Source organism: Natator depressus, chromosome 3 (assembly GCF_965152275.1).
Source record: "Natator depressus isolate rNatDep1 chromosome 3, rNatDep2.hap1, whole genome shotgun sequence".
NCBI lineage: Eukaryota > Metazoa > Chordata > Testudines > Cheloniidae > Natator > Natator depressus.
Window position 1 is genome coordinate 202,526,926 of NC_134236.1, and position 144,179 is coordinate 202,671,104.

General features: G+C 43.8%; 3 protein-coding genes across 6 annotated transcripts; 1 reads left to right on the forward strand and 2 right to left on the reverse strand.

The window, feature by feature from the left end:
- The first annotated feature begins 21,090 nt into the window (after positions 1–21,090).
- On the forward strand, positions 21,091–55,597 carry NAPB (NSF attachment protein beta). 2 transcript variants are annotated; one of them, XM_074949698.1, is made up of 11 exons: positions 21,091–21,245; positions 34,596–34,675; positions 38,141–38,257; positions 42,316–42,362; positions 42,573–42,650; positions 46,517–46,572; positions 47,182–47,266; positions 50,532–50,636; positions 52,085–52,153; positions 52,658–52,708; positions 53,644–55,597. In XM_074949698.1, exons 1-11 carry the CDS (start codon positions 21,148–21,150, stop codon positions 53,746–53,748), a joined length of 891 nt encoding a protein of 296 aa, XP_074805799.1. In that variant the 5' UTR covers positions 21,091–21,147; the 3' UTR covers positions 53,749–55,597. The 2 variants fall into 2 exon arrangements, with proteins under 2 accessions (XP_074805799.1, XP_074805801.1); XM_074949700.1 differs by lacking the exon at positions 21,091–21,245 and adding an exon at positions 24,022–24,040.
- A 1,648-nt stretch (positions 55,598–57,245) lies between these two features.
- Positions 57,246–72,419, reverse strand: GZF1 (GDNF inducible zinc finger protein 1). 2 transcript variants are annotated; one of them, XM_074949697.1, is made up of 6 exons: positions 72,291–72,419; positions 67,018–68,381; positions 64,516–64,610; positions 62,769–62,936; positions 60,898–61,055; positions 57,246–60,179 (listed from the first exon to the last, which is right to left on the reverse strand). In XM_074949697.1, the coding sequence occupies exons 2-6, from the start codon at positions 68,361–68,363 to the stop codon at positions 59,823–59,825; spliced, it is 2,124 nt and encodes a 707-aa protein (XP_074805798.1). In that variant the 5' UTR covers positions 68,364–68,381; positions 72,291–72,419; the 3' UTR covers positions 57,246–59,822. The 2 variants fall into 2 exon arrangements, with proteins under 2 accessions (XP_074805798.1, XP_074805797.1); XM_074949696.1 differs by having other exon boundaries at positions 67,018–68,384.
- A 2,671-nt stretch (positions 72,420–75,090) lies between these two features.
- LOC141985502 (uncharacterized) lies at positions 75,091–104,003 on the reverse strand. 2 transcript variants are annotated; one of them, XM_074949702.1, is made up of 9 exons: positions 103,819–104,003; positions 100,373–100,521; positions 89,603–90,916; positions 85,280–86,215; positions 82,408–82,502; positions 80,268–80,435; positions 79,284–79,441; positions 77,119–77,260; positions 75,091–75,637 (listed from the first exon to the last, which is right to left on the reverse strand). In XM_074949702.1, exons 3-9 carry the CDS (start codon positions 90,913–90,915, stop codon positions 75,558–75,560), a joined length of 2,892 nt encoding a protein of 963 aa, XP_074805803.1. In that variant the 5' UTR covers position 90,916; positions 100,373–100,521; positions 103,819–104,003; the 3' UTR covers positions 75,091–75,557. The 2 variants fall into 2 exon arrangements, with proteins under 2 accessions (XP_074805803.1, XP_074805802.1); XM_074949701.1 differs by lacking the exon at positions 75,091–75,637 and having other exon boundaries at positions 76,780–77,260.
- Positions 104,004–144,179: the final 40,176 nt, after the last annotated feature.

The following is a 144,179-nucleotide window of genomic DNA, read 5'->3' on the forward strand; positions in this document are numbered from 1 at the left end:
CCCATGTTTGGCTGTTCGCAGGAGCTTCCCTGCAGGACCTCTCCTTTCCCAGCCCCTCATTTCTCCCTGCCACTTCAACCCCCATTGTGGCCTGGCTGGTGTTAACAAGTGCACCAGCCATCATGAGGGAGCTGATCCAGAGTTCCAGGACTTGAGCTCTGATATAGGTAGTATGATGCCATCAACTGTGTCTAGAGAAACAGTCCTGAAATCCAGTCTTAGCAGGCATGTAAAAGAGAAGCTAACATTCAGAGGCCAGATCCTCAGCTGGTGTAAATTAACATAGCTCCATTGACTTCATTCACTATTATTTGCAGTTTCCTCCCAAAATATGCCACTTTTATGCAAGAAACTCTAGCTGTGATCACGGATTTGGAGCTCCTTTGAAAATCTGGCCCTGATGGATGCACATCTGTTCTGTTCATCTAAACCTCTCCATCCACCTTCTTCGGGCCTCCCCTGAATGCCTTCTCTGTCCATATCTATCCTTGTTCTAAGCACCTAATGGATCCTGACAGTGAAATGAAGCCTGATGAATTAGCCTGGCTACAGCAGGGCAAGTCCACCTTTGGGGAAGGTTCGATTTACCGACAGCTTCCTGAACCAAATGATACTTCATGAGTTTGTGACATTCCAGGCACCTTTAATAGGTCACTGGGTTATTGCAAGTCTCCAGGCTCCCAAGATGAACAATGCAAACTGCCTTCTTGTAATGCTAATAGGAAAATAAAGACACAAGAACGTCCCATTCCAGCAGCTGCTGTCTGCAGCTGAGGATATACACTCCCTCTGGATCTGAAAGAAATATGAGTGGCAAAATCCAGCTTGAGGCCTTGATTCTGCTCCCTGCAAGTAATGAATTAATTTCAATTAAGTCTATGTAATTCCTCCCCCCTTCAACAAAATGAAATGGGCCAAGTTAGGCCTGAGAACCCCGGCAAGAGGAACTGAGTACATTTGCCAGTGAAATTTTTATACTGCTTTAGTGTGGTGAACAATAAACACTTCTGCATCAAAGCTATAACCCAGGCTGGATGTTTTATAGGGGTTGTTGCCATGTGGAGGAAAATTTTATTTATATTGCTATAAAAACTCCCTTGCTGACCTGCTGCTAAATCTTTAGCTCTTCAGGTCATCCTTCTGAATTGCCATTTTTATTCCAAACTAGCGATGTGCAACAAATGCAACCGCTTGGCCTCATCCCAAGAGGTGCCAGAGCAAGGCACGTCTATCCAGTGCTGGGTTACACATTCCTTTATAAGATAAATTCTGTAGGTTGGTAGCCATGTTTGGTGCTTAGTACTACTGTGTGATGGACTTAGGTGTGATTCCTGGCTCTGGTCCTACGTCGGTATGAACAGGGAGCATTGCAGAGGCAGTGCACGCTCCCCAGCTTGGAAGGACCGTGTTACTTTGCAGTATCCAACCTGGGAGCTTTGTCTCATGGTCTCCCACCTAGTGGTAGAATGTCACAGAGCAAAGCTTCAGAGGAAGGTGGGCTTTTTTCTTTGGGAAACCCTACTCTCCTGGCAGAGAAAGGACAGTGCAGATCAGTGACATTAGCTTTTCTCCAAAATGGGGTTTGGTTTTGTTTGTTTGTTTTTCAAAAAAAGAGAGTCAACTTTTTCAAATGTTTACTGACTTTTTCAAATTCAAATTCATATAAAAACATTATCAGCATGACTATTGACATTTTTCATTGAATGAAAGCTAGGCTTTTGGTCAGCAGTTTCTATAGTTGTTTCAATAATGTCTTGGGTGACAATTTCATGAGACTCTTTGGAAAAAACCCAAAGTGGGTCCATCTTGAACTCTGTGAAATGACAATATTGGAGCTGTGGAACTGTTGTTCATTGTTTAACCAGTTTACAAAGCTGGTGGAAGCCAGAGTGAAGCTGGTGTTTGCTAACAGGCTGCTGGCATCAGGGTTGCTAGACCAGGACTGTGTCTATATGTGAGATTACCCAGCGTACAATCTGGACTGTTGATGAGCTGTGTCCCCTTAATTCTCTAACCTGTGGGTGTGTTTTACACTGCTTGGCTCTCAGAACATCCAGTCCTGGCCTGTTCACACAGCCTTCAGCATGCAAAATCACTCCCAACTATGTTACATGAATTCTCCGACCAGTCACTCATGAATGAAGGGCAACACCTGCAAATTCCTAGTCCCAGCTTTGTCCCCGAGAAATGTGCTTCTTCTATTATCCAACACCTTATTGAACAATACAAGTGCATGTAAAGTCTGTCATTTCATCAGTGGAAAATGATATGTGCCAGCTTTGTTATCCCAAATGGAGCTTCCCATACACTTTAATCCAAACACACTGGTTAAGATAAAACAATAAAATAAGTTTATTAACTACAGAGAGGTAGATTTTAAGTGATTATAAGTAATGATGCCTGAAAGTCAGGACTGGTTACAAAAGAAATCAAAGAGTAAAACACAAGCGAATACCTAACTTCGCAAGCTAAGTAAACTTAAAAGCAAAAAGGTTTTGTCTCACCGTATGTTTACAGCAGTCTGTACTGGCTGAAAAGCCTTCCAGCCAAGACCACCCAATTATGCTTTCTTTGTCTTTTGAGCATTATAGCTGCCATGAGTAGAGCTGGAGGGAGAGAGAAGTGATGGAGGCCACTGTCTCATTTTTATATCACTCTTCCCTCTTTAAGGTTACCCCCCAGCTGGGAGGTGACAAAGTAGTGTCTTGTGGATGTGAGGTCTGAGCCATCTCTGTGACGGAATGTACATTGAATAGTCTCACCTTCCCCCTGCTGGAGAATGGCCGCTTTTAACCCTGGGCCATGTGTCGGTGTGTCCTTTGTTTCTGAGAAACTGGTTTGAGCCTGCCTTTCTAACTGTGGAACATGTTACAGCAATGTTATACAATAGAAATTTATAACCTCACATTCAAGGTTGATACACACATTTTACCACTCATGTTCAGCAGATGATGATGTTTCAAATGAAACTCCACAAGGCATACTTTGTACAAAAATTATCATAGTTTTGTAAAAGTGGTGAACCTAACAGTACAGGCTGTGACACTATACACAAACACTCAGGGGTGAGCTGCCTGCTGTTTGAGCAGCCCCGGTTGGGAACTACAGCAGCAAAGCATTGTGAGACACGCCAGATTGCAGGGCAGAGGTGACACAGCCCCCCACTGGTCTGGATGGCACCCCAGAATGACATCTCCCATTATCAAAATCATATATCATGATCAGGAAACTCGTCTGCAATGCTATCCAACTGTTGATTAAAAACCCATCCTTCTCTTCCTCTTCTGCTGCTTCTGATGGTGTGTAACATCCGCTCACAGTCGTGCACTTTATTGTAGGCAGCAGCAAACCTTGCTATGACAGTCTGCTCAGGCACTGGTTTCCAGCTGTTCACTGAAGAACTGTTCTCTTATCCACTGCTATGGCAACCCCTCACCTGTACTTTTCTTGTCCACTTGAATGTCTGGAATAACAGAAAGTATAACTTCCAAAAGTGAACCCTCCTGCACCCAGCCAACATGTCTCCTGGATAGCAGCAAAGGGAACCTATACGTTCCTTATCTCGCTACTAGCTCAATCTGGCCTGGGACAAATAGAGTTTTAACATTCCAGCTCACAATACAGGGAATACGTTTAGCCCTTATCTGAAATCCACGTCCCTCTCTATCTGCTAGGTTTGGTAGGCCTGGGTCGAAATCCATATAAGTCAGTCTGTCTTGCCGTACTGTTTCTATACGAAGTAAGTTGCCAGTGTAATGGCTTGTTAGCCCAATTCACTTTCTCCAGCTTATGGGAATGCCATGACACAGCCTGCTGGCCTGCTAGGAACGGGTATCAGCGATTCCGCCCCTGTCCACTTCCCTTCCAAGTCTAATGAGCTTGGACTGCTCAGATTTGAAATCACAGTTGTCCTCCTACGCAGACTTGCCTAAAAGACGCTAAGGGAGCCCTGTCTGCCCTAGTCTGAAATTGGAGTTTTGTGCTATTAGCTATTCTGGCATAGATGAGTGTACTCTCACCAGGATTCCCTTCTGGGCCATAATGTCAGTTGCTTTGTAAAGAACTTTTCTCTGTTCCTTTAGAATTCTAATGAGTGCTACCTGCAAGTTCACTGAAAATGCTGATTTTTAAGGCTGTTTTTAAAAACAAGCAAACAAAAAATGATTCCAGCTTTGTCAATTTTACACTAAAAATAATCTCTCTCTCTCTCTCTCTCTCTCTCTTATTCTTCTGCTGCAGTATTTCTCCTAATCTTCCCTTATGCCCTATATTTAATCAAAGTGAAGGACACAAATCCCTTTGCATCCTGTAATGGTGTTTTTACAGATCTCTCTTATTTTTGGCTTTCAATAAATTTTAACTCTTACAGAATTTCCACACAGCAATTTTTTAAAAAAAAAGTTGTAAAACAAAAATTAGGAATCAATAAACACAGCACAAAGCATTCACTGGAGTAACAATGGGCTTGGATCTGTTCCCCTTGAAATCAATGGAACTTTGATATGACGTGACCAGGAGAGCAGATTACACGCATTAATCATTCTGAGAGTTTTCATCTTCAGAACACTTTATTAATATGAATCTTCAAATACTGTAAGGCTTGTGATAAAATTGTAAGACCTGGCAACACTGAATTGGGCCCTAAACGTCTCTGCCTTGCTACAGACGCAAAATGGGGTAAAGACTCTTACTTACCTTACAGGGGGTTGTGAGGAGTTATCCCCAACTATTTGAACACAATTATAACAACTTCCTAATGGGAATATATATTACAGTAATACCAGCATGTTTGATTATGCTTTTTAAACACTGATGATCAAAAATACAGATTAGGCCAAAACCAATATTGGTGTAAAATCGATTTAAGTCAATTCACTTACACAGAGACATTTGGTCCGATATGCATCATTCTTTTGTATTTAAATAGTGTGGTGTTTGAAATTTACATGATATGACGTTTTCAGCTTATGTGGTTTGAAGAATGGCAGTTTGGAAATGGGGTGTCGTTGTCTATTGGGGAACAAGTGGGCTGCTGAAGTACTTAGGTTTTATTAGTAAGCTGCAAATCTCCATCTCTAATATAGCACTTTGCATCAGCAGAGCTCAATGGGCTTCCCATTACTAATATATTTATTCTCACAACTCTGCGAGGCAGGGAAGGGCTTCTGTTCCTGTCCCACAGCTGGGGAGCTGAGGCATAGAGAGGCTAAGTGACTTGCCCAATGTCACACACAAAGTCTGTTGCAGAGCAGGGAATTGAATCTACATCTCTCAACGCTCAGCCAGAGGTTAGTGATCTATTACAGGAGTGGGTGAGTGAGGGTTTGTGGCCTGAAACATGCAGGAGGTCAGACTAGATGATCATGATGGTTCCTTTTGGCCTTAAAGTATATGAGTCTACCTGAGTTTAAATGAAAACAAAATAGAGGCAGGCTGTAGGAGATATATACCCCTAGGAATTTTAGTGCCATTTCTAAGTGATGGAGTGCATGGGCAGGGAGACTGGAAACAGTGGGGTCAGAGGCTTAAGAGTGGAGGCTCCTTACACTATTACACTGTGCGCCTCACAGTTTTAAAACCGTCACTTCCTGCCAGGAGCTGGTGGATCAGAAGCTGGTGGGAGCGGTCTGGCCTGCGTGAGCCCCTGGCTGCCTGCCCTATTTCCCGAGCCGGGCCGCCTCTGCATGGCCAGGCACTCCCCAGGCAGGGCGGGCTGCACAGCTCCAAGGTGCGCCCCGATGCGCTCTTGCCTCTCCCCCAAAGGAGGCAGGTGCTGGCCAGCACCGCCCCCTGGCCGCAGAGCCTGACTGCTCTGAGATGCTCCCCGAGGCGCTCGCTCGCCGCTGTCCTGGCACTTCTGACTCTGCTGCTGCTCCTCAGCCCAGAGGCAACGCGCAAGTCTTGATAGCAGGGAGGCACGTGATCGCCCCCACGTGTCATCTCTGGGCTGAGGCACTAAATTAGAGCCAGGACCAGGAGCTCACCCCAGGCACTAAAATATCTAGTTCTGGGCCTAGGCATCAGTCACAGGACGCTGTGCAATGGCTCAGGCCTGAGTGACAATTGCTTTGAACTTCGGTTCTCCCAGCCATTCCTGTGTGGAGTTGTTTCCATACTCATCGTTCCCACAATTCCAAGATGCAGTTTTCCCTGGAGTCGGCTTTGGTGCCAGGCAGGTACCGCCCCTTTGTCTCTTCTTCCTCCAGCTAGATGGCCCTGCCACACGTCCGATGGCCTTGGCCATATCTCTTCTTTTTCATCCTCCTGGGAGTGGCATCCATGTTATTCCTGCTCACATGGGCCCCTCCTGCACCTGCTGGGCTGGCCCAGCTGGTTGTTGTGGGTCCATGTGATCTCACTGAAAAAATATAACTCAAGAAAAAAGACACCTTTGCAAGGTGAATGTCATTCTGAACCCCCATGGCCTCCTACCCCACCCCACAGCCTTAGCATCTGATTCCCCTATTCTCCCTCACTTCCTGTCCCTGTCTTGACCCATCTCCCAAACCATACCAGACAGATTTCTGAGCTGTTCCCCTTATTCCCTGATGGGCACAAGGCCTCCCAGCATCTCCCTGCTAGAGCCTCTATCCCAGGGGTGGCCAATTTGAGCCTGAGAAGGAGCCAGAATTTACCAATGTACATTGCCGAAGAGCCACAGTAATACGTCAACAGCCCCCCATCAGCACCCCCACCCTGCTCCCAGTGCCTTCTGCTCACTGGCAGCCCTGCTGATCAGCACCTCCCCACACCTCCCGATCAGCTGTTTTGTGGCATGCAGGAGGCTCTGGAGGGGAGGGGGAAGAAGCGAGGGCAGGCTCCGGGGGGGGGGGGGGTAGAAAGGGGTGGAGTGGGGGCAGGGCCTGTGGCAGAGCCAGGGGTTGAGCAGTGAGCACCCCCCGGCATATTGGGAAGTTGGCGCCTGTAGCTCCAGCCCCGGAGTCGGTGCCTAGACAAGGAGCCGCATATTAACTTCTGAAGAGCCGCATTTGGCTCCGGAGCCCCAGGTTGGCTACCCCTGCTCTATCCCTTCTAAACTGCTCCCTGCCTCTTCCTTTCCCACTTGAACTATACCAGACAGACCCGCCATCCCTTGTGAATCACATCCCTGAAAGCCTTTGAAGCCAGGATTCTTGACTCCCAGCCCGCTGCTTTAATCACTCGATCACCCTATGTAAGGGATGAATTGATTTGAGGGGAGAGCAGTGCTAATTGATTGGGAGAAAGACGTGATTCTTACAGCAAAGGATTTATTTGCGTGGAGGAGGCTTAAACAATTTAGTGGGCTGAACCCATTCCTCTGCCTGTCATAGCCCTTTGCCTGTGGGAACAAGGCCAGCCAGCACCTCGCCCAGTGGAGTGTGTATTGAGGCTGTTGCCCTGGATTTGAGGGGTGTGTATACCCCAGAATGTCATCAAGCTGATTGCAACTATATTATGTGAATTCAGCCACCCTGAAGTACTGAAATAGAACACTGGATTAATCTGGAGACTGGCTTTCAGAAGCAAGGTCAAATCTAGCTGGCAGTTTCTGCTACTTAGAATGGGAGGAGGGGACAAACAAGTAAACAACAAACTGAAAAACCTTGGTGGATGGACAGCCTTGAGTCTGGGCTCCGCTGATATTAAAAGTTTATTGAAAGTTAGAAAAGTGATGACACAGTAGGGGTCATTATGACCTATGTGTTTTGTAGAAGTTCGTTATAGAAGGTTAGCTAATAGAGCAGGGGTGGGCAAACTACAGCCCGTGGGCCTGATCTGGCCTGTCAGGGCTTTGGATCCAGCCCACAGGATTGCCCCCCGTGGTGCCGCAGGCCCCGCTCCGCTCTCAGAAGCATCCAGCACCATGTTCCTGGGGTCCCGGGGGGAGGGGGCAGAGGGCTCCGTGATTGCCCTTGCCTCCAGGCTCCACCCCCCGCAGCTCCAGTTGGCTGGGAACAGGGAACCGTGACCACTGTGAGCTTCGGGGAAGGTACCTGGAGGCATGGCAAGGGCAGCATGCGGAGCCCTGTGCCCCACCCCCCACAGGGGCCGTGCAGGGACGTGGTGCCAGCCGCTTCCCGGAGCAGCACCGCGTGTGGCCAGGGCAGGCATGCAGGGAGCCTGCCCTGGCCCTGGTGCATGCTGCTGCCACCCCGGAGCCTGAACCCCTCCTGCACCCCGCCCCCCCAACTCCCTGCCCTAAGCCCCCTGCCTGCACCTCGCACCCCTCTTGCACCCCAACGTCCTGCCCTGATCCCCCTCCTGCAGTCCCAACCCCCTTCCCTGAGCCCCCTCATACACCCTGCACCCCTCCTCTGCCCCAATCCCTTGCCCTGAGCCCATTTCTGCACACTGCACCCCCTCCCACACTCCCTCCCGCATCCCAACCCCCTGCCCTGGCCCTGCATACCATTTCCCCACCCACATGTGGCCCTCGGCCCAAAAAGTTTTCCCACCCCTGTGATAGAGTGTACTTTGGAGCTGTCCTCTGAAGCCATCCTGAGAGACGTTTTTCCTGACACCGTTTCTTCCCGGTGGGTGAGCAAATGGCCACTGCAAACGTGCTGTTAATTACTCAATATCGTTCCAGATGTTAGGTAAATATCTGGGATGTTCTAAACCTATTGTTTATGTCTGTGTGTGCTTAAATCTAATAAACTGCAGTGTTAGACAAGAGCATGCTGACTTGCATTACTCCTCAAACAGACAGAAGTGCTGTGTTCCTGTTGATTTATTCCTAACACCGCCTAAAGTGAAATTGTTAAGTTGCCCGTGTTGGGGGTTCTGAAAACCCTGATAACAGAGGCCACCTGCCTGTCAGAACTGGGCTGATAGACTATGCCCCAGGGTGATTTCAATCATTGTCTCTTCATCTATGGGCAAGGGTAATATTGTCAGTAACATTTTAAGTCAACTTCCCTGTGATCTCTGAACTCACTGCCAGCCTGTCTATAAAGGTTAGAGTCATTGCCCACCTACTTATGGGAGCTGAGCTCATTAGCAGCCGGTCAGTATCAATGGGAGAAATTGACAATTTATCTGGGTGAGATGACAACTGGTTTTAGGGAGGGAGCAGCGTTAACTGATTTATGGGAGGAATTGATTTTTAGGGAAAAGATGCGATTGTTGGGATGGGGATTAAGCAATTTGTCAGGGCCCTTTGCCTGTTGGAACCGGGCAGCCCCCTGCCCAGTGGAGTGTGTATCAGGGGCTCCTGACTGTCACAGCTGGTCCAGATGGAACCTGCCCACCAGAGCAGTGCTTGACCGCTCTGCCGATCTGAGCTTGGAGCACAGTCCATCTCCGATTGTCCTGTGGCTCAAAGAGATAAAGGCAGGCTCCCTCCTGTGCTGACCAGGCTGACCCATCTCCTCTCAGGGGCACACAGCAGTATCTGAAGAGAAGTCTGGTTGGCAGAAACATCACTGGCTGCTGGCTCCAGGCAGGGGGCTCACCGTCAACCAGCCGGTTTTAGCCGGGTTCCTTGGCCGCTTGACCGTAAGAGCAGGGATCATCGTCCACTTGCCCGAGGGAGCTGAGCTCACGGGGCAGTGTGTCCATTAAAATGGGAGATCTGATATATGTGCCGTGGGAGCTGAGCTCCCTGGCAGCCTGTCTGTATGAGTGGGAGTTATTGTCCACTTACCTGTAAGAGCTGATTGCACTGTAACTATCTTGTCAATCGTGTATTTACTTGTGGGAGAGGATTATATTGTCAGTAACATTTCAGATCCACTTACCTGCAGGAGCTGAGCTCGCTGCCAGCCTGTCTGTAATTTCATTCTTTTACCTCCCTGGGCCTCAGACCAGGCCCCTACAGAAGAAATTAAAAAAAAGAAGCAAAAACTATGGGGAGTTTGTGAAGAAGCCCAGCACTGCCCTGCATGTGAGGAGAAGACCTCAGCAACAGCCCCGCGGGTGTGGGGAATTGTCCACATGAAGAGGTGGCTGCCCCATTGACTGAAACATTTGAATCTAAAGTAGAACAAAGTCTTGGCTAATACACTTTAGGGAAACATATTTTGCTGGTTTATTGTGGGGAGAGCAGCTTGTTAATGGGACCCAACAGGGCTTTCCCATCTCCAGTTTCCAAATGGAGATATAAACACTCTAAGGATTATAATGAGGAAATCTCAGCTAATCCCACCTTGAGCAGTCACTGCACATCCTGACTGGGGCTCTTCACCTTCTAGATCTTCTGTTTGAGACCCCAGGACATTTCCCCAGAAGATGGAACATCTCTATTGGAGCCCCCTTATTCCTTTCTGCTCGCGCCTTCACTCCCGGCAGCACAGTCACTGTCACCCTCCTACTCCTTCATAGTAACTGGCCGCAGGGGCAGGGAATGTTTTTGCCATTATGAGCTCAGCCCAATCAGCCACCTCTGTGATGTCATCAGCTCATCACAGCCACCTCTGTGGTCCAACCTACAACTTCAGTCTGATCTAGTAACCTTTGACTCCCCATAGCACATAGGGCACAGAGTACAAAAAAGGGTTTTCCCATGAAGAAAAGTGTGCTCTCAAAGAAATGCCTTTCCTCCATAACCCTCCTCTTCTCCTGTCAATAGGAACTTGCCAGGTCCCAGTTCCCAATGTTATGACCCAGTTCCTGTAGTCCTTTGCAGATAAAATGCCTGTTACATAGCTTTCTAGGCTAGAAGAGTCCATTCGATCACAACTTTTTGCTGTGGGCTTAGAATTTCATCCAGTTACTTCAGCATTGAGCCCAATAAAGTGTGTTTGAGTAAAGGAGATCTTCCAGAAAGTCATCTTGTCTTGATATGAGGACTTCAAGACATGGAGAGTCTACCCATTTCCTTGGTTGTTCTTTCCAATGGTTAATTGCCCTCCCTGTTGAAAATGTGTGCCTTATTTCTAATTTGATTTTGTTGGGCTTTAACTTCCAGCCACCGGTTGTTGCAAGGATGTAAGGCAATGTCTACTAAAATTAAACATTTTCAAATGAACAGGCCAGATAACTTATTCCCAGGGTTCTTAAAGGAACTAGCTAAGGAAATCTCTGACTCGCCAATGTTAATTTTTAACAAATGTTGGCAAACTGGGGATATTCGAAAGGATTGGAGGACTGCCAATCTAGTTCCAATATTTATAACAGGATGAGCCAAGGAACTACAGACTGATGTTGAGTGTATCAGCAAAGAATTGAAGGCTAAAAATATGATTAATGCCAGTCTGTGACAGACTGACCATATCCGGCAATATTCTGAATGAACTTCAGTGAATGAAGTTGAACTTTATTGTATTAAGTTTTACATCTTTAGAGTTCATTGTATTAAAAACATAATTGTCTATGTGTTGTTGTAGGATTGTATGAAACTTTTTTCTAAGGGCTTGACTAATGTACATGTTAGGAAGTAAAGAACTTTTGGGGACAATGCGTGTAAAGTGGATTTCCTAGGAAATACCTGGGGGTGAGGGGAATACAAATGACTCACTTTGAATCCACTCTTTTGAAGTTATCCCTTGGGGAGGAAAACCCATTGTCTGCTAATTACCTGCTCCTGGAAACTCTAGAACAAAGACCCCTGACCTGTCTACAAAGTGGACTAAACTTGATATGAATGTGCTTGTTCGGAGAGGAAGCTGTGATAAACTTGAAACCACAAGGGGATTTGAAGGATTTGTCCTGCTGGAATCCATGTTAGAATGGGAGGGGTGGGGGGACTGTGGTAAACGTCTTAGCATGCGTGTAGGATCTTTTATTGCTTTTCATATGTTTTTTCTGTAATGCTTTTTACCTCAAGAATAAAATAGGGTTGCTTACGAAATACTGTGGTGGGTATGGTTGGTTAAAGATTTGTTTCGTAATGGTCTAAGATGGGTGAAAAATGCTGTTTTGTAAGACTTTATTTGAAAATGATTGGTTAAGGTATAGTCAACTTTTAACTGTATAAACTGGGGTCCAAAAGGAAGTTCTTTGGAACCTAACTCCAGGACACAGCCCGAGATCAGAGCTGCCAGCCCTCAACACTCTGCCGACCATACTGTGCAGAAGCTGGAGCCCCGGGCGACCTGATCCTGACTGGCCTCCAGGAAAAGTTTGTCTGCCCTACTGGAAGGGATGAGTATTGTATGCTTAGTATATGTATTCTGTTTGGTAACTGTTAATAAATAGAGGTCAAGTATATTATCGTGTAAGGCTCTTTCACTGGTAAAAGGCCCCGCATACCCGTAGAGGCCTGAATCCACTGTGAATGAGTGTTGGTCCTGAGTTAACCAGGAATGGGTGTTAGTTTGGAGCCCATGGAGGGCTAAAGTTGGGTTCCTTACATCCTGATTACCCAAAAGAGAGGGTACAGGGGGGAGAGCTGAGCAGCGGGGACAGCAGAGCAGCTCACAGCAGGAGTTTGCCTGGGAGTTCGCCTGGAGTGAGCCCAGGAAGGCTTACATCTTGCAAACGTCTCTGAGGACGCTCATAGTAGGTAGGTGATATGGAAGGGGGGGGTTCAGCTGTTGTGACCTGCACTGGATGTGCCATGTTTGTCTTTCTTCCACAGGACAGAAGCGGCTTTGTCTGTACAAAGTGCAAGCTGGTCTCCATATTGGAAGAGAAGATTGAAGGTCTGGAACAACAGATAACGACCCTGCGTTGCATACGAGAAACTGAGGATTTTCTGGACAAAACAGAGGATAGGCTTCTAGGGGCACAAAGCTCTAAAGATATAGAGCAGGTGGCACAGAGGAGCCAAGAGGGCAGTGAGGAAGCTTGGCAACATGTGACCTCCAGAAGAGGTAAGCGGAATGTCCGGGTTCCAGTAACACAGACACAGGTAACCAACCGCTTTCATGTTCTCTCCACAGGTACCATTGCGGAGAGTGGACCAGATGATATGTCTGGGGGGAGAAAGCAGAAGGAGACTCCGCTGGTTGGAAGGCATGAGATGCGATGTCCTGAGGTTGGGGGTTCCACGACCACCACTCCCAAGAGGAGAAGGCGGGTGGTGGTGGTCGGGGAATCTCTCCTCCGGGGGACTGAGTCATCTATCTGCCGCCCTGACCGGGAAAACCGAGAAGTCTGCTGCTTGCCAGGGGCTAAGATTCGTGATGTGACGGAGAGACTGCCGAGACTCATCAAGCCCTCGGATCGCTACCCCTTCCTGCTTCTCCACGTGGGCACCAATGATACTGCCAAGAATGACCTTGAGCGGATCACTGCGGACTACGTGGTTCTGGGAAGAAGGATAAAGGAGTTGGAGGCGCAAGTGGTCTTCTCGTCCATCCTCCCCGTGGAAGGAAAAGGCCTGGGTAGGGACCGTCGAATCGTGGAAGTCAACGAATGGCTACGCAGGTGGTGTCGGAGAGAAGGCTTTGGATTCTTTGACCATGGGATGGTGTTCCATGAAGGAGGAGTGCTGGGCAGAGACGGGCTCCATCTTACGAAGAGAGGGAAGAGCATCTTTGCCAGCAGGCTGGCTAACCTAGTGAGGAGGGCTTTAAACTAGGTTCACCGGGGGAAGGAGACCAAAGCCCTGAGGTAAGTGGGAAAGCGGGATACCGGGAGGAAGCACAGGCAGGAATGTCTGTGAGGGGAGGGCTCCTGCCTCATACTGGGAATGAGGGGCGATCAACAGGTTATCTCAAGTGCTTATATACAAATGCACAAAGCCTTGGAAACAAGCAGGGAGAACTGGAGGTCCTGGTGATGTCAAGGAACTATGACGTGATTGGAATAACAGAGACTTGGTGGGATAACTCACATGACTGGAGTACAGTCATGGATGGTTATAAACTGTTCAGGAAGGACAGGCAGGGCAGAAAAGGTGGGGGAGTAGCACTGTATGTAAGGGAGCAGTATGACTGCTCAGAGCTCCGGTACGAAACTGTGGAAAAACCTGAGTGTCTCTGGATTAAGTTTAGAAGTGTGTGCAACAAGAGTGATGTAGTGGTGGGAGTCTGCTATAGACCACCGGACCAGGGGGATGAGGTGGATGAGGCTTTCTTCCGGCAACTCACGGAAGCTACTAGATCGCATGCCCTGATTCTCATGGGTGACTTTAATTTTCCTGATATCTGCTGGGAGAGCAATACAGCGGTGCATAGACAATCCAGGAAGTTTTTGGAAAGCGTAGGGGACAATTTTCTGGCGCAAGTGCTAGGGGAGCCAATTAGTGGGGGAAGCAAAAGTGGATGGGAATCTGGGAGGCAGTGACCATGAGTTGGTTGAGTTCAGGATCCTGACGCAGGGAAGAAAGGTAAGCAGCAGGATACGGACCCTGGACTTCAGGAAAGCAGACTTCGACTCCCTCAGGGAACGGATGGGTAGGATCCCCTGGGGGACTATCATGAAGGGGAAGGGAGTCCAGGAGAGCTGGCTGTATTTCAAGGAATCCCTGTTGAGGTTACAGGGACAAACCATCCCGATGAGTCGAAAGAATAGTAAACATGGCAAGCGACCAGCTTGGCTTAATGGTGAAATCCTAGCGGATCTTAAACATAAAAAAGAAGCTTACAAGAAGTGGAAGGTTGGACATATGACCAGGGAAGAGTATAAAAATATTGCTCGGGCATGTAGGAAAGATATAAGGAGGGCCAAATCGCACCTGGAGCTGCAGCTAGCAAGAGATGTCAAGAGTAACAAGAAGGGTTTCTTCAGGTATGTTGGCAACAAGAAGAAAGCCAAGGAAAGTGTGGGCCCCTTACTGAATGAGGGAGGCAACCTAGTGACAGAGGATGTGGAAAAAGCTAATGTACTCAATGCTTTTTTTGCCTCTGTTTTCACTAACAAGGTCAGCTCCCAGACTGCTGCGCTGGGCATCACAGAATGGGGAAGAGATGGCCAGCCCTCTGTGGAGATAGAGGTGGTTAGGGACTATTTAGAAAAGCTGGACGTGCACAAGTCCATGGGGCCGGACGAGTTACATCCGAGAGTGCTGAAGGAATTGGCGGCTGTGATTGCAGAGCCCTTGGCCATTATCTTTGAAAACTCGTGGCGAACGGGGGAAGTCCCGGATGACTGGAAAAAGGCTAATGTAGTGCCAATCTTTAAAAAAGGGAAGAAGGAGGATCCTGGGAACTACAGGCCGGTCAGCCTCACCTCAGTCCCTGGAAAAATCATGGAGCAGGTCCTCAAAGAATCAATCCTGAAGCACTTACATGAGAGGAAAGTGATCAGGAACAGTCAGCATGGATTCACCAAGGGAAGGTCATGCCTGACTAATCTAATCGCCTTTTATGATGAGATTACTGGTTCTGTGGATGAAGGGAAAGCAGTGGATGTATTGTTTCTTGACTTTAGCAAAGCTTTTGACACGGTCTCCCACAGTATTCTTGTCAGCAAGTTAAAGAAGTATGGGCTGGATGAATGCACTATAAGGTGGGTAGAAAGCTGGCTAGATTGTCGGGCTCAACAGGTAGTGATAAATGGCTCCATGTCTAGTTGGCAGCCGGTGTCAAGTGGAGTGCCCCAGGGGTCGGTCCTGGGGCCGGTTTTGTTCAATATCTTCATAAATGATCTGGAGGATGGTGTGGATTGCACTCTCAGCAAATTTGCAGATGATACTAAACTGGGAGGAGTGGTAGATACGCTGGAGGGGAGGGATAGGATACAGAAGGACCTAGACAAATTGGAGGATTGGGCCAAAAGAAATCTGATGAGGTTCAATAAGGATAAGTGCAGGGTCCTGCACTTAGGATGGAAGAATCCAATGCACCGCTACAGACTAGGGACCGAATGGCTAGGCAGCAGTTCTGCGGAAAAGGACCTAGGGGTGACAGTGGACGAGAAGCTGGATATGAGTCAACAGTGTGCCCTTGTTGCCAAGAAGGCCAATGGCATTTTGGGATGTATAAGTAGGGGCATAGCCAGCAGATCGAGGGATGTGATCGTTCCCCTCTATTCGACACTGGTGAGGCCTCATCTGGAGTACTGTGTCCAGTTTTGGGCCCCACACTACAAGAAGGATGTGGATAAATTGGAGAGAGTCCAGCGAAGGGCAACAAAAATGATTAGGGGTCTAGAGCACATGACTTATGAGGAGAGGCTGAGGGAGCTGGGATTGTTTAGTCTGCAGAAGAGAAGAATGAGGGGGGATTTGATAGCTGCTTTCAACTACCTGAAAGGGGGTTCCAAAGAGGATGGCTCTAGACTGTTCTCAATGGTAGCAGATGACAGAACGAGGAGTAATGGTCTCAAGTTGCAATGGGGGAGGTTTAGATTGGATATTAGGAAAAACTTTTTCACTAAGAGGGTGGTGAAACACTGGAATGCGTTACCTAGGGAGGTGGTAGAATCTCCTTCCTTAGAGGTTTTTAAGGTCAGGCTTGACAAAGCCCTGGCTGGGATGATTTAACTGGGAATTGGTCCTGCTTCGAGCAGGGGGTTGGACTAGATGACCTTCTGGGGTCCCTTCCAACCCTGATATTCTATGATTCTATGATTCTATGAAATTGTGTGGGTAACAGATGCCAATACCATATAGAGAGGTCAAATCACCTCTCTACTCCTACTCACTATTCCCCTGTTTATACATTCAAGGTTTCTGGAAAAAATATGGTAGCAGAAAGATACTGTCATGGAGTCCTGCAGCACATTCAACTACCCATGAGCTCAAATATGACGTAAAGGCATATGTGGGATGCTGTGGACACACACAGAATGTATCAGAAAAGAGACTACACCAGCTATAAAAATAGCTTCGACAGATACACAACTTCAAGAAGTTCTAAGCTACATTAGGGCTGCTGGCCCATGTATCTAAAGGACACTAAACAAGTGACAAGAGACTATTTTGTGGTATATGGACAATTAAATGAGTCAAATGACCTCATGATTAAAGTCAATTGTATCGTAATTCCAAATGAAATGAAAGGAGAAATACAAAACCTCATCCATGAAGGACATCAGGGAGTAACTAAATGCCATGAATTGGTCAACCAGGTAGTGTGGTAGCTGGGTATCAGCAAAGACATAAATAATAAAGTATCTGCATATGAACATTACAGAACTAACAGACCAACACAGGGAACCTTTAATAACAACACCTCTACCAGACACCTTGGAAGAGACTAGCTGCAGATATATGCGAGTTCAGAGGACATCATTACCTGGTTGTAGTGGATTATTTTCCCAGTTATATAGAAAAAATGTACTTGAAAGACATAACATGCTGCAGTGTTATTGAGAAACTGAAGTGCGCTTTTGCTCGTTTCAGTGTTCTAGAACAGCGGTTCTCAAACTGTGGGTCAAGACACCAAAGTGGGTCGCGACCCCATTTTAATGGGGTTGCCAGGGCTGGCTTAGACTTGCTGCGGCTCGCAGCTGAAGCCCAAGCCCCACCACCCAGGGAAGAAGCCGAAGCCTAAGGGATTCAGCCCTGGGCAGCGGGGCTTAGGTTACAGGTCCCCTGGCTGGGGCTGAAGCATTTGGACTTTGACTTTGACCCCTTCCCCGCCCAGGGCAGTGGGGCTTTGGCTTTGGCTCCCCCACCCCAAGGCAGTGGGAATCAGGTTGGCTCAGGCTTCGGTCCCCACTCCTGGGGTCATGCTGTAATTTTTGTTGTCAGAAGAGGGTCAGGATTCGATGAAGTTTGAGAACCCCTGTTCTAGCACAACTAGTGACAGACAACAGACCACAGTTTACTGCAGCAGAATTTAAGTAATTCTGAATGAACTATGAATTTGATCGCATTACTAGCAGCCCATATTACTCACAAGTGAATGGAGAAGCTGAGAGAGTTGTACAGATAGCCAAGAAAATCCTGTAGCAGGAAGATCCATTCCTTGCTCATCTGAGTTACAGATCAACACCAACAGCAGCTACTGGATATAGTCCAGCACAACTCCGCATGGGAAGACAACTCAGGACTGCTGTTCTGACTTTAGAAAAAAATCCAAAGTGGCCAGACATGAAGAGTGTAGCCATATCAAATCAAAAGGCAAAAAAGCTTACAAACACATTTACAACAGACAACACTCAGAGAACTGTCAAGTCTAGAACCTGATTACCTTGTTTGTGTCAAGTTGGATGGAGAAAAAGGATGAACAGGTCCAGCTGTCGTAAAGAAAAAAAGAATTCATTGCCCACATCACGTGTGATCGAGACAGACAGTGGAGAGTTCAACGGAAACCATCAACATCTACAGTTTGTTCCTCAAAAGAACAATTTACAGAGCAAACTCTACAGATGACAGATGCAGAACAAAAAGGAGACTCAAAGATTCCAAATCAGCCACAGCCGGTCATTGCAACTAATGGACAGCCAGATACCCAAGTTGTTATGCATTCAGGTCATGTAATTAGAAAGCCAGTATGATTCAGAGACACTTAACAGACTGATGCATGCTGAACTTCAAAGATATCATGGTAGTGTAAATTTTGCATACGGTAGGAATGTAGAACTTAAAAGGGGAGATGTAATGGAATGCTAAACTCTATTATACAGTTCCGCCATTAGGTGGCACTGTGTTTAACACACCTTATTTAAGCAAACCTTAACCACACCTGGCAGAACATTAAAGGATCTTATTTTGAACACATCTGGTGTGTATTTTTCTGAGAAGGAGGCTTTCTAGCCAGTTCATATCTATACAAAAGGCTGATCTGCTAGTAGGAGCCCTGCAACCTCCTGTGTACAAGAAATACATGAGAGGGAGCTCCTGTTTCATTGGTGGTCCACTCTGACTCCTAAATCCTTTTCAGAGTCACTTCTTTCCAGGATATAGGCCCTCATTCTGTTGGTATGACATCTATTCTCCTTACTTAAATGTCTGAACTTGTATGTGGCTGTATTAGAAAGCATTTTATTTTAACTAATTGTTCAGCTAGCTATAGGACATAGCCGAATGAGCCCAGTGGAGTTCAAATATTCCATCGATCACAAGTCTTCAGCTTTTCTTTAATTTAATTTACATGATTTTCAACTACTGTTGGCAAGGAGAATTGCTGTAAATGTCTCGAACTTGGTAAGATTCCAACATTTTTCAGGTCACATTCTAAATAATCCTTCAGGGTTACATTGTCAAGGGATTTTAGTGGAAGATTTGCTGCACAGAAAGCCTCAGTAAGCTTAAAAAGCTCCGTCCATCTCTGAAGTTGCTCATCTGTTGTCACTTCAAGCTTTTCCAACAGAGTTTTCTGCACTTTTTGTTCTCTTCCCTTTTCAGATTTCAAAACCTCTGCTTTTTGCTTGTGGGATGCTGCCTCCGTAAGCTTGCCTTTCGATTGTAATCTACCGGTACTGTACATTGCATGTTGAGCAAAATAAACCTCCAGTTTCATGGAAGTTTTGTGAATACTGCCCCCTTGTGCATGATATTTTACTCATCATCCTAGCTGTACACACAGGGTAGGTCTACACTGCAATTAAAAACCTGCAACTGGCCCATGCCAGGTGACTTGGTCTTGCAGGACTTGGGCTAAGGGGCTGTTTAACTGCGATGTGGATGTTTGAGCTCAGGCTGGACCCTTGGCTCTAGGACCCTGAGAGGTGGGTGAGTCCCAGAGCTAAGGCTGCAGTCAGGAACTTTACACTGCAATTAAACAGCCCCTGAGTCCCTTGAGCCCAAGTCAGCTGGAACGGGCCAAACACCGGTATCTAATTTCAGTTCAGATATACCCTTAATGCAACAATTAAGGGTTAGGTCCCATGCTATGTATTGCCATGAACTATGTCATTCAGAATGATTTCATTCATTAGAGATGTGTATTCAGTTGCATTTAGCATTATCATAAATTATAGAAAGTAGGCAAGTGAAAGTCCTCTTCCAAATGCAAAATTGCTTGTTTCACATGTGAAGACATTTGAAAATGGTTATGGAAAAATACAGTACATCCAGCTAATCCCAATTTATTTTTCTTGTAAAACCATGTTCTTTCATAGATATGTCTCTTAATACCTTCACTGTATAACTTTACTAAGTGTTGATTGCAGGTATTGCAGGACACTAGAACATTTTAGGGTGAAAGCCTAAAACTAGATCTGGTTGGAAAATGGAATTTCAGTTCTGTGGGAAATTCTGACATTTTGAAGTTGTTTTTGTTCAAAATGTCAACATTTTCCACAAAATGTAAATTCCAAAAAATGTCTATTCGAAAACACTGAAAAGCTTTGTTTCAGTACTGTCAAATTGTTTCACTTTGATAAGATAAAAACATTTCATTCTGATAGTGTCAAAACATTATATTAAATTATAATATTAAATATCACACACACAGTGACAGTGTCACACTAACAAAAATCACACACTGACACCATTGTGCATGCACACACACACTGACATCATACACATTGACTCTGACACCATCACATACAGACACAATTACACACACACACACACACACACACACTGACATCATACACATTGACTCTGACACCATCACATACAGACACAATTACACACACACACACACACGCACACACTGACAGTATCACACAGGGACATAATCAGACACATTGACACAATCACACACTGACACCATCACACACACACGTACACACTGACAGTATCACACAGGGACATAATCAGACACATTGACACAATCACAAACTGACACCATCACACACACACACGCACAAACTGACAGTATCACACAGGGATATAATCACACACACACACTGAGACAATCACACACACACACTGACAGTATCACACAGGGACATAATCAGACACATTGACACAATCACACGCTGACACCATCACACACACACGCACACACTGACAGTATCACACAGGGACATAATCAGACACATTGACACAATCACACGCTGACACCATCACACACACACGCACACACTGACAGTATCATACAGGAACATAATCAGACACATTGACACAATCACACTGAGACAATCACACACTGACACCATTATACACCCCTCCCCCTAACACCACCCCACATGGACCGTCACATATGCACGCAGTCATACACACACGCTGGTTGTTACACGTGCACGCACACTCACACTGTCATCACACACTCACACCGTCACACCCACAGTCACACGCTCAGTGACGGCATCTCTCTCTCTCACACACACGCAGCCCAGCCCCCGCCGCAGCCTCCACGCTCCCCCCGACTACATCTCCCGACACCGCTCGGCTCGGCTCGGCTCGGCTCTCCCCCGGCGTGAGGCTCGGGGCGGGGCGGCGCGGGCGAGCGGCGGCAGGGCCGGGCCGGGCCCGCGCATCCCCTCAGAGCCGGCGCCATGGACAGCAGCGGCAAGGAGCGCGAGGCCGTGCAGCTCATGGCCGAGGCCGAGAAGCGGGTCAAGTCCTCGCACTCCTTCCTCAGGGGGCTCTTCGGGTGAGCGGGGGCGGGGGTCTCTCTCTGTCTGTCTGTCTGTGTCTCTGGGGGGGGGGGCTTGGATGTGCGCTGACAGGTGTGAGCACTAGGCTCGTGCGCAGACATTAGCGAGGCATATGACTCGCGTGTGTGTGTGTGTGAGAGAGATGTACAATATTTACGTGCACGCCCACACGCCTCCTTCACAATCGGCTGCCTTGGTGCCCTCCTGGAGCTGCCTCTCCAGTAAGTGTGTACCCTGTGTCTCTGTGCACCCTGGTGATTCACACGCGGTGGTATTCGTGCCACCCTAGAGGTGCCTCTCTTAATTGTGCCCTGTTCCTGCGTGCACCCTGGGAATTCACAGGCGGCTTTATTCCTGCCACCCTACAGGTATTGATCAATAACATAAGGATGCCCATGGTATCCTTACACAGACGGTACGCAGGAAAATCCCTCTACTTCCCTCCCAGGCCTGCCATCGGGGAAAAAGCTTCCGTCTCTCTGCTGTGTTGCTACTAGGAGGGAAGGGGACGAGAACAAAACGTTGCCTTTAGCTCGTTGTTCCCTGGCTGTATCTGTATAATTTCCCCCCGTCGCCTGTATGTCGTCATGCCTTGTACGGATGCAAAAGTTCCAGTGCTTTGTACATGATGACGGTACGTGTCAAAGCCGGGTGTGGAGTGGGATCACTGAGCCCTCTGCAGTGATGAAAGCTTTTGATGGGTGAGATGGGGTTGTGGGGAAACATCCTGCATTTATCCCTCTTTCTCTTTCTTTCAAAGTTATTGCTTAACAGACATCATTTATGTTAAGAAACCACCATAGTGATTAGTTGCTTCGGAAGGAAGTAGCATTTTTAGCCCATAATCCAGGTTTCTGTACGGTGAGGAGACTTGCTTTTGATAATTCTCTAGTGGCAGTGGAGGTGGCTGCTCTGCGTTATTGGAGCTTTACAGTGGAGAATGATGATTTCTCCTCTTCTGCCCCTCTAATATCATCATCTGATATGCTACACAGCAGCTAATGCATCATTACAGTCATAATAATAACTCCTGACTTTTAACCAGTACTTTAAAGATATTTTATGTGTGTCTGTCAATTTTCAAATCTCTCTCCTTTCTGGAGAGGCATAATCTGATGCTGAAATTGTCATGTTTCTAGAATAAAGGTTGGTAAGGTTTGTAAACAGCATTGATCAGAAGATCAGTTAATTACCTAGCGTGTATCTAATCCCATTAGGCTGTTAGTTCAAATATGAATGATTCTGGTATCCTTCCTACAGAAGGCTAAGGGGATTGGAACCACATTGCTGCTACTGCTATGACGGAGGTTTCTTTAATGTTATGAAGTGAGTCTGTTATTTAGGAAACAAGGAATTGAAAGTTAATTTCCCTCTTTCACAGAGGAAAAATGTTCTCTGCTGTGAGCAGTGGGGAAGGCCTGCTAGTCGGTTGGAGCAAAAATAATGTTTCACTTGATTATATCCATACGAAAATGTTAATCCCCTAAATTAAATATAATTTCTTCTGCGCTGAGCAAGATTTAACTCTTAATGTGTTTACTCTGAGATCATGGTACAAGGCAAGGCCTTTAGTGAGTTTTTTGCCTGTTTGCTTTAATGAATTATTTTATGGGTTGCATTAGTCAAAGGCGGTAACCTACTTTTAAATTAACATGTACATTGATTCCAACAGCTTGAATCTTGCCTTTGTAAGGGCTAGTTTATATGCAGAGTTAAACTTAAGGTGTGATTTCTATACTGATTTTTATTAACCTGGTGCAAAAAGAGCTTATTTTGATTTAGCTTAATTCCGTTAGGAACAGGTTGAAGCTAAACTGAAATAAGTAGCTCTTAAACCAAAATAAGAATGTCCAAACAGGGGTTTGCACCATTTTTACTAAATCAGCTTAACTAAACTGCTGAAAGTTTGTATGTAGACAAGGCCTAAGTATTTATTCATTTGGCCTCCCAATAAAGCAAATTTCATGTGAGGAATTTTACTCAAGATTTGAAGTTTAAATATTGCGTATGTCTATTTTTCATCAGACTAACAGAGTAAAGTCCAGACCAGTAACCTATATACTTGGTGCTTTAAAAGGGCCAGTCTCACAAAGCTTACAATAGTTATGAGCCAAATCAGCTGGGAGGAAGAATTTAATCAGAAAAATGTGAATGATAATTGGGAATTGTTCAACTAGATGCCCCAAAAGCCACAATTGAGGAAGAAAGTTGCATTGGTTAAAAAACTGACCTGGTTTAGAGGGTAAGTGAATGCCACAGTATATAGCAAGTGGAAGGAAGGGGAAGTTTATAATAATGAATATAAATCTGAACCTAGGAATTGTAGAATATTGGTAAAGGAAGCAAAGGGTTTCAGGAAGAAATCTGTGGCATCAGAGTTAAGGACAATAAGGAGGAGGTTTTTCTAAGTCTGTTAGGAACAAAACGAATTCTAACAGTGGTATTGGACCATTGCTAGTTGGAAATGGTAGAAATATAAGTAATTAAAGCAGAAATGGTAGAAGTTTTCAATAAATATTTCTGTTCTGTATTTGGGGAGTAAAACAAATAATGAAGTCTTATTATATGATGTTGATAACACTTTTTCCATTCCTCTAGTATCTCAGGCGGGTGTTAAACAGCAACTTCTAAACTCTGACATTTTAAAATCAGCAGGACCAGATAACTTGCGTCCAAGAGTTTTAAAAGATCTTGCTGGACCATTAATGTTGATTTTTCAATATGTTTTGAAACACTAAGGAAGTTCTACAAGACCGAAAGAAAACTAATACTGCGCTGATATTTTAAAAGGGTGAGTGGGGTGACAGGTAATTATAGGCCTATTAGTCGGACACCGATGCTGGGGAAGATAATAGAGTGGCTGATATGGGATTCAACTAATAAAAAATTAAATGAAGTGATACAATTAATGCCAGTAGACACTGATGTATGGAAAATAGATCCTGTCATGCTAACTTGATATATTTTTTGATGAGATTAAAAATTTGGTTAATAAATGTAATAGCGTTGATGTAATGTACTTAGACTTCTGTAAGATGTTTGACTTGATACCAAATGACATTTTGATTAAAAAATAAACTAGAATGATATAAAATTAACATGACACACATTAAAGGGATTAAAAGCTGGCTAACTGATAAATCTCAAAATTTACTTATAAGTGGGGAATCATTGAGGGGGTCAGTTTCTAGGAGGGTCCTGCCGGGATCGGTACTTGGCCTTATGCTATTTAACTTTTTTATCAGTGACCTAGAAGAAAACATAAAATCATCACTGATAATGTTTGCAGATGATACACAAATTGGGGGAGTGGTAAATAGTGAAGGGGCCAGGTCACTGATACAGAGCAATCTGGGTTACTTGCTAAACTGGGTGCAAGCAAACAATATGCATTTTAATACAACTACATGTAAATGTATACATCTAGGAACAAAGACTATAGGCCATACATAGAGGATGGGGATTCTATCCTTTATTCCTGGGGGAATTCCGCACCACTGTGCGTGCATAATTAATGTGCCACGCATAATTATTTTCCCCGCAGAAAATAACTTCTGTGGGAAGGTTGCTACAATTATGCTTTTTGGCCACCAGGGGCTGCTGTGGCGCTAGAGCAGAGCGGTGGCTCCAGGGCGAGCCCCAGCTGTGGTTACCTTCTTCACAGTGCCGGTGGGGCCAGGTCAGGAGACAGAAGATATGGGGAGATGGACAGCGTGGAGCATATGGGGCTGCTAGGGGGTCACAGGCTGGGGTTCATAAGGGCTAGTGGGGAGGACAGATGGGCAGGGGGTGAATGGGAGTGGAGGCGCAGGGCCACATTGGGGTCGGAGAGGGGGTGCTGGGACATATGATGGAAGGGGGTTGCTGAGTCGGGGCACAGAGACATATTGGGGCAGGGGGAGGAGGTGCAGAGGTGGATGGGGGAGGGGGCTTCCTGAAAGGGTGCAGGGACTCATGGGGGACAGGAGGAGGGGGTGCAGGGCCACATGGGGGTGGCTGAGTGGGGGTGTAGGGCCACATGGGGATGAGGGGAGTGGTTGTATGAGTGGGGAAGGAGGGACACATGGGGTCAGGGGGTGCAAGGACACATGGGGGTACAGGGACACATGGGGACTAGATATGCCTGACTGAATGGGAGAGGCTAGGGGTCAGCCAGGGTCTGGATGGGGGAGGCTCCCTAACAATCCCTCCCCACCCACCCAAAAAACCTGTTCCATACTTTTCCCACCCACACCCAAAACCCTCCAAGTTCATACCCAGGCTCCTTCCTAGTAATTGCTTCCCTCTCCCTTAGCTCCTCCTTTACTCCTGACTCCCCCAAGCCTTTGTACTTCTTCTGAGGGGGTGCAGAAAGTACTTTTTCTGTATCATAGTTTAAATGAATTATTACTCAGAGTTCTATATTAATATGCCTAGTAAGGAATCTGTCAAAAAACATTTCCTGAATCTTTTTTGCTGTCTGTATTGTTACAGACATACTTGCTGACAGGTATTTTGAAATAAATTACCAGAATAATTGAAACTGGTGTGACTATATTGTGTTATTTTGAGAAATAAAATAGCCGATTTTTGCAGAATATTTTTAATTTTTTGGTGCAGAAATCGGCCCGGAGTAATCCGTGGAAGCAGTGATTCTGAAAAAGATTTTGGGGTCATGGTGGATAAACCGCTGACCATGAGCTCCCAGTGCAATGCTGTGGCCAAAAGGGCTAATGTGATTGTTTGGTGCACAAACAGCAAATCTTGAGTGTCGTAAAGAAGCTATTTTGCCTCTGCATTTGGCACTGATGTGACTGCTGCTGGAGTACTGTGTCCAGTTCTGGTGCCCACAATTCAAGTAGGAAGTTAATAAATTGGAGAGGATTCAGAGAAGAGCCACGAGAATGATTAAAAGGTTAGAAAACATGCCTTATAGTGATAGACTTAAGGAGCTCAATCTGTTTAGCTTAAGAAAGAGAAGGTTAAGGGATGACTTAATCACAGTCTATAAATACCTATATGGGGAACGGATATTTGACATTGGCTCTTCAGTCTAGCTGAGAAAGGTACAACATGATCCAATGGTGGGAAGTTGAAACTAGACAAATGCAGAATAGAAATAAGGCATACATTTTTAACAGTGAGAGGAATTAACCATTGGGACAACTGAGCAAGGGTCATGGTGGATTCTCTATCATGAACAATTTTTAAATCGAGACTGGATTTTTTTTTTCCTAAAAGATCTTCTCTAGGAATTATTCTGGGGAAGTTCTATGGTCTGTGTTATACAGGAGACCAGACTAGATGATCACATTGGTCCCTTCTGGCCTTGTTGAATCTGTGTTTGTTGATCTTACCAGATACTTTGGCTTAAAACTTCATCTATATTTTAATTTTTTTTAAATGACTCTGTATACTGTGTGCATCCGCAAGTAAGTTTTTTTTTTTTTTTTTTTTTTTAAACTTTTGGGCTCCTTGAGAAGAAAGCATTTTTACCTGTCCCTTATACTGTCTGCAGCAATATCCCTGTTTTTCTACCCTTTCTTCCTCCTTTCCTCTCACTCTTCTGCCTGCCTCCCCAATTGTTTTAATTACATTTCAGTTGTTTATAAACCGCAAGAAAGGGTTTCTAAAAAAATAAAAGTTATTTAAGGGATAGCCCGGAAAATTTAAAGGAAAATTGGAAGTCTTTGTGGAGCAGTATTCTTTCTCCAGTGCAATTGCCTTTTTAGGGCCTGATCCTGCCTTCCCTTACGCACACAAGTACGCCTGCGTAATGGGAACTACATGTATAAGTAAGGGAATCATGGAAATTTAGAGCTGGAAGGGACATTGAGAAGTCATCAAGTCCAGCCCTTTGTGCTGAGGTAGGATCAAGTAAACATAGTCCTGAACCATGCCTGACAGATGTCTGTTCAGCCCGATCTTAAAAATTTCCAATGATGGGAATTCCACAACCTGCCTTGGAAGCCTATTCCAAAATGTAACAGCCTGCATAGTTAGAAAGTTTTTGCTCATATCTGATCTAAATCTCCCTTGCTTTAGATTAAGCACATTACTTCTTGTCCTACCTTCAGTGGACTTGGAGAACAATTGATCACCATCCTCTTTATTACAGCCCTTAACATATTTGAAGATTTATCAGCTCCCCCTTCAGTTGTCTTTTCTCAAAACTAAACTGTAGGGCCTGATCCAAAGCCCACTGAAGTCGGTGGGGTGGGGTGTGGGGTTGAGTTCAGTAGGGTTTGGATCAGGCCCAGAGTCCAGAAAATATTTTAATGTACCAAGAACAGACTGTCAAAATAGCAACATTTTTGTATGAAGCCTTGTTCTGTGAAAGGATCAATTTTTTTCAGCAAGAGATAATATAAGAGGGTCTTATTTATTCAAGATACAAATTGTGCTGAAAAATCTTCTTTTCCAGTTGAGGGGCCCCAGTCCTGTAATTGGATCCTTGAGGAGTTAAAGGTCTCTCTGTGTGGATTCAGTTTCAGGGTCTGAACCCATTTCTTTGGCGGTATGTCACTGGTGACAGTTAAACAAAGGCCTTTCTGAAGAGCATTACTAGTCATAAGAAAAATCTGAATGACTGGATCTTGCTTCATTACGTGTCTCTAGTGAACCACAACCACTTTCCTTGTTGTTTAATTTTCACTCTTAATCCTTCTACAGTAAGTGTTTAAGAAGCAAAAGACTTGAAGGTGAAATCCTGGCCCCATTGAAGTCAATGACAGTTTTAAGCCAAGTGTGTTTAAGGTTTATAAAGAGGAAAATACTCCACAGTAGCTTATGGGGTCATAAAAGCACTAATTTATATTTGTATTATTCAAATCGAGAATCTAGCCAGAGTGAACAAAGAGTAGAAACAGGAATTAGTATTAACTAGTGGCATGACATTTTCATTCAAGATGGTTGCCTTTCATCAACTTTTTTCTTATCGAGCTAGCATACTAAAAACAACAGTGTAACTGTAACACGGGCAACGGCAAGTGGTGGCCTGGCCTAGCTGCCCCGATTAAAAGCCCATGGAGCCTGGGCGGGTTTGTAATCGCGTCAGCTAGTCTGGGCTACCGCTTGCAGCTACAATACTGTTTAGTGTGAGCTAGTGTGAGCATGTCTACTCGAGCTGGGAACCACACCTCCGGTTCCAACTGCAGATGTAGCCATAGTTACAGTCCTATACGAGTGAAGATGACACTGCTCGCTACACATACAGAGATGTTGACTCCACGGGGGCTCCGGGCCTGGAGCACCCATGGGGAAAAAAATAGTGGGTGCTCGGCACCCACTGGCAGCCCTGCGGGTCAGCATTGCCCCCCTCCCCCAGCGCCTCCTGCCCGCCGCGGCCCTGCTGATCGGCTCTTCCCCCCAGCCCAGAGTCTCCTGCCTGCCACAATCAGCTGTTCCGCAGCATGCAGGAGGCACTGGGAGGAGGGGCGGAGCAGGGGCAGGAAGAGGCAAGGGGAGGAGGTGGAAAGAGGTGGGGTGGGGCTGGAAAGAGGCAGGGTGGTGGCTTGGGGGAGGGGGATGGGAAAGTGGAAGGGGTGTGGGCAGGGCCTGGGGCAGAGTGGGGGCGGGGAGAGGCAGGGCGGGGGTGGGGATTGGGGGGGGGTGTGGGGGTGGAGTGGGGCGGGGCCTGGGGCAGAGCGGGGGTCGAGCACTCCCCGGGATCTGAGTAAATTGGTGCCTATGTACACATTTATACATAAAGTTAGCATAAATCAATATAAAACTCTTTTTCTATTAAACAGTTATTCTTTAAAAAGCGCAGTTATATGTATTTTACATGAAACTTGTACTGCCAATTAAAAACATGGATTTACTGATGATATCCCTGAAAGAAAATATCGAGATTCGGAAATTAAGATTAAAAAGTCCATGAGTCAGAGTGAATATTGTTGTGATGAAATATGCATTATTTATACTTGATGAGAATAATATGCCTGTGTGTATTATGTGGGCAGTGTAAGAATTATGATATCTTTATTCATTTCCTTGTTTTTAAGTGCTTAAGTTTCATAAATAATGTAGTAGGTAATTACAATGTTTTCACTTAGGAACTTAAATGGTGTTTAATTTTTTATTTATTTACGTTTTTGTAATTATTTTGCTGCATCATTTCTACCCCTTCTTGTCAACTGTTGAGAATAGCCCACTTCCACCTTAATTGAATTGGCTCATTAGCACAGACCCCCCACTTGGTAAGGCAGCTCCTATCTTTTCATGTGCTGTGTATTTATACCTGCCTACTGTATTTTCCACTCCGTGCATCTGGGTTTTAGCCCGTGAAAGCTCGTGCCCAAATAAATGTGTTAGTCTCCAAGGTGCCGCAAGGGCTCCTCGTTGTTTTTGCTGATACAGACTAATACAGCTACCACTCTGAAACCGTTCTGCTCGTGTTGCTCAATGCCTACAGGTATTTGTCCAAGCAAGGCTAATTTTTTTCCATCACTCTTCTCCTGCAACCCCATTTAGTTAAGGAAGAACTTGGCCCATATTAAATAGGAAAAGTTCTCCTGCAATAGATGTTTTGGTCCAAATTATTTTCTTTATTCCGGATTTACATGCTTTGTGTTCACACAATTGCCATTGACTTCACAGGACTTAGTATAGAGGGAATGGGTAGCCACCTCTATATTTAGGTTTTCAGGATTTGCACTGGTGCAGTTGAGAAAAGAATATGAGCCTTTGTGTTTCTTTCTGTTAAGCCTTTTCAACATATCAGTGTTGTCTACACAGAGATGACAGTTTATGTTTAGATGCTGCCATTGTAATAAAAATGCCGCAAACTAATCATGGAGTAGAAAAGAGAATGCCAAAGATATGGCTTATCAGAAATTGAGTGTTTGTTAACTAGTTGGACGTGTCTGTTTAATAATAGTATGCACTTACAAAGAGCTTTTATTCTTTGAGATAGTAAGGTTCATATATCGCTAATGAGGCTTCAGCCTTCCTGTAGCTTTGGGGGAAGAATTCAGACACAAATTTTTCCTTTTCTCCAGCATAGTAAAGTCCTGTAGATAGGTAGGGAGTGAAAACGATTTAGTTTAACATATAACTGAGACTGAAATGGTTATACATATAGACCACTTCCTGATTTACTAAGTCACTGTAGCTTGCAAAGTTATCCTCCTGAAACAGTGCCCAAAGAGGCTTGCACGTAATTTCAGAAGTATCCTGTGAGGGAATGCATGGAGAACCAGAGGGCCACCTTGAAGATATTTTTCTTAAGTGTATGGTTTAAGGGTAAGCATGTGTACGTTTTCCTCTACTTAAGTAACATACGCATTTTACAAATGGGTAAACTGAGACAAAGTCACTTGCGTGACTTCATCCAGGAGGTGACACTGGGTCAATGGCATAGCTGGGGATAGAGGTCACAATTCCACAAGGTACATAAGACCATACCTAACTTAAAGCATGTGAGTTGCCCTGTTGAAACTTAATTTGGGACCTGAAGTCTTGGCTCACAGTCCTCTAAACCAATGTCCCTTAAATTGTCCTTAGAGTTTAGAGAACCATAATCTACTTCCAGTCTTTACACAAAGCTCACATTGGTGTTTGACGGGTCTGGCCGTTAGTGTTAGCAAAGTAAAAGATAATATTGAAAACAATTGGTGTAATGATACTGGAAAAACTAACACTTTATTTAATTATAGCTTGTGCTACAATAGCTACACCAGTGAAGTGTACTTTAGACCTCTCTTTATTTTCTGTTTGCTTATTCATAATTTTTGAGTTCACAGGAGACCAGGTTAAAGGGGCATCTTAAGCATTCAGTGTCAGATAGCTGCATGTAGGTTTCAGAACCAGATCTACATTAATAATTAGCAAGCTTCACAGCATAAAACACTTACCGTGATAAACACAACTAGAACATTGATTCCACGGTTTGGAACGTCAATTTGTACTTTGGCTTGCTTGGATTCTTTCCTTGGGGAGTATCTTGTGTGTTTCACAGTTGCCAATTTGAGTGGGAGTTAGATTGAGTTTCACTTTTAGGGTCTATATTTCAGTGCTTGGTCTTCTGTGCGGGTGCAGAACTTCTTCTTCAGTTTGGGATTTTTTTCTTTCCCTCTTATTCCATACCTAAAGTTAGAACAGGCGAATGTGCTCAACACACTGAGAAAAAGACTAGAATTCTCCTCCATGCAATATGTCTGACAAGATTCTCTATAGAATGTAGTGCACCATGACCAGTCAGTTATAAAACATGATTCTAAATGAGATTGTAGCAGTTCTTGGATGCTTTGGGAAGCTCTTTGTAACTTTAGTGCTTATAAGTAATTACGGGCTCAGTCTTGTAGGGATATAGAAGAGGGTTGTGAGAGAGTGGTGCTGAGCTGTAGGTAGTGCTGCTGATCAGAGTGCTTTGTTAATCGCTCTCCAGTAAGAGAAAGTAGCTGAGGGGGATCTGCAGTCTGGTGAGCCTACAAGAACATTTGCAGTCACTGGATTGTGCTTTAAACACCGAATCCTGGCTTTACCTCTGACCTTTCTTCCCACTCTCCCAATCCCCATTCAATCATGCCTACTTCCTCTCTTCTCCTATTCAGCAGGGCTGTGTGCAGTGCAAGGCATACTGAAAGCAGCCTTTCTGCACAGGTGCTGTGCAGATGGTGAGTGCTGGGCATTAACACTTCTGGTTTTCTGCGCTTCCTGCAGTGCTCATCAGCCTGCAGGATCAACCTCGGAAAGGCCACTAAAGTTGTGTCTATCCAGCCCAGGTAGACAGACTTGCATTTGCAGGGCTCGAGTTAGAATGCTTAAAGTAGCAGTGTGGATGTTGTGGCACAGAGCTGGAGCTTGGGCTCTCAAGCTGACAGGGTTGGCTGGGCTTGAGACCCTGAGCTGCAACAGCCGTTCTGTGACTTTTAGTGTGCTAGCTTGAGCCCCACTCGTCCAAGTCTGTCTGCCTGGCCTGGGGAGCTCGCTCCTAGCTGCAGTGTAGCTATTCCCTAAATTACAGTCCTGCAGCTCCCCAGCCAGTCATTCACCTAGGATTTTACAGCAGGAGAGCAGATGAATTGGACTAGTATGCAGATAAGTAACTGTAGCTGTTTCTTTATGAAAGGGTGTGAATTTCCTAATATTAAATGCCTTAGGCATGCAATACTCTTTGAGATTCTGGCATCTTGCAAAGGTAGATTTCTATCCATTGTGTTGTGTTTTCTATTTATTAGTGTCTTAAGTTGATTCTCAATGAATGGACATCAAAATTACTCCATTTAAGTGGTCCTCTGGTCATTATAGCGCAGTCTATCTCTCTACTTAATTTTGTGGTCCCTATCATTATCATATCTGGATTTTATTCTCACAACTCCCCTGTGAGGTAGGACAGCATTATTCAGTTTTTACAGATGAGGGAATGGAGGGGCAGACTCGATTAAATGGCTTGCTCAAGGCTGCATGAATTTTTCAGGTAAGGGTGCAAGAACAACACATCTTGGCTTGCCTTTTCAGAAATGTGTTTTCATCTACTCTATAGCACCACAAAGCAGGACCAGATGCATTAGTGCTGGAACTAGAGGTGCGGGGGGTGCTGCAGCAGCCCCTGACTTAAAGTGGTTTCCATTATATACAGGGTTTATAGTTTGGTTCAATGGCTCTCAGCACCCCCACTATAAAAATTGTTCCAGCGCCCCTGACCAGATGAGATTTATTTCCCCTCTTCTAGGAAAACCCGGGTTAGTTTGCCTCATGCCAGTTTCAGCCTGTGAATCTACCTAACGGGCAAGGTTGGGAAGTCACTTTCATCTGTGCAAAGTAGGCATTAAATACTTTCATTTTGATCTGATGCCGTCCCTCCTCTCTCCCACACACGCCACGCCTCTTGCGCTGTCCCTGCTGTCCTGAATTACAGAGCATAGGCAAATCTTTATATTTTGGGGGTTCACTCCAAAATTCTTTTATCTTTTCCTTTCTCCCTTGTTTTAAGGCCTTTATCTTAGAAACATCAGGCCTTTCAAGGGTTCCTGGCTTCACCACGTGCAGCAGCTCCCTTCCTAGCCAAAGCCCCAAGATGGCAGAGAGCCCTAAAGGAAGGTTAAAACCAGAAGATGCTTCCTCTGTTCAATTTCTCCCCAGTCCTGCTTAGAGAGGAAATTTCGCAGCTTCTGTTCTAAGGATAGTCTCTCTCCCCCTGGACAAAGGCATCCACTTGGCTACCTCAACTCCTCTGGCAGTAGCATTCAGTACAGCTACAAACAGCACAGCTTCCCCTGTGTTCCTAACAGAGCAGCTCCAGAGGGGAGTAGGCAGAATTCAGTTCCAGTGTGAGACTCCAGTAGGGCCCAGAGGCTGGTTCCAGCCTCCAGCCAGGCCTTTACCACTGGTTCCAGCAATCCCTGCAGCCTTGGCCACACACTCTGGGCCCAGGGTCACCTCTTCAACCAGTCCCTGCGGCTTTTAATTGTTGTCCTTATTCCTTGTACAGTAGAACCTCAGAGTTACGAACTGATCCGCATTTGGAACCGGAAGTATGTAATCAGGCAGCAGCAGACACCTCAAAAGCAAATACAGTACAGTGTTAAATGTAAACTACTAAAAAAAAAAAAAAGCTAAAGCAGAATTTTTCTTCTGCATCGTAAAGATTCAAAGTTGTATTAAGTCAATGTTCAGGTGTAAACTTTTGAAAGAACCACCAGAACGTTTTGTTCCGAGTTACGAACATTTCAGAGTTACAACCAGCCTCCTTTCCTGAGGTGTTTGTGAGTCTGAGGTTCTACTGTATATTGTTGATAAACAAGATTGATAAACAGTAGTGACTTTGACCTCATGCTGTTTTCTCTTTGGAATGAAAACTTCCAGTATGTTGTTGTTGTTGATTACACTAGGCCAATGCTGGTGAGGAAAAAAATCTGCAAGCATTTGCTTGAATTTAAACAGACTAAGGCCCAGGAATGGGAGTTAGGTGCCTAAATACTTTCTGAGAACCTGGGCCTGTTTTGGACCTTTCTGGTACTTCTTCATGTTCCCTTGCCAGGAGCATCCTAGTAATCCAGATTTTATTCACACCAGTCCTTGAGGAAGGAAAATCGGAAGCTCTTACGCTTGAGTGTTTGTGTTGGAAATGGTACTTTTTATAGGGGTTGGAACTTTGCATGACACAACAGGGGAACAGGCTTCCCAAAACCGTAACACAGTGGCAATTAATTGAACAAAACAAGGATCTGACCAGACTGTGCGTATAACCAATGGGATGAGCTGCCCATCTGGGTAACAAAGTTTGGAAGGACCAGGTCATCGGAACAAATCAGAACACAAAATTCAAAACTCTGTTCTTGGGTTTTAGCGCACCCCCAAATGACTATATTTCATTGCAGTGCGAATAGTAATTGAGTGACTTGCACTTTTTTTTTCTCTAGAGGAAATTCAAAGGTAGAAGAAGCCTGTGAAATGTACACCAGGGCTGCAAACTTGTTCAAGATTGCCAAAAACTGGAATGGTAAGTAGTTTGTTTCATTTGTAAGGTTAATTGTAGGAAAGGCTTAAAGCTTGAGATTCGTCTTGGAGATAAAGACCATACACCAACTATACAGATACATTCCTAACTGTAAGAACAATAGGACAATGCAACAGACTGCCTTGGGAGGTTGTGAAAGCCCCTTCACTGAAGGTTTTCAAAAGGAGGCTGGATGGCCATCTGTCTTGGATGATTTAGATGCTACAAATCCTGCATCTTGACTGGGGGTTAGATTAGATAACCCTTGTGGTCCCTTTTAACCCAGTGGTTCTATGATTCTACATGCAAGCAAACAAATTAAAGCCTTGGTAGGGGGAAAAAAATCTGTGTATCACGGCAAGCGAGGGGCAACCTTTGTTTTTCACATCTCCACTTGTGCTTTTTATCTTGCATATTTTGGGTGGGGAGAGAGAAATGTCATAAGTTACCCAGAGCCAGAAAAATTTAAGAAAGGAAACCTTTATACCCAGCTGCATGCTTGCATAATTGGTTAAGAACATTTCCAACAGCTTAGTGACCTGTGAATGCCCAAGCGTCCTGTTGCAAATTATCAAAGTAGAGTTCCACTTGGTAGGGTGTTTCCATGGGAATAGTGACTATGGCAATATAATTTCTGTACACCATCATACCCCCATAGTTTTCTCTGGAATGAATTAAATGTTGGGAGTGGGGAAAGGGAGCTGACCGAAATACTTACAATGTTTTGTTAACTAGCCTGTGTCCAAGTTCACATTATGATTTTAAAATAATTAAAGCTAGTTGCCTACAAAGAAGTTGCTCAAGAGGTGCTTCCCTGGGCTATTTGATTTGCTTTTAAGGCTTGTAAAACACATTCTTCCTGAGGCCAGAAACTTGAAAGTTATCTAATATTCTGGATGAGCTATAAATCAGAGGTACACAAGGAGAATAGCTGTTCCCTGCTATGCTGTGGGGAAGTGGTAGCACTGTAAAAGTGGAATAGTTATTGCTAGCTCTGTGTTTGAAATGCTGTGCCATATTTGGTGGCTGTGGGAAACATTGATGCAAATATAAATTTCCCAAGAGAAACGTGAACATCCTATGCACGGAATAATCATGGGATTTGAGACACTGGTATCTCTTCAGCCTTTCACAAAAAAGGAATGAAAACTCTGTTCACAAGGGACAAAATATCACCAGTTTTTCTTTAACAAATGGGAGATGAGGAATTGAAAAAACTGTTTACTTCTTCCCGAACTTTTTATCTGCGTCTCTCTAAATCATGCTTGGATGTGCCATCAGCATACGGGTTAAGGGGGAGACTTTCAAAACAAAAATGAGGTGCCCAATTCCCAGTGAAAGTCAGTGGGAGTAGTGCGCCTAGCTGTCCCTTGTGTTTTTGTCAATCTCCTGCTAAATGCACGTACACTACTGAGTAGCACACTCTGAATGTGTGAATTGGTCAGTATTAGGATAGGGTAGAAATAGTAACAGAAACATAGTCCTGGGTGAATTTTGTGCCACTGTGCACGCGAAGAATTTATGTCCCCCACAGATTTCTTTGCTTCCCCACAGAAAAATGACTTTCTGATGGGGAGGCAAAGGGAAGCCACAAGAGCAGTCATGCGACCCTCCCCAGCTGCATGTTTCGGATGCCCAGGGCAGCTGGCAGAGAGGAAAATCACTGTGAGGCAGGAGGTGGGACTGGGGAAGACCCAGCTGGTGACTCCTACCCTGTGCTGGGCTCAGCTGCTAGTCCCGGCTGGGTTGGGAAGGACAGGACTTCCTCTTCCTTTGGATGGCATCCGGGGCCCAGTCAGACCCACCCCCAGATTTCTCCACCAGCTGCAGGAAGCTCTGCGAACTCCAACCCCACCCCCCAGCCCACTGCCGCTTCCTGCACCCATTGCTCCTCAGCTTCAGGGGGAGGGATCCCTGTACAGGGAGCTGCTCCCCCCATCTGCCCAACCCTCGTGCATCCAGAGCCCCACTCCAAGCCTCACCCCCTCACACTCAGAACCCCCCCAATGAGTCACACTCCCCCTGCACCTGGACCATCCTGACAAGCCACCCGCACCTGGATCCCCACCCCACTGAGCTGCACTCCCCCAGCATCTGGACCCCCCACTGAGCCCCCCACACCTAGACCCCCTGCCCAGCTTTATTCCCCCACCACACCCAGACCACCCTGCTAAGCTCCAACCACCTTCACCTGGACCCCCCTCTAGAGTCCCATTACCATTGCATCCAGAACCCCCCAACAAGCTCCTGGGCATCCAGATCCCCCCTGCACCCGGATCCCCCACTGAGCCACCCGCACCCAGATTGCCCCACACAGAACCCTCTCAAACCACACCTCGATCCCCCCACACTGAGCCCCTCCACACTTGGATCCTGCCTTGCTGAGCCTGCCTGCCCACACCTGGTGCACCTGGCATGGAGTGGCAGGGCCGTGGGGTGTTTCTGGGGCAGGCCCAGTCCTTGCATTATGTCAGCATTATTGGGTGCAGCCTCACCGCTGAGGCCGTGTCCTAAGGGAGGAGCTGCATAGTGATCTCCCACATCTGTGCAGCCAGTGGCCTGTGTTCCCCAATGCCATGCTGGAGCCTCCACATTTATTTGACAAAGAAAATTTGCAGAATTTTAAAATATTGTGTGCAGAATTTTTATATTTTTGGTGCAGAATTTTTAATTTTTTTGGCGCAGAATGCCTTCAGGCGTAAGAAAGTGATTTTATTGCTTCATTTGCCATCAAGTTGCAGGAACTAAAAATTTCAAAAAGAGAGAGGTCTCAGCCTCCCTTTTCTCAGGTGCAGTTTCCAGCTGCAGTTTGACACCCACAGAATTAATTGCATAACAAGTCAAAGTACATCTATATGATCCACCTCTGACTACCTGATTGCACCTACAAATCTGGTAGAGGTGCAGTATTCAGAGTTGAACCCACCATCCAATTTCAGACATAAAAGTGAGGGTGCAGATTTTGCATATGCAAATTGAACCTGCAAAAGGAAAGCTGTCTCTTTGAAAATGTGACCGTAAATTTTCAGTGGGCCTCCTATGCTGCATGTTCCTCTTTCTGTGCATGGAAGAAAACATTTGTTGAGCAAATGGGGTAGTTTTATGGATGATGACCTGATTTTTGCATACAAATACAGAGTTTTGTTTGTGCATCAGGGTGCACAGTCAAAAAATTATAATTTTGTAGGTCCATTGAAATTTGGCCATATGTGTTCTTAACACCATGATTTTGCACACTTAAGGATAGCAGTTCTCCACAAATCACAAGCACATGTATCTAAGAGCATGATTTGGTCACTGGAATTCATGTGCCTTTTCTTCCACTTGCATAGTTGCCATATCTATTAAAGTTCTTCAGGTAGTGGAAAGCAGTACGTGCTCATCTTTTTACTGGAGGCATGTCCATAAATTCATGCTTATTAAATGAGACTGGAAATATTAATCTTTTTTGTTGTATTTCTTTCCTAGCTGCAGGAAATGCATTTTGTCAGGCAGCCAAGCTCCATATGCAACTACAGAGTAAACATGATGCAGCCATCGGTTTTGTGGATGCTGGGAATGCTTACAAAAAGGCAGATCCACAAGGTAAGGCAAATGAAATACTGTACAAGAATATACAAATCCTGTTAGTTGTGCAGTAACTGGCAGACTGGCTTCCTTTTGTAAGCCAGGTATTTGATTTAAGATCCTCAGTTAGTGTTCTATAAAGCACTTTAAGTATGGTCTTGGAGTGTGAGCATTTCATAGAGAGGCAAGAAATAGTTTGCTTAAGGCCTGTTTCCACATTCATGTTCTGCAACTAATGCTAAATTTATCATGTCTGTTCTGGGTTGAAACAATCTGATTTTGAAATAAGATTGGTCATAATAGGTCTGGTTTTACCCATTTGTGTGTTTTGAGATTTACAGGTCTAAAGAAGTAGTTCTTTGTTTCTGTCGATGTCAGTTGTGAACCAGATTGTGTTCTGTTTGTACCTGTATACATCTGGAGTGAATCCAGTAGCTTCAACAGAATTACTCTGGATTTACCCTGTTGTAACTGAGAGCAGAATTTGGACCCTTGTCTGTTTCTCAGCCAGTAGGATTTAGAATTATGGTAGACAACATGAAGGATGCTTTATATTAAATAACAGTGACCCCTCTGACTTCCTATGGAAACATCATTGACAGATTCAAGTAAGGAGACTTGTTCAGCTTTCCCACTGAGATGTCTGGACTTTTCAGGGGAGGGAGGGTGAATGAAAGGGGAAAGATCGCAAAACTCTCTTAGGGATAGAAAAGACACCTGCTCATTGGCGAAGCTGTGTTCAGACAACCTGTATGGTGTGTCCTTTGTCTCTCACAGCCTTAAGAATATGGGGAAACCACATGGACACAATTGGATTCCAAATAACTGTATTTATTAACTATGTACAAATATATAAGACCTAGCTACCTACATACACTGCTGCTCTACTGAAATAGAAGACATGGAGCTCCCCTAAAGGGCTCCTGACTTCTTTTTAAAGGGATATTACTCAGGTACTACACACAACACTGGATGTTTTAAGAGCAACTACTGATATAAGGACATCTGTATATAAGGCTGAGTCCTGTAATTCGGTGAAACAGTGTCTTATCAATGATTTCTTTAGAATAAGGTAGGTCTCTGTAATGCCATAATATTGGAAATCAGCTTTAGTAGAGAGTTTCCTTGACTTTTATAAACTTCATGTGTAAGTTGAGTTATTCTGGCTAATGGGGGTGGGAAGGATTGTGAATTGGGATGTTTAAAGGAATAAACATACTGTAAAGTCCCCCACACATATTAGCAAATGTTGACTATTGGCATTAACATGACAAAAAATGTGGTATATACTATTTGTTTTTGGCTAGAGAGGAAGATGAGGGTTACTGGAAAGTTGACTTTCTCTTAATGGGGAATGCTGCATCTTTAAATCTGTTGATGAAAATCTGTTTCATGCCTCAGACCAGGAAGCATATATTTCCATTACTGTGTTTCTGATTTAAAATTATAGTGATCAAAGTGCATTTTCATAGCTCTTCTGAGCAGGTAGTGTCATTCATTATTGCCCCCTAGCAACCAGTACCATTTTAAAAGTCCAAAGAAGCGAAACCAGTGCTGATGCAAGCTACTGTTCTGTAACTTGCAAAATAGATGTCTGTGCCCCCAGTCTGACAGCTTCTATGCTGTTGAGGAGGAAGAAAGTCTTGGGGAAGGAGAACATGAAGCTGGAGCAGAGGGAAACTATCCCATAGTTGGAGCCTCCTTCCAGATGATGTTATGGTGTCCTCTTGCAGTGAGAATACCATTCTGGAGTATGAGATCCCTGTTATTAGGAAGAGACGGGTAATAGTAATGGTAGATTCAATTATTAGAAATATGAACAGTTGGGTTTGTGATGATTGGGAGAACCGCATGGTGAATTGCCTGCCAGGTGTGAAGGTTGCAGACCTCTGGAGACATACAGACAGACCTGTGTGCAGAGCTGAAGAGGAGTTCGTGGTTGTGGTACATGTAGGTACCAACGACATAAAGAAAGGTAGGCGAGAGTTCCTGGAGACCAAATTTAGGCTGCTAGGTAAGAAATTAAAGTCCTGGACCTCCATGGTGGCATTCTCTGAAATGCTTCCAGTTCTACACACAGGGCCAGTGAGACAGCCATCACATGAAGGCAGACAACTAAATATTGACAGATTCTGAAAGTGCTTGAGTACAAATGCTAGAAGTCTCAATACTAAGATGGATGAACTTGAGTGCTTGGTTGAGGCTATTAATGTAATAGGCATCACAGAAACATGGTGGAATGATGATAATCAGTGGGACATGGCAATACCAGGGCACAAAATATATAGGAATGACAAAGTAGTACATGCTGGTGGGGGAATGGGACTATATGTGTAAGAGAGCATAGAGTGAAATACAGTAAAAAAAAAAAAACTTAAATGAATCAAACAGTACCGTAGAATCTCTATGGATAGAAATTCCTTGCTTGAATAAGAGTATGGCAGAAAGAATATACTGCCAACCAGCTGACCAAGATGGTCACGTTGATTGTGAAATGCTCAAGGAGATCAGAAAGGCTACAAAAAAAGAAAACTGGGATTAATGTTGTTCAAAATATTCATAAATGATCTGGAAAAGAGGGCAAACAGTGAGGTGGCGAAGTTTGCAGACTATATAAAATTACTCAAGACAGTTAAATCCAAAGGAGACTGTGAAGAGTTACAAAGGGATCTTGCAAAACTGAATGTCTGAGCGACAAAATGGCAGATGAAATTCAATGTTGATAAATTCAAAGTAATATACATTGGAAAAAATAATCCCAACTATACATACAAAATGATGGGATCTAAAATAGGTGTTACCGCTCAAGAAAGATCTTGGAGCCATTGTGGATAGTTCTCTGAAAACATCCATTCAATGTGCAGCCGCAGTCAAAAAAGCAAACAGAATGTTGGGAACCATCAGGAGAGGGATAAATAATAAGACAATAAATGTCATAATGCCACTATATAAATCCATAGCACGCCCACACCTTGAATACTGCATGCAGTTCTGGTCACCCCATCTGTAAAAAGATATACTAGAATTGGAAAAAGTCCAGAAAAGGGCAACAAAAATGAATAGGGGGATGGAACAGCTTCCATCTGATAAGAGATTAACAAGACTGGGACTATTCATCTTAGAAAAAAAAAAAAAGAGTCAAGAAAGGGGGGATATGACAGAGGTCTATAAAATTATGAAGGGTGTGACGATCGTGAATATAAAACTGTTATTTACCCCCTCACATAACACAAGTACCAGGGTCCCCCAATATAATTAATGGGCAGCAGGTTTAAAACAAACATAAGGAAGAACTTCTTCACACAATGTGCAGTCAACCTGCGGAACTCATTGCTAGGGGATGTTGTGAAGGCCAAAACTATAATGGGTTCATAAAAGAATTAGAAAAATTCATGGAGGATAGGTCCATCAATGGCTCTGACTGCCAGAAGCTGGGAGTGGACAATGGGATGGATCACTTGCTAATTGCCCTGTTCTTTTCATTCCCTCAGAAGCATCTGGCCACTGTCGGAAGACTGGATACAGGTCTAGATTGACTGTTGGTCTGATCCAGTATGGCCATGCTTATGTTCTTATGAATATTGATAGGTTTCCTGTGTATTCACTAGGTATTTGAGTACACTAAAAGCTTGCTTCTTCTGGACAAAATTTTCAAAAGCAAACTAAGAGACTGGGGATACAGTTTTTTGCATATGCTACTGTTTGAATGTGTAACTTTTCAAAGCCAAAAATTTGGTCTGGGAAAAATCAGTTTGTTCATAGGATGTGCATGTCTCCATGGAATTCAGCATTATATGGTTACTAGATTTGCCAATACAAATGCACTTAAATGCACTTTTAGTTACACATCTCAGAGGTTTTTGTATGTGTTACATTTGGGGCATTAAAATGAACGTCTGCAGTTTCAGAGCCTGGGTAGCTGGTTGTTTGAGGAGCTGGCCATTTAGGTTTCTGGTCAGAACAGACACACAGCAGAAATACTGCCTTGCCTTGGTGAAAGCTGAACTGTTGAACAATGTCTGGATGTCTCAGCTGATTTTATTTTTAATTGTTTTTCCTGAATGCTTACGCTACAGAGGCTATGAACTGCTTAAATGCAGCCATCGATATTTACACAGACCTGGTAAGAAATTGCATTGCCTTAAGGAGTTGGGGTTGGTATCCCAATGTCTGGCAACTTAGATTGATGCCTCTTTATTTAAACTAGTTAGACTAAATCATTGTTCTATTAAAAGTAATAAATGCTGCATGTACTTGAAGGAGAGAGGGGGAAAAAAAACCCTGTTTTCCTTTTTTTTTTTTTTTTTTTTTTAAAAAAAATTGTCCATCCTAGGGCCGATTTACTATTGCTGCCAAGCATCACATCACCATTGCAGAGATTTATGAGACGGAGCTGGTAGATATTGAAAAGGTAAGCTGATTAAACTGTTAGAACGTTTCATTGAAACTACATTTGAATGTGCTATCAGAACTGCATATGATTATGAAACTTCACTCTGCTGGCCTAGGGAACTTCATGAATCAGGCTCTACCAGGAGCCTAAAGTCTCTAGGCTTGTTTCCGATATTGCTGTGTGGGTATATGTCAGGAGTAACTTGTGTGAAGTTAGTGTAGTTAAACTTGGTGTGAGTGATACCAGGATCAAGCCTCAGAGATGAGTTGTTTGGTCTTTGCCTTTTATGTGCCTCTTTTCCCGCTCTCTTCCATGTTTTTAAGTTACCTCTTCCTTTCCTTATGATCATCAGTGCAAGCTTGACTCTCATATGGAGGCCTGAAGCAGATGGACTGAGCAAGTCACTTTAGATTTATGCGAGTGCTCTTGAAATACCCCAGATCCCATTTCAGACCTGATGAGGATGATGCTCTGTTGGTCATTTTAAAAGTGTTTGTGAAAGACTGACAGGAAAGTGTGAATTGCACAGAAGTTGTTTATATGGCACAGCTCTTTGGGGGGCGGGGGAAGGAGACAATCAAGCTACACCTATTTAGTACGATTTGACAGATCATTGCAGAAGTGTGATGGGATGTCTGCAGTGCCTGCAGCCTTGGATGCTAAGCATGTCAGAGCTAACAGACTTGGATGAGACTCTTTCCCTTTACCCTACAAGGAAAGTCCGGTTTGCCATGGGAAGTGGTATTTTTAGTGAATCCAGTCGATATCTCTCTTTCCTCTAAGGCCATGTGTACACTTCAAACTTTGGTCGACCCAAGTTATGTTGGCATTAAGCTGCCATTGTTAGTATATTGTGCGTGCATACTTGGCTCCTTGTGTCTGCGGTGCATGTACTCACCAGGAGTGCTTTTGTCAATGCACAATGTTGTGCAACATGGGTAGGAGTCCCAGTGTGCAACCCGCCACTGTCAAACGCACTGTCTTTTGGGAAGTCTTTTGGCAATGCATGATGGGGCCTAAACGAGTCGCGCAGGGGTGACTGGGAGCAAGGGGTCAACATCCCAGCATGCAGCTGTCTCCATCCCGTAATGTCATTTATATCCCATAATTTTTACTCCTTTTATCAAAATCCCACAAACCTACATGGCTCTCCTCGCTATCCACCTTCTCTGACTGAAGCATGGACGCCTGCACAGCTCTGCACTTTGTTGTAAGCATTGCAAGCACAGGACACACAATCCAGAGCTGCAAGAATAACCAAATCAATGGGGAACATGACGATTCCTTGGAGGACAGACTGCTGTGGGACACAGTGAGCACCAATTCAAGGTTGTTGGCTTTCATGGAGCAGCTGGAGACGGTGGCGTGCTGCTTCTGGACATGAGTACTTACTGGTGGGATTGCATTGTAATGCAGGCATGGAATGACAAACAGGGGCTGGAGAACTTTTGAATGCGCAAGGCCACGTTCCCAGATCTGTGTGCTGAGCTCGCCCCAGACCTCGAGTGCAGGGAGACCAAAACGAGAGCTGCACTGACTGTGGGGAAGTGAGTGGAAACTTGCAATGCTGGATTGATACTGGTCAGTGGGAAATGAGTGTGGAGTGGGAAAATCCAATGCAGGGGCCATTGTCATGCAGGTGACTGTAATGCAAGCCTCAGTGCAGGTCCATTAATCTCCTCCTGCTGCGCAGGACTGTGACTCTTGGTAATGTGCAGGACACAGTGGATGGATTTGCAACAATGGGGTTCCTGAACTGTGGTGGAGCAATAAACAGCACTCATATCCCTATTTTGGCACCTTGCCATAGAGTGCATCAGCAGAAGGGCTACTTTTGTGTGGTTATGCAAACATTGGTGGATCAGTGGGAACACTTCACTGACATCAGTGTGAGCTGGTCAGGGAAGGTGCATGACACTCACATCTTTAAGAACACAGGACTTTTTAGAAAGCTATAAGGAGGGACTTTTTTTCATGACCGGCGGATAACCACTGGCGATGTTGAAATGCCAGTAGTGATCCTGGGGGACACTAGCCTACCCCTTGCTCATGAATAAGGCTACGATTATGTCACAGAGGTCATGGAAGTCACGGAATCCATGACTTCCAGAGACCTCTGTGACATTTTGTGCCCCAGGGCTGGAGCTGTCAGCAGGCAGCCCCGCAGCTCTCAGCCGCTGCTGGTGGCAGGCCCTCAGCAGCTCCTAGCACTGGGCATCAAGGGGACCCCTGAGCTCCCAGCCCCCATGGACTGTGGGGGTTCCCTGGAACTCCTGTAGGCTGCAGGAGCCCCCCTGCCTCTGCCCAGCCACGGCGGGCCGAGCAGGGACCCCATAGTTCCCAGCCATGGCTGAGGGCGAGGGGACCCCAGAGCCTCCAGCCGCTGGGGGTGCTGGACCCTCCTCTCTCCACATTTTGTCAGGGATATTTTTAGTAAAAATCATGGACAGGTCACGGGATTTATTGCCCATGACCCATCCGTGATTTTTACTAAAAATATCCCTGACAAAATCTGAGCCTTACTCATGAAGCCATACCGCAGCCAGCTCGAGAGCAGCAAGGAAAGATTCAGCTACCAGCTCAGCAGGTGCAAAATGAAGTTGAATGTGCATTTGGCAGATCTGACATTGTTTACTCACGAGACGGGAGCTCAGTAAGAAAAATATCTCAATGGTTATAGCTGCCTGCTGTGTCCTGTATAATATCTTTGAAGCAAAGGGGGGAAGCTTGCTGCTGGGATGGAGGGCAGAGGTGGAGAGGCTGTCTGCTGAGTTCAAACAGCCAGACACAAGGGCTATTAGAAGAGCTTATCGCAGCTGTATGACTCAGGGAGGCTTTGAAGAAGCACTTTTACAGTGTCAGTAACGCATTGTGGTGTACTGCACTCTATGTGGCCCTGCTGTTTTGTGGCCTGTCAGGAATTGTGTGGTGCTGGGGGTACATGTCTGACTATAACATTGTCAGTGCACCTATTAATTTCGCAGCGCTCGCTGTACATTTATCGTTATTAGACCCTGTAGGTCACTGATCCTGTGAGTTGTCATGCTGTGCAGTAACGGGTAAGTAGGTGATTTCAGAACTGCTGGGTGCACTGCAGCATATGCTGTGAACTAATAAAGATGGATTATTTTCCAAATAGAATTTTATTCAGTAACAAAATCAGTGAAAAGAAAGATCTGAGCAATTTAAAAGCAAAGACATTCAAAATTTCATGAATTAATAGAACGGAACTTTTCAAGAGGAAAGAACATTCATGTCCATTTTAGCTACACACACAGCTACTGTGGCTGTCCCAGGTCAGCGTATGTGAAGCTGTGGTTTTCCGTAATGTCTCCTGGGATGGAGCGGTAGAGGGGTAGGGCGGCGGCCCTTGATGCCATGTGGAATGTTGAGGGTGGATGCTGCAATGGAGTTCTGCATAGACTGCAAAGGGAGGTGAGCCCAGGATTGTTGAACATGTAGGTCCACAAGAGTCTGCAGCATCTGTGTTTACTGTTGGAGAAGCCTCATTATGTCCTGGGGCATCTCCCTATCTTTTTCCTGCTGGGACTCCTGGGTCTTTCTCCTCTCCGTTCTTTCCTTCTCCAAGCTGACTGCAAAGCTTGCCATTTGATTTCAGTGGGATTACATGCAGTTGTAAGAGTTATAGTCAGTAGTCCAGTTTTGCAGGATTGAGCTCTTTATCGGAGTTCATTCGGGATGGGTCGCAGTGTGTCAATATTGGTATAATCTTGTGGGACAATAACAGTGGGATGTCATGTTATCCCTCTAAAACCACCTGAGGAATTTTGAAAAATTCTAATCTTTGTAAATACAGTCTTCCCCCCAAAATCTCATCTCAAAAGTAACATGCTGAGAGAAAAAATGTTTTGTCTGTCTTTTAGGCAATTGCACATTATGAACAAGCTGCAGATTACTACAAAGGAGAAGAATCCAACAGGCAAGTCTTCTTCATAGAATAGTTATTTGAAACAATGAAGATTTACAGTCTGGATTTATCCTTCTTTTTTCTTTCCTATAATAAGATGTGCAAGTATTATATGCCTCTCCTAATTTGTGAATTCTTTAATAAGATGTCCAAATCCTGCATTAAGATGCTGAGATTGTCACTTAGGTACATGAAATTGGCATTCACTTACCTACCTGTCAGTCTGAGTATTCAAATGGAGATCTTTGGAGACCTATTAAGGTGCTTGCATGTGAAAACTGATTTCTGCCTTTGTTTAGATTTTAATATTTGACTTCCATCCACTGTGGGATGTTTAATGCACACACTTTCTAGTCTCTTTGGGGCTGAATATTATACCATAGGTCACTGGGAAGAGAATTTTCTGTAGATTTGTAGAAAGCTTTCAGATTCAACATATGACCTTAGTGGTTTAATAATTTTGGTATTTTTAATATAGTCGTTTTTCTAACAGGTAACTACTGGGCAATGTTTTCACATACATTAACTAGTGGATGTATCTATTAGAGAAGCAGGGAAATGGACATATTTACCACTAGGTACTGTACCATTACGTATTTTAACTGAAGTTCTTGATTCTAGTTCTGCTAACAGGTGTCTGCTGAAGGTGGCTGCATATGCTGCTCAATTAGAGCAGTACCAGAAGGCAATTGAAATCTACGAGCAGGTTAGTATATATACTCTTTTTTTTATAAAATGGACAGTATAGTTGAAGTCACATAACTGCATATTATATACTGCTCCTGATGTCTGGGTCAGGGCCTGTGGTCACTAAAACTGGAACTCTATGGGCTTGTCTACACTGCCCCGCAGTTTGGACTGTGGGGTTGTGAATAACAGTGAGCACTAAAATGCTGCACTGTAACTCTCCCTCATGGACACTGCAGGCATGAACTAAAGGGTTCCTAGTTCATGGTAACATAGTCCTCTTCAAACAGGACTGCATTAATGCATTAGTGCACTGTTATTGCCAATCCTGTCGTCCAAACTGCGGGACAACGTAGACAAGCCCTAAATCTTGCATTGGTCTTAGGAAGGTGGACTAAAGAGATCATTTCCTGCCCTAATTGTGGAAAGAATCAGCATTCTCTCGGTAGTCGAGGCTGCAACTAGCTTCCCGTTGTAAGATAGATTTTCCCATTCCGTACAACTGAACTGGATGTGAAATTTCATAGATTTTCCCATTCCGTACAACTGAACTGGATGTGAAATTTCACATGTGGACTTTGTCAAGAGTAGAATTCCTTTTGTCAAACTATGCCATGAATCAGATGAGCCATTACTGGGAGATATATGCAGTGGTGTTGTAGCTGTGTTGGTCCCAGGGTATTTGAGAGACAAGGTCAGGGAGGCAATAACTTTTATTGGACCAACTTCTGTAGGTGAGAGAGAGACAAGCTTTTGAGTTTACACAGAGCATTTCTTCCTGGTGATAGTTACTGCATCTGTTCTTCTTCCCTGAAGAAGAGCTCTGTGTTAGCTCGACAACTTGTCTCTCTCACCAACCAGAAGTTGGTCCAATAAAAGACATTACTTCACCCACCTTGTCTCTCAAATTTCTGAGATGTAATTTATCAAAAATATATTTTACTTTTTGAAAAAGTGAGTGATTTTTTTTTTTTTTTGGTCACAGTATCTAGAAATTGGCTTGGCCGATTTAGTCTGTTCCAGACTCTTTTGAGATCTAGTGCAGAGCTGTTTTTCTTAAAAAGGTAGATACTGCTTCTGTGAGTTGTTCCAGGGTTAAATTCTAACTTACTTTCTAAGCTTAGTTTTGAAGGCCTATAACTTGGGTTGGGGGTGGGGATTCCCTATCTGGTATAATTTTGGGGAAAACTTTGAGGGTGATTGGACATGTGATTGCAGAGTTAGAAAACTTTTCCAAAAGCTATTTGTGCCTTGTGTTTCCAAGTCTCTTCTTTCTTCCTCCCACCTCTCCCACCCGCAAAATAGTCTTATGGCTGGAATCTCAAATGTTGTTAATGCTTGAGTCTTAATTGAGATCTAGTGCATAGCACTAATAATCAAGAGAAACTGTGAAATAATTAGGAATCCATGGCTAGAGCTAATCCCTAGCAGACTGGCTGGCAGCTGATGCATTTAAGTGGATCATTTTAATAGAGATTCTGCTGCCACCATATTACCCTTTGTGCTCAGAATTTCCAGATATGAGGGTTGGTAGGTAACTAGAGGATGACCATTGGTGTGAGGTCAGCTAGGGTTGTTTGTGGAACCTAATCTGTGAACTTCCTGGCTTTCAAATTTTTATTTTTATATATTTTTTTACCTTTTGTAAGACTGTCCTGTTTTGTCTTCATTGACACCTACAGTGTTTGCAAACTTAGCTATTGTGTCATAATGAAGATTTTTTTTGGCTGGGAGTATTTTAAATCAGCTCTTTGCTTGTGAACCGTTTAGGGACCCAATCCTTGTACAGGATATTACAGAATCAAATCACTGTTCCCTAGTCTGCATCAAATGGCAAATAGAAGGCACTTCGAGAGAGGCTGTACTTGTGAAGCAGTGCACAATAAATAGAGCTCTGTGGGCATCTGATCTGGAATTACTGAGCATCCTCCCCTCCTGCTGACTTCCATAGGAGTTGAGGGCTCCCTGCACCTTGCCAAATCAGGCCTAAAACATTAAGATGTGGGGAAACAAACTATTGTAGTGTAGGGGTAGCTGGAGTCTTATGTTTGCACCATGGAGGAGTGGACATAATGCCTCCAGGGATGCTGACTGGTGACGGCTACTGCATCTGCTCTGAAGTTTTGCTCTCGCCAGTACTCAGCAGCCGAGAGCTAGTGCGCAGGGGACATGATGCCACAGCCATGCTCTTCCCATTCCATACATGGCCTTTTTGGGGTCTGGAATATTGCTGGCAGCACAGAACCTCCTGCATTCTAGGACGGCAGCCATCCAAATGGTGTCTGCCTCCTGTATGGGTGTGCAGTGCTGGGAAACCAATTCCTTTCACTCTCCTTCCTCTTCTACTGATCTTGTGCAGGGCAGCCATGACTTGGCCTCTATGTGTCTGTATAGTGCTATGTAACATGCTCCAGAACGTCAGTTTGTAATGCCAGACAAACCTGGTGGAGGTGCTAGAGTGGATTCCCTTTGCCTGCAACATTCTGCTTTATAAGAGGTGCTAGTTTCCGATTGCTTGCCAGAAAAGCTGAGACGGAGTGCATCCCTGATGACTGGAGTGTACAAAACAGAGTACAAAACACCACTTAGTTAGAGGGAGAGTGTGTGGTTTTCCCAGAATCAGTGCTCTTTTAAAATCCTACACATGCGCACACACGTGCAGTCTCACTCCTCTTCCGTGAGGGCTCAGTCCTGCAAGGTGCTGAGCACTTTGTCCCCAGTCCACCAGCTCCCTTCAGTACATGCGGAGTCCCATTGGCTTTAGGGGGACTGTTTGTGCTTACAGCTAAGCACGTGCTTAAGTGCTTCGCTGGATCAGGGAGAGAGCGCTCAGCAACATGCAGGAGTGATCTCTGGAGGAACAGAGAGAATCACCTTTCTGTTCTGGGTGGTGGTTCTCCTAAAAAATATTGTACAGCATTTAAGTGCTGCATTGACATGTGCTGTATAAACCCTTAAAGAGGGTAGATGGGTGTGTGCGCCCACATACATCTTTACAACCACAGTAGGTGGGAACTTTAATGCCTACGTCACTTTATTATTTTATATATAAGAATATTTGTGACTGATTTGTTTCACTTTGGAATTTTGTTGTACTAGATGAAACCTCTTGAGCTGTTGTTTTTTTCGTAGGCTCTGGTATTTGTTGCATGTTTTGAATCCAGTCTCTTAAACAAGTGTGAGCTCTTACATGTAATTTTGATCACCTTGGGGGTTTTTAGTTCTTGTCTTACTAAAAAAAGATACTATACAACCTGACTGTCACTATAACTTTTTATATCTAGGTTGGAACAAATACTATGGATAATCCGTTGCTCAAGTACAGTGCAAAAGAGTATTTCTTTAAAGCTGCTCTCTGCCACTTCATTGTGGATGAGTTGAATGCTAAGGTTAGTGACCTCTAGTGTGTTCTCCTAGGATGTACAGTATCACATAAATGAAATTTTGCAACATTAAGTAATGCAAATGTGACTGAACTATCTCGCATTTCCACAGTATGGGTGTGAAATATACATTCTCTCTTGATATGCGGTGATTACTATTAAACATTCACCGTAGGATCTGAGCTATGGCAGTGCATTTCTTTTCGAAAAGAACAATTGACTTTTATTTTTGCATGGGAATCATTGCTGAGGCAGGGCCTGTTTTTCAAAGCCAGATTTCCTTTTTATGCTTGCCAACAATAGGAGGCGCCCTTAGTTTTGGGTGCAGACAAAGGCACGTAGAGAGATAACTACCACGAGTCAAGCAGAGGCACAGATGACTACATTCATATCCACAAAATAGTGCCGGCAATTATTTGCAAAAGAAAGGGAAGCACTCTCTGTCTAGCGCCATATTGTTCAAAACAAAACAATCTTTATGTGGGCGCAGTCCCATAAAAAGGCCACGATTTAAGCGTCTCCAAAAGGAAACCTGTTTCTGTTACTCCTCTTGATCAGGATTTAGAATATATAGGAGTCCTTTCAGGGGCTGACTTTCATTCTGCCTGTAATCGAGTTGCTTTTTTTGTTTTGTAGGCATCTAAGTACTGCCCCTGACTTGCAGGCTCAGTCAGGTAATTAACGTTCTGGTGCAGCACCTGCTGAAGTCAGTCGGGATAGTTCTGTTGATTCCAGTGTGTGTTGGATCAGGCCAGGGATGTATGACCTGACTTGCACCTTCATGGCCTGATCCAACACACATTGAAATCAACAGGGCCCTTTAAAGTCACAGCTCAAGCTGAAAAAAATAACAGACCACAGCGTGACTGGCTTCTGCTTAAGAGGCAGCATGTACTTTCTCCTGTGGACTGCAGAAGTCATTCCCTTAGCTCTGCAGTCTCTGTTGTGTCTAATTTCTCCTAAAATCTGCAGGGAAGAAAGGGAAATGACCTCTTTTTTGGAGTTCTCTCAAGGTAGATCCAAACTCTCCTTTCCTGCATCCTCCTTCAAACAGCGGACAGTTTTTTTCCCCCAGTAGAAATGTATGTTAGTTTAGGTGGAAGGGGAACAGCCCATTTAGAGGCTGTGCGACTAGCTGGGGGCAGGAGCATCACCTGTCACAATGACAGGGATTGAAACTTAAATAAGCCTTCTAGCACATTATTTTCCCTCCACCCTTACAACACCTTAGACACATTCCCAGTTAGGCAAAGACCAAGTCTGGATCTTAAATCTGAATTTCCTTGTGTTCTTGGGATTTTATTGGAATCTGTTTTGTTACGCTGTTTGTTACAGTGTATTAGGGTTAGGTTACATAAAGACAATAACTATGAGAATAACTCTTGTATTTAGATGAAACCTAATGGTTGCTTTTTCTAGTAATTTCAACTGAAGGGCTCACTTCTCTGTTTCAGCTTGCTCTTGAGAAGTATGAAGAAATGTTCCCAGCATTCACAGATTCGAGAGAGTGTAAGCTAGTGAAAGTAAGTAGAACTGATGTTAAATACAGTTGCCCTGAAAGTTGTTGTTGGTCGGAAAGTAAAAAAATTGCACTTGTACTATCTTTCCCTTACCATATACTATGTTGAGCTGTTCATATGATTTGTACATATTAGAGGACACCCCATGACTTGTACAGAACTTGTGTAACTGGGGAGACAATTAAAATAGAGACAAATTATAATGAAATGAAAGTAGATATTTATGTGTAAGCAAATATTATAACAGTAGATCCAAAAGGCCTGTTGGAGAGTATCAGACACTGTCTGTATATTGTTGGGTTGAACAGGTTCAGGAGTTCATCGTTCTGAGCGATGCGCAAGCATTCGATATTTATCTCTTTTGGTTTCTTAATGGAGAAAAGCGTTAGATGTAATCTGTAGACCACAGGGTAACAGAATACCCAGGCAGTGTGTGCTCAGTCTGCTGTAAATTGAAGTGATAAATTTTCAATACTAATGTATTACCCTTGACTGTAATTCTGTTAGAAACTGCTGGAAGCTCATGAGGACCAAAACTGTGACGCGTACACTGAGGCAGTAAGTAGTCAAGCTGTACACGGATACATTTGCGGCAGACTATTCTGGGACCAAAGTTCAAAGGAGCCCCCCTCTAAGTCTTCATTTCTGCACGCTAATTTTGCATGCTAAATTACTTGCACAAGTGTTCCTGGGCACTGTTGTTCTTTGAGCACTGGCAGCATCCTCTGTGCTGTACAAAACACACAGGCAAAGGGGTCTGATTGCCATGTACACTGAAGCCGCTTCACACCGCTTTGGAAGGGTAAACAGAGCAGTGTAGAGGCCTTAGTGTAAATGAAAATTCAGTCTAAAGTCTCCGTCCTGAGGAACTGATGGAAAGAGTTTACAATCTAAGGGCCTGATTCACGACTGTGTAACTCCAGTTTTACAGTGTAATGTCGCTGAAATCAGTGCAGTAGCAGATCAGGTTCCAAAAGTTTTTAAACATCTCTAGGCCATATTCACCAGTGGGCATGGGGTGCCTCGGGCTGTTGCAGCAGTACTGAGCGGCTGAAAATGTCTAAAGGTCCCTATTCAGCAAACCATCCCTCCTCAGCAAAGCACTGAAGCATAGGCTTAAGTCCCCCTAAAGTATAATGTGTAAAAAAAAACCCAAAACTTGGGTGAGGTTCTTCTGAATTACCAGTGCTCACCTACTGGTCATCACTCCATTTCGAGGACTCTTTACTCTCCACTCTAGTTCCTTCCTCTTCCCTTCTTTTCCCAACAATCCTGGCCTCTTTGTGCTTGATCTTTGAAATTCCCACTGACTTTAATGAGCTTTGGATCAGCCCTTTACTACATGTATCGGTGGTTTAAGGAATATTTAACTAACAGAAATTTAAATAAATGACTAGCAAATGAAATGGAGCACACCATTTACTGCTAGGAGTAGTGACAGCAATATTCCCATTTGCCCTCTGTTAAACTGTTTTAAACTTCCTTCCAATTAGGTTAAGGAATTTGATTCCATATCTCGCTTGGATCAGTGGCTTACGACTATGTTGCTTCGCATCAAAAAGTCACTTCAAGGAGATGGTGATGGAGACCTAAAGTGAATTATTTGTGGTATATGTAGCATGTTGTCTAACTCCTAAATAATCTGTTTTTGTGTAATGGCCATGGACCATTATGGGATACTTGACACTACACCTAGCTTAATTTTGTTATTTATGAACCAAATTACCTGTATTGTTAGTATCCTGGTGTCTTTTTGATGACATGGATGGATAAGAAATGATACTCCTAGGTGTTGCTGACAGATCTTCCATATGTGAGAGCAATAGAGGGATTCACAAGACTTTTGAGATCAGTGAAAGAAATGCTTGTGGCAAAAATCTTTATTTTTGGTAGCTGATGAGCCAAAAGTCTTTCATTTTTAACTTATTTTTGCCGCCATTTCTCATCGTCTTCAACACTTTTGATCCATGCTTGTAAATATCCATGACATACAGTACGCACAATATTTTCTGATCTAATGCTAACATATTGCTAAAGTTCTGTGTTTTTAATGGACCTTAGTCAGACATTAGATTTTTGTTTTTAAAATGATAGAGCTATTTTAATGATGCTAGTGAAATGCTTGTGATTTTTATATACAGTATGCATGTGTGTATGTGTATATACTATACAGATACATGTGTGCATGAATAAATACATAATGACCTGGGTCTAAAAACATTCATCTTCAGAGGTGAGGGGTCTGCGTATAATATATTAAATCAATTACCTTCTCCCCAAAACATTCATTAAGTAAGACCTAGCTTATCATGTATTTTCTATTTAAGGACTATATATGAAATGTAAGTTTCTTCTATTTTTTTTGTTGGATATATTTTTCCACTTACGTTATTTTTTGGTGCATACCATCTCTCCTGCCCTAAGATGACTTTAACAGGTAATAATATATTTTTCTAACTTCTCATTTACCTAAGTTCCTGCTGTTGTCTTTGCTGCAGGTTTTTTGTATGTGCCAGAACGCTATTTCCTTCCCTTTGTGCTGTTGGCAAAGCTGTGTCAAAGGTATGCTGCCTAGTTATTGTATTAGGCTTGATCTTAGCTAAGATACCCTCCTTCAGCACTGTTGGACAACAGCTTGCCCAGGCTTGTTTTAAAACTGTGGAGAAATTGAAAATGATCTTGAAGAATCCCAGTTTGTGTTTGTGTGTGCAGATCCTAGTTTCAGTGGAGATAGTAGACAAGCTACCTATATTAAATATATGTATGACAGTGAGATAGACTCATGACCATATGCAGTTTCAGTGTTATGGCTTAATATTTCAATACAGTTCCAATAAGCTGTAGAAATTATTCCATTCTTAGATCACCAGTGCTGCTAACACAATGAAAGACTACTAGCTTTATTTTGCATAAATGCTGCTTGTCATTTGACCTTTTTAAATATTGGATACTGTAAAGTAGGAAAACACTAGTATTCCATGATTGGCCATCTCTTTTGGAGGAAAGACCTACCCACAAATATGCACGGACCTACCCACATTCCAGACAGGGTACTAGCTGGCTTTTGTTTGTGCTTCTAGCTTTCCTTAATAAAATGGGATTGCCGGGTGTATAGTAACCCTAGCAAGCCAGCACCCTTATGGCATTTGTTTACAGAAAATATCAGATAGGAGACCAAATGATATAAAAAATTCCAGGAGAGAAGATGGTTTTTATTGACTCCTATCAACAATCAATTTAAACTTACTTCTACTTGATTGTTTTCTAAACCAGGAAGGGCTTAGTGTTATGTAGTGAGTGTGGCTTTTCTTGTAACTGGAATGAACACTAGTGAGTTATCACTGAAATTGTACAAAATCGTTTTCTAGAATTTGAAAAGCTTCTTAGAGACGATGTGCTCGGTTTGTCCGATGGAGATGTGTGGCTGACGGGGCCACAGAGGAAATTTTTAAAAATGGGAGGAGCTGGTGCTGATGAGCAACAGACTCAGATATGCTGGGAAACATTAAAAAGTTGCAACTTGTGTGATTAACGCTTGCTTACAGGGGCTGGTCACATTAGAAATGGCTGACTTGGGTCTCCCTCCAGGGAACTATTCCTGAACAAGTCCAACTTTCCTTTAAACAGATATATGCCAACATAATCCTACAGTGTGGATGCAGCCTACAGCTATGGAAGGGGTTTTTCTGTGTCTGTAGGAAAAGCATGGCCCTGAGCACTAGCACCTAAGCTGGTAAAAGCATTCTCCTGTTGATCTAACTGCATCTACACTGGAGTTAGGTCAGCATAGCTGTTGCGCCGGGGGTGGACTTTTCACACCTGAGTGCTGTATCTGTGTTGACTCAGCTGTCTCTCTACACAGGCACCCCAGAGCGGAAAATACGTGCATGCTTATGTTTAGAAAAAGAAAAGAGATGTCAAGCTTTGTTTGTAGAAGGGCATTAGTGTTTTTCAGTTTCATAACTTTCCTGATTCAAAAAGGAATTTAGTCTTGCCATCGTACATATAATTGGAGATCAGATAAAACACACTTTAGTGAAAATCCTACACAGGCATGTTTTGTTAATACAGAAATTGTGGGAAAGCTTTTTTCTTTTTTTTTTTTTTTACAACTTGGCACTGGTTACACATTTATTTTTTCAGGACCTAAGCAGTATTTTTGCACAATTATGATAGTATACATAAATTGCTGCTGATGTACCAGTCTGTGATCTGTTATTAATGCACTCTATAACGTAGTAGTTTTGTCTAAATGCAAACCTTGGTGATTTTGTATAGCAGCATGTCATCTGTAATGTAATTATTTGTTGTACACCGTGATATACCACTTTTCAAATCATGTAAAACACAGAGCAAATCTGTCAGGGTGTTATTTTTCCTCCCCCCGGGTCAAGAATCTGTATTATGAAAACTAATAATGAAATGGCCTGAGCAGGAACAGATTGTTTTGTGTGAAGCGGTACAGTAATAAAATAAAAATTAAGTAATTGTGATGAGCATTCTTTTCTGGTGAATGGCTTGTGCTATGCACTTAAACTCCCTGGTTTGATCGGAGGTACTTTTTACAGCTTTGGGATAGCAGTGACCACTAGCTGTTTTAGCTGTATTTAACAGTAAAGCCCCTTTTCTTCAAAGAGTGCTCTGCAGCAAGTGGTTCCAGATTCTGCATATTTAGTGTGTAACTCTTTGGAATGCTGTGCATTGAATTTCACCTTGTGCATAACAAGTATACTAAATACAAATAATCTGTACAACTGAAGTTCTTGTAGGGCTTACTATATGACTTTGTTCACTTGTGAAAATAAGTGATATCTTGTAGAATTTTCTGATGCATGTTATAACATTAAAATTATTGCAGAAATAATCAGCACTATGGAAACAAAATGGAGTACTGAACAATTGGAATTATTAGGAATTATTGGGGCCTAAGTCACCAGGTGATCAGTAGCAACTTATGTAGAGTTACTGTAATTATCTAAAATCATAAGATCTCTGCAATATGCAATGCATTGTTCTCAGGGAAGAGGAATGTCTGGTACTCCAAGCAAGTCACTTACAAAAAGGGCAGTAACTAGTTCAATATTTTAATAGGATTTAATAGTTCGTACAGGTTACTCACTTCCATACATTCATGGAATACAAAATTTTCCCCTGTCTACAGGTACTAATACTCAGGATTTAAATATATCTACAAACACTGTACATTGGTCATTAGGAATCATTTGAACTTCAACACTCAAAAGGAACACAATGTTTGAATAAATATGTCAAATATAACCTTCTGGAAAGCTATTTTTTTAAACCCTTTTTCTGGATTAAGCTAGGGTTCAAAGGTAACATCAGAAGCTCCTTTAAGGTTCAAAAAAACCCCAAAACTCTGGTCCACAGTTTGGTTATTTTTATTGCTTTGCCTACCAGTAAGTCTTTCAGGAGTGGGCCATAATGATGGATTGTGCTTAACTTTCAGCAAGCTTTTCTCAAACTGGTTCTTAAAAAAAATATTCTACTTTAAGAAACCTTCACCAAAAAATTTAATATCTGCAAAAATCAGAAGGGCAGGTCCTCAGCTGCTATAAACTGACATAGCTGAAGATCTGGCCCGATTTGGAACAGTTAATTGCTCGGTCAAGTTGATTAAAAAGTATCTTGCTCCTAACAAATGCTCACAAAAGCACAAAATTGTACTGATCTAAAATGGTTTGTGCCTTTTCTAGCCCACTGGTTTGCCTCTTTGAGTTGTAAAAAAGGCAAGTGGGATTAAGATGTTTAATTGTTGAAAGCGTCATCTTAAAATGCTGTTAACCATAGGGCTAATTCTGCTCCACTTAAAATCCGTGGGAACAGGCTCAGGCCTTCTTCACAGACCTAATCAGCCTCTGCTCAGTTAAACACACCAAACACATGTCATTTCCTCACAAAATAAAGAAAAAACTGAACATTAACATATACATTTTCTCTCACTAAGAATAAACTAACTTGGAAAGTGAAACCCCTTGCAATGGAAAGAAACTGGTTGTACTGAGCCATCCCACTTGTGTTCCCTTTACTACCTGTAAGATAGTTTTCGTCCTAATCCTTTGTTTTACAATGAGACTAACACCCTGAATTTGACCAGATTTTTGTAGATGGTGGGTTCCACAGAAAGGTCTGATCCTGCAATCTCTTACCAGGTTAACACTCAACACCCTTGAGGAGTGCCACTGACAGTCAGATGATTGGGAGCATAGCTTGCAGAATTCAACCCATAAAGCCTGATTTCAGTGGGCTTTTGGAGCAAAGGGAAGACTCCTACTGCCTTAATGGATTTTGGAGCAAGCACTACCTTCCTTGACACTTAAAAAAGGCACATTGTCAATATCTTCCTGTTAAATTTCTCACCTCAGATACTAAATACCATTCTAACCAGGAAAACAAAAGCTTTAAAAATATAAGTGTCAGCACTGATGTCATTTATTTTTGGCATTTGCCTCAGCTTGAGCACTTCCAGGCACTAGCCCAAAGCTGCAGTGGTTGCATTTCCAACAATGACTCTTTGAAAAGTTTTTACAGAACTTGTAAAGAAAAACATCTATGTGGTTATTTCAATAAGCCTTTTCTAAAGTAAAATTTGGGGCCTGAAACTACTTGAATGGCCTTAATGTATCCCACTTATCACCTGTACCCCAAGGCCCCTAATTCCACAAATGAATCCATCAGGAGAGACCCCTGGGCTCACATGGAACCACATTAGTCAACAGGGATCTGCACCAGTAGAGCCAGTTGCAAGATCAGAGCTTAAGAGTGCAAATTTAGTGAGTTATTTTAATCACTAGATTAGTGATCCTGCTAATTCACAACTGACACTTCTTATTGGAGCGAGTTCCGTAACAGTGTATGAGCTATTTTAGAACAGCGCAATTTGCTTCCAACACCCAAACCCGCAGGCTACAAGTTCCATATTTTTGCTATGGAAAAACAGGAACTATTGGAATGTAACTCCATACATTTCCCAAGCTTGCTCCCATTAGTTTTTCCAAACACTAAAATGATTCTGCTTGAAGCTTTGGCAAAACCAAGATTAAAACACTTCCTGAAATGAAATTTAACAGAATTTTATTTTCTACATATGAACTTTTACTAGGAAAGTATATTTAATTCCATTGACTGTTAGGCCAGAAACACCACAGTATTTCTGTTTTGTTCACACATGTTGTGGAATCGAATTGGAAACAAAACAAAAAAACCCGCACCCTCCTTTCTAAGGGAGCTGCACTCAAGCCATCCAAACAAAAGGAAGAAGGGCTTACCACACCTTTGCAGGAAGGGTAGCGAAGAGAAGACTGCGTGGACCAATTTCCAGAGATTAAAACAATGGCAGGTCTTCATATGCTCTGCTTGAGGTTAACTGCTCTCTGAAGTGATTGTACTATTTCACACTTTCATAACAAAGGGTACAGAAAAATCAAGAAATGAATGAAGTAGAATAATAGCTATCAGCTGGGAAAAGGAGCTACAGCTAGACTATGCAAATTGAAGATTACTGATTGGTGTTCTAAGGGTGAGGAGGAGATAAATGCCGTGAACGTCATCCACGACTAGTCCCTCTTCCTTTTGGGTCTATGCTTTCTCCTAATTACATCACTAGGTTACTGGCAAAGTCAGAAGTTAGGCTGGGTTGGTGAACAATACCAAATTATTCCATATTCACCAGAGCATGGAGCTGCGGCTGAAGAGCATCTGTCTGTGTATGTAGTACTGTAAGCTCACTTAAGGTGGTAGCTATGAGGGCTTCTTGGGGTCCCACAGTCCCATCCGATTTGCAGTCTGTCACTATGGTAGAACTGTTGTCATGCAGTGCAGTCACACTCCCTGGGACAGCAGTCAAGTTTTGATAGTGGCCATTTTCAGAAAAAGACAGCAACTTCTCTGTTATTTTAGGTGACATGTGATACTCTTCATCAGGAAGCTCTGTCTTGTGACCTTCATCGTTCTTAGACACTCCTTCAACAATAACCAGGAAAGACTTCCAGGGTGTATTCTTATCATGTATCTAAAACCAAACACAACACCGTTTCAGCACTTGCTGTTTAGAGTGACAACACTTTGCCTTTCTACAGAATCTGCCAGCCAAGGATCTCAAAATCTGTTTACAAATAATGGGGCAGATTCTGTGCCCTGCTCCTCAGCTTTTATACTGCTCAGGCAGCGTCAAAAGGAGGGGGACTTGCTACATCTTCCTACATGGGGATTCTCAAGCAGGCACACAGTCACCAAAATGGACTCCTATGGCAGCCTTCTGGAGACAGGAAGAAGAGGCCTGAGCTATTATAAGTTGACGCAGAAAACAGCAGCCCCAGTGCTGCTCCAGTCAGGTCCCTGATGGGCCCCCTTGCTCCATTTCATCAAGTGTTAACTTGGCAAAGCAGTGTCTCTCTCCAAATAAGTGAAGTCTCACACAGCCCCCCTGTATTATCACTCCCATTTCGCAGGGAAATGGCAGACCCAAGGTCATATGCTGGGTCAGTGAAAGAGTGAGAAAAATAACTCTCCTTCCTGCTTTGTGTGTTTCCTATGCTGCCAGTAGTGAGATTAATTTGACTGTAACCCAGGAAAGCTGTCGGCCTCAATGGGACAATGCATTTACTCAGGTATTCTAAAGCCAACAGGCCCTTTTCTAGAATGGGCCCATTTTACACGGGCGTGTCTGAAATGCGAGATCAGGCCGACGGGAACTAGCAGTGGAGTCTGTAGCAAGACTCCGTCCTTACTGAAGTGTGCCGCCGCAAGGTCGATTTATCCGTGAACGTTCGCCCACACGCATTGCACATGAACGGTTTCTCCCCCGTGTGTATTCGATGATGGCGCTGCAATGCGTTGAGCTGTGTGAACTGCTTACCACACTGATCACAACAATAGGGCCGTTCACCTGAAATCAGAGCACAGGGTTAGACTGACCTCTTAGCCGTACCCAGAGTGCTGCTCCTTTGGTAATCTCATACGTGCCCTCATATCACATATATTTGACTAGGCACGTACAGGCATGTTCAGAAAGCCTGAAAATACATTTGCAGGAATTTCAGATTTGCAGAAAATTATACTGACACATCCAAGGTAAACAGACCATTGCTATAGTTTAAAGGCAGATCCTCTGCTAGTGTAAATCGGTTTAGCGCTATTGAAGCCAACAGAGCACTTACATCAACTGAGCTTCTGGCCTGAAATACATGAGTTTTCATATTTACCAATATCAGTATTTTACTAGGGCAGGAATTCTGGGGTTTATCACACCATCTACCAAAGCAGATCACAATACCATTCAGCAGGTAAAATGCACTTTAGTCTAAAGCATCTTTCACCCATGATTTATTATTTACCCCAGTAAAGCATTTTGTGATACAGCCACAGGGTTAAATAATAGCACAGGGAAAGAAAGTAGGGGTTTCAGATGATTTGAAAATAGATGCAAATGTAATGAGGCAGAGCGATACAAGGTTGGTATTGCAGATGGCAGGCAATATAGGGGAGAAGGCTTTAGCATCAGTGGCAGGATTGTGTGCAGGGACTGAGAAGAGACCAGTGCTAGACAAGCTGAGGGGAGGAGAGTAGAGAGAGTGTCTAGGGAGAATTTCATAACTGTGGACAATATTAAGCTGGCTCTTGCAGTGGAGAGCAACTAGATGGTTATAGTGCAGACTGCGCTTTGTACATGAGCAAAGCTAGACAGAAACATTCGCACCGTGCTGCAGGGCTGGAAACTAAGAAGCACTCCAACAGACAAAAGAGGAGATAAAGACATGGATGAAGATTTCAGCAGGGGTAGAACTGAGGCTGATAAGATACAGATGAAGTTATGGAGGAAGCCATATAGCTAGCTATAAAAGCTATGGGTGAAGGAGAGCGTAGAGTCAAAGACAATGTCAAGGACCCAATCAGCAAAGGCAGTAGGTAGTGTTTGCTCAGAGATGCTGGCAGCAGCAACCTGACAATGACTAGAGTTGCATGGTTCAGATGGAACCACTAGGGAAGCAAGGCTGCGTCTGAGCAGAGATGCAGTTGTGGCCATTTTGCTTCTCATGACAGAGAACGGGGTACAGGCAGAGACAAACACAAATTGGGAAGAGGAAGCAAGCAGGAAAGGTGTGTGGGAGGACAGGTCTGCAAAGACAAAACTGATCTTTGCAGTATTTTGAATGGAGCTAAAATGGATCATAGAATCATAGAATATCAGGGTTGGAAGGGACCTCAGGAGGTCATCTAGTCCAACCCCCTGCTCAAAGCAGGACCAGTCCCCAACTAAATCATCCCCGCCAGGGCTTTGTCAAGCCGGATACAGCTCTTTATTTACTAATAAACTTCTCTGCGTTTCTCATGGGGCATCAGCACAGCTCTGTGAAGTGCTTGATCGTTAATTGCTGTTATATAACCAGCAGGGAGAACACATTTTTGGAGGATGGGGTAAGAGGAAAGGAATGGAGGAAACACCACCATTGGTTGAAAATAGTTTTAAGAGTTCCACAAAGGATTAGTACGTTTAAAAGTAATAAAAGTTCTTGGTTAAAGGAGTCCCTCAACATTAAATAGTCCTAAGATTTAGACCTATAGATCTTGACACTTTACTTTCCAAACAAATGTTTCCTACCTGTGTGAACTTTAATATGCTGGTAAAGCGAATTCCTCTGTGCAAATGTTCTGAAGCAAACTTCACATTTAAACGGCTTGGATCCGGTATGTATTCTATTATGGTGTTTCAAGTACTCCTTCGAGGCAAAGCTCTTCCCACATGTTTCACACATAAAAGGCCTTTCCCCTACAGCCAGGGTGAATCAGAGAAGGAAAAAACAAAGGAGTGTTTTAGAATGTCATTAGGCATCCCATGCAAACACAGAGCTATTATGTACAAACTAAACACAGGTCAATGTCAAAAGGGATTTCAATGGGCCTAGCTCAGGGGAGTCAGAGCTGCGTTATCAGGTACGGAATATGCCTGTTTGAGAAGCTGTACAAGGCACCACTCTCAGAAGGCACCAAAATATCCCCAAATGTAGGACCTGAACAAAAGCGCACTGAAGTCGTCAGTTAGTTGGAGTCATTCCACTAACTTAGCAGCCTTTGGCTCAGGCCCATACTGAACACAGTCCTGCTCACCTTTATTAGAAGGCCACTCCATTAAGTAGCTGACGTTCGGTTGTTGCTTAAGGCAAATTTCCCTGTGTTAACATGTCACTGGTTTTACATTTTCTGCCAGCTCACATTTGTTCGAGGCAGAAGAGTCCACGAGCAGGGGGGATGGAGAGATTTCTGACACGTGTGGGTAAGAAATGCAAAAGGAAAAGAAGAAATTCCCCACACATGACTTAAGTCTGGTGGTACAATGTCAATCCAGCATATGAGATTTAAATCACGAGTGTATGAAGTAGGTAATTACAGGTTAAAATAAGCCACTTTTAAAATTATGTTTCTTAGGTTAATTGCTGCATGTTTGCCCAGGACATGAGTTCATAATTAGCTTTAATAATTAGGATAAAGCCTTACTAACAATGGAACTGAATTTCCAAAGCAGTCTCCAGCTACCCGTATTCCAAAGTCCAATGAAGCCAATGGGAAACTTCCATTCCCTTTAATAGGCTTCGCCCACTTCTACCCACTTCCCGCCCACAAGCAAAGACCACTGATGTGGGTAGCCCATGCAGGGAAGTAAGAGAGCAAAACGCAGACTGAGTAAAGGTGTCTCATGAATGAGCCCTTTATAAACAAAAACAAAAAAGACCTTTTTACTGACATTCACAGTCAAATAGCTGGGTTTATCAGAATTCCTTTTTAAACAATTTTGCAGACCAGTATTAGTTTATTAAACTAAATGACACTAAACCTGAATGAAGGAAAAGTGTGGGATGCCGCAATATTTTTGATAGGGCACATTTAAAAACTTGTTTTTACAGTAGTAAATTCCGAAAATGTTAAGGGTGAAGCTTTGAAGATCCCCCCCGTCTCTCTCAAAAATGCTCTAACTCCAATACAGAAAAGCAGAATATGCAACAAAAATTTACTTGTGCTTCATACTGGAGCTCCTGATCGACTCAGGATCCAGATGGCTGCAATTATTTATACAGCTGGTGTTTTACTGAAGTCTTGTGCTGTGTTTTTTTCTTTAGGAAATGCTAATTAAACTTAACCCTTTTTTGTACATTTCCTTAAACCTAGCAACCTGGGTAAAGACACCTATTCACAAAATCATGATCTCCCCCACCCACCCACACTATAAATGTCACAAACATATGTCACATAATGTCACAAACACAAGCTGCAACAGCAGTTAGGTTCTAAATAACATCATTTTGCACCTAACATCCCTTTACATGGGGAGGGTGACAAAAGAAGAAACTTGCCTGTGTGACACCTTTTATGATATATAAGCATGTGATTCTGTGTGAATCTTGCACCACATTCATCACAGACAAATGGTTTTTCACCAGTGTGGATTCTGAAATGAAAAAATAACATTAAGCTAAAAGGTTCTCTCTCCTCTACAGTACATTACTAGTCAATGTTACTGTATGGTTATCCTCTGAAATGTGACTAAAAAAATTTGGCATTGTGGAGTTCAGTGCTAATTGTCTTTCTAAGATTTCCTAATCAAGCCGAGATTCTGAGCTGTGATCCACGCAAGCAGAGTGCTGTGCCTGACTATCACATTCCACGATTTGGGATTAGGATCCAGAAATATTTGAGCCAAAGAAGTTTTTGGTAAGCTTAAAAATCTATACTGAATTTTTACACACTTCAAATACAAAAATGGAGAGGGAAAGATATAGAGGGTTAAATTATATTTAATTGTAATAAAAATATGAACTGTTCTTTTAAATTCCACCTGGAATCTGAAAGTCAAGCAATAATCTTTATGGCTCGGATATCATCAATAACATTTTCTGCAATCAGAATTTGGCTAACAATTCTTTTTAAATGATTACTAAGCCAGAACATAGTTTGGTTCGCTGTTCCCTAGCTGTGCTGGCTCTGCAGGGTTGTCAGGCCTACAAAGTAAAGTAAGTGGCTATGGCTCAGACTGAAGACACAGAGAGAGCAGAACAGGAAAATGCCATTTTTATATAAGCTTAACTCTCTCACCAACAGAAGTTGGTCCAATAAAGGATATTACCTCACCCACCTTGTCTCTCTATATCCTGGGACCAACACGGCTACAACTACACTGCATTTTTATACAGTCATTTTCCTTATTATAGCTTCAGTCCTGCAATGAGATCTGCATGGGTGAAGTCCAGGGTCCATGCAGAGCAGCTTGCAGGATCAGGGTCTATAACTGCACTTCAGTTGCATCTACCTTTAACTTCCTGCCTACACATGAACTTCACACTTGATTTACTTGACTCCTTTGAATAGTTCTGCAGGAACAAAAATACCAGATGATCAGTTCTCATAGTTAAATATTAGCAGGGGAGATTATATGTAAAAATTAAAATGAAAAAATTAGGTAATTATCTGAAGTGGGTCCTTCCTCTGGGTCTCCCAAGCATCTTGTCTTTCTACGTCTGTCTTCTAGAGTATAAGCTCTCGGGAGAGGGACTGTCTTAATATGCATGACACATACAATGCTGAGCACCTTCTCAATACTTAAACAATAAAATCATCATAGATAGCATTGTCCATTCATATTGGTACCAGTTAGAGGGGGAATCTCATTCATTTTCCTGACCAGTGAATGATTTTCAGTGTCAAATGGTCCCAACACTTTAGGACCTAATCCTGCAAATGCTTACTACGGGGCATAGTGTTTACTATCATGTGAAATCTCATTGAAATCAATGGAACTATAATGACAGAAAGCATCCTGTCTGTATGTAGTACATTTAGATTAAGAGACTAAAATCGAATGAACTTCATACCTCAGAGGAGAGAGTGGCCGAGTGATGTCAGAACATTCCAGAGTTCTAGTTCCAGCTCTGAAAGTGACATTTTGGGGAATGCACTATCTACCTCACTTTTCCCACACTTACCCTGTCTCAGAGTGTGCTCTGTGGGTTAGCGAGGGGTTGATTCTGCAAGGCATTGGCCCCAATCCTACAAAACACTTACGCATGTATTTAACTTTAAGAACAAGTAATTCCCTTTACTTTAAACAAATGCTTAAGTGCTTTTGCAGCGTCAGGGCCACTGTAGCTCATCACCTTGCAGTCTCAAGCCCCAGGTGAGCCAAATTTGCCCTCACAGACACGCAACTCACACGGACTTCATGGGTCCCATGTGCAAAGGCACAATATTCTCATTTTCTAAGTGCTATATAAATATTAAGCTTTATTACCCTGCTACAGTCCTCATCATTCCTGCTGTCTGTCTACTTTCTGCACTTAATTCGCTGACAGTGACAGCAGATTGGTCTGTTTCTAGTCAATTTCACTTCTTGGGGTTTTTTTTGCAGCATCCTGGTGCTGTTTTATTTGGGTTACACACACCACTGAGGATTTTTACATTTTTAAAAAAGATTTTCATTCCCACTGCATAACATTTTACTATTAATTTTAGTGTTTCTTAAATCAGTTAAAAAAAAACCTAAGGCCCCAAACCTGCAAACTTTCTAGCATATGTATAGTTTTACTTATGAGAGCAGTCCCACTAATTTCAATGGAACTACTCACATGAATAAATTTATGTGCTTAAGTGCTTGCTGGATTGGGGCCTAAACCTATACTTTGGGCTTAGACTAAATGACAGTGCTCCCCTAATTAGAAAGAAAACACTCTGAAAAGGGATATATTGAAACCCTCCAGTCAGTCTCCTTTTAAATCCTCACTCTACTTGAGGTTCAGGATGTCTTTCAGTGGATTTTACCTTTCCCACCAGAATCTAACAAGGCCAGTTAAGTCTGTTCATACCTCATGTGTGTTTTAAGTGCAGAAGGCTGAGAAAATTTAGCCTCACACTCTGTGCACCCATAAGGCTTGTCGCCTGTATGCGTCCTTTCATGAAGCCTCAAGGCAGTTTTGGAGCTCAAACCCTTTCCACACTGTTGGCACTGATGACGCTCCCCACCACCCTCATGAACCTGAAGAATGTGCCTCTTGACGTCCTTCTTCCTCTTGAACTTCTTACCACAGAGTTCACAAGGGAAGTGGCGCTCACTGGTGTGGACATGGCGTTGGTGGCTTTTTAAATTGCACCGGTTGGCAAAGGTCTGACTGCAGGTTTCGCACCGGTAAATGATTTCAGCTGCAATGCCGTGACTGTGCTTTATGTGCTTGAGGAAGCTCTTCTCATACAGGAATTCCTTCTTGCAGGTGCTGCATTTGAAGTTGCTGCCTCGTTTCTTCTTATCCTCCTCTGATTTTTTAAAGTTGTCTTCTAATTCAAAGTTGCCATTGCACTCTTCATTCTCAGGCTTCATGCTGTTCTCCACTTGCCCCTCTTCCTTCTCCACATCATGCATGATTTGGTCTTTCGGGAACTTGTTCTCTTCAGTAGCATCCTCTGCATTCTTCTGTTGCTCTCTCAACCGCCTTGTGTACTTCTTCTTGGGGATTTCTACAAATACTTTCCTCCCAGCCAGCCTCCCACTGGCTCTTCTTATTTTGGCATAGGGAGGCTTCATGGTTTCTTTTTTCTTGTCGACCTTCTCCTTTGATTTGGCAGTTGGCCTCTCGGGAGAAACTCCATTGCTGGGTCTTTCCATGCGGGAACTGGGAGAATCAGGAGGACAGTCTGCATGGTCACCTTCTGACACAACAGTTGTCTTCAATTCAAGTAAAGCATTTGATTGGATACCACTGTTCTCCTCAGCATCCTGTGATTCAGAGAAATTTTGCAACTCCAGCAACACTGATTCAAGCATTTGCTTCTTCAGCTGAAAACAGGTTTCAGACAGGTCCAAACACTTAAGCTTTTCAGCTATTTCCAGCATACGTTGCACACGGTCTTCCTCCACTTCTACCTTGGCAGTATACACAAATTCAAGAAATGAAGCAAAATCAGCTACCTGGACCTCATTCAAGAACACGTTTGACCTTGCGCTATCCATGCTCTTCTCATTAAGAAACACCTCCTTGAAGAACTTGCTTGTTGCTGCCAATACAGCTTTGTGAGCAACAAACTCTCCCCTGACACCTTGATACTCCACGCTAACGGTCACGTCACAAAGATGGCCCAGAAGACGCAGCTGATGCATTTCGTTAAGAAGGTTTATCGGCGAGGACTTTGATTCTAGCAACACTGCATTACTTTCCATCTTTCTTCTTTCTGCAAACTGCTGTTAACAACATCACATGTTAGTTGCCTATCATGAAGAAACCAACAAAACTTAAAAGCCCAACTCCCATTCCAGCACCTTAATAAAGTGGCCAGATTTTCAGAAAAGCACTTTTGAAAAATCTGGCCCGAAGCACAGACTAGATTAGCTGTGTCTCATTTCTATTAGAAATAAGCTAGCAGCCATTCATAGAAAGTAATTAGATTTTTCAAAAGTTAACTTCTATTTCAAGTCTCAATCATCATTTTGGCAGATTCACTCCTTAAGAAATCAGAAGTAAGATGCTAAAAAAGTGCAGAGTTCAATCTAATAGGATTCTGAAATGTAATAAAGACTAAGTGAACAAAAGAAGGATCAAAAGAAATGCTTTCATTAAGGTGCATAATAAAAGCATACTTACAATCCCAAATAGAATAATTCCTGAGAATAGGCTTTTGGGGTAAACAAAAAGATATTTTAAACAAAAGTTGGATGAAGTGAAAATATGAGTTCTCAAAACACAAAAGTCAAGGAGACTATAAAACAGTGGGGCTAATTATTTATCTCCACAACTTGGGAAAACTGTTCTAAAATAACAGGGTTATGGACCATGGTCTGACCCAGTATGACAGCTCTTATGTTCTTATGATTGGTCTGCCTCTTGCAAGGCCTACTGTAGATTGACATCTTTTACCAAGCATGGACGATGGACCTTGGATGGCTAAACACAACTTCCATTTCTTTTAATTTATCCCAGACACATTTTCTCTTCCCTCTCATCTCAGACTATATATTTTGGGGTTAATTAAGCAAAGATCCGTTAATTGATAAAGCATTTGATATCAGCACAGTTTGGAAGTGAGTTTTTCAGTAGAGGTACAAGCCTTTAACTGCTTTACATGTTACAATACTTCCTGTATCACTTTGTAATTAGCTACTTGTTTACTGATTGAACAAACGACCAAAAGTTGAAAAAGCTATTATTACGAACTGTCCCGAGTACAGACACCAATGGTCATCACCAGAGAGTGAGCCCAGAATCTTCAGCTTCAAAGTCACCAGCCTCTTCCACTTGAGCTAGAGAATTCCTTAAACTGTATACCCAATCTATTAGTTTCTAAGAGTCAGGCCCGAGAGAGACTATCCGAATCGTTAAACCAGTGTATTATATGAACATTAATAACCCACACTCTCCATAAAGCTGTGATAATAGAACTAAGAACTACCATCAAGGTGCAGAATGCACTCGTCCTTAACACTGGTCTTCCATTCTATCAGAATTTGTTCAAACAGGAAACACTAATTTAACATATTCAATAAGGTATATAATGCAATGAAAGGCTTTCACTTCCAGTGGGTGACAAACTCTCGTTCAAACTGCTAACAGCATTCTCTGCTTCAAGCACGTATCTGTGCCAAGAGAAACATCCATATCCATTTCTCCTAAAAAAGATGCTCTGTCACTGAAGCCTGCAAACTGCTGTGTGGACACAGGGAGTCTGCCCACAGGGAACAGCTTGTAGGACTGGGGACCGTGTGTTCATGTATGGCCAGCTAGCCGTTATCCAAGTCACATGCCATACTAAAGTGCAACTGTCTAGAGTAGTGGTTTTCAAACTGATTTGCTCGTGCTCTCCTTCTTTGTGTCTGTAGTAGTTTATGCCCTGCCCCGTCACACAAGTGCATATACCAATATATGCAGCGGCGGTGCTTCACTTGAATCAGGTTCGGCTTCTGTTTTTCACTTGCGTTGGTTATTTTTTGAGCCAACGATCCATTGTAATAAAAGCAAAATTGTGATTGTGGTCCATGTGTACAATTAAATGTGCACACAGTGTCGTAGCAAACAGATTAACATACAGATGGCAACGACTATGTAGAATGCTATGCAAGCTTAAACAGAAATCCGACAAAAAGCACAGCGCCATCTGAGGACCTGGTATGTCTGGAGGAATCCGTTTTGCTAGTTATGCATTGCTGTGGGTAAGATGTGCGCAACAAGTTCCTCCCCCCCACACAAAAAAGCTTCTCACGCCCCGCCCCTGAATACATTCCACACTCCCCAGTTTGAGAACCTCTGGTCTAGAGGCAGAACTGCCTGACAAAACAAAAGACAGAAAGCCAGTTTTGTCAGGCATAATCCAGTATGGCTAAAGTGACAATTATAATCTGTGAGGCACAGTAGAATGGCCACTGGAACAGAAGAATGGCACCAAGTTTAGATGACAGATAAAGTGAGCATGTGAAGCCCAGCTAACAGTGCTGTAGGGATGGGGTCAGGAAAATACGGAAGTTATCAGGCTGACACTCATGGAAGCTTGGCCAACAGGGCAGACTCCTGCATGACATTGTGATGGTGTGTTGCCACAGGACCTCATCAAACTGGATCAAAACATCACAATGGACTTCACACCCTTTCCTAGCTGGGTATTTACATTAATCTCATCCCATGCACCACACAACACCTAGCAATGCCCCTTACACTCCACCTGCAGCATCTGTGGTACAATAACCATGTTAAACACAGTGACACCAACAACCCCAAGAGATACTGGGCATGAGGGGATGTGCAGGGCAACGTCCCTGTCGCAACAGTTGGAGAGATTCCACTCACCCCCATCATCACACCTCTTATAGAATCACAGAACTAGAAGGGACCTTGAGAGGTCATCTAGTCCAGTCCCCTGCACTCAAGGCAGGACTAAGTATTATCTAGACCATCCCTGACAGGTGTTTGTCCAACCTGCTCTTAAAAATCCCCAATGATGGAGATTCCACAACCTCCCTAGGCAATTTATTCAAGTATTTAACCACTCTGACAGGAAGTTTTTCCTAATGTCCAACCTAAACTGCCCTTGCTGCAATTTAAGCCCATTGCTTCTTGTCCTATTCTCAGAGGTTAAGAACAACAATTTTTCTCCCTCCTCCTTGTAACAACCTTTTATGTACTTGAAAACTGTTATGTCCCCTCTTAGTCTTCTCCAGACTAAACAAACCCAATTTTTTCAATCTTCCCTCATAGCTCATGTTTTCTAGACCTTTAATCATTTTTGTTGCTCTTCTCTGGACTTTCTCCAATTTGTCCACATCTTTCCTGAAATGTGGCGCCCGGAACTGGACACAATACTCCAAATGAGGCCTAATCAGCGCGGAGTAGAGCAGAAGAATTACTTCTCGTGTCTTGCTTACAGCACTCCTGCTCATACATCCCAGAATGAGGTTTGCTTTTTTTCCCCAACAGCGTTACACCGTTGATGCATATTTAGCTTGTGATCTACTATGACCCCCAGATCCCTTTCTGCAGTACTCCTTCCTGGGCAGTCATTTCCCATTTCGTACGTGTGCAACTGATTGTTCCTTCCTGAGTGGAGTACTTTGCCCCTCTGTAAAGGGGTGTGTCTGGGATCCAACGCCTCTACCCTCACATTGTGTTCAGAGTGTCTGTGGGGTTAACCCTCAGCCCCCTCCCTTGGGAGGAAATGTCTGTGGGCCTCACAATCTCAGGGGGAGTTGTCCATAGGTAAACACCTCATCCCCACACCCCTGGGGAAGGAAACGCTTGGGAGGCCCACGGGGGGGGGAGGGGGGGCAGAGGGAGGTTCTATGGGGGAAGGGGGTCTGTGGGGCTCCCCCTGTCCCCAGGGGGTGGGGATCTATGGGGGAAGGGGGTGTGTGGGGCTCCCCCTGTGCCCGGGGGTGGGGATCTATGGGGGAAGGGGGTCTGTGGGGCTCCCCCTGTACCCAGGGGGTGGGGATCTATGGGGGAAGGGGATCTGTGGGGCTCCCCCTGTGCCCAGGGGGCGGAAGGGTCTGTGGGGGGGTCCCTCATCCCCACACCCGGGGCACATGTCCGGGGGCTTCCCCCGCCCCGGGTGGGGGAGGGGGGGTCCGCAGGGCTCACACCCCAGCCGTGCCGCGCTCACTCACCGGGCAGCCCCGGGCTCCGCGCGGCGGCCGGAAGCGCTGGGCGCTCACGAGCGCTCCCCCCGCCCAGCCAGTTCCGGCAACTGCCACGGGCGGAGCCGCGGCGCAGCCGCTGCCATGGGCGTCACGAGACCAAGCGGCGCCACCCTCCCGGCTCGAGCCACAGGGTGGCGGCGCAGAGATATGACGCAAACGGAGAGAGAGCTGGGCGGAAGTAGCGTCAGACTCCTCCTCCTCGCGTCGCGGGGTTGCCTGGCAACGTTTCCCCCTTTCGGGGATGGGGCCGCTGGCTGGGAGTGAGACCCCCCCCCCCAGGGCCGCGTCCCATCCCTACCAGTCCTGTGCCCCTCACGCGCCTCAGTCTGGGCTCACCCTGCACCTCCTCCCACCAGGCCTTCAAACGGGCTTCGTCCCCTTTCCAGATGGCCCTGTCTTGTCATTCCATTTAACATGGGGGGTAGGGGGGAGGAAACCCCACAGGACCCCCCCCCCCCCAGTAACAAGGGATCTGAGGAAGCTAATTCAAGGGAAATTAAAAGACACAGTCACAAGAGTGAAACGCCTGCAAGCTGCAGGGAAACTTTTTAAAAACACCATCATAGAGGCTCAAACTATATGTATTACACCCCCCCAGCTCCCCCCCCCCCCCCAGGATAACAAATCTACTGTGGCTAACTAAATAACAGAGTAAAAGAAGGGGTTAGAGACAAAAAGGCAATTTTTAAAACCCAGAAGTCTAACCGTACTGAGGAAAATAGGAGCATAAACTCTGGCAAGTCGCATGTAAAAGTAGAATTAGGCAGGACAAAAACAAATGTGAAGAGCAACTAGCAATAGACACAAAAACCGACAGCGATTAAAAAAAATAGTACATCAGAAACAGGCAGCCTGCCAAACAATCAGTAGGGCCACTGGGCAATTGAGGTGCTAACGGAACACTCAAGGAAGACAAGGCTGTTTCAGAGAAACTAAATGAATTCTTTGCATCAGTCTTCACCGCAGAGGATGTGACGGAGATTCCCACACCTGAGCCGTTCTTTTTGGGTGACAAATCTGAGGAACTTTCCCAGATTGAGATGTCAATAGAGGGGGTTTTGGAACAAACTGAAAATTCAATGTTGGTAAATGTACAGTAATGCACACTGGAAAACAAACTCAACTATACATACAAAATGATGAGGTCTAAATTAGCTGTTACCACTCAAGAAAGATCTTGTCAAGTCCCTGCTCCAAAGCATAAAGATGCTAGAGCTTCTCAACACAATGGTTACAAGATCTTTTTTAACATGGGCAAAAGTAACATTTTCCCTTAATCTCGTTCTGAGAAATGGCTGAACCGTTTTTGCTGAAGTTTACCAAAAAATCATGCGAGAGGCAGACACTCATCAAGGAAAACTTCAGCTCAAATTATTATACACAACTGAAAACAGTATCTTAAGTGTAGGGATTGCTACCTGTATCACCTATAATTTAGGGATCTAAATAAAATTGGCCTCATTTTTTCCAGAGCTAATAAGTGCTTAAAGCCCCCATTAACTCCAGTGGAAGTTATGGGTACTCAGTACCCCTGATTCTCAGGCTACTTTTATTTAGGAGCCTTACTTCACAAAACATTAGCCGTTTTGTAGGCAACCATCAGTCATGACCAGGACTCTGCATAGCATTTCTCTCAAATTTAAGAACACAGCTGCCAACTCACCCACAAATTAAGTTATTCACGCCCCAGCTAGCAGAAAACGTTTAATCATCAGAGTACACTGAGACCAGCACTTATTGCTATGCTGCCATTCAGACAATGGAGCACTCTCCGCAAGAGCATGGGGAAGAGACTCCCATCTGCAGAAGAGGTGGGTGCTCCCTACATTCACACAATGGGTACTTGCTCATGTCAGAGCTGCAGATACAGAACAAAAAGATCACAGGTGCTAGGGTGACCGGATAGCAAATGTGAAAAATCGGGACGGGGGTGGGGGGTAATAGGCACCTATATAAGAAAAAGCCCTGAATATCAGGACTGTCCCTATAAAATCGGGACATCTGGTCACCCTAACAGGAGCAGGCTGATACCTCCCCCAGGAAGTCCCCTCACTTACCAGGTAGATGACTCTACTGAACAGCAGGAGTTGAGAGGGTCATATCAGTCCATCCTATTTATTCAGTGGGCTCTTGGGGAAGATCATGGTAGATCCAGGAGCTATCCTAGGGCACAGAGAGAGCTGTACCATTACTCTTTCTGCAGCTCATCTTAGACTAAGAGAAAGGGGGTACATTGCTCCTCAGAAGACAATGTATGTGTGAGTCGGGGGACAGAAGGCAGAGAAGCAGGGATAGGGCTGTTCTGCAGCACAGGAGCTGGAAGGCTCACATTTTAAGTTCTTTACTGGGTATTTTCTCACACCATTGCTCACCTCTTGTGCAGTATCTTCAGGGGGCAGGAACAATCAAAGGAGCATTGCTATTTTCATCTTCCCTGGAGCCTAAAAGTATTTCTATTTTTTTGTCTTTTTTTATGTAGGCAACACAGATCTGTATTCTCAGAAGCTTTCGAAACCTCTGAGTACTAACACAATTGTTTTGTCTCCTAGTTTAAACTGCACAAAACATGCCACACAAACAACCCTGGTTTCACAAGTATGAGAGCTCCCCTCACTGACACTAGCTCTCTGCATTAAAAGCATGGAATTTTCCATGGAGCAGAGCACTCATTCTAAATAGATTCGGATGCTGTGATTTTTTTCCACATACGATGTTCTGAATAGTGTTCTCTACATTAAAGAGGCAAGATGCTCCTGCAAAGTTTCCTAACCTATCGTCATCATTGGTGATCCCTCGAGGTCAAGGATGATCTCTTTCACAGGTTTTATTTTTTATGGGTTCTTTGGTGACTGAGGAGTCCAATCCTGGAGCTGCAGGCTCGTTGGCAGATGTTGCATGTGGTGTTGGAAGTCAGGGTTGGGCCACAACTGCCGCATGACCGTCATCTTTCCTTTCTTTGCTGGCGTTTTTCTGTGACCAAGGCAAAGCGATTTTCCTCAAAAGTGGACGTTCCTTCTCTGACAAGTCTTCGCCAGTTATTCCTAGCCTGGGCTGCTATCTCCCAGTGCGTGGTGTCGATGCCACATCTCTTGATGTTTATCTTGAGGGTGTCTTTAAAGTGTTTCGTTTGGCCTCCCCGTCCTTTGGTGAGTTGGGCGTACAGCAATTGTTTTGGTACGCGTACATCAGGCATGCACACATGGTGCCCGTTCCACCTCAGCTGGTGCTGGACAATCACTGAAGATGTTGACCTCTGTGAGGACACTGACTCTGATGTTCCCAACCAAGGCCCCAGACGGAATGATGACCAAGCCCTGTAAGGCATTAGCTACTGACATTAATGAGACCTAAGTTTGTGCATAAGTGCTTTGCTGAATCAGGGCTGTCAGTCATTATTTACCCAGTTTGACCAATCAAGTTGCTCCTATCCCAAAACCAAGAAAATTCAATAATCCCCTGCCCCCAACTACACAAACATTTTCTAAAAAATCATATTAATGTAACATGAGATTTTAGAACATATGACCAATTTAATCCCTGGTGCAATTCCATTGGTTTTGGAATTACATCAACAATAAATCTGGCCCATAATCAGGCAATTCAAAAGTATTGTTTCCAGCACAATTGTTTCAATCCCCCACACTGAACACACAGTGTAGTAAGACACGCATTTAACACCATTCTCAATAATACAAAATACTAAAGATGTGCAATGGTGCTCTGTGTTACAATTGGTCTCGGAAACAAAGCTCTGAATGTCCCGACTTTGGCGCATTTAAGATCTCAATAATATTATATGCAGTTTTTTGAATAATAAAAGGATTGTAATCTTCAGAGGTGTTTAGAATCTACAACTCTTATGAAAACCACTGGGGATTTGAGTGCTCAACCTCTCAGAAGGCCAATAAAACTACATCCCATGCAAAAGACCATTTCTTTTAATCTAAGGTTGTTCAGTCAACCTTTGAATTATAAAACTGAGCCCATAATTCACAGCTTCTTATTATTTATTATACATATGGACCTAAGAGATGTCCCATCACCTTTTAAGAAATAATTTTGAAGTTTATTTTACAGTATACAAAGAAATTATATTTAAGAGTTAAAAGCAAATATCACAGTGTCAAGACAAAATGAACCATCGAAAGCTGGGAAACAGCATATACCACCGACTTGTATCATTAAACAGCTACATTCTAGTTGGTTTATAACATTACACAGCAAATATTTGAACATTTTTGTATTGATCAAGAAAGTTAAAAATATTTTACAATAAAATATGTACAAATAAATTAGATACAGCATAGGTTATCATTTTATGTGGATTGTTCTAAACATAATATCTTTATTATAAAGACAATTTACAAGAACACTATTATGCATGTGCATGTATATATAGATACACACACAAAAACAAACATATATACTTTAATTAAATGGGTATTTTACTGTGTGATATATTCAAGATACTTTTCAAAAATAAAATTCTGTACATAGGTCTAACACCTAATTGGCATAAATAGTTTACCATAACAAGATAAAAAACTGCAATGAACATCTCGTATCAATTGCAAAAAGATAAGAGTATCTCACATAGCTTAAAAATGAAGCCGCTATATTGAAAAAAGATTTGAAATGTTTTCGTTCATAGTGTATCGAGAGATTTTATAGTTTTCTGGTTAGAGCAATAAGAGTTACAAGTATAAAAGGGAGTGATCAGCGTCTCGCATGTTAACACTAGATTGCCTCTGTTCCGCTTTTTTTATGCTAATGCTTTCTGGTTTATAAAGTTTACCTTGGTCAACGGACCAAATTTCAGGTGCCGAGTCCTCACCCATACAGACATCTGATAAGGTTTCTATTTTGGACCAATTATGGTCTTTTTTGGTAGTAAGATCTATTAAGAAACTTCTCCAGTGAGCATTCCGGTCATGGATCTAGGGGGGGAAAAAACGAAGATTATAGAGGAAAGAAATGTTTCTGAATAGTAATTTAAAACAATTGAAGATTTTACTTTCATTAACCATGTTCAAAATGGAATAGGGTTGATTTTAACATTCCAATGCTGCACTGGGATGGGCGAAGGGGTTAGCTGGGCTCTGAAATGTGAGAATGATTCTACAGTACTAATTCTGACCTATTTACTGTTCCAGGTCCACTGCCATGACACAGTGTTGGCAGAAATGTGACTCTGAGCACACAGGTGAATGCTAAACTTGAACAATGGAAATTGGGACAGTCCTGATTTTCCTCCCCAAAGAGGTCACTTCAAGGACCCAAATGGCGTCCTAGCGATCTTGCTCGCAGTCCAGTTTATCACCTGGAGCTGTGTGTCCTATCAGAACTCTGAGAATGCATCTGAAGTTTCAAGAAATGGTAAGACACTGTATCTCGTATCTACAGTATGAGGGTGAAACCACTTTCCACAGCATTTGTGATCAGAGCCCTGCAACCTGACCCAATCCCAGCAGAACCTGATTACAAGGGCTGCGTCTGGATCAGGTGGGAAAACAACGGGACTGTCTCTGGCTGGGGTGGGTTCTCCTCCTCCTGCCTGTGGCAGCTGCGTGCCCTGCTCCTGCCGGCCACTGCCACCTCGCTGCTCTGCATGTGTTGCAATCACGGAGTGAGTGTGCCAAAAAGTGGCCGTGACTCTCATTCCATAGTGCACACAGCACAGTGGGGAGCAGCAGCCAGCAGGCTATGCAGCAGTCAGCACATTCATCTGCCACTGTGCCAGCCCCACAGGCAGGAGGTGACAGTGATGCTGACTCAGGTTCGCAGGAAATATTGGGGTCAGTTTGGGTCTCAGGCTCAGGTTGGGTGGGCTTAGATCTGGTTCAGGTCCAGGTTGGGCCTAAAAATTAGGCCCGAGGAGACCTCTAATTGTGATTTAAAAAAAACCCAGCTATAGCAGCATCCGCTTTACATTAGCTAGGTTCTTGTCTTTCCTCATGTTTCATTTCCTGTATGATCAGATTTTGCTGTTTAAAAATAACTGGATTTTAAGACCAGTTTGGCTGTCAGGCCTGAGAATTGGTACGTCATCTGGTCCATGACTGGGGCACCTAGGTGCTACAACAGTATAAATAATAGGTCTGTCAATTAATAGCAGTTAACTCAAGCAATTAACGCAAATCATGTCCTCTGGAATGGTGGTTGAAGCATTGAGGGGCATACGAATGTTTGGCATATCTGGCATGTAAATACCTTGCAATGCCAGCTGCAGCAGTGCCATGCAAACATCTGTTCTCACTTTCAGGTGCCATTGTAAATAAGAAGCAGGCAGCATTATCTCCCGTAAACGTAAACAAACTTGTTTGTCTTAGCAACTGGCTGATCAAGAAGTAGGACTGAGTGGACTTGTAGGCGCTAAAGCTTTACATTGTTTTGTTTCTGAGTGCAGCTATGTAACAAAAAAATTTTCTACATTTGTAAGTTACAAGAAATACGATTTCTTTTATCTTTTTTACAGTGCAAATATTTGTAATAAAAAATAATAATATAAACTGAGCACTGTGCACATTATATTCCGTGTTGTAGTTGAAATCAATATATTTGAAAATGTAGAACATCCAAAAATATTTATAACACATTTAAATTGGTATTCAATTATTGTTTAACAATGCGATTAAACCTGTGATTAATCGCCACTATTTTTTAAAATCTCGCCATTAATTGTGATTATTTCTTGTAATCATTTGACAACCCTAATAAATAATATTAAAAGCCTGATGTAATTGTAAATTAGCACCCTAATCCTCCCCCTCATCCTAACAGGATTTATTTTTCATAAGGAATCAAAACTGAAGCATCAACTCTAATCCCTAGTAAATTAAAAAAAAAACCTAAAAAAAAAAAAAACCAGCTGCAGAAATGTAGCTCCCTGCCCCTTTCATCCCTAATTAAACTTCTGTACTGCAGTTTAATTGCTACAAAGGCAGCAGAGAGGCAACGTACCGATACGTGTCTCCGTAAGGTGGACATGTCTGTGAAGGTTCTCTCACAAGCCCTGCACTTGTATGGTTTTTCACCGGTGTGAATACGCTGGTGACGCCTGAGAGCTCCTTGCTGAGTAAATGTTTTTCCGCACTGTTCACAGAAATATGGACGTGTCTCTGCAAATGAACAAAACCCACAACCGCTGAAGATCAGTCCCTTTGGGCCTGATCCTGCAGGTGCTTCGGTATATGCTTAACTTTACTTATGTGAGTAACAGGACTATTTACGTGAGCAATGCTGGATTAAAGCACTTGCACAACAGCCCTGCCTCCCACAATCATGTGATGAATATTTCTAGCCCCCCTGGTTGTGAAGAAAAGCTTGAAAATGTGACCCAAGTGAAACTGATCCAGCAGGGCCTGCCTGTGTTTCCAAAAGGAGGTGCAACAGCCAACAGAACCAGGGAGGTAGCTACCTGGCCCCATCCTCTCTACTAAAGCAGATCAGGCCCCTCTTCTGGGGAATGCTACCCTGCTACTGGCTCCTGCCACCAGTTCACCCTCTGCTAGTGTGATGGCCATGGAGGATGGGCATTTGGGGGAGTGTACAGGGCTCTGGATTGCTTTAATCAAGCTCTGCAAATAATTAAAGTTAGGAATGTGTGTAAGTGTTTGCAGGATAAAGGTCTTCGAGAAAGAATTTCCGAACAAAGAGTCAAACTGCACTTGGCCCAATGTAACCAACTACCGTACATTGTATCTCGGAGGCAACGCAGGGTATATTAGTTATTTTTTAAATACTGTATGAATTATTTTTCCTTTACAAAAAATATGAGTAAGTATGAACTCTGGCTTCAAATCACTCCCCCCTCACTATACTTATGTAGCCCATCAAAAAGATTGTTGAGTTAAAGGCTAACGCTCCTTTTGCAAACAATTTCAGATCCAAACTTCCACCAGCATCTACTCATTTATTGCCAAAAACATCTGTTTGCTTTGTTACCTGCATGAACGTTACTGTGTTGGGCTAGCGAGGCTCTCAGTCCAAACGTTTTCCCACAAACACCACATTTATAGGGCTTAGCTCCCATGTGGCATCGCTTATGGCATTTTAAGTACTCATTGGTGGCAAAATGTTTTCCACACACGTCACATTTAAAGAGACGCTCTCCTGTAAAAAAAGCAAAAGACAATCTGAATTCTCTTACCAGTTACCTCCGTAACCTCTTCCTGGCCAAGTCTGATGTTCTGTTGTATTTTGCCCGTGCTAATCCTCCTGCTCTCTTTGACACATTTGATCAGTCCTTTCTCCTGGATGATCAGTAACCTTTCAATTTCCATGAGTCTCTGCTCTCTTGGTCTTCAACTGGCTTCCCCTCCACCACGCTTTGTTGGCAACTCTCAGGAGTCTGACCCCTTTTTCCCCTCTTCATCGTATCCCTTTGTGACCTCATTAAGAACAGAAGAACGGCCATACTGGGTCAGACCAAAGGTCCATCTAGCTCAGCATCCTGTCTTCCAACAGTGGCCAATGCCAGGTTCTTCAGAGGGAATGAACAGAACAGGTCATCATTGGGTGGTCCATCTCCTGTCATCCATGCCCAGCTTCTGGCAAACAGAGGCTAGGGACACCATCCCTGACCATTCTGTCTAATAGCCCTTGATGGACCTATCTTCCGTGAATTTATCTAGTTCTTTTTTGAACCCTGTTATCATTTTGGCCTTCATAACATCCCCTGGCAACAAGTTCCACAGGTTGTCTGAGCATTGTGTGAAGAAATACTTCCTTTTGTTTTAAACCTGCTGCCTATTAATTTCATTGGGTGATCCCTAGTTCTTGTGTTATGCAAAGGAGAAAGTAACACTTCCTTATTCACTTTCTCCACACCAGTCAAGATTTCATAGGCCTCTACCACATCATCTCTTTTAGTCATCTCTTTTCCAAGCTGAAAAATCTCAGTCTTTTTAATCTCTCCTCATATGGAAGCTGTTCCATACCCCAATCATTTTTGCTGTCCTTCTCTGTACCCTTTCCAATTCTAATATATATTTTTTGAGACGGGGTGACCAGATCTGCACACAGTATTCAAGAAGTGGGCATACCACGGATTTATATAGAGGCATTATGATATTTTCTGTCTTGTTATCTATCGCTTTCCTAATGGTTCCGAACATTCTGTTAGCTTTTTTGGCTGCCATTGCACACTGTGCGAATATTTTCAGAGAACTATCCACAATGACTCCAAGGTCTCTTTCTTGAATGGTACCAGCTAATTTAGATCCCATCATTTTGTATGTACAGTAGAACCTCAGAGTTACGAACACCTCAGGAATGGAGTTTGTTTGTAACACTGAACAAAACGTTATGGTTCTTTCAAAAGTTTACAACTGAACATTGACTTAATGCAGCTTTGAGACTTTGTTATGCAGAAGAAAAATGCTTTTAACCATCTTAATTTAAATGAAAAAAGCAAAGAAAGTTTCCTTATTTTGCCAAATCTTTTTTTTTAAACTTTCCCTTTTTATTAGTAGTTTACATTTATCACAGTACTATATTGTATTTGTTTTTTTAATCTGCGTCTGCTGCTGCTGACTGCATACTTCTGGTTCCAAATGAGGGCTGTGGTTGACTGGTCAGTTTGTAACTCTGGTGTTCGTAACTCTGAGGCTCTACTGTATAGTTGGCATTATGTTTTCTAGCATGCATTATTTGGAAGAAGAAATTCAATGTTGATAAATGCAATTTTGTTGCCCAGTCACCCAGTTTTGTGAGGTCCCTTTGCAACTCTTCGCAATGTGGACTTAACTATTTACTCACTCGGCCTCAGCGGCCGTTTCTATGCAGATGACTCCCAAAATCCCTCTCTCTATCCCAATCTCTTTCTTCAGTCTTGCATCTCCCACAGGCTTTCTGATGTCTACCTATCCAGGTACCCACATGGCCCTCATCATCTAAGTACCTCCTGTAAGTTAAAAATAGAAAGTGCACTTCCCTGCCCCTACCTATTCCCTGCTGCCAAGAGGCTTAGGAATTTGGATGATTTCTGTTCTACCGGGATGTCCTGCAGACAACTTGTATTCAACCTGACCAAATAAAGGGCTGAGCATGGTACAGGGAGGGGCCCAGAGTGTTTAATTCCTACCTGTATGTGTCCTCTTGTGACCATTTAGTTTGCCTTTGTCAGCAAAGCAAGCTCCGCAGTCCTCACAAATATATGGCTTTTCTCCTGTATGAGACCTACAGGCAGTGACACACAGAGAGATAGTGAGAAAACACAGCTAGATAGGCAGTGCTTAATTTGTAATGAAAGAAGTGCCAGGGCTCAAGCCATTTTTTTCCTTTCATAACTGAGGCGGCAAGCCCGGAGGTGCCGGGGCTATGAACTGCCAAGCTTAGACGTTCCAGGGCTCAGCCCTGGCAAGCCCCAGCACAAATTAAGCTCAGTAGACAGGGGGGATTTTAAATAGCATTTCCTCTTGAAATTAATTTCCTGTTCTGTGGACGTTACGGTCCCGGAGAGTTTGCCTAGATTTTCTATGCGGGAGTTGGCATAAATGTGTTCAGCTCAGCAAGGAAATTGAAGGTTTGCATGCATATTACATCAAAGATGCATGCAGCCCCTAAGGTGTACTGTTGCAATGAATGACCCTATCTGATGCTTGGGATTTTGCATGAATATTGTGCAGGGGGGGAAGGGGGAGCCTAGAAAATCCTTGGTAAAGACATTTATACTCCTCAGATCGAGTAAGTCGGTGTAGCTTCATTAATCTGAAGGAGCTCGGCTGACTCACACCAGCTCAGGATCATTCCCTTACAATGCCTTACAGGGGAGCATGCAAGATTTTCCTCTGGCTGTTCCTTTCTTTTTCTTCCTTCGTGCCTCAAAAGCAGCATCAGCCCTAAGACTCTGTGGCCTAAAGCACGGACAGCCCAACTATACTATTGTCCTATACTGGCTGCTAGACGATACAGCAGAGCATAGGCGCCGACTTCCCCTCTGCCGGATGGGTGCTCGACCCTCCCACCCCTGGCCCCGCCCCTGTACCACCCTCGTCCCACCCCCATTCCACCCCTTCCCAAAAGTCCCCGCCCCACCGTGCGAGGAGGGGGAGCTTGGCTGCTGGTGGATGCAGAGCACCCACTCATTTTTCCCCGTGGGTGCTCCAGCCCTGGAGCCCCCACAGGGTTGGCTCCTATGTACCAGAGTGATGAAGCGAATATCCTACTCCTCTGAGAAGCTCCCGATACTGATAAACTCCTTGTGAGAGTATATGTATGCTCTTGCTGTGATCAGCCAGGAACTGATAAAGCCAGGGGTTATTTCAAATAAAAGGGCTGCTTGCCTATCTTAGCAGGTGAATGAGGCAAAGGAGAGAAAACAATAGTGAGTGCAGACAGACAAGACCAGGTGACCTGAAGAAGAGCTCTGTGTGGCTTGAAAGCTTGTCTCTCACCCCCACAGAAGTTGGTCCAATAAAATATGGTCTCATCCACCTGACTCTCTAATATCCTGGGGCCAACCTGGCTACAACTGCACTACATACAACATGTGGTTCCTAGACATTTACACAAGTATATTACTTTAGTTTATCATCAAGACTGTATTTGTCTTTGGAAGAAAAAAAAACCTCACATGTAGCAGATATCAATGACCTCACTATTTATAAGTGTGACGAACGTACTGGGGCAGATACTCCGCTGCTGTAAATTGGCACAGCAGAAAGATTTAGTCCCACTGATCTCAATTTAAATACTGGCTTTTAAAAAATTCTACTTTAGTTTTAGTTATCTTGGGCCTTATTGATGGGTCTGCTTTTTCCCCTCTGGCTCCAGAAAGACTAGCCTCTGAAGGTTATTTCTTATGACACAAACAGCAGAGAAGAGCCAGAACTTACAAAAGACTGGCGGCTGCTGCTTTGGTAGTGGTGACAGCAATGTGGATGTGTTTTCTTTCCTTGCGCTAGCAGCAGATCTCTCCAGGCACCTACAGTGCGTTCTGGGCTATCATTCTCAACATGTGTAAATCACACAAACTGATTTGCACCAGCTGAGAGTCAGGCCCTTGGTCTTTAACTCAGGAGGACGTTCCCACTTTTAAAGAGCGAGGTTGCTAAGGAAAATCTTGCACGATATGTTTAAGACTATCCACGTGGAATCTGATTTTAAACGAGCTAAAACAAGGACATTCTGAGTCAAACGTCCCGCATCTGTAACTTTCTGTGCTGTTTTCACATTCCAGCTCATACTATACGATAGGCAAGATCATGCATGGTTTTGAGACGTCAGTCAAAATGCTGCACATTGTACAAGAGGTGGCATGCAAACAAACCCTGAACTTCCTTGATTTGTTGGTGTAATTCTGACTTTCTGGGCTAGATCTTATACCAATGTAAATCAGCAGAGCTCAACGGGACTTTGATGGCATTTTCTATGTATATATCTTAGGCACTTAAACATTGAAGTATCTAAGCAAATCCACAATCTTTTTAATGTATTTCTCCTCAACACTGCTGTGAGGTAGGGCAGTGCTATTGTACCCATTTTACAGGTGGGGAACTGAGGCACGGAGAGACTACATGACATGCCCAAGGTCACATACAAAGTCTGTGACAGACAACGGGATTGAACCTGGGCCTCCTAAATCTGAGACTAGTGCCCTAACCACTGGACAATCCTTCCCCTCTTGCCATTTTTTACACTAGCTGAGGATCTGGCTCAATCTTATTTGGAAGTAATCCCTATATGTTTGCCTATGTATGAATGGTACTGCTATGTTTTAAGTCTTTCCCAAGGGTGAGGTAATGACCCTGGAGTAGACAAACAACTTTACATAAATAAAAGAACTACACTTTGTTAATCATTGATATTACAGGCCAACATAAATCCCAGCATTCCTCTATTACATGGATACTGCAGAAAAATGACTGGGGGACAGTGGGTCGCCCAAGGGAAGGCGTGCTGAAGCAGGGTGCATGCAGGGTTCAGTAATGGGAGAAGCGGTACTGTAGGCTGACCTGGTGTGGATCTTAAGCTGTGATGGCTGTGCAAATTTGGAATGACAAATGCTACATTCGTAGGGTTTTTCCCCTGTATGTGTCCGCATGTGAAACACCAATGCAGTTCGAGAGCTCAGAATCTTCCCACAGACTGAACACAGTGGGCGCTTCACTCTCCCTTCATGCTTCCGCATATAATGTGTCCTCACGTCTCTCTTTCTTTTAAATGTAGCATTGCAGAGAGTGCAGGCAAATTGCCTTTCTTCAGTATGGACACACGCTCTGTGCTCTTTCCAGCTGTTGTAGCTAGCAAATGACTTGCTACAGATATCACACTGATAGACTTTACCAGGCAAGGACTGATGGACATCTTTGCAGTGATCCACATATTTTTTCCGAGAGACAAACTGCTCATCACATTTATCACATGTTATAACATAGGCAGACTTCTTAGTTACCCGGGCCTTAGTTACCTTCTTTATTTTAAAGTTTTCACCTGATTCATTTTCTTCAGCATCTTTATCATTAGAGGAGTCATCGTCATCATCTGTACTAACATCCTCGTTATCTTTACCACCATCTGCTTCAGAATAAACTGCATCGTAATCTCCCTCCTCTTCCCCCTTCACATTAGTTTCTTCTTCATCCTCATCCCCATCCCCATCTTCATTTTCATCTTCTCTGTTAGCTTCAGCTTCATCATATTGCCCCTTCCTTTCTCCCCCTTCATTGCTGCAATCCACTTGTGCATTAGATGAGCTCCCTGGTTCTTCCTCGTAGTCCATGGCTTCTTTGCTCCTGGTAGCTTTTCGCAACCCAGTATCTGATGCCCCAACCCATCTTTCTTTGCTAATATCGGTTTCACAGTACGTTGCATCTGGTCTATCTGCAGGTGGAACTACCATCCAGTAGACTGGCATAAGCTTCCTGTCTTGCCCAGATTCATGTATTTTTCTGTTAAAAACAGAACACAACCCTAGTAGGTTAAACACCTGGTTTTATATGCATGCACACCGAAGGAATCGGGTTTCTCATACTCGTTTTAATGTTGCCTTTCACAAACAAGTAGAACATCTGGAACAAGAGAGCAAGGAAATATTGTAGAAAGGTGAGACCAGATAATTAACGATAACTGAAGTGTCTTATGCAAGTTATTCTGTAGAAGCATTACTTAAAGCGTTGGGTATCCTTGCTTTCACAGTTAGCAATGGATACTACACTGAGGGACTGGCAGAAGTTTAAAACCAGAAGGTCATCAGGAAAAGACTCTCTCTAAAGCAAACTTGTGTGTTACCTGATTAATATCATGACTATAAATTCAGTCTAACAAATGGGTTCTTACAAATACAACTTGACATCCTCTTGCTTTACTTTTAATTAAATTAAGAGCAATTAAATACTAAATGGCATACTTTTAAATATCTACTGCATTTGACCCTTAGTACCTCCTTAAAGAAGCACATATTTGCCACATTTGACCCTGAAACACTTTGTGTGTGATTCTCAAACAACAAAACCGATGTTTCACTTTAATTGAAAGGTTAAGAATTTCATTGTAGGCCATTTGTGATTTCTCCACAATGCAAAGGCACTATTCAGCTCTAAGATACATGGAAAAAATTCCCATTGTTTTCACACAGGACGTGTGCATGGGAAGGTGGATAAGAAAGCAGAACTGGGATTCATCACTTCAGCGTAATCTTGAGTTCACTGTTACAATACAGTGACTATGGAAAGATATGCAGTGTTTGGTTTTTAAACAAATTAGAAATGTCATTGAAGGTGTAAACTTCATGCAATGACATGCCTGCTTTCTGCATGCAATTATACAAAGCAAATCTGCGTACTGTTTGGGCAGATAGTCGATTACGGTAATCTGTCTTTTTAACAGTGTAACTACAGTACTTAGCGCAACAGAATCCCAATACTTAACTAGAACCCTTAGGCACCATCATAATACCAATAAACAAGAACATAACACAAACATTTTCTTATAAAAATACTAGCAGGTGGCAACATCTCTATTTGTGTAAATTGCAGCACCAACAGGTTTCTTATTAATTTAGGACCAGAAACAGAAACCCTTATGAACACTGAGATAAGGGTATCAAAACCTGTCTCAAAGAAATTGGTAATCCTGCATAGTCTAGATTTGAACTCTTAACAACCACAAATTTAAAACAAATTATTTGGGAGATTTCTGCATGAGATCGATCTGCAGGTGATAAGATAACACAGAACATGAGACAGAGTGCCACACTGCATTCTTTTTAAAGACTACAGTTTGTGTGCTGGGCACACCAAAGACTGATACTGTGTAACTGCAACTGCTTTAAAAGTCTGGAATTATCTGCTCATCCTGCTATTGTGAATTTCACTCCTACTGTACTACTTCATTTATTTTTCTACTCCTATGTGTTCAGTCTGCATTTTCCTAAAATTTAGCCTCACTGAACCCTCTTCTTTGAGCTCACTGTTTATACTATATAGAACCTAATTCTTTCTGTCAATCACACTTCTCTCCCTTAGTACCTTTGTTTCTTTCTCACTACACACATCAGTGTCACACAAAAGTCTCTGCATGCAGATTTTCTTCAGAAACAGACGGATGGTATCTTTTTACATATGCAATCTCATGAGGGGATTCTTTAAAGTGTCAACGTTATTGATTTATTAAATGCATTAATAAAATTTAAGAAAGAATTATATATATAGGGATAAAATTATTCTCTGTAGTTGCATTAGCTAGGATAAAGTTACAGGGGCCAATAATCCTCATGCTTGAGTGGAAGCATGGTCTCGTGGTGAAGGTGCGGGACTGGACTCAGAAGATCTGGGTTCAATTCCTAGATCTGCTACAGGCTTCCTGTGTCATCATGAGCAATTTCTCTGTGTAATAGTTCCCTGCTGGGAAAATAATACAGCAGGGTGGATTTGATTTAAATCACTAGTCAGGAAGACTTGATTTAATCATGGTTTTTTACATAAAAGTGCATTCTTGTTGGTTGTTATAACCTTAATACATATTCTTCAGAACTCAGAGATAGATGTAGGTTTCATTTTTAGAAGGTATGCACTATGCATTTTTAAAGTGATTTATTTCGAAAAAATGTCAGATTAGTTCTACAGCTATATCAGAAAATGAATGACTGTTTGGTTATTTCATTTACCAAAGGTAACTGAAGCAGATATTTATGAAGTCATTGGGAGGTGAACTATTTCCAATTCAACAGGCTAATCATCAGACCAGTTTCCTACCTGGTGGATGCTCTAATTTATGCCAGCTGCCTATGGCTCCAACAGGGGTTATGGCAGTCAGATAATGGGAGTATAGGGATATACCCCCATACATCCACAGGGGGTGCGGTGAAGTAGGAGCATTACAGTGGCATGGTCTCAGCAAAGGATTCCTCCATACTGGAGCCATCCTCTTATTGGCAACTATTACAGTTTTAGGGCTGCTTTGAGTTGACTCCAACACAGCAGATCTGGGCCCAGGATTTCAACTGTACAGGACTCCGGAGAAGAGAAAAATAAAAACGTATATATTTAAATACCTCTCATATAACCTAACATTTCTTTTCCATATTTAATAGTGCCAATACCTCCGGACCTCCCAAAACATGTACGTCACTTATTTGACCTGGCCTTTTCCACGGCTGGGGAAGCAGAGGACTCCAGAGGGAGACAGAAAAGAGGACAGAGGTATGAGTATGAGGGTCATAATAGGAGGATTGAATCTCTGAAAAAGTCTGAAGAGGGTCCTGGAATCAGTTCAGGACTCAGGAGGGCTGTAACAGCTGAAAGTCAGGAATTCTGACCTGGGCCAATGGGAATTCTATATTTATGCTCTCATAAAAATCAAATTCTGTCTGTTTGCAGATCTGGAGACTGCTGTGAAATGTTACTGATTCGTTTCTAGTCAGTCAGTGCAGAAAAGGCCTGTGTGAAAGCCCACACTACCTCGACACAGCCTGCAGGGCACAGGATCAAATAAAAATAGATTTGTGATCATCGTTAGCCAGGTCTTGCTCATTTTTAGCACTTCTCAGTTCTCCCGGGCTCATGTTTAAAACCCAAAGGCTGAGACATTCAAAGCCACTAAAGGGGATTTAGCTGCACAACTCCCAGTAATTTCAATGCATTTAAATTCCCTGCATGGCTTTGAAAACATCAGCCCAGAGCTGTTGCAAACTGATAATATCCTGACCCAAAGCCCACTGTAGTCAGTGGAAAGACTCCTATGGCCTTCCAAGTGCCCAAAGAACCTAGCTCTGAAGCAATCAGGATCTTGAAAATACTCCTCTCTCAATGTCCACACACACACACAAAATGCTGTACCTTACATGGGTATTGTAAGCAGACCTCTGAGCAAAACTGGCTGGGCAGCGTTCACATTTATAAGGTTTCTCTCCGGTGTGGGTTCGAATGTGAACTGTCAGGCCACATTTGGAGCTGATAACCTTGTTGCAGTATGGACATGCCTGGGGATTCCTTTTCTTTTCATGCACCCTCCGGATATGGTCATTTATATCCTTCCGGCGCTTGAACCTCTTGTCACAAAACACGCAGGGGAAGCGTCGCTCGTCATTGTGAACCGTGAGGCGGTGCTGCCTGAGGTTCTGGCGATTTGAGAAGAGCTGGTCGCACATATTGCAGCTGTGTTTGAGGACTATGTTGATGTCGTGTTCCAGCTCCATGTGCGACTGATAGTGTTTGATGAAATGGAATGACTGGTTACACTTCTCACATGTGTACATTTGTGGCAAGACTTTTGATACGTTGCGAGGTGATTTCCTGCGTTCAGTTTTACTGGGGCGCTCAGAAATTAAACTATTTTCATCCTCCTCCTGGCCAGGGAGCACATTTTTGATCACTATGCAGGTTTCCTTTGAGTCTGACCGGTTTAGGGCACAATGGCTTGTCTTATTTTCCTCTGGGTTGACTGTATCCATGCTAATCATCTTACCTGTCTCTATTTTGTTCTGTTTGTCTGACTTTGCCATCCCAGCTTTCGACTCCAGAAGATCTGTCCTGCCTTTATTGGGATTTGCAGGTTGTCCATCAACAATCTCATAGTCTGGTCGCAATTTTCTGCATTTCTGGCTGTCCCAAAATTTTCTCTTCATGGATGTCGCCCCAATTTGGGAAGAATCATTCACTTCATTGTCTTCTGCTTGCTGGACACGAACCCACTGGGACCCACCATTTTCACATATCTGACCTTTCAAATGGACACTCAAATCTAAGGCTTTTCTACCCTCCGCCTTCATTTCTTCACAAATGTCAAGCAAATCCTTGCACTCGAGTCTCTCGGCTACCTCCTTCATCCGGTGCAACTTTTCTGCATCAATCTCTACTTCTGCAGTATAGACGAATTCCAGAAAGGAAGTGAATTCTTCTGTGTAAATGTCCTGTAGAGTCACGGTGCAATTCTTAGCATCCAACATCTCACCGTGAAGAAAAAGCCCCTTAAAGTAATTGCTGGAAGCAGCCAAGACAGCCTTGTGAACCAGAAACTCCTCCTGGATCCCTAGGTGTTCAGTATGGACCGTCACATCACAGAGGTGGCCAAACTGATAGAGCGAATGCAGCGCACTCAGAAGGTTTGAAGCAGCAACTTTGGATTTCATTAGAATTTTCTTCTTCTCCATCCTGCCAGAAAAAAAAAGAAGAGTCCATTAGAGCACATCTCATCCACCTGCACCAATCATCTTCACATTCATCTTAACTGCAAAGCAGACCATCACACTCACTCACAGTAGTGATTGAGAGACTCATTGACGCTTGCTCTCTTACCTTCTAATTCACAAAGCTTGACAAAGACTATAAGTCTATTGAGGCGACTGCTGTCACCAAATGTACTTTGTTAATTTATCGTGACAGGCTTAATTTTAATTATTTAGGATAATCCTTCACTGTAAATGTTCTGTAGCATGTTTGGCAAAATAATTAAGTATTAGTAAAATGAGACCAAGGAACTAAATTGTAAAACTCTTATACAGTGTTTTTCATCTGTAGATCCCAAAACACTTTACAAAGGAGGTTACATATCATTCCCCCCATTTTACAGATGGACAAACTGAGGCACAGAGAGGGGAAGTAATTTGCCAAAGGTCACCTTGCAGGCCAGTGGCAGGTTGCAAACTGAGTCCCAATCCAGTATTCTACCCAGTAGGCCACACTACCTGCATGACAGCAACAGGTGGTTAAATCTTTGTTGAGCAGAGAGTCTAGCGGGTTTTTAATGAGCATACCCAGGCTAGGAGATTAATGGTGCGAGTTTGTGAGGTTCTACTGTTTGCAATACTTAAATTGTATGAATATTACATACAGAAATATATAGAACATGCAAGGAAATAAAGACACAGATCTGGTTTAAAATTTTGGAAATGTTGACAATATTTTGGCAAAAAAAAAAATTGAGAAATTCTTGCAGATTTTCATTCAGCCTAGAGGGATTGAAATTTTGCGATTAAAAATTTCAATCATTTTTCACAGAAAAATTCTGCATTTTTCCAACTATCTCTAGACACATCCTCTAAATATTATAGCAGTAAGAAAGAAGCTTGATGGTTCTGTGCTTTTCTGCCTCTAGACGCACAAGACACTAACACTGTGTCTTAAACTATAAACCCTGAGGAGCAAAGACAGTCTTTCTGTGTGTGTTTGTACAGGTCCCAGCACAATGGTGCCATAATACTGACTCGGGCCTTTGGAAGACACCATAAATGTTTCCTAATAACATATAAATGCATCAATTATAGTACTGGATATCATTATTAATGAGGAATAAGTTATTGATCAAGGAATCAATTCTGAAGCACTTAGAGGAGAGGAAAGTGATCAGGAACAGTCAGCATGGATTCACCAAGGGCAAGTCATGCCTGACTAATCTAATTGCCTTCTATGACGAGCTAACCGGCTCTGTGGATGAGGGGAAAGCGGTGGACGTGTTGTTCCTTGTCTTTAGCAAAGCTTTTGACACGGTCTCCCACAGTATTCTTGCCAGCAAGTTAAAGAAGTATGGGCTGGATGAATGGACTACAAGGTGGATAGAAAGTTGGCTAGATTGTCGGGCTTAACGGGTAGTGATCAATGGCTCCATGTCTAGTTGGCAGCCGGTATCAAGTGGAGTGCCCCAAGGGTTGGTCCTCGGGCCGGTTTTGTTCAATATCTTCATAAATGATCTGGAGGATGGTGTGGATTGCACCCTCAGCAAGTTTGCAGATGACACTAAACTGGGAGGAGAGGTAGATACACTGGAGGGTAGGGATAGGATACAGAGGGACCTAGACAAATTAGAGGATTGGGCCAAAAGAAATCTGATGAGGTTCAACAAGGACAAGTGCAGAGTCCTGCACTTAGGACGGAAGAATCCCATGCACCGCTACAGACTAGAGACCGAATGGCTCAGCAGCAGTTCTGCAGAAAAGAACCTAGGGGTTACAGTGGACGAGAAGCTGGATATGAGTCAACAATGTGCCCTTGTTGCCAAGAAGGCCAATGGCATTTTGGGATGTATACGTAGGGGCATTGCCAGCATATCGAGGGACGCGATCGTTCCCCTCTATTCGACATTGGTGAGGCCTCATCTGGAGTACTGTGTCCAGTTTTGGGCCCCACACTACAAGAAGGATGTGAAAAAATTGGAAAGAGTCCAGCAGAGGGCAACAAAAATGATTAGGGGACTGGAACCCATGACTTATGAGGAGAGACTGAGGGAACTGGGATTGTTTAGTCTGCGGAAGAGAAGAATGAGGGGGGATTTGATAGCTGCTTTCAACTACCTGAAAGGGGGTTCCAAAGAGGACGGATCTAGACTGTTCTCAGTGGTAGCTGATGACAGAACAAGGAGTAATGGTCTCAAGTTGCAGTGGGGGAGGTTTAGGTTGGATATTAGGAAAAACTTTTTCACTAGGAGGGTGGTGAAACACTGAAATGCATGACCTAGGGAGGTGGTGGAATCTCCTTCCTTAGATATTTTTAAGGTCAGGCTTGACAAAGCCCTGGCTGGGATGATTTAGTTGGGGATTGGTCCTGCTTTGAGCAGGGGGTTGGACTAGATGACCTCCTGAGGTCCCTTCCAACCCTGATATTCTATGATTAATAGGTTATGTCAATTCCACTAGCCCCATATGACCCAGGTTAGTACTCCTCACCCTGAAGAGTTTTCTTCATAGGAAGTTATAGATACCCACGGTGCCTGGTCTGAAAGGTATAAGATGGGGTTCTCCCCTCTTTGAGGTGGATTTAGATATAGGTCCAGATGGTTCATGCCAACTCATTTCAAAACTAAGTGATGAAAATGCTAAAACAGTCACTACATTACCTAGGACATTAGTAAGGGATATGTAGCTAGGAACTGATTTTGATCACTATGTTATCCATTTAGTATCCCAAGATATATCCCATAGCTTTGAACAACTCTGGTAGCACACAGTAATGCCCCAATTCTGATATTCTCACTCACACTGAGCAGTACTGTACTCCACTACTAGTGCCAATGCGGTCATTAGGACTATTCTTGGAGTAAGGAACGGTTCCGTTTAAGTCAGGGTTTCAGAATCTACCCCTAAACTGGCAAACCTTTGTGTATGAGCCAAAATGTCTATATAGTGGGTAGTTACCCACTCTTCCTCATAACCTTTAGCCTACTGTGGTATGCTGAGATTCAATATAATTCATGGAGTAAATTACACTGCCCCAGTTTGTTTGGCATGTGTTACCTGTTCTACCACTATATGTTCCCTTATAGTGCTAGGAAAACAATAGCTTTAGGTTGGTGTCTCTTGTGACAGGTATAGGTCTTCCCTTGCTACAAGTCCTATCCATACAGAGTAGGTACACTCCAAATTCTTTACCCAGGTAACTTTTAGTTAGTACAGGGGGTCTTAGTAGCATAATATAGTACGGTGATGTTAAACACCCAGCCGGAGGACCTGATCTGACCTATTAGATGTAGTTATGTGGCTTAAGAGTAAATTTCTAGCCCTCCCGGATGCAAAATTAACCTCCCAAATGCAAAACAATTACAAACCAATGATGCACTGCTGTCTTCCTTAGTCTGCAGACAGCCTGAAACAACAACTTGGAGGTGTGAACTCCTTTGCTCCAATTCATCTCATAGTGATGTTAACTTAAGAGCATAAGTGACACATGAAATAGTTAATGGTACGTAATCACTGACAATTTTATTGTATGACATGGGGAAAATGGTGGAAGTGAAGCCAATGGGAAGGAACTGGGCTTTGCTGTAGGAAAGGATATGCAGAGAAAAGATAGGAGGAGACAAAACAAGAGAGAACAGTTGAGAGAAACAGAAAGAAAGAGAAGGAAAAGAAACAAGGCAGATATAGTGGGTGTCCTAAGAGTAAGTTAGTTTTCACATTGAGCGATTGATGAATGTGGCTTTAATAAGAATAATAAACTAAATATGTAGTTACTAAATCAAGGCCAGATTCCACCCTTGATCTTTGTGGGGATCTTCCACTGACAGCACTGGGAGATCCACTGTAGATTGAGGGGAGTATGGAATCCTAAAGGAAAGCCCCAACAACAACTAAAAAAGGCATTTGGCCCACTCCAAAAATGAGTTTGACACTTCTGGTCTAGTAGAAGCTTAAAAATTATTATTATTTAATGTGTGTTTACCTAAACTGTATAACTTAGTTACAACTAAATTTTAGAACCTAAAGAGGAGCACGAGGCCAAAGCAAACAGCTGGAGTGGCTTTCTCTTACTTGTTGGCTCCGTTTTACAGGATGCAAAAGCTAGGCGGTGCAGTTACTTTCACCTTGATGTTGGAGTGTTTGCTTCTCAGCCCAGTAGTAACAACTGGCATTAAATTACATCAAGTTTTACTTTTGTTCCTTAGGTGAATTACGTTTGACACGACATGAAGTACATTACTAGTGTACGTAAAATGTGCAAATAAGAGGTGAAACATGCCGTCAACATACCATCCCGTGATGCATAAACATCGATAGACACCACAATGAAGGCTTTTGAACAACAAATCCTGTTGTTGCAGTTGCAATATTCTCAAAGCTAATGCAATAAAAACAGCAATAGTTAAGCAAATTTTAATCTGCAAGGCATAAATAATTCATGATTTGTGACTTATAAAATAACGTTAATGCACTGTACACATTTCCTGGCTGCTCTGTATTCCAGCGTTTCTTAGCAACTTGTGACCAACTATATTGTTCCAGGGAACACATTTTTAGGGATGGAATAGGGTTTTATTCGGGATTTCTGTTAGAAAGACAATGATAATAAGCAACCTGGAATACTTCCGAACACTCAATGCCATTAATTTTTATTTAATTTAGGGCTCAATCCGGCTAACACTTATGCATGAGTAACTTTACTCATGTGAACGGTCCCATAGAAATCAGTGGAATTACAGATGTTGGGAAAGCTACAAGCTGTGCGTGTTTGTAGGACTGGATCCTTATTCATCCACCTGATTTGGAACAGAAGAAAATATGCTCCTCCATACCGCTGAATTTTAAAAAGGGGTTTATTTAGAGAAGAGGGGAGCAAAATACCTTTGTTAAAGGAAAGTAGTTTTCAGAAGAGTAAAAAGATGTGCGTGTATATTGGACTATGTCACTGCAGACAGAAATTGACCCATTAGACAGCTTAATCTTATTCTTACCAGCACAAGATTGTTCATACACAGATTTCAACAAACATACAGTAAACAACACAGCAAAAGGCACATTTTAAATTCTTCTGAGCAAAGATAGTCTCTTCCTATGCATTTGTACAGCAACCCAATCCTTCCTGGGGCTTTTGGGCACTACTGTAATCCCAATAAATACTGATGATTACTCAACATGTATATTGCAGTAGCTCCTAGAGCTATATATGTGCACCCATATAGCTCTTTGAGACAGGGACATTCATTAGCAAAGAATAAGTAGTTTCAAGATGTCTACAACTCTGCCACTGAATTGAGCTTTGGGTTGAAATTCGGCAACTATTTTCAGCCAATGAAAACGAACTTTGAGTAAAACTAAAAAATGCCAGTGGCTTCTACAGAAGTCTCAGTTTTGACAATATATGAACACAACCTTATTTCCTGTTATTAAATTCACAAAAGGAAGGAAATTGTCAAGTAATTGATCTGATTTAAATGTACTGGCATTGGTAGGGGCAAAGAAGGGTTACAATTAAATTCATGGCATTGCTTCTTTTTATGTCATATGATCTGTGGTCCCTTTGGCCTTAAACTCTGTGACACTGACTACTGGACTGTAAATTCACTATACTTTCGTTTGATGAAAAAGGCATCTTGGTCTTACCACGTCTGACAGCATACACTCAGTTTTCCTTCATTATTGTTGTATATGGCTGCATCCCCCATTATGGCTTCAATTCAACAGAGCATTTAAGCACGTGCTTATGTCCCACTGACTTCAATGGGACTTAAGCACATGCTTAGATGTTGTGTTGAATTGGGATCAAAACAAACAGCTCAAGAGGAAATCAAGCCCACATGATGCCGAATACGGCACTTCTACATCTTGTAAACATTTTTCTGTGATACTCCTATAACCTGTCTACCAGTTTTATAGATCAATGACAATAACTCACTTCAGTTGTTTCACTGAATGGTGGCAGAGGAAATGAAAAGCATCCTGATTTTAACCAAGACAATTAAATTTGCTTCCTGAACTGTTTACTGTATTCCATTTTTTTCCTTACATTTACCATACAAAATACTTTTAATTACAGAGATTAAGATCTGCAGTTATAGCTAGTTGTCCAAGGCATCTGGAAAGTATTTAAGCGCTGCTGCAGTCCATTGAAAGAAAAACGGTCAGTATTACTCAGGAGTATGAGAATCTGTATGTTTATGATTAAGGGATGAACGACCAAGACAAAAGTATTCCCTTTCAGATCACAAGTCACTGTCTTCGATTAAAACAATAAAACAAAATGGCTTCACAGCATTTAAGAACTAGAATTTGCTGAAGGCAAACAAGTATGCTGCAGGTATCAACGTGGATAGCCAAGTCTGACTGCTAGGAACTAGTATACTTACAAAGCGTTGATCTTGCAAACTGCTGAAAGAAGTGCAGACAGCCAAGTCATGCTCACTATTTGATCAACACATGGACACACAGACTGAGTCTAGATTTCCCTTGTTTAACATTTTCCACCATCACAACCCCTTCTATTCCCTTGCAGAACACAGCCCAAAATGACATACACTATTACTAATATAAGATTTCTAAAAAACAATGGTAAGGCGCTTATAAAACAAGTAGGGCTTGCTGAAATCTCTTATCAGATTATAAATTAACTCTTTACTCCTCTCTTTTAAGGCCCTGATCCTGCAATGAGCTCTGCAAGTGGGACCCCTGTGCACATGTGAAACCCACTGACTTCAAAGGGGCTTCCAATGGGTAGAGGGGTCTACTAAAGAGAGCTCACTGCAGGACCCAGGCCTAAATTAGGGTTTTTTTAAAATGCTCACAGGGTCTGGTCCAAAGCCTAATAAAGTGAATGGTGGTGGAGGTGAAGTGGCTTTCCACTCACCTCAATGGGCTCTGGATTAGAGATGGTTGGAAATTTTTCATCAAAATACCTGTGTTGACACTTTCAGAATGCAACATTTCAATTTCTCATTTCAATAACTCGTTTTGAAACAAAATTCATTGTTTTTATTTAAAACATTTTTAGAAGTTAAGAGCAAAAATGCGATCTAAATGAAATGTTTCAATTTTATCAAAATGAAACATTTTGATCAACCTGGAACAAAATTTGTTGAGAATTTTGTTTCACAGAAAATTTTGAATTTTTTGTTGCTGTTGTTTTAATTTGGTTTTGGAACAGAAGAATTTCAAAATCATAAAATTTCCCCTGAAATGGAAAATCTGGTTCCTACCAAGTTCTACTCCGGATTAGATCCTAATGACAAGCAAAGAGTAATGAAAAATTCCACTGAGAGCCATCAAAATGAGGACAGCAAAGCTGCAATGTTACAGTAAATCCTCCACTGATTACAAAAATGATTTTATTACCTATTATTTGTATTACTATAGTGCTTAGGAGCCCTAGTCATGCACCAAGACCCCATTGTGCTAACCCAGTGGCTCTCAACCCACAGCCCAATCAGCACACAGCTGCGGCCCATGTGACATCCTCAGGGCCATACAGGTAGTCTATATATTGTGTGGATGCAGCCCACATAACACAGAGACCTGCATGTACGGCCCACAATGGTAAATAAGTTGAGAACCACTGCTCTAGGTGCTGTACAAACAGAACAAAAACAATGTGTTAATGTTATACAGTAACATTAGTACATCATTTATGTAATAAAGGGCCAGATTCTTGTCTCCATGACACATGGCAACTCCACTGACTTACCGACATAAGTGTATGAGAGCAAAATTTACACCAAAACGTTGCATTTAAACATTTGCTTGTGTATATTTTGCCTGTAATTCCCAGTGGGGAAGGAATAACCACTCTACAGAATCATCTCACGTGCAAGATCGAAAAACTAGGCTACAGAAAACGGAAGTGGCATAACTGAATCACTGCAAATGTCAATATATATCTCACTTCTGTTATTATGGAATCCTATAAAGCTCCAGGAACAGCTCCAGTGATTTTCAAAAATAAAACACAGGCAATTTGAAGCCATGATTAGAAGTGATTTGTGTTTGCTCCATGCTATATTATGGTGGTTTTAGTACACAACAAAGCAGTCAGCAACAGTTGTGTGCTTGTCTTCCAGGTAATTTTACATTATAAATGAAAGGGGTAAAAAAAAAAAAAAAGAAAAGAAAAGAAAAGAAAAATGTGGTCTGCAACAATTGGACAAAATTTTTTTTCTAGGGTCATTTTTCCCCCCTGGACTTTTACCATTCCGGCCTATTTCTGGATCACACTGCCTGTCATTCTCTATGGACCAGAGACTCAACTAATATATATTTTGCATAACTCCCTCCACTGAAGTGAAATCAGTGCAGCTATGCAGATTTACACTAGCTGAGGAGCTAAGCCTGAACTGTTTTCAAAACAGAATTCTTTGGTGGAATTACTTCACATAAAACTTGCCATAAATCTATATGCTCTGCCTACTGTGGGATATATGTAATTTTCTGACTGCAAGTTTCCCCCATTCTCTGTTACATCTTCACTTCTCCAAGACCTTTGCATGACATATTTCCCTATGTGAAGATCCTTTCAACCTAATATTAGTCGCATACATGCATGAATATGTAGGGGCCCTGACCCTGCAGATGGATCGATACAGGTGGACCATAACATCTGTGTAGAACCCAGCTGACTTCACTGGGGCTCTGCATGGACACACGGGACCACTGAGGTGGATCCAATTGCAGGATGAAGGCTGTAGTGAACTATACAGATTATACATTTTTAAGAATACACACAACTCTCCTGAATGGATAAGAACTGGCTAGGGCACTGAACTGAGACTCAGGAGACCTGGGCTCAATTCTTAGCTCAGCTCTGCCCACAGGGACTTTGGGCAAGTCACAGTCAATCCTCTACTTCAATTCTTCATGGGTAAAACGAGGATATTTCCTTATCTCACGTGGGTACTGTGACGATAAAATCCATTCATGACCAGATACAGTACACTCTTGTTTACCCAGAGGGCCTGGCAGCCATCCAACACTTTCGGATAACCTAGTGTTTGGATAAACAGAAGGGCTATTTTGAGTTGGATTCTGGTTGGGAAGCAGGAAGGGTATGTCTACAATGCAGCTGGGAGCGAGCCTGTGGGGCTCAAGCTAACACACTAAAAATAGCCATGTGGACACTGTGGCTCGGGCTCTCAAACCCACCCGACTCCCTAGGCTGGACAGCCCAACCTCCAGCCCGAGCCACAACATCCACATTAGCTCAAGCCCTGACAGTGGCTACCTGGCCTGGGAGGCTTGCTCCCAGCTGCTGTGCAGACATACCCCATAGGTACGGGAACAGCTGGATGTGGCAGACTGAAGAGTCACTCAGGGATGTTGCTTTACTCGACTGGCTTCTGCTCTTGCCATTCCAGACGATGAGCCAACGAATGGTGATGCTGTATGTACCAACCTCTCCCCTGAACACCTTGCCTACCTTGTGTCTGTCCCAGTGCTCAGGCTGCCTTCCCGGGGCTATGCCTGACCACAGTCCCTCAGTGATGACTGCCCCATTGATCACTGGGAGGGGCCAAGTTTCATCTGCGGGGCTCCGAGATGGGAGGGGAGCGCTGACCAGAGATGCTGCTGTAGAAACAACCACAATAGTTACACATGCTGCACTTTGAACTGGACACAATGTTGCAGCCATAGAACCACATTGTGCGTGGATACATTAATTTACCCTACAGCAGTAAAACAGATGCATTGCTGTAAATTATCTTAGCACTAAGAGGCTAATGGAGAAGTTATAAGCGGATGATTAACTAACACAGGGGGACACACTCTGGACTTGGATAACTAGGACTTTTGGATAAAGGGAATTTGCGTAAGTGGGAGTGTATAGCACTATGCTGAAAAGGACCATTAAAGTACAGCTAGAAAGCCTTGATCCTACAGACATTTAAGCAATTGATTAAGTTTATGTGCCTGAAGGGTTCCACTGAGTTCACATGTGTAAAATTGGGCACATGCGTAAGTGCATGCAGAACTGGGGCTCTGATTAGCAGGATACAAACAAATGCATGATCTGTCACACAAACTTTAAAAAGAAAATAAATAGATAAATAAATGCACCTCCCGTCCATAATTTTTGGGCCATCACAGTTTTGGACTGTAAAACTTGGACCATTTAAGGAAACTGTATTTTTGAAAAAAGGTTCATTTGTCTGGGTCTTGCTAAAAGACAACTTCAAGAGCAAAAGTAGAGGCAATAAAATTAAACTGCTTTAAAATTTATCCCATATGGGGGTGACTCCCTCCAAAAGTCTGAAACGTGGCAGGTCTGCACATCTAATTGCTGACAGCAGCATTATAAAGGGACACTGTCCTCTGGCAAAACAAATAAATCACAGTTCTGTCTGAAAGTTTTGTGCCCATTCTAGTTACGAGTCACATCCTAAAATGACTAATCAAAAGAGATTAGAGAAAAAAGTTATTTGCCTCCCTTGTCTCAGTCCGCTTACTTTGCACACTACAGCAGTTTAGATAGTCCGTTTCACTGTTTTCCCTGCAGTCCGTCAATTTCAGGCTTTAAAAAAGAAGGTATTGAAATACTCTGACTCTCCCTTGTTTAAAGGTGCTGGTGTAACACGGACAGGAATTTTAAAAATTAGTTCCCGATCCTGCAAATTCTTAAGCATGTGCTTAATTTTAGGTATGTGGCCAGTGCCACTGAAGTCAAAGGGACTATTCACATGCATCACATTAAGCATTTGCTTGCAGGATCGGGGCACAAGCCAATACAGTGTGGGGAGTAACATGCATGGCAGGGGCTGGCACAGCAACACTAACACTATTAAACACCATAGAGCGCTCTACCTCAAGTTGCCACCTGTACCAGTTTTAACTGAGCAAAGACATGGAGCCGAGGGCAGGTGCCGGGGATGACATGTGGCTAGCACAGCAGCAATTTGAGCTGCAATGGCAGGGGTAGTCATGCAGCCATCAGAGCAGGGCTTAGTTAGAGGGGGCCAGGGAGCCAACGGGAGTCGGGGAAACTATCATGCAAACCCTTCAGCACAGGATTCAGTTGTGGGAGGCAGGAAGGTACCAGTCAGTGTTACCCAAGACTTACCCTTCCACACAGGGATTAGCTATAGGGGACAGGGTCCCTGAAAAAGCCCCCAGCCTTAGCCATCAGCCCAGTGTCTGTCTATAGGAGGGGCAGGCAGAATATAAAGCTATAGGGGCAGCCCCCGACCTTACCCATTGGCACAGAAAAGGGACAGGCTAGGTATAGCTACAAGGGCAGCCCTAGCCAAATTACTCATCAGCACAGTGTCTGTCTATAGGGGCCAGGCAGAATATATAGCTATAGGAGAAGCTCCAGCCATATTATCCAATGGCACAGTGGCTGCCTATCAGGGCTGGTCAGGATATAGCTATGGGGTTGGGCAGGGTATAGTTATAGGGGCAGCCCCAGCCTTCTCCATCAGCACAGTGTCTGCCTAGATGGGGGTGGGCAGGGGATAGCAATGGGGGCAGCCAGGTTATAGCTATAGGGCAGCCCCCACTCATCAGCACAGTTTCTGCTTTCAGGAGTTGGGCAGTGTATAGCTACAGAGAGCTGTCGAGCTATGGGATAGGCAAGATTTAACTATATGGGCTAAAGGGGCAAGCAAGGGATAACTATAGGGGCTGCAGAGGTATGGGGTGGGGAGGGCATAGCTACAGGGGGCTGTACAGCTATAGGGGTGGGCAGGGCATAGCTACAGGGGCTGTACTGCTGCTATAGGGGAGGGCAGGGCATAGCTACAGGGGGCTGTACTGCTATAGGGGAGGACAGGGCATAGCTACAGGGGGCTGTAGTGCTATAGGGGTGGGCAGGGCATAGCTACAGGGGGCTGTAGTGCTATAGGGGTGGGCAGGGCATAGCTACAGGGGGCTGTACTGCTACAGGGGAGGACAGGGCGTAGCTACAGGGGGCTGTACTGCTACAGGGGAGGACAGGGCGTAGCTACAGGGGGCTGTACAGCTATAGGGGTGGGCAGGGCATAGCTACGGGGGCTGTAGTGCTATAGGGGAGGGCAGGACATAGCTACAGGGGGCTGTAGTGCTATAGGGGAGGGCAGGGCATAGCTACAGGGGGCTGTACTGCTATAGGGGTGGGCAGGGCGTAGCTACAGGGGGCTGTACTGCTATAGGGGTGGGCAGGGCGTAGCTACAGGGGGCTGTACTGCTATAGGGGCGGGCAGGGCGTAGCTACAGAGGGCTGTACTGCTATAGGAGCGGGCAGGGCATAGCTACAGAGGGCTGTACTGCTATAGGGGCGGGCAGGGCGTAGCTACAGGGGCTGTACTGCTATAGGGGGAGGCAGGGTGTAGCTATAGGTGCTGCACTGCTATAGGGGCGGGCAGGGCGTAGCTACAGGGGGCTGTACTGCTATAGGGGTGGGCAGGGCGTAGTTACAGGGGGCTGTACTGCTATAGGGGCGGGCAGGGTGTAGCTACAGGGGCTGTACTGCTATAGGGGGAGGCAGGGTGTAGCTATAGGTGCTGCACTGCTATAGGGGCGGGCAGGGCGTAGCTACAGGGGCTGTACTGCTATAGGGGCGGGCAGGGCGTAGCTACAGGGGCTGTACTGCTATAGGGGGAGGCAGGGTGTAGCTATAGGTGCTGCACTGCTATAGGGGCGGGCAGGGCGTAGCTACAGGGGGCTGTACTGCTATAGGGGTGGGCAGGGCGTAGTTACAGGGGGCTGCACTGCGATAGGGGCGGGCAGGGTGTAGCTACAGGGGCTGTACTGCTATAGGGGGAGGCAGGGTATAGCTACAGGGGCTGTACTGCTATAGGGGCGAGGAGGGTGTAGCTATAGGGGAGGGCAGGACGGAGCTATAGGGGCTGAAGGCTACAGGGGCGTAGCTATGGGGCAGCCCAGCCTTACCCTGCCAGGCGGAGCGCGCTGCTCTCGCGCAGTCTCATGGGGCTCGGCTCCTGCCCGCGCTGCGCTCCGCACCGCCCCGCCAGGCTCAGCCGCGCAGGTCTCTCCCCCTCTGTCCGCGCGATGGTACAGCCCGGGGGACCGCGCTCCGCCTCCCGCCACGGCCACCATAGCTGCGCCGCGGGGGCCGCTCCACCGACGCTGCCGCGGGCCTGCTACCCAAACGCAAGATGGCCGCCCAGTGCGCATCAGAAGCGTCACCCCGCCCTCCCCGGCCATCTTGAGTGTGGGCAGCAAAGCTCCCTCCCCCCCGCTCTCCCCACAGGGAGCTGCCCGGTCGCTACTCGTCGGCCATCTTGAGTATGGGCAGCGAGACCGCTTTCCCTCAGAAGGACCCCAACGAGTCGGCCATCTTGGATGAGGGCACAGAACTGAAGGCTGCAATTGCCAGGCGCCCTTCCCGCCCCGAGCCTGGGCATCTCCACCTCTCCCTGCCCTGGGGACCCCGCCCCCCAGCACTGCCCTCCCTGCATTGGGTCAGGCCCCCCAGCCTGAGGTTGGCTAACCCACCCTGACTCCCCCCTCAGCACCCACACAAGGCTCAGGGCTGGAGGTCGCGTCTATGGGGCTGCAGCCCGTGGGGCAGCATAGTCGTGGGGCTGGCTGTAAACTAGCCACCACAGTTTGGTGGTGTTTGCCGCCCGCCCCCGGTGACACCGAAACAAACAGAATTAAACCCTTCCCTTCCCCCTCCCCCATGCGTTAGGTGATGTACAGAGAGCCCCATTCAGCATCAGCCCCCAGAAACCTGCTCCCCCTCACAGCCCCTGGGCAGGGAGGTGCCCAGCCAACCGCCTTCTACACCCTCTCCCATGCACCCTCTCCCATGCAATGCGGTACGGTGACCAGTGCTCCCACAGGCCTTTTATTGACATTAGTGGGATCAACAGGAATACATGACCTTACATTTTTACAGAGAACCTCAGGGTCCAACCCAATGGCCTCGTAGTATCATCACTTTCTGCCCGCTGAAGGATAACTTACTTGTGTCCTTAGGAAGGATTATTCTTTCGTGCCTATCATCCCTGACACTGCGCCTTTACAAAATGAAAATGTGTCACCCCTGGCTGTGCAATAGCTCACCCACCTTGTCTCTGTGCCTCTAGGGGGATATCTGACTAGGGTTGCCAACCCTCCAGGATTGCCCGGGAATCTCCAGGAATTAAAGATTAATCTGTAATTAAAGATTACGTCATGTGATCAACCTCCAGGAATATGTCCAACCAAAATTGGCAACCCTATATCTGACTGTGAATTCTAGGGAAGCTTAGATGAAGTTACATATAGTGCAAGTGAGTCCAGAAAGCACTTGCTTACAAAAAAGAAGCATCTTTATTCTGCTAACTCACCTGATTGAAACCCACATGCTTTCAGCTCCTAACGGAGGCTGTTTTGTTTTTCTGGGCTAGAGGCATATAGCAGCAGCAGATAGTGACTTCTTGCATGTATCTAAAATGCTATTGAGTTAGAATCATAGAAAATTAGTATTGGAAGAGACCTCAGGAGGTCATCCAACCCCCTGCTCAAAGCAGGACCAACCCCAACGAAATCATCCCAGCCAGGGCTTTGTCAAGCCAGGCCTTAAAAACCACTAAGGGTGGAGAGTCCACCACCTCCCTAGGTAACCCAGCTGGAGTAAAACCCAAGCAGCAGGAGGAAGTTCTTGCTTTTCATCAATCTCTCACAGCAGAGCCCTCGCTCCAGCAGTGCGGAGGCTAAAGGTGTCTAAGAGCACCACAGCAGAAGAAACTCTGATGTGCACAAGTGGTGCATCTGCAGGGGTTTTGACAGTGACTGTACATTAAAAAAACAACAAGGAGTCCGGTGGCACATAAAAGACTAACATTTATTTGGGCATAAGCTTTCGTGGATAAAAACCCCACTTCTTCAGATGCATGGAGTGAAAATTACAGATACAAGCATAAATATACTGGCACATGAAGAGAAGGGAGTTACCTTACATGTGGAGAACCAGTGTTGACAAGGCCAAGTCAGGGTGGATGTGGTCCACTCCCAATAACTGATGAGGAGGTGTCAATACCAAGAGAGGGAAAGTTGCTTTTGTAGTGAGCCAGCCACTCCCAGTCCCTAGTCAAACCCAAATTAATGGTGTTAAGTTTGCAAATGAATTGTACCTCTGCAGTTTTTGTTGTTGCAGGATGGCTACTTTTAAATATGTTATAGAATGTCCAGGGAGATTGAAGTGTTCTCCTACTGGCTTTTGTATGTTACCATTCCTGATGTCTCATTTGTGTCCATTTATTCTTTTACGTAGAGACTGTCCGGTTTCGCCAATGTACATGGCAGAGTGGCACACATGCAAAAGTGATGTACCCTGCTGGTATTAATAACGATGAATGAGTATCACTAGCCCCTGGCTTTATACAGAGGTTGATTGCAAAATTAGATTTTCACTATGCACGGAAAGTAGGGATTTACTGGTGATTGTTTCTGTAAGTCTGGATAAACTTGTGTATGTGTATATTTGACAGCAATGTAATACATTATAGCCTCAATACGCTTTTTAAAATCACTTCGCATAATAAATAACAGCTTACAATGTGAATGTCTAAATGACAGCTTTGCTCACTGGGACAGAAATGGTTACTTACCTTCATTCTCTCCCCATCCCCATCGTCCATCCCCCACCGCTGGTAATGTTCACCTCTGTCTTCTCAAGGATGGAGGCTGAGACAAGAGCTTGTAGATCAGCAGCTCTTCTCCTCACTTGGCTGAAATGATTTGTGTTGAGCAACATAAAGCACTTCATTTCCCTTTAGGGACTCAGCGTGCTGTCAGCTCCAGCTTAAAGCAAGAGCTAAAAACTAAACCCATGTGTCCTGAATAGGAATGCAAAGTATTAGGCCTCCAAGCTAGTCCCAGAAAAGTCTGAGCAGTGCTATATATCCCAGAGACAATTATCACGCAATTCCCCCCTCCCCTCCCCTCAGCTGAACTCAACTGATTTGAGATGTACAGGTTCAGACAGCAGGTCAGGTTCTCAGCTAAAGCGCCCTTGATTTCAATGAAGAGATTAGTTCTGATTCCAGTTGAACAATACAGATTTACACCAAATGCAAATCTGGCCCTTCATTAATTAAATAGCAGCTAGCCCAAAATGGGCCAGTGCCTCAGCTGCTGTAAATCAACATGGTTCCACTGAAGTCTGACGTCAGTGAAGTGACACTGGCCCAAATGTATGTATTTAGGGTTATAGAGCTGCTATCTCATGCTGTAGGTGCTTATCAAATTGCATTTAGAAATACCACACACCCAATACTGTTTCAATGCAGAGACCATGCAGAGCCTGTAAAAAGTATAAGTAACGTTGATCACTTTTATAAATCAGTTTATATAAAATGTTATTTACAGTCAATACTCAAAATATATTTCCGTTATCTGTTTAAGTACAAAGTCTGTAAACATTTAAAAGATGACAAAAAAAACACCCCAAAACCCTAATGTTTATATAAGAGAGGAAATTAGCAGGGGTTTGACAACTGATTTGGATAATATTAGAACTGGTCTGAACCTCAAAATGAATCTGGCCATTTCTGAAGTTGGAAGAGTTTTGTTTGTTACTTTCACTTTCTGATTCAGGCAAAGACTTAAGCACATGCTTCACTTCACTCACTGTGGGCAGTCCTGTTTTATCTCTCTAAGGGTACATCAGTTTTGCGTGTGAGAGCCTGATAACACCCTGGTGGGGTAGGGCAGTGGTATTCTCTCCTTTTTACAAATGGGGAATGGAGGCACACAGAGACCAAGTGAGTTGCCCAAGGTCACACAGGAAGTCTGTGGCAGAGCAGGGAAATGAACCCTCCCAAATCTCAGACTAGCACCGTAACCGTCAGATCATGCTCCCTCTCTGAAGCCTATGCGCTGTGAGTAATCCTGTTAAGTTAAGCACATTCTTTAATCTTTCCAGAATCCAGGCCTTCACCTCTGAGAGGACGATAGGGCACTGAAATACTATGGGCGGAGCTATTCTGATGTACTTCCTGCTGGGCAATAACCAGGATATTCTGAAAATCTCACAAGTAAGTTTTGCCCACAAAAGTCTTCCAGCTCAGGTTCCAGCTCAGGTTCCAGCTCAGTGAAGTCTGGACAAGTTTTGGACAAACACACTCTCCTTTCTAAATCTTTCCAAACCTTGCACTAATAATCACTGTAAATATTTGTTCAGCTCTTCTCTTTAATCAGTAATCACTTCCTTGATCCTCCACAAGGGGGAGCTGTAGACTTTGGAAACAGCCAATGATCTTTACTCTAGTAGAGCAGTGTAATACAGTTATGCTGTCCTATATATAATCATTTTGGGGTTATAAGCAGGTTTCTCAACTGCACAGTATAATCATACATTCCTCACACGTGAGACTGAAATATATAAGAGATGAAAGGATACTTGCTCTAGACTCAGGGGGTAGGGACTGGGAGTGGCTGGCTCATTACAGAAGCAGCTTTGCCTCTCCTGGAATTGACACCTCCTCATCTCTTATGGGGAGTGGACTACATCCACCCTGATCGAATTGGCCCTGTCAACACTGGTTCTCCACCTGTGAGGTAACTCCCTTCTCTTCATGTGTCAGTGTATTTATGTCTGCATCTGTAACTTTCACTCCATGCATCTGAAGAAGTGGGGTTTTTACCCATGAAAGCTTATGCTCAAATAAATCCGTTAGTCTTTAAGGTGCCACCGAACTCCTTGTTTTTGCTCTATACTGCGCTGTATGGCAGGGGATGTCTCTCTTCGGTTTCACAGAGAATTTTTAGGCATCATATATTTCCCAGTGAGTTGGGAGTTTTATCTTCACTGGCAGCTCGCTGACATGCAGGTGCTCTCATAGCTTGCTAGACCCCCAGACAGGCAGGAAAGAGATAGTGCCAAATTCACAATGTAGAGAGGAGAATGGAGGAGATCAGTAAGAATTTATCCTCCACTGACCAGTTCTCAGAAGGAATGCAGTGTGTGAGGCTAGTCAAGTAGGAAAGGGTGGCTAAGGAAGTAGATTAATTAAATGGCAAAGCAGCCAAGGGTGAAAATATCCCAGAAAGGAAATAGAGAGTCAGTTGTAATAGTACCCTTACGGACCAAATTTATTCCTGGTATAACTCCACTGAAGCTTCTGACATTACACCACGGTGGAATGTGACCCTATGCATTTGTAGTGCCTTTGAGTAGTAAAGGGCTTTAAAATGCATTTTTCAAAGAATTGGAATTGATGGGATTTAAGCATGTGCTTAAACGCTCTCCTGAACAGGGATGCTTCCCAGAACCGGGGCCGGAATGACAACAGAGCAACCTTAACTCTGACCCCAAAATAAATACTACTCTTTCAGCAGCAGTCTTAAAATATATATTCAACACAAAACCCCAATGAAATAAACCCCATAAAATTATTTAACTGCATATTGATCTGCCTGAAATGCAAGTCTACATAATACATACAAGTATGTATCATTTTACCATACATCAACAATGCTCTACCCTTTTCCTATCATGCTACATATACATTATTCTCAGGAAAAAGCAGTTACATGTATTTTGGCAAAAAAAATAAAATAAATAAAACAAGTCAGCTGCCATTTGGTAAATATATTAACTGATAAAAGAGAAATGTTAACAGCATTCCTTAAAAGAAGATACTAAGATACCAACATCAAGACAACAAATATACGTTAACAGACTTCATCAGTGTTACGAATCAGTCTAGGTGTCAAAGTTAGGGTTACAGTTATGTTGGGATGAAACGGTTGTTTCTTTATACTTGATAATAAGCCACATCATCAGCTGGTGTAAATTGGCTTTGCCCCCTTGAATTCACTGGACCTTTGCTGATTTACGCCAGCTGAAGATCTGGCTCAATCTGTTAATGTTTTTTTTAAGGGTATAAATACCTTAATGGGGAGAAAACACTAGGTATTAAAGGGCTCTTTAATCTTGCAGAGGAAGGCAGAACAACCGCCAAGGGCTGGAAGTTAAATCCAGACAAATTCAAATTAGAAATAAAGCACAGGGTTTTTTTAACAGTGAGGGTGGTTATCCATTGGAAGAAACTACCACGGGAAGTGGTGGGTTCTCCATCTCTTGGAGCCTTCAGATCAAGACTGGAGGCCTTTCGGCAGATATATTTTAGCCACACATGAGTGACTGGACTCAACAGAGGAGTAACTGGATGAAACTTTATGGCCACTGTAATACATGAGGCCCCCAAATCTATAAACTATGTGGGCAGTGTAAGATTTGTAATATCCTTAGCTATTCAGTTCTTGGGTCCAAGAGTTTGGGTTTTGTACATGATGTGCTTGTTAACTGCCATGTTAACAATTAGCAAACTGAACTGGGTCTGGAACCAAGCTTTTTGGAGTATAGAATAGATTGTACAGCAGCCAGCCAGGGCCACTGTGGCATTGCAGGGAGGAAGATTTGGGTGCATGAAAGCAGCTACCACAGCTTTCTGACAGTGATTCTGCAAAGGAAGGGCTGGTTGTGCAGAAGTGGTGGGGAAAGCTCAATACTTTCCCCTTGTTCTATTGAAATAATAATTTTGATATTTATATGTGGATATTGAATTAGGGTCTGATCCAAAGCCCACTGAAGTCAGTAGAAAGGCTCCCACTGACTCTAAGGGGCTTTGGATCAGGCCTTTTGGACAAGCTCTTTTAGAATGAACTTGGATCAATTACAGACATTGCCTGATAGGCTTGGTGGGGGTAGAGGGCATGGAGCATCGTCTCTAAGCCGCATGAGTTACTGAAGCAATTCAGCATTTTCCCATACCATTTTCCTTTTGAGATCATTCCTTTCTGACACTAAATATCCCCAAGGCTGCAGAACGCATTCCGCTGACTTAATTCACTACAATCTTGACACCAGTTTGATAAGTGGGGTGGAACGTGGACGGAAAATGAAATGTAACAAATGTATCGGGGGTGATTTCCTTTTGTGATCAAATAAATCCCCTGAACAGCCCAGCTTCTGCAAGCCCTTGTTTACTGTACATATTACACTGTTGTCCTGTTGTAAACTTCTGTTTCCCTCTGTATTTTACAGTAGCAAAATCTTTTAACCTTTACCAGGCCAGGCACGAAAATCATTAGTCAGCTTTGAAAATGGAGGCCTAAATCCCTTCTATCGTATGCTGTGAGGTACTTTAGGTCACGGCATTCTTTCAGATATGTGAAGCACATTTTCCCTTTCTGCGCAAATGTCTCTTTTCTCACCAGGCTGCCGAGAACAATGGCATGAAGAGAACTGAAAGTATTAACCAAAAAAAGTAAACATGTTTAGATATGCCAAGAACATAACATTTGTTGAGACACCTGGGTCCTAAAGCAGCCTTTGAATATATTTGAACAGGCATCGTTTCCTGAACGGTTGCCAAAAAGGACAGCAATCTTTTCCCCCCCAAAGAGCTTCACCCACTGCAATAATAAATGATATCTCAGGGGGCAGGCTGGGTTGTTCACTTTGGACGTTGCTTTGTTTTAAATTGAGTGATGCTACAGGGTGAAGAAAAGTGAGGCTGACTCAGATCACAGCCGGATGTATCTTTGACTAATCACTTAGGCTTTTAATTTGAATGGGTTATTAGGAAGTCATGAATTCCGCTGATTTCAAAACTTCCAGAGCTGCGTGGGCAGGTATATGTGTTAATACCTAGATCTTACACAGTAGATCTCACAGCACTTTACGAAGAAGAACAGTACCATTATCCCCATTTTACAGAATGGGAAATAGAGGCACAGAGGGGGCGAAGTGACTTGCCGAAGGTCACTCTACAGGGTGCTGGCAGAGTAAGGAATAGAAGCCGATAGCAGAAAGAATTCTGCTGTATTCTATAACTCAGGAAAATTGCCAAACTATGATAATTATTGAAATTCAGGTCATAGGGCACCTTGGCACATAGTGATACCCTCTTGGTGTGCATGTTAGACTGTCACTAATGGAAGTTTTGCATACATAGCAATTTCAGAATTCATTCCTTACAAACTGCTAGGAGAAGCTATTCCAAGTCTGATTTCTACCATTCAGGCAGCTTGGGCCCCATTCTTACTGGGGCACCCAGGCCCTAATTAAAGATGCGGGGCAGGGCGGTGAAAATCCAGTCACTTATTCAGGGATCGAAATAAGATTCTAGGAGTCTCACTTTAGGCTCCCCTTTCTGAAAGCCTCGCCTGGCATTTTCAAAGGAGCCTATGCCAGTTTGGCACTGAAAACCCGTTGAGTTTCATTAGGCATGTGGGTGCCTAACTCCCCTGAGTTCCTTTGAAAATCTCAGCCTCGGCTTTAAATTCTACATTCCCTCAAGGGTTGGTGTCCCCACTTTATGTAGTATAATGGAGCAAGCTATTTGTCATTTATATTGTCAGTTAGGCCTTGATCCAGCCTTGAACATGTTCTTAACTTTAAGCATATGAGCAAACCCACAGAATGCCCTGGGGCACCTGGTGATTACATTTAAGCCCTTGCTTACATGCTTTGCTGGATCAGGGCATTGGTGAGGGATGGAGAGGTCTTTGTTTCTGTTTTACACGTTTTGCGGGGAGGGAAGGGTAATTTAGTGTTTGACAGCCGGATAGCACTGAAACCGAAGGTCTCCATTTATCATCATGGCTGGCACGTGTTCCTTGTAGGAAGTGATGCCTTTCCTGCTCATTTACACTTGCTAAAATAAATGTAATGCAATCAGGAGTGAAAAAGTTGGTGGGTTTTTTTCTCCTTTCTTGTATATATAAAGCCAAATCAGATGCAAAGCGCAAATTAACGTTAGCACATCATCTCAGCCAAAAGAAATAAGACAAAAATCATAGCTATTCTTAACGAAAGTGGAAATTTAATATCCTGCCAATTGTACAGCTCTGACCTATTTTACTGCTAAGAATCACAGCTACGTAGGGCAGGAAGGGATCTTGAGAGGTCGTCTAATCCATCTCCCCTGTGCTGAGGCAAGACCAAGTCTACCTAATCCATCCCTGACAGGTAGATGTCTAACCTGTTCTTAACCGCCAGTGATAGGGATTCTTCAGTTTTGGGTAAGATATTTGTTAAAGCAACCAATCATTTGGGGACAGTGGTGCCAGACCTGCTCTACCTGAGCCCAACTGTTGGCTAAAGGAAACAGATTTAAAGAGACTAGCTAAATCATTAGGGCATTTTCTGATTTAGGCCCAGACCCTGGAAACCATTACTCACTTGGGTACCCCTTTAATGGACGAGTACCATTGGCTTCACTGGGACTGCCCATATGAGGAAGGATTGCTCGCACGAGTCTCTCGCTATGTCTACGCTGCAACTAAAAACCACCACTGGCTGGCCCGTGCCAGCTGACTTGGGCTTGCAGGGCTTGGGCTAACAGACTGCTTAACTGCAGTGTAGACATGAGAACTCAGGCTGGTGCCCGGGCTCCAGGACCCTGCAAGGTAAAAGGGTACCAGAGCCCAGGCTGCAGCCCAAGTCGGAGTGCAATTCAACAGGCCCTTAGCTGAACCCTGTGAGCCTGAGTCAGCTGGCACGGGCCAGCTGCGGGTTTCCAATTGCAGTGCAGACATGCCCTCTAGCTCTAAATGTATTAGATTGCAGACTGTGTTTACAGGGATGGCTGAACTTTCTGTGGATACCCAGAAGGGGGCATTGTACTACATAATTCAAAACCCATTGAAATTCAAGGAAAATCTCCTGTGGAGTTCAGTGGGTTTTGGATGGATCCTGAATGAGAAGTCAGCACTTACAGTGGGCCTGTACCATCTCCTCATGGAGATCCTTCTGCCACAGTCCCATTGCAGGGACTGGGCTGGCTCTCCTGTGGAGACAGATGCACACCTCCAGGGATTTGTGTGGATTTTTGTGGGAGGACAAGACCAACCACACGGAGACCCTGTGCCTCCATACGAGACCTGGCTGCCAAAATCCCCAGGGCTGTGGCAGCGTGCTTTCAGACGACCCCTGCTACCATTGGCTTCTCACGGCTGCAGCAGCTCCCAGAACCTCTAGTGGGAGGCACTGTGGAAAAGCTAATACAGTCTGGGGCTATACAATCGATTCTAGGGAATCTTCACAGGGCCAGATGTATGGGGGACAGTGTGCTTTCCCCAGCCCACCATGCCTTAACCATTCTCTCCATTCATGGACCCTTGGCCTGGGGAGCACCTTCCACACACAAGGAGGGGTAATAAACAACCACAGGGACCTCTCCATGCATAGATCTAAGAGCCATGATCCAGGCCAAGATTTGGCTTTAGAGCCGATCCGAGTATACAACTCATTAATGCGATCCCAATAACTTGGCAAAGGTTAGTAGCTTCTCTCTAGAGCAAAAGGAGGATGTCTATTTCCAGGGTGAGGAGACACTGCTGCTTCCTTTGCTGTTTGGTGCAAATATATAATATACACTAAAGGACAGCTGCATCTCCAATTGGATCAGTCCAACAAACTGAAAGTTCCCAGGTGAGACAGCACAGGGTGAAATATATACTTTAATTAAGATTTTAATTACCATTGGTATTTCTGATCCTCCTATGGGGGTGCAAGGATACTCCGGACCTGAATTTTTTAGCTGGAGACTGTAAGCCCTGACTATTCCCCACCGTTCATTAAACCTAATTCCAGCTACAGACACCACTCCCTTAAATAAATTATAATGCTGAGGACTGGGCTAGGGAGACTTTGGTCATTGCAGCAGCTCTGAATAAGTGCCGGGGCAATGTGGTAGAAGATCTCTTCTTTAAATTATCTGGGTTGAAAAGAGCCACTTTGTTTCTCCCAACTGCTGTCTCTCTAGCACTTTGTATTGGTAAACATGTTAACTAGAGCTGAAAACATGTTTTTTTCAAGTTTTTGGCACAAAAGCCAAAATATTGCGGACCGAAATAGTTCAACTCAGAAACGCCACCACAGTGTCTCAGGGAAGTTCTAGTTCATTTCTATTTCATGGGCAGTAACATGAGATTGCTCCAGGTTTCTAAACCTAATCTGATGCTGCAATTGCAGTTAGCATTCCAGCCATGTGCAAACAGACTGACTTCATAGTGCTCCTCCAAACTCTTCCTTCCTGCAACCAGTGGTCCTCCCTGTAAGGGTTTGTCTCCACTTAAAATGCTACAGTGACTGTAGTGTAAACATTACCTATGCTGACAGAAGGGATTCTCCCTTGGGTGTAGGGAATCCACCTCCCCAAGAGGCAGGTAACTAGGTCAATGGAAGAATTCTTCTGTTGACCTAGAGCTGTCTACATGGGGACTGAGGTCAGCTTTACTATGCCGCACAGGAGTGTGGATTTTTCATATCTCTGAACGACATAGTTAAGCCGACCTAATTTTCTAGTGTAGACCAGGCCTAAATTCCATGCAGGCTGCTACAATCTCCCATGATGCACAGCCTCCCCTCACTGTTGATGAGGGGAGGTGGTGCTTCATGGGAGCTGAAGTCCAACAGGTGAGCCTGCCCCATTGAAGAGAATGGGAGAATGAGGCACCCAAACTACAACTCTCATAAGGCACCACAGTGGCCTTTCAGAATTGAAATCTTTCAGTTTTGGGCTGGAAAATTTTCCAAACCACTAGATCTGAATATATGGAGTTTGGGGAAATATGGATCAGAATCTAGATCTGGATCCAGAATCTGTAGCTAGTCTCTCTATATATAATGGGTGGACCCTAAATCCTGGATTCAAATACCCTTGAGCTGTAGGTAAATTGGGATCTGGATCCAAACTTTGTGTCTTGGGCTCATCTTTGACTCCAGCAGCACTTGCACAGATTTAATGTATTACGAGAAAATGCCCTCACATCACCAAAAGTCTTGTATGTGACATGAATAAATATACAAAAGCAGCTGCCTTTAGACGTAAGCACCTGGCAAAATATTTTCGGAACTTGGACATTAATCAATCAAGGTCTGTGTGTTTTGTGAGAGTCACATCCAACTGCTTAATTATTATTATGGAGAATATTTCTGGAGCTATATCTTTATTCAACAATTCTTATTTACTAATGTGCCTTTATTTTTCCCTCGTATGGAGTTTGGCTTAATCAAACCCCTTGGTTGTGTCGTGTGGCCAAAGCCTTGGAGGACAACTCAGGATAGGATGTACCCTGGTTAGATCTGATAGAATGACTACACCAGTTTGAACACACATGTATGAAAATGTTTTCTATGGCTTGCAGCACACTCAGCTGTTGAACGCTTTAGGGCTCAATCCTGTAAGGTGCTGAGCACACTGGCTTGATCCAGCAAAGCACTCAAGCACGTGCTTAATATTAAATAGGTAACTAGTCCCTTTGGCTTCAATGTGCCTACTCATGTGCTTAAAGTTAAGCATATGCTTAAACACTTTGCTGAATCAAGCCAGGGCACCCAGCACCGGGCAGGACTGAGCCCTCAAGGCTGACAAATATTTGAATCATGCTGTGAAGAGATCAGGGAACTGCTATAGGCCAGGACCTGCTCCCACTGAAACTGATGGCAAAACTCCCATTGACTTCAGTCATGCAGAATTCTGGATCCCCCACTCAGTGTGTATCTCTGAAGTCAATGGAATTGCACCAGCACACGTGAGATAAATATCAAAGCCTCGGACCCTGTTGATTGGTTGTGCTGTGTGATCCTCAGCCACAATTTATGCAGCTCTTGAACTGATCTTTAAATTACCTTTCTAAAGGTGTCATTGTTTTTAGATTTCAGAGTGGTAGCCGTGTTAGTCTGTATCAGCAAAAAGAACGAGGAGTCCTTGTGGCACCTTAGAGACTAACACATTTATTTGAGCATAAGCTTTCATGGGCTAAAGCCCACTTCATCGGATGCATGCAGTGGAAAATACAGTAGGAAGATAGATATACGGAGAACATGAAAAAATGGGGGTTGCCATACCAACTCTAATGAGACTAATCGATTAAGGTGGGCTATTATCAGCAGGAGAAAAAAAACTTTTGTGGTGATCATCAGGATGGCCCATTTCAAACAGTTGACAGCAGCGGGACTTTCAGAAGTGCTTAGTGTTATCTCAACTCTGCTCCCACTGAAGTCAGTGGTACAACTCCCTTTTGAGGGATGTTACCCCAAGTCAAACAGGGAGTCCATGAGAGAGCCAAAAACTGACCCAAGGTCTTCTGAGGTACCTTAACTGCAAGACAATTCTTCCTCTCTGTGATTATTTTCTCCAGCAATTTTTAAAAATGGGTCTTTGCTTTATTTATTTTTCCTGTTTCAAACTAATTTTTCCTTTCACCACCATAAATACAGTGACAATTAGGGTCTTCGCCAGTTGCTTCCACTCTATGAATTTGATCGAGCTCTGCTAACTTTCCTCAGGAGTGAGCGGAAATTCAATTGCTCTTGGCAATCGCTCCAATCCAGCTGTGCTGTTCAACTATCACAAATCATTACAGGGGAATGTATATTTGTAATAGCTAATGGGAAATGTGCAAGATCAGTCTAATCTCTGTTTAGTGCAAAGCTTGCATTTGATCTTGTGCACTTGGAATGTGCAAGCTCATTAAAGACAGGATTCATTCTTTTTAACAATCAAGATTTGTTTCTAGTGTGCCCATGCATTAAATCTAGAAATTAAGGAAATGAGTTTTTTGCTAAAAATCAGCAAATTGGGTATTCTTGGAATGATGTTTCTATTGTTTTCTTTTAGAAAACATATTCTCAAGACTCCACATTTGGATAGCAAATAATGAATTCTTACTAAGTGAATGAACTTGCTTAGTAAAGTCAAAGAGAAATAAAGAAAATAAACAAGAACATTAGAATACTCACACATGGGGTGAGGCAGATCTAGCTATTCTGTGTAAGAGTAAATGTTCAGTTTCGCTGTTTGCACCATGAATGGTATAACTTTGAAGTGGATTGAGTCTTGCCCTCCTGTGGGAGCTAAGAGTGAAAATCAGACCGTTTACAGATGTGGCTAAGTATTAGATACGGTTGCAAATTGGAATTTTCTTCTCATGGGAAATTTCAATCATTTGAATTTTGATTTTGTTCTGAATCAGAACAAAAAGTCAAAGTATTAGAATTCTTTCACAGAATGGAAAGTTTTTTAAAAAATTTTCATTCGGAAATTGTTTCAGCTTGGATAGACATTAATCTGTATCCCCCTGATATGTCACAGTGCCTCATGAGATTTGTCGTTTGAGTGCCTCTTGCCTCCATGCGCCCAGCCAGGCTCACCAAACAGGCCAGACCAGCCATGATGCACTATGGTTACATGACACTTGCACCTCATGACACAGTGCTTTGCTTCAGCCACAGAGGAGACCACAGTGCCTCATGGGAAATGCAGTTCAGGCAGGGAGCCCATCAACATGGTGATGATAGAATGGTCTCTTTCTAGCCAGTTTAATTTTCCAGCTTTTCTGCCTAAGTAGAATGCTGCAGTGTCTGGGCTCAGTTCTGTAATGGTTTGGCACTCTACAACATTTTTGTTTGCTTTTGTGGATATAATATGTGGGCAGCAGTGTTATGTGTAACCAGTAAATGAATCAAACAAACGTTGAGGCAGAATGGACTTTACCAATGATATGATCACGAACTGAAAAGAATCACACTGCAGCAGACAATATGCATTTCCCCAAGATCTAACTCTTGTATATTCGGATACACAGAACAAGCAACATTTTATAACAACCCTATCTGACTACTCCGAATAACATGACAGTTCCTTCAAGGTGTGACCATTCTCAGGGCAGGAACTGAGAATGTTCAGCACCTCCTAGGAGTGGGCAAATGTTTAGATCCAGTAAAGAACTGCTTTCATATAAAATAATACCAATAATCAAGAGAACGTTTCTGTTTATATTGGTTGAGATATTCCGAGCCAGCTAGGAGATTTGAGCACTGAACCTCTGAAATTAATGGGAGTGGTGTAAGTCCCTGTGTCAGCTTTGAAAATTGCAACCAACAGATCTTACACACTTTAAAAAAACCAAACCAAGCTGCATTTTTGGCCAAAAACCAGGTGCCTGGTGACCTTCTTACAAATTTGATAGCACATCACTTATACGCACTTTTCAGTAACCAGTCAAGCAGCTACTTGTTGCCAGAGCCTGAACTCTGATCCAGTTAAACTACCGAAACACCTGCTAACAAGGCAAGAATAACAATTTTGACCAGCATTTTCCATCTGTAACTTGCAAATGACACATCTCTTTGTAACCCAGAAAAAATTATGTCCACTCCAGGGTTAAAAGAGTATGTTACCAAAGTTCTGCTTTTATTTTGCCACTTTTCCCATTGTTGTTGCAGCTCGTATCCTTGGCTGGAAAATAGCTTATCTTACAACTCGGCAAATGGCACTAGTTTTGCCAAGAACTTGCTTTATATTAACTTTGCCCTTGTGTAGCTGCCCATCATCCATTAACAAGGATATGCTTATGTCATAACAACAACTTCAGAAATGTTGAAATCATGAATTGAAAAAGGAAAATACAAAACATTCAACAGATGTGTAGACTCCCCAATGATAAAGGTAGAAGCCAGATTCTTAGCTGGTGTAAATCCATATCGCTTCATGCTGAGGATCTGGCCTACTATGTACTAGTTTGGTTTGATGCACTGGGTTCTCTGAGTTCTGAGGGCTACAAAGATCTTCAAAAGTGACTTGTGATTTTGGGTGTCTCAGCAGCATGAGACATCTTAAAGGTACCTGATTTTCAAAGGGCAGATGCTCAGCACTCTCTGAAAATCAGGCCACTTTAAGGTGTCTCAATGTAAGCACCCAAAATTGCTAGTGACTTTCAGAAATCTTGGCCTATAGGTGTATAGTGGATTGCATGAAGGTCAATATGAGTCTGTAGCTAGAAGCTATGGTTTCTGATCCACCATGGGAGGGTGAGTAGGGGTAGGGAAGCTGTAGTGGGGTTTTCAGTCTATATAAAGTAGGCTGGTGAGGTGGATTGGGTTTTCTGCCTTGTGATTGAATAATAGTTGGCAGAAAAGATGTCTCTGGATTGCATATGAAGAATAATATGGCCTCTTGACAATAGTGGGTAGTTGGTGTATAAGGAGAGTAAGTAGGAAGACGATGTTTCTGGTTGATAATGGATTAGCGAATGGTCTGCAGATGAGTCTGAAGGCCTAATATGTTAGATAGGTGCTTCAGAGCTACACTCTGAACCTAAGAGTATTTTCTTGAACCCATTTTCATCAGACTTGGCTTGTTATTTAAATCTCATTGAAACTTAAAAATCAAGCCAAGTCTGAAGGCTGTGGGTTTGATTTCCACTGCTGAAGGAGAGGTGAAGATTGCATACCCCACCCAAGACAGCATTGCTGTTGGGAGGATTTAGCCTTGGAGAGGATGGCATTCTCACAACTTGACTTCCATGCGTGTTTCACCAGGAGACAGCAACCATAGCGCTAGATTGGGTCTTGGGCTAGACACCCATGCAAGACCTTCTGAACCCCAGAATGACATTGGACATTGGGTCTGCATGTGCAGGAGTAAGAGGGGGCTGAGAGCTTGGGATCCTGGAGCAGGTGGTAGGGAAGTGGGTAGGGAATGGGTAGAACTTTGGCTCCATTCCCCTATATGGTGGGCAGAATAGCTGAGCTGGCACGGGAAGCGTTGTAGTTTGCTACTGTTATAGGGTAGCAGCAAATGACTACTTCCTTGGAGCAAAGAGGGAGCAGGGAGGAATTGTGACTCATCAGGGTGGCCTGGAAGTACATTACCTCCCAGAGCTACTGCTGGGACAGGCCAGCTTGTACACCACCTTTTGTTCAAGGCATTGTGTAAAGTCACAGTCTGGCCCTTGAATTGTGACTGGACATGTGCACTGCTGGTAAATCTCAGGAGATGGACTCCTGGCCAGAATCTGATACCATATCTGCCAAAGAGTAGCATCTTTCTCTACAAATAGTGCCATTGACTTTGTACCCCTGACTGAGTAAGAGACTGTTCAAGGTGAGTAAGTATATTGGACTCTGTCCCCAAATTGGCACATCTCCTTGGTGCCCTGGCCACCTCCTTCACCAACCAGCCCTTCCCACGTTCTATATTGTTTGGGTCCATTCAGGGTCTCCCTACAAGATCCCCAAGTACATAAATGCCTACAAAATTACTTTTGCCACCACTTTAAAAGAAAAAAGCTGAAGAACAAGAACAGTTGTTGGCTCTTAAAAACCCTATAGCTAGGGTGACCAGATAGCAAGTGTGAAAAATTACAACACTTTTTTGTGTGTGTCTGTGTGTGGGGTGGGGGTTAATAGTTGTGTATATAAGACAAAGCCCCTAATATCAGGACATCTGGTCACCCTAGTGCCAGTTGAATTTTTATTAAGTGAATGAAGCTAATAACTTTTTCCTGTGTGTGCATGTGTGTGTGTGTGTGTGTGTGTGTATACGCGTGCTGTTGACTGATCAAAGAAGGGCAGCAGCCACAGTGATAAGTGGAAACCAGTTATTCCCGTAAGAAACATTTACCTTTTCAATACAGAAAACCTTTCAAATTGCTCTACAGATAGTTCCAGGACAATATTTATGGCGTAATTATGCCACTAATAATGCGTACCTTATAATAAAAAGAAAAGGAGGACTTGTGGCACCTTAGAGACTAACCAATTTATTTGAGCATAAGCTTTTGTGAGCTACAGCTGAATGCGTCCGATGAAGTGAGCTGTAGCTCACGAAAGCTTATGCTCAAATAAATGGGTTAGTCTCTAAGGTGCCACAAGTCCTCCTTTTCTTTTTGCGAATACAGACTAACACGGCTGCTACTCTGATACCTTATAATACATTCTTCATCTTGCTATTCCTTTGGCAGTGCATGTTGTATTACCTGCCTTGACTCAGCCAACTAGTGAACTCTGTTGGCCAAAGATGGGCCTGAACTGAATCCTCACAGCTTTAGTGATGGGAGAGATGGAATCTGAACCTAGATCTGCACTTCAGTTTTACTGTTGGCCTGTATTCCTATAAGGGGCAGAGCCAAAAGCCCCGGATCACAGAATCCCTCAATTTGGACAGGCTTTGCCCTTTAGATCACAATCTGTCTCCGTCTCTGCCGCTAGCATTCTGCATGGTGCACACACCCACTTACAGTGCACGCTGCATCTGCTAGAACCACATGTATTTGAAAATACGAGGTCACATCGCAGAGAGTATGAACACCTCCAAGCCACCCATTCAGGCCTAAAAATGCTCTGTGCCTATCCCCATCACTGAACTGGGATCCAACGGCTTTTCAAGAGTTAAAAGCAAAACACTGGTGGGCCACCTCTTCAGTTGGTGTAAATCAACTCAGTGGAGCTAAGCTGATGCACACCAGTTGAGGGGCTGGCTCTGATCACTGTAAGGTACCAGAGCTCATTCATTTATATTTTTTTTAAAAGCCAGCCAGTAATGTATTTATTGTCCATAAAGCCGGAAAATGGAACAGAACCCAAGATGACTAATGCAAAATGAAATAATTTGTGATCACAGCGTTTGTTCATCAGTGACCTCATCTGAATAATGATCTAGACTCTAGAAGGAAACTGTAAGTTTATGCGAATGTTTTCGGGTGGGTTGTTTCCATCTTGCGGTTTGTGACTGGCAAACAAGTTGCTCTAATAAATATCAAACAATTCCTTGGAAGACTATTTTGTTTTGCTTGCACTGAGCTGCTGACCTTTGAGGAAATGTTCATAAACAGGGCAAGAATGAGAAGCCCGTGTTCCTGTAACCCTGCGAATGATGGCAGCCAGGGATGTTTCTCCTCCAGTGGAAGCTTCTCCTTGGAATGACATGAAAAGATCACGTTCAGAAAAAATTGACAGCAGCAGCCTGAGGTTACCTGTTGGGTACCAGAATGTGATGGCTGTGTATGAGCCAGGGATACTTGTTAGCACTGCAGCCTATTCTAAACGTTGGGAAATGGTGCTGGGGAAACGTGCTGTAACTTTAACCCAAAATACAGATCACACTTTCTGGGTGTGTTGACGCATCAGGACAACTTGTTTCAAAACATTAGTGTAAAGGCAGAGAGAGAGTGTGTGGTTCATGTTAGATACACAGAAAACATCGGGATGGAACTATTCCCACAAAGATGATGGATTTTACCGGGGGAGATTCCTTATATAATAACAGGCATGGTGGAAGAATTCCCTTTTTTGAAAGGCAAAGTCATTTTATGCACATTCGTGGCTATGTATTACTTCATTTCTCTATATTGCTTCTACAAATTAAGAAGAAGAAAAAACTTGCCAGAAACTAAGCTATATAATGAATCTAACACCTGCATTTACTATCTAAAACTATGGGGATTTGTCCTCTCATTTTGGTATCTGCCTTCTTTAACTAACATGCTACATATGTTCATAGGGAATCTTAAGAAAGTGCTTGAAAATTCAAAGACCTGGGGCCAGATCCTCACCTTGTATAGACTGGCATAGCTCCAGTCAAACCTCTGGAGCCTCAGTGATTGACACCAGCTGAAAATCTGGCCCCTGATTCTGACCTCATACCAATTTGACAGCACTGAAAATTGATTGACTATAAGGGGATTACTCTGGATTTACACAGGCATAAATAAACAAGGAATTTGGCTCATCTAGGCTAATTCTGAGCTCCAATGGAGCGACACCAGTTCACACCAGCTGAGGATCTGGCTTAGTAAATGAAAATGAAAAGCTGTATCCGATCCGCAATCAACCAATAATTAAAATATGCTTCAACAAGCTATTTCTTTTATTTCCCCTGTGTTCTGCACTCAGTTCATGATCACATGGCACTGCTTATTTTCTTAATATACAAGAGAAAAAATCTTGGATGTTACAATTGCCTTCCCTTCTATTTTATTTATTTTATGTGTCAGGTGGTTTCACTTCCATTAGAAAAAATATAAATACGTTTAATTCAGTTTTTTTCTTAAAAAATCATTCCATATAAACCAGAGAAGAGTGGAGGGGATTATGCAAGTCAGCAGACCTTGCTTTCAAGATTGCACTGAGCTGGACAGTAGCAGATCTAGGGATGCTGAACTTCAGTCTTCTGCATGGACGGAAAGTGCTGACCAAAGGGGTGCCGGGTGGCAGTGAAATTACACTGAATGTGTGTATACATAGAGCTGCATGAAATACTACAAGAAAATGAATGAACCAGTTTCTGTCCTTGCACCATGGCCCCTTTCTGCTGCTCTGCTGAGGCAAATGGGCTGTCGACTGGATGGATCTCCCCAGCTGAGTATTCCCCCTCAGCCAGGTGTGAAGTAGTCCCCAACTGGTCTGGAGCCATCGCAGCTGGCTTCTACGTCACCCCTCAACCAGCCAGGGCTCAAGGGGAGTGGCAGGAAGGAGAGGGAATGGAGCCAAATTGTACTGAGAATTTGCAATTCCCAGCTGGCAAATGGTCCTCTACTACCTACCATAGTCTGCCTCCCCAATGCTGCTCTAAAATATGCTGAGGACTGGGGCTGAGTAGAGTGGGCCCCAAATTCAAGAGCTGCAACCGGCTCCTTTGTGCCACGCCACCTCTCAATTTGTATTTCACTCTGTCGTGCAGCAGAGAACCTGGCCTGAAATGTTCAGGGTCCCTGTATGATTAGGTGTCAAGTTGTAGAGAAGCCGGTTTTTAAAGCAGATCGATCCTGTGCACATAAAGGAGCCAGTCCTGCTCTCACTGAAAACGATGGCAAAACAATTGACTTCAGCATGATGAGGAGCAAGCCCATAAAGTATGTTTGGATTTATAACATGTATATCTGACCCAATCCATACAGCAATCACGCTTTATGTTATACCCAGTGCTTAATTTGCGCCAGGGCTTGCCAGGGCTGACCCCCAGTCTGTAGAGTCAGACCCTGCCCTGACTCTACACTTAGCAGTTCATAGCCCGGGCACCTAAGATGACATTAATGGTTGGCTTTGTAAACAATCCGGTCATCTTTTAAAATGCTGCTTCTTTCATTGTCACACAGCCTCAGGGCGGGTAAATATCTCACTGTTTCATAGCGGTAAGAAATGCAAGAATTTGAACCGCTAAAGAAGTTGGATGATATAGTAAAATGGCTGCGGATAGAAAAGGAAGATGCTTTACACTGGCTTTCTGCAGAACACATGCCTGATAGAAGACACTTGTAAATGGGGGGCAAAAGGTTAGTTCTTCATCTGGAAAGTAATCCTTGGACAACAGCGATAAAAGGTGAGATAAAGGTTGGTTGAAATGTAGATTTTTTCCTGTCCAGAAATTGTTGACCATATCCTCAGCTGGTAGAAAATGGTATAGCTCCATTGAGCAGCAGAGGATCTGGCTCTGTATGCCTGAAACGTTAAGCTGCTGGCATGAGGAAAATGGAGGGGTAGAAAACAATGCCACCATCATCTCTATATAACAGAAGATCAGCCTCCATTCGTGGCTGAGTGGTTGTTATTTTAGGATAGCCTATATTTAATCAGATCAAGAAACTTTTAAGTTGAGGACCCAAGGGTAGGAAAATTCTGCCCAGCCACACTGGGGCATAGTAAGGACTAATTAGATAATGTTTGTAAGTGCTTATGTAACGATGCTGCCTTTGGTGGGACACTACTGAGAGTATCAATTCAGGACAAATTGCTTAGAGCAGGGCAGTCACAGCCCAAAGCTGGAGTTCCTTTACTATTAAGGCACCAAACCAGCCAAACAGAGAGGATTTCAGTTTTATCCCCCTGGCTAACCAGAAGTCATACAAGGAATTCCCTTAGACACTCCAGTTTCCCAGTATCACCACCAGCAGCCACTTCTTATGAGGACGACTGGTTATGAAAACCAATACCCCAGTAAAAGAAAAAAGGTTCTCCTGATCCCAAAGGACCAAGCCCCAGACCCAGGTCAATATACAAGTCAGATCTTACTCACAAATCACGCTGTTGCCAATCCTTTAGAATCTAAAATCTGAAGGTTTATTCATAAAAAGGAAGAAATATAGATGAGAGCTAAAACTGGTTAAATGGAATCAATGACATACAGTAATGGCAAAGTTCTTGGTTCAGGCTTGTAGCAGTGAAGGAATAAACTGCAGGCTCAAATCAAGTCTCTGGGGTACATCCACAGCTTGAAGGGTCATTCGGTCCTTTGTTCAGAACTTCAGCGTAGCAAAGTTCTTCCAGAGGTTAGAAGCAGGATTGAAGACAAAATGGAGGGGTTTCCGGGGCCTTTTATATTCTCTGCCATGTGGAGGGACGCCCCTTTGTTCTTACTGTGGAAAATCACAGCAGCAAGATGGAGTTTGGAGTCATGTGGGCAAGTCACATGTGCATGCATGATTCCGTTCTTTACAGGGAGAGCAGCCATTGCTCACATGCTACCTTGAACGTTCCCAGGAAGACTTCTCATGTGGGTTGGAGTCTCCCAAAGTCCATTGTCAGTTAAGTGTTTCTTGATTGGGCACTTAATCTGCAAATTCCTTTCTCGAGAAGCTGACCAAATGCTTCACTAATGCTTCTTAGAATCAAACACATTGAGACACAAGTACATAGCCAATATTCATAACTTCAACTACAGAAATGATACCCACATACAGATAGCATAATCATAACCAGCAAATCATAACCTTTTCATAGACACCTCACACGACGCCCTTTGTACAACATTTGAGGCAAATATATAACAGTGGTTGCAGTTTATGTCACTAACATCACCGCTTATTGTAACTATGATTATATTTATTACAAATGAGAGAAACCTTCCAAATTCACTTGTGCTTAGGACTTTAGGGGGAGATTGTCAAAGGCCCCCAGCTCACATGGAAAATCAAAGGAAGTTGGGCATGTACTGCCCAATTGTACCTTTGAAAACCCTCCCCTTTGTATACTGTTATTATTTGTTATTTAAAGGGGTGAAACTCGTGGGTGCTGGGACGAGGCCCATCTTTGTTGCCTGGGCCCAGTCACATGCCATGAGTTAGGGTAACAGGTTATGCCTCAGTTTCAGGGCACAGATCAGCAGTTTCTGATACACAGGGCTATTGTTTCAGAACCGCTGTTCTGCCAAACTGACATATCACGCGGCCTTTGGCTACTGGTGCTCTTGCTTGCATGCCTGTTTGTTTTACAGTAGTTCTTCTCCCTCATTCCATTTTGGCACAGGATTTTCTGTTATTTTCCACTCTGTGTTGGGGTCAACTTCTTCTCTTCCGACTGACTGATGCCAACACCAGGAACGAATTACAGCAGGCAGTTATACTCTTCTCGTCCCTTCAGTCATATAGGATGCCCATCGCTGTGGCATCTGGTCTGGTGTGAAAGATCTGATATTTGTAGGGTTCCCCTATGGGTTTCTCCAGCAGCACAAGAGTGCTGGCTGCACTAAGAGTGTTGGAAGACTGCATGGGACGACCCCTAACATGTGGATTCCATACGTTGGCTAATCATCTTGAGTCTCTTCCATGTCCATACTCTGACAAAGCTCTGGCATGATGGGTTGAGATCTCTTGTCTGCCATGCCAACTATGGGCCTGTGCCAGGAGATTTTTAGCTGTACACACAAGGCTGAAGGGAGGTGAAGATAACACTTATATTGTGGTCAGACCATGGAATCCTTTAGCTTATGGCTCACTTTAGCTCCCACTGGGGGAAGGCTTCATTTCACTGGTCCGTAGTGATGGATGGGCCTAACTCTCTGTATATGCATAGACTAAACTCTTCCAGTGTCGGTGCCTCAATGAGGCACCTAAATCTCCCACCCTAAGAAAAGGGGCTGATTTTTAGAGGTGCTCAGTGGGACCTCCCAGAGCTCAGCACCTCTGAAAATCAGCCCCCTTTATTTAGGTGCCTAAATGTGGATTTAGGTGCCCAAACTTGAGTCTGGAAATGTTGGTCTTAGCTAAAACAGCAATAGGGGCTACTGAAAATCCAAAATCAGGATAAAATGGAAGGTGAAAGTACCATTGCCCCGCATGCTTCCTGCAGTGTCCCTGCAGGAATTCTTGGGACTAGTACAGTGGCTCTCCGGTTCTCACCAAGGCAGACAGAGGCACCGTGGCTGTACATTGTAATGGTACAAGGGAGCCCTTTGTCCCACTGTGCTGACTGCCCAAAGAGCTGTCAGGCAGTACAAGTCTTTCCATAGGAGAAGAGACCAAAGATGAGTCAAATAATCTAATCTGAAAATGAGAAGAGTAAGCAAAAATCTGCCTGAAACATATAAGGGTGCTTATTTATATGACAGTAGTACTGTGAAGCCCCAACTACATACTTAGCTAGTATGTGTTGCTCACATGCTCAAGGTCTGATTGCCAGATTTGGGGTCAGTCGTACGTCCCAGCCACATCGGGCATCAGATGGCGATGGCTTGCAGCCTCTACTGACCTGAGCATCAAACCAAACTGAAACTGTTGAAAGGCTCCATGTTACCCAACAATCCCTTGCATTCCTTCTTGGTACTCATTGTCGTAGGCTCCGTCCTGATGAAAAAGGGGAAGCTCAACGTGCGACACCTGCTACCTTTGTTAATCTAGAACAGTGGTTCTCAACCTATTTAACATTGTGGGCCGCATATGCATCTCTCTATGTATTATGTGGGACGCACCCGCATGATAGATATACTATCTGTGTGGCCCTGAGGATGTCACGTGGGCCACAGCTGTGTGCTGATTGGGCTGCAAGTAGCCCACGGGTTGCGAATCATTGAGCTAGAGCTAGTTTTGGAGGAAGGGTGCTCCAATGGTTGGGTGCTAGTCTAGGATTAATTCCCTGCTCTGCCACACACCTCTTGTGAGACCTCAGGCGAGTCACTTATGGTCTGTGTCTCAGTTCTCCACCTGTAAAATGGGGGTGATGATAATACTTCATAGACGTGCTGGCTGGACAAATACATTACAGACTGTGTGGTGCTTTGATACTATTATAATGGGAGATGTGATGGTTTGGGGAACGTGCTTATGTAACGCTTATGAATTCTGGTTAATTTTATGCAACTACTGTATCTTTGAATGCCTCAGTGTATAGCGAGTCAGCCATTTGCTATCAGGGCTTGTGTCATGTACCTTGCAGATGTGGGCTAGGGAGGTGCGACAGGAACAAGGAAGAGTCCCTAACCTGAACAATAAGAAAGCTGCAGCCTAGGGGAAACAAGATGTCCCCAGGTTGTCTGCAGTGGGTGGGACTGGAGCAATGGAAAATCACCATCAGAAAAGAAGGAACAAAGACAAAAGGTAGAAGCTGCTGTTAAGAAGGGACATGCTCGCTAAGGGGGGTAAACGTTGTACTGTTGGACTTGAACAAACAGAGGGAAGATTGTTGCAGGAGAGAAGAGTCCATAACCAGGAAGAGAAGACTGAAATGGAGGAATGGGGTGCAGAATGGGGGACCTGAGACCCTGAGGCCACTGTCCCAAACCCAAAGAGCACTCAAGAGTGGTGAGAACTCCAAGGGAGGAAATGGCACACAAGTGTTTGTTATTTTGCCTAGATTTGTGCCTTTCTTGTGCTTTGTCTATGAGTAAAGTGTGATTGGTTTAGAAAGTCCTCTACAAAGTCTGTGGGTTACTTTTTTCAACTATCACACATGCCCTGAAGGGTTAAACTATAAACTGGAGTACTCACAAAGGTGAAGCTCTGGGGAGGGTTTGCTTGAGCAACTGGGGAGTCGGGGGGAGGGGGAGTCAGCACATGTCTTGGGGGCCCAGGGCTGCTGGCTCCTATTTCCTAGAATTGGTACCAGACGAACACGCCGTTCTTGGGAAGTGTATCTGCGAGACCAGAGACTGCGTCTGGAGCCTGCACGGACCCAGGGAGCTTAGAAGCACATGGATCCAGCTTGAGGGTCGAAACACAGCTGCCTGGTGAGCATACACAAAGCAGAGCTCACTCAGCCAGGACTGTGACAGCGGCCAGGTAAGTTTCTAAGTATATATAGTATAACAGACCATGTTTTAGCAATGTTCACATCCATGACTAATTTATTTATAAATACAATTTTGCAGCAGTTACCCTTTCAGGCAGTAGAGAGGAAAAATCGCTCCTTTACAGACAGAAAGATACCCGTATCTGCTCTGAACCACAATTTTTCAGCCTGATGCAGTGCTTCTTCTTTGGAAGGGGTGGGGAGAACCCACTCCTTGGCAAACTGGGATATTCCTTTCAAAATCCTGACTGGTCGGAACAGAAAGGAAGTTTAGTCACCTTCCTGTGTGACTGAACTGCCAAAATGCTGTCCTATCACTAGTTTTCCAAGTAACTAAAGCAATTATGGGCTGTTACCAGTTGAAATAACACATACCGCCCTTTAGCAGTGAGTTATCTCTGCTATCTCAAAGACGGATGTCGTATGGTTTGTAAGCTACCGAGAGATGAGTAAGCCGATTACACTTTCACTGTGTGTTTAGCTGCCATGTTTTCTCTCTTTCTCCGTCTGCTTAAATGAGATAACTAATAATGACAAGCCCGATCACATTTTGCTTGTTGAGGATAAGGCACTGCTTTTCACTGGCAATCTTCCATTTAAATACATCACAGTGCTTCTACTCAAACCTTGGTGTCTCTAACTGGATCACTCTTATTTATTACCATGAGGGGCAAAACAACCAATAGGCTGCTGACTTTTTCCAGTTACTGAATAGCCAGGAGGCCATGTGGTTTAATAATAAAACAAGGGAGGTGGAGTCAAAACCTGGTTCTGTTCTCAGTTCTGGCTCTCACGTGCTGTGTTCTTGGGCAAATTACATCCCTCTGGGCCTCCATTTACCCATCCATGAAATGGGTGGGATTATACTGCATTCATACAGCAGTGGGAGGTTTAATTAGTATTTGCAAAGTGCTTATGGTCTAGCGGATTAAGCACTGAACTGAGACATGGAGACATGGCTTCTCTGCCTAGCTCTGCTCCTGGATAACCTTGGGGAAGCCACTTCACTTCCCTGTGCCTCTGTTCCTGCATTTGTACAATGGAGATAATGATATTTCCCTCCTTTGTAAAGTGCTTTTGAGCTCTCCAGATGAAAAGCACTACATAAGAGGTAGGTACTGTTATTATTAATTACTGGGTTCTCATAAGAAAGATACTACCTCAGTGGAAAGTATTATTGTTTCAGAGTAGCAGCTCTGTTAGTCTGTATCCGTAAAAAGAAAAGGAGGACTTGTGGCACCTTAGAGACTAACCAATTTATTAGAGCATAAGCTTTCGTGAGCTACAGCTCACTTCATCGGATGCAACCGTAGCTCACGAAAGCTTATGCTCAAATAAATTGGTTAGTCTCTAAGGTGCCACAAGTCCTCCTTTTCTTTTTAAGTATTATTGTGTTACACATGAGAAAATAATAGTATGTCAAAACTAACTGGGAGTAAATGGCCTATGATGAAGCGTCTTGGGAACTAATGTAACTCTGTGCAATGTCTGCACTTTTCAAATTCTTATACATGGTTTAAGCAAAGAAACACTGAAGAAGTTGGAGAGCCTAGGCAGATGGTCGCACCTGGTATTCCAGCAGGTAGTCTCCTATCCAGGTACTAATCAGGCCTGACCCTGCTTAGCTTCCAAAATTAGGGCTAGTTAGGGTGATATGACCATAGACAAACACATTAAAGCTGGCCCGAATCTTTTCCCTATCACTCTCTTCCTGCTGATTCAGCAGAGGTTCTCTGCAAATCATAAGTTGTGGGGACTTCTTTATTGAAATGGGAGCGGAGATGATTCTCCTGCCCAGACAGGCGAGGCAGGGTGTATAATGAAGGAAATAGGAATGTTGCTGGATGACTCTCCTTTTGAACTTCCTCCATTGTTTCACTGGCCACGGTGATTTTTGTTCATACATCAGATGGTCTTGCTTGATCAGGGACACTAGTGTTATTTCAGGGTGGCCAGAACAATGCAGAGGAAAAATGATGGCATTACTTCGGACAAAACTGGAGAGAGGAAGGGTGACGCTGTGGTTAAAGTTCCAGTCTGATATCCCGCTTCAAGTTCCTCCTTCTTAGCATATGTGCAACGTGCCTCAGGTGGCACGTGACCAGGATTCATCACCAAATTTGGTCCACTGCTTGGATCATTAGCTTCCGTGGGCCAGACTGGGTACTGATGGGGAGTGGGATGTGGACACTGATCCATGCCCCACCCTTCAGGTCCCTTACCTTGTGCAAATCACTTAGTATCTCTGTGTCTCAGTTCACTATCTGCAAAATGGGAATAATATCACTTTGCCACCTCACAGGGCTGTGCAAGTGTAAATGCATTAAAGATAGATAGGTGCTTAGATACTATGGCAATGGGGACCAGATAAGTACATCTGCTAGACAGAGTTTCATTTAGCGCTACCCGAATTTCCTCTTTTTCATTTGGATACATGTGACTCTAAAAAGGAAGTTCGCTTCCACCCTATAGCTTAGATCATGAGTAAGGTCACAACATGCTCTAGAGAACTGCTGTTGCTTCACTGAACATTTAGGGAAACAGGGTCCTGATTTTCAAACCAGTTAGGTGTGCAAATGCACGTGTAGCATGCACACATTCCCCGCTGTCATAACATGGGACAGCACCCCCACTCAAGTACTGCATTTGCAAGCACATATTGGCTAACTTTACATGCAATTCTGGTTATTTGTGCATTCATTTGCCCATTTTGCATGCACAACGGCAGTCACTGAATGTCCTAGGCGTGCAGTCGCACACATCCTTGTGTACCTCTCTCGTTTGAAAATGTAGCCATAAATACAAAATTAGTTCTGCTCATGCATCATTTGCTGCATATTTTTTCCCCTCCTTCATATTTGATTGTTTAAAAAAACGGTCTCTTCCTTAGAAATTCATTAGCTTCCTGATTCTGCCCCTCAAGCCCTTGGAAAAGTTCAGCTCCTGCTCCTGAGCTCCTAATGCTGTAGCTCAAGCTCACATCTAATTGCAGCTCTGGGTGAAGAAAAAGTTTTAATGTAAATATATTAAATAATAAAGAAACCTCGACAATATAAGTGGGAAGCTGGTGTCCTGGTTACAGCAGTGGATGGGGACTCAGTAGATCTGGCTTCAATCCTGGATCTATTAGCTACTGCCTTCCTTTGTGATTTCAGAGAGGGCTGCACTGAGAGAGGAGGTTTGCTTACTTAAGGCACCTAAGATCAGGTGCTTATTTCGCTTATAGCATCTCCTTGGTGGTCAAAATTTGTGTAGCTTGCCCAGTATTCTGTCCTTAAGATGGCAGCGTTGCCAACTTTCACAATTATATGAGTCTTCTGATATTTGGTGGTGGGTTTTTTTTCTGCAAGTCCCAGCTCCTGGAGTCACAGGCTGACATGGAAATCTCAGCTTTCACGTAAAAAAAGTAAGTTTCTAGCCCTTGCGGTGGTGGAGAAAACCTTGAAAATGTGACCTGAGCTTCTCTTAAAGGCTGAGAAACCACAAGGCAAAGAACAGAGAATGCATTTTTTAAAAATCTCTTGATTTTTAAGCCAGTGTCATGATTTTTGGGGGGCTTACAATACTGAGACTCATAGCCATGTAAAGGCAGGTTGGGGGGGAATTGTGAAGGGTCAGGAAAAATGTACAGCAGCAGATGCCCAGTCGAATTAAATACCGTGTCTCTGATTTGGGTAAGCCACAAAATCTCAGACAGCTGACTCATAAGTGTGACATTCCCCTTTGCTCTGGAACATTCATGTGCTTATTACAGAAAGGACACTGAGTCCTTCGCCTAAGATGCCAATGTGATGAATTGGCCCTGCCCTTTTCCCTGTTGGGGGGAAATTCTCTCTCATGGACTCACAGACTTTAAGGTCAGAAGGGACCTTTATGATCATCTAGTCTGACCTCCTGCACAGCGCAGGCCACAGAATCTCACCCCCCCCCCCCCACACACTCCTGCAATAAACCTCTCACCTATGTCTGAGCTATTGAAGTCCTCATATCATGGTTTAAAGACTTCAAGGTGCAGAGAATCCTCCAGTAAGTGACCCGGGCCCCACGCTGCAGGGGAAGGCAAAAAACGCCCAGGGCCTCTGCCAATCTGCCCTGGAGGAAAATGGGCTTGCAATTTCATGTGCCAGTTCCTTTAATATTCTTGGATGAAGATTATCCAGGTCCCCTGATTTAGTTCCATTAAGCTGTTCGAGTTTGGCTTCTACCTCGGATGTGGTAATATCTAACTCCATATCCTCATTCCCATTTGTCATGCTACCATTATCCCTAAGCTCCTCTTTAAAGACTGAGGCAAAGCATTTGTTTAGATATTGGGCCATGCCTAGATTATCCTTAACCTCCACTCCATCCGCAGTGTTTAGCGGTCCCAACTCTTCTTTCCTAGTCTGGGCCCAATCCTTTCCCCTGGTACAGTCTTTGTTAGTTCCAGCAGACATCTTAGGTGGAAACTAATGGTTTTCTCATGACTGGAAGCCTCCTTTTGTTCAGTTCCACCCCCTTTTATGTCTTTGGCACAAGGCGGGAATCTTTTGTTTCTCTGGGTCCCCACACCTCCTTCTAAATGGAGAAGCACCAGGTTTAAGATGCATTCCAGTTCAGGTGACATGATCACATGTCACTGTAAGACCTTATTCTTCATTCTTCCAGGGCTGGCGGGCACATATATAGGAAGGCTTGCAGGTAAATAAATAATTTACAACCAACTAGTCAATGGGAGCCATCAAGATTCTAAACCATTTAATGGCCCACACTTTACATAATTACAATAGGACCTCAGAGTTATACTTCATATTCCTAGTTTCAGATACAAGAATGATACATTCATACAAATAGGATGAACAGACTCAGTAGATCATAAGCTTTGTAATGAAACCTTACAAGAGACCTTTTGCATAAAGCATATTCCAGTTTCATCATATTTACACTTATAAACATATTTTTATAAAGCATATGGAGTGCAACATCACAGTGACCATGACAGAAAATGCAATATGTTCTTTCCCTCTTGCAAAGGCAGCAGAGTGAAATTAATGGTAACGGATTCTCTATATAGCGCAGCATGGAAACCTACAGTTCAAAATGCCATGTCCAGGAATTTCAACGGCTGGTAAGAAAACCCCAGAAGTTTGAAATTCAAGATCAGGTGGGATGCTTAGCTAGCCTCACCCAAACTTCCTAAACTGTGCTGAAAAGTCTTGTGAGGACATATTCTGCTGGAAAACGTAGAGAGGAAAGATATTATTGTGACTAGGACCAGGTAGTGCTGGGTTCAATTCCCCCCTCGCTTGTACGCTTCAGATGTGACCTTGTGCCTCCAAAGCCCTTGACGATGGTTTGGCAGTTGGTGTGCTGTGACCCATGATCATCATCATCTCATTGTTACCTTGTGTTACCACCTGTTGTCTCTTGACCTAGGTCATAGCCACTTTTGGGCAGGAACCATCTTTTGTTGCACATTTGTACAGTGCCTACCACAATGGGACCCTAGTCCTAGGCACTACGGCAGTATAAACAATAACATTAAAATGGCCAACTCACTTAATCTTTCTAAGCCACATACCCAAATCTGTGACATGGGGATAATAATCCTTCCTTTCTTGCACCCTTTATCTGTCTGGTCTATTTAATCTATAAACTCCTTGGGGCGAGGAGGATGTGTCATTACATCTTTGTACAGCGCCTAGCACAGTGGAGCTCCCATCTTGGCTAGGTCTGTAGGCACTCCTATAATATTAATAATAATTGCTGCTACTTTGTGTTTCCAGCCATTTCAAATCACCGTTACCACCATGTGATGGGGCATCTGCCCCACACTAGCCTATAAAGGGTTAATAGAACCCTAGGGAGGCTGTGCAACAGGCAGCCAATTGAGGAGGATCCTAAGGAGGCTGTGTAGGACACAGCTGATTGGCGAGGGCTACGAGGAGTAGCCAGTCAGGGCCGGGCAGGCCCATATAAGAAGAGCCACAGGGCAGAGCAGGTCAATCACGCCCTGAAGCTTGGGGAGGGAGGAGGACTGGCTGCCTTGCAGGCAGAGGGCAGCTAGCGCCTTGGATAGAGCCGTGCTGGGTAGGATCAGGAGAGGGTGAGCTGCTGGCTGACATGCTGGGGCCCTGACAAAAGGGAGGAGAAGGTGCTGGGGCTGTGGGGAAATGGCGCAGGGAAGTAGAGTGTGGGGTTGGAGGGGATGCAGCACGTGGCTGCCATCTACAGGGTCCCTGGTCCGGAATCCAGAGTAGTGGGCGGGCCCAGGTCCCCCCTGTTACCCTTATTTGCCACAGAAGAAGTGGCTGGACAATGGACTACAGTTTCCCCGGAACGGGGAGAACAGACTGACACAGACAGAGGGCTGTGTCCTGAAGAGGACACTGTGTTTGTTGTGACAACGTGCTTCTTGGAGCAGACATGACGGCGGTGAAACGTCACCAGATGAGGGCACACTGGCTCACTAAGCTAATTCCCAGGACAGCCAGCAGGAGGTGCCACAGCAGTGAGTTGAATCCTGTCACACACCACAGCAGCCTTTTGTCAGTTTCTCTTCCAATCCTGGCCAGAGTCAACAAATGCAGAGATGTAGGAAAATGAAAATAAGGTTGTCCACCATATTTTAAACAGTAGATAAAGTCCAACTTGAGTTTTTGGTGGAATGTCTAGGTTTTCTTACTTTACTGAAACCAGTTTAAATAATTTATTTAAACCCACTCCTAATGGCCATACTATAGACTGTTCAGACCACATACTTTCTCTTCATCTCATATCTCATCAATAAATGCAGATGTGCTTCCACGCAGCAGGATGTGGGACTACAACTTTTGTAGTCTGGTTTGTTTGGACCATGTGATGTTTATGTTGAGACTAAACTGATCAATATAAAATGCAAATAAGCAGCCTATAAAACTCTGACTAGTTTAACTAACTTAGGGTCAGATTCTGATACGCTTACTTGTGTGAATAGAACATAGAATGGCCATACTGGGTCAGACCAATGGTCTATCTAGTCAAGTAACCTGTTTCCGACAGAGGCCTCTACTAGAGCTTCATGGCGAGTATACTGAACAGAACAATTTTCCACCTGTCTTCCCTTCCTGGCTTTTGGCAGAGATTTAGGGTCACCTTGAGCATGGGGTTGCATCCCTGACAATCTTGACTAATAGCCATTGATGGACCTGTCCTCCATGAACTTATCTAGTTCTTTTTTGAATGCAATTATACTTTTGGCCATCACAACATCCCTGGCAATGAGTTCCACAGGTTAACTATGGTTAATAGCAGATGAATTGCACTTTATTCCATGACCAATTCCTTCTTCTGCCCCACCGTGAGTCCAGGAAGGCACAATAACAAAAGGGGAAATATGCTGGGATGAAATCCTGGTCCCATTGAAGCCAACAGCAAAACGCCCCTTGACTTTGAGGCCCGTGATCTGATCCTGGACTGCTGTGTAAGTTTCCCTTTGCAACGGTTTCACAGGGAATAGGGCCTCAGTGTGTACAGCAGAACTTTACAGCATCCCCTCGGAGGAGGTAAATTCTTAATGATCAGCCTTTCAGATGTCAAACAGGCTGAGCCAGCATGGGGGATGGAGTGCTGGCAGAAGCATAAAAATTACATTTCCAAATATGATCATGGGAATTCCCTTTTCCTGATCATCTAAAGGTAGCTGTGTAAAATTCTGCTTATCTGTTTTGGCAGGACTGCATGCAGAGCTAGCCCTGGGTGGTTTTTCCAGATCTGTACCGCTGATAAATGTGGTCAGTAGTTAACCCAAGCCTCTACAGTACATAATGTAGACAAGTATAGCACCAGTCCAACGTAGTCATTTTCCTCGAAGAATCATACCACCCATATGTATCTATAGTGCTGGAACTGGGTGGCTCCAGTGAGAAGCTACAATATGGGGTGTGTGTTGCACAGTTTTGTAAAATTGAAACCTCCGAACTAGAGCTGGGCAAAATTTTTCACGCAAAACCTTTTTTTGCTAAAAAATGCAAATTCCGGTTGACCAAAACAATTTGCGAATTTGTGCCAATTTCAGCAAATTGTTTTGGTTGGAAAATAATTTCAGAAGCGTTGACATGATTAGTTTCAGCATTTCCAAAATGAAATATTTTGACTTTTCATTTTGGAAAGGTGTTTAATTTTGGAATGTCCTTCCATTTTATTTAAAAATATCAATTTAAAGCCCTTTTAAAAGCCCCCATAAATCTAAATTAAACATTTGTTTTCAGTCAGCGCGAAACATTTCAGCCGACATGAAAGAAAACATTTTTCAAAATTTCATTTCTCCTAAAATTTCAAAACATTTTCAGTTTGGGGTGATCCAAAGTGATTTTTTTTCAACTGAACCAAACCAAAAACTCAGTTATTCACCCAGCTATACTCCAGACAATGCTTCTCAGATCAAAAGTGTGTCTAGTGGTAGGTAACATCAAGCGTTGTAACAGAGAGGATTTAGCTCGGTGTAAGTAGTTTTAGACATATCCTTTATTTCTAATTATAGCCACAGCAGCGGCATAGGTACGGTGGTGCAGCTGTGCTGCTATAGCACCATACTGTGTAGACACTTCCTACATCAGTGGAAGGGGTTTTTACGTCAAGGTAGCTAATCCACCTGACTGAGAGCTGGTAGAATCCTTCCACTGACCTAGTCACATCTGCACGTCTACACTGAAATTTTTCACAGCCCTGAGCGACGTAGCAAGGTCAATTGAATTTTTAAAAGTAGGCCAGGCCTAAATTAAAATGAACATTAGTAAAATTTCATAATATGTTAAAACACTGCAGATTAGTTGCATTTAAGAAATCATTCTCTGACTCAAGATGTGGTTTAAAATAAATCTGAATGATTTATCAACCCATCAGACCAGGACCGGGCAAATGTCACAGTCATTCTATTTCTCAACTGTACAATATGCACATGGAACTAAATTGTGTAAAAAGAATAACTCTCTATTCCAGACAAAATATTAACCCACCACCCAAACAAAAGCTACCCTAAGAGAACACTGCTAATTACTTCTAAGTCAGGGCATGGCAAAGTGTTGTATCAACCAGGCAAGGTACTAACAAGCTTCAACAGGACTTTATTTTCAAAGTGTAACCCTCTTTACCAAGCTGCTGCTGCACCCTCTGTAGCTTTCTCCCAGCCTCTCAACTCCTCCCCCCTCCTTCCTGTTTCCTGTCCTTTCAGACTCCCAACAGCCAGTGCTCCCAATTCTAATAATTACAAGCAATATCTAAACACCACACAAAGTTGACTTCAGTGGAGCTACACCGATTCACACCAATTGAGGATTTGGCCCTGAATCTCAACTCTGTCTTCTTGTGAATATGCATTACCATAATAGGTCAGATTCTGGCTGAGAAGTTCCTTACTCCGAAAGCAGTCCAATTAGTTTAAAGGAGGTTACTGTGAGGATCCAAACAAGGGTTGTCAGGGGCAAGGGTCAGAGCAGGGGCAAACCTGAAGCTGGGAGTGGCATGGAGTTTGTAGTCAGGTCCAGGTCAGGGTTGATACCAAAGGTCAGAGTCTGAGTCAAGTTTCAGGGTCCGTGTCAGGAGGCAAAGTCCAAATCAAGCTGAAGTCAAGCCAGGAATTCAAGAGCAAGAAGCAGGAATGGTCCTGGCAGCTACAGAAGATCCACACCGTTGCCTGGACACTTCCTGGAACAACACTTGGGGTTATATAGGGCCAGGTGGGATGCTAACCAGAAGCCGGGGGGTGCTGTCTGTCAAACCCTTGAGTCGGAGCTTCCCATGGTCTGTGTCCACAGTGGGTGGGTCATGGAAAGTGGAGCGCAAATTGTTTTCAGCTGCATGGTAGCTTTAGAGGCCTGGTTTGTAGACCTGTGGGGTTTTACAGACACTTGAGAAGAAGCTACCCATGAATGTGAGCAAGGTTAGCATTACCTACTCTTTCCCAATTAGTGTCAAGTATCACATAATTTTTCTGCAACTTAGTTTTTTATTGAAAGACTAAAGATAAAAAAGGAAACTTCCATAATGTGCAATTAAGGCTGATTCTACACGGAGCTTCTGGAAACCTCCCACCCCTCCTGTGGCACCACTGGATCTCCATCAGCGCTAGCAAAGGCTCCCAGGGGAGTTTATACCACCCTGCTCGGATCAGGGCTAGGCAGCTCACTGGTAAAAATGCTGGCATGTGGTCTGTGCAAGCACTCCCAATGGTTCCTAGCCCTGTTTCAGCTCCATGGGTGCTACAACAGTGGGAGATTTTCAGGAAAAGCTCAATGTGGACACCTCTGGAACCCCCTGCCTCATGCACCAGGGAACTCCTTTCTCGGGTTCAGCACGATAATTAACTGAAACTTCTCAATGGAACTCCCACAGGAATCAAGTTACATGCATTGCTGAATCGGGACCTTGCTGCTTCCACTCTCATGAACAGTCATCACAACCATAATAACTTGCACCTAATTTATCAGCAGACAACACACGTTTCTTCTTGCAGCCAAGACCTCCTGGGCATCTACTTGTGGCTGGCTCTTTGCACAGCAATGCAGGGGACAAAATCTGTTCAATAGACTCTTTTGTCAGCTTTCTGGTGCTGTCATTCTCCCTGTTTAGCTTCTCGGTACCTCATCTCTGTACAGGAATATCAGGCTCATAAGGAGTCTCAGGAGTCGTCTGATTGCAACACAGCTCCATCCTGTGGGTGCAGCCAAATTACACTAAGATTTATTAAGACGCAGTGAGAGGTCCATGTTAAACATCTGAATTTGGAATGTTTAGACCTACAAGAAGATCCGGAGACACCGCACGCAGGGCTGATAGCTGTTTCCAGGCTGCTGCTCTTACTGTAACGTAACGATAGCCAATGGCCATCTTGTCCTCTGCTAATTTAGCCTATCTACACTTTAGACTCGGAAGAGATGCCAGAGGTGCACACAGCTGATGCTCATTTTGGGGGCTGACTTGTGCAGTGACTTCAGGGACCTTATGGGAGCCCAGAATTGTGATGCCCCGGAGCTCTGCTCTACCGCTCTACTAACTGTTAATTCTATACAGCAATTCAGACCATGCCAAGCACTGATTCTGGGAAGTCATCTTGAAAATGGTCAGCCTCATTCCCTTGAGGCCACCGTTGTCAAATACATGTCGATATGTTCTTTATCGAACGAGAGAGAGGGGCCAGAAGCTGAACTTTTGAGCCAAATACCCTTGAACCTTGGGCTTTGGAACAGAACAATGTGGATTGGGCCCATTTCCAATTTGATCCCAGATCTCTTTTGCCATTCTGAAGCGCCACTCTTGACAGATCTTTGCAGTTTGCTGTAGCCGTGTCGGCCCCAGGGTATTAGAGAGAGAGAGAAGATGGGGGGAGTGATGTCTTTTATTGGACCAGCTACTGTTGGTGAGAGAGACAAGCTTCCGAGCTACAAACAGAGCTCTTCTTCAGGTCTTGAAAGTAGAAGCTGATGTGCCATGGAGCTCAAGTAAGCAACTTAGAAACAGCTTTATGACAGATTCATGCAGGGTGGCTCATCTCAATGACAAATGTGGACTCATACAACGTGTGTGTGTGTATGCCATGTTTAATCCATTAGTAACTTGCAAATCAATCCAATGGGGAGGACCAACATACCGTATGGATTCTGACAGAGCAAGGAAATCCTGCTGTTCCAAGTGCTCTCACGGAGGACTCATATTCAACGTCATGCTGATTTTCTATAATCCTTTCAAGCTGTCTCGAATTTGAAGTGTTTGCAGGAGTTCTGAGTTCATGTGCTCATATGCTTTCCCTGAAGGATGTTGGCTGCATTTTTAATCCCTTCCATTTTGGCTAACACTGAGGGATGGGCCCCTGTGAGATACAGACTGACACCTGGTCTGTGAATGGATCCATAGCACTGCCACTAGGACATATTTCAGCTCAGCAATGCCTAACTGATATAGGAGCCTAAATCTGGGCCTAAGTGACTTGGCCAAGATCACACAGGAAAGTCTGTGGGAGAGCAAGGATTTGAACCCAGGTCTCTGGCTAGTACCCTAACCACTGGACCAGCCTTCTGCTTTTTGTTAACAAGAAGCCAAGAGTTATTATTGTTTTTGAAATTGTACTAATCAATAGTCATGCTGCGGACTGGTGACCTGGAATATTTAAATCCATGGCAAAAGATGATGGTGGACATATTTGATTTTTCTTACCAGTAGTAAAGACACTGAAGTGTCTTCCCTAGACAAGTGCTGTGATTATGACCCTCTGAAGCAATACTGGAGCGTGCCCTCATGTCATCATTTTTCTAGCTGGTTTGTCAGTTTATACAGCTCCCCAAAATCTGCAAAATAACATTATTTCTATGGCGTGATCTTTGAAGTGTTGGCTCCTGTCTAAGGAGGGGCAGAAAACAACCTACTTCAATAGCAAGGCTTTTAAATCAGAGATCCTGTTAAAGTGGATCAGATCAGAATGCCAGTTTGGTGTCGAAGTCTGCCTCTCCATGCAAATGCCACTGGGATGGCAGCGGCCATGTCATTCACAGTGAAATGCAGGGTGCAGGGTAGTGGGAATAAAAAACCAAAAAGGACAAATAACAATACTTTGTATTTTTATTGCACATTTTACCCAGGGATCTCAAAACGCTTATGAAGTAAGCCTCACAACCCCCCTGGGAGGTGTTTAGTATTTTGCAGCTGGGGCAAATACGGCATAGAGCAGAAAACATGCTCAGGATCATGGGGAAACCATGATGATTCCTCATCCTCTGCTTTAACCACTGGACCACGCTTCTCCTCTAAGCACTAGTTTGCATCTCTGGGCACAGCCCTGAATAAGGGCAGCAGTGTTGCAAAAGTAGCCTCAGGAGGCCTTATGCCCCAGAGACCCCCCTCTGAAGCACAGTGCCCTTCAGTTTCCCCCTGCTCCGTGGGTGTAGTACTTTGCTGCCGGCCTCCACCAACTGTGCAGGCCAGCACAGACCGTTTCCTGTTCCTCCCTGCTCTGTCCAGAGAGCCGCTGGATATCCAGACCAGGGGTAGGTCATGCTTGTGTGGGAGGCGGATAGTTCTTATGTCCTCTTTCACTCCTGTAAGGCCTGCAGTCCCATTCATAGGCTAGCCCCACAAAGGCGGCGAGGGAGGGGGACTAGGGCTGGAAGTGAGGAGAGAAATGGGAAGGGGAAACACAAGCCTGGGGAGGTGGTGAAAGGCGCAGAGAGAGTCCAAGAGATGGGAGAATGCAGGGTACAAGAACAGACCAAGAGAATGGGAGACACAAGCACAAAAAAGAAATAGGAGAATACAATCAATACAGAAATTGGGGAAAGGGACTGAAACACGATTACCATCCCCAGATGACACTCTGGAGGCTCAGGCAGTGTTAAAAATCACTTGTAGGGCCAGATCCCCGGCTGGTGTAAATCAGCGTGGACCAGTAGAGACAACAGGGTCCAATAAATACGGCACTAAACTAGGACTCAGAAGAGCTGGGTTCTACTTGCAGCTCTGCTACATGGCCTTGGACGAGTCACTTCCCTCTTGGTGCCTTCGTTTCCCCTTCCACCTGTTTTGTCTATTTAGATTGTAATCCCTTCAGGGCAGGGACTGGCTTTTACTGTGTCTGTGCAGCACCTTGCACAATAGGGCCCAGAGCTCAACTGAGGTGTCGAAATATTACCGTGCTACTACTAATAGACTGATTTAAGCCACACGTTTTTCCAGACATTCAGTCTAAATTTTGGTTGCTCAGTTTCCTCTGACTGTTCTTAGTTCCGTCCCTTTCTCCTTGGTGTTTAAACCCTCAAGATCTTGTCTGTGGTCACCCTCTTAGTCACATCCCCATTCTCAGCTATTTGATGTCGACATTGCCTTTGAAACGACAGGAAAAGCCCCTGCCCCTGTGTACCAAACAGTTCAACGCTAACCTTGACAACAGCTTTTCCAAAATTTCACCCCACTGCCACAAATTCTGAGACTGAACTGGAGCCTGCTCGTACGTCTTGTGATCGTGCTTCCTGCAGATGAAGCGTTAGATCATTTGCTGTGTCAGTCCGGGTTCTGTCATCCAACAGGGAATGTTCTTGGAAAACTTGCATTTCCAGCAACGACTAAAACATGGAGGTCTAGGCATGCAATACACATTAGCTCCTTCCCACAGACCGTGCAGAGGACATGTATTTGTGCAAGAGTAAGCCATAACGTTTAATTGCCATCACTGCATACAACAAGCACGTAGAAATCCATTTTTTTTAACTGCAGTAAAAGCTATGCAAATGTGGAGCTTTTGGCTTTTGCTCAGAAAATACACCAAAAACAAGGCCATGCCACAAAAATTACCTAGATCATTGACACTGATTTTTGTTGTTGTTAATTACGTCCTCCTGGCTCCTCCAAAATGTGACCATTAAAAAACTATTCTTTCATGCTTTCAAAAGTTACTGCCTGGAAGAATTGCACTGTAAAGTGATTTACTCCTGGGGGAATTCTGTGTCACTGTGCTTGTGCAGAATTCATGGCCCCCGCAGATTTATTTGCTTCCCTGCAC

Excerpts from the sequence above, each read along its gene's own strand:
- LOC141985502 (XM_074949701.1), bottom strand. The coding sequence starts at position 90,915 with ATGGAGAAGAAGAAAATTCTAATGAAATCCAAAGTTGCTGCTTCAAAC. Across the intron at positions 82,503-85,279 it reads CAGCTTAAGATCCACACCAG|GTCTCATACAGGAGAAAAGC; the intron begins GTCAGCCTACAG and ends CACTGCCTGTAG. Across the intron at positions 80,436-82,407 it reads TCACAAGAGGACACATACAG|GAGAGCGTCTCTTTAAATGT; the intron begins GTAGGAATTAAA and ends CTTTTTTTACAG.
- GZF1 (XM_074949697.1), bottom strand. The coding sequence starts at position 68,363 with ATGGAAAGTAATGCAGTGTTGCTAGAATCAAAGTCCTCGCCGATAAAC. Across the intron at positions 62,937-64,515 it reads TCATAAAAGGTGTCACACAG|GGGAAAGGCCTTTTATGTGT; the intron begins GCAAGTTTCTTC and ends CCCTGGCTGTAG. Across the intron at positions 60,180-60,897 it reads CCTTGCGGCGGCACACTTCA|ATACATGATAAGAATACACC; the intron begins GTAAGGACGGAG and ends GTTTGGTTTTAG.
- NAPB (XM_074949698.1), top strand. The coding sequence starts at position 21,148 with ATGGACAGCAGCGGCAAGGAGCGCGAGGCCGTGCAGCTCATGGCCGAG. Across the intron at positions 38,258-42,315 it reads CAAAAAGGCAGATCCACAAG|AGGCTATGAACTGCTTAAAT; the intron begins GTAAGGCAAATG and ends CTTACGCTACAG. Across the intron at positions 42,651-46,516 it reads AGCTGGTAGATATTGAAAAG|GCAATTGCACATTATGAACA; the intron begins GTAAGCTGATTA and ends TCTGTCTTTTAG.